Source organism: Mus musculus, chromosome 18, assembly GCF_000001635.26.
Source record: "Mus musculus strain C57BL/6J chromosome 18, GRCm38.p6 C57BL/6J".
In the NCBI taxonomy this organism is placed as follows: domain Eukaryota; kingdom Metazoa; phylum Chordata; class Mammalia; order Rodentia; family Muridae; genus Mus; species Mus musculus.
In genome coordinates, this window is record NC_000084.6 from 45,024,135 (window position 1) to 45,146,030 (window position 121,896).

Sequence of the window (121,896 nt, forward strand, 5' to 3'; positions counted from 1 at the left end):
AGGTTCTCTGGCGCACCCTCTAACCTGTTCAGACTAATTTCCTAAGTTCTGCTGAGTCCCGGAACCAAGATGGCGACTGCTGCTGCTGAGGCTGAGGCCGCCTCCCAAGCCAGGCGGACACCTGTCCTCTGGTCCGGATGGTGGCCGGTTGTCTGCGGCCCGCCCAGGCTGCTGCCTCAGCGGCTCTGTGCTTCTGCCCGTCCCAGAAGCTGTCCGGTTCTCTGGTGCACCCTCTAACCTGTTCAGACTAATTTCCTAGGTCCCGCGGAGTCCCGGAACCCAGATGGCGACCGCTGCTGCTGAGGCTGAGGTCGCCTCCCAAGCCAGGCGGACACCTGTCCTCTGGTCCGGATGGTGGCCGGTTATCTGCGGCCCGCCCAGGCTGCTGCCTCAGCGGCTCTGTGCTTCCGCCCGTCCCAGAAGCTGTCCGGTTCTCTGGTGCACCCTCTAACCTGTTCAGACTAATTTCCTAGGTCCCGCGGAGTCCCGGAACCCAGATGGCGACCGCTGCTGCTGAGGCTGAGGTCGCCTCCCAAGCCAGGCGGACACCTGTCCTCTGGTCCGGATGGTGGCCGGTTGTCTGCGGCCCGCCCAGGCTGCTGCCTCAGCGGCTCTGTGCTTCTGCCCGTCCCAGAAGCTGTCAGGTTCTCTGGCGCGAATGAAGAGATTCTTAAGTGACCCTTATATCTCTCCCTTAGGCTTTGAATCTATTGAAAAAACATACCCCCAAAGGATTGCACTGCCTACAGGAATCTCATATGGGGAGGGAGGAAGGCTGGGAGCTTGGTGCTTGTCTGAGGGAGTTTGTCTCCTGGAAGCTTAGGGCCCCAGGTGAGAGAGTGTTGATATTAGTCCTCTTTGTTCCTCTTCCCACTGTGGCCACTGATTGCTGCTCAGTCCTTCTTTCCTGTTTTACTCTTCTGCTGAGAATGGGTGGTCAACTGTGGCTTGACAGTAGGCTGCCAGGGCTCAGGCCCTGACTCTAATAACTTCAGAAATAGTTCTGTCTCCTCTATTTCCAGCCTATTACTACTTTGGGAAATAGGTTGATATATTCTCTTCTATCATTGATAACTCTTGATGCTTTGAGCCCCAGATACAGAATAGGAGGTACGAGGTGGTGCGTTTATATTTTTAGTGCAGAGCTGAAGTGTATGAATGCACATAACATCTGTTATCATTTTGAAACATATTATCAGCATTTTCCTCCCTCTGGTCTTGTACTTTCTCTCCCTCCTGAATCTCTTCTTTAGTCTCTTTGTAAGAACTAGGGGCTACTTATAAGCCACGTACAGGTTTTAAAGCCAACAAGTAACCTATTCTGTTGTCACAGATGTTTTAGAACAGTGGTTCTCACTCAACCTTTGGGTCAGGACCCCCTTGGAGCTCACATGTCAGATATCCTGCATATCAGATGTCTGCATAATGATGCATATCAGTAGCAAAATTACAGTGATGAAGTAGCAATGAAATAATTTTACGGTTGTAGGTCACCACAACATGAGGAACTGTAATAAAGGGTCAAAGCATTAGGTAGGTTGGAAACTACTGTGTAAGAGTGTTAGGAAAAAAATAATCCTATGCTGGCCTTTTAGCTTTGCCTGCCTTCTAAGAACCTTGTGAGCTCTGTGGAAAGCAGTTGGTCCTGAGACAGGGAGAAGAGGCCCCTTGGTGCAGTTATTTGTCAGCCACAATCTTAGTTTGTCAGTGTTGTGAACCTGCATTGCCTCTTCTCTCTGGTCAACGTTCCAGATCCTTTTTATATCCTCCCTGGTGTCTGGTACTATAATGGTATTTCAGCTAATTTAATTATTAGAAAAAAGTATGTGTCAGAGAGCCAAGGGAAATGAAACATACAATTTTGTTTCTAGATTTTTGGCTACCAAGCCATTTATGTAACTTATTCATCTTTCTATCCCCTCATAAGCTAGATGTGGAATTGATTCTGAGGAGCTACTCCTGTTATTTCTACAAAAATGCCATGCTTACTTGGAGAATGTTTTAATATAGATTATGAAATAAGATGCCAAGAAAACACAGTTTTGAAAAATCTTTTGTTTAAAACACATTACTTTTCATAAAGCCTGAATAGAAAACAGTCATTTAAAAAATGTTTACTGGTGATTATGATAAAAATATAAGGTTAGTCTTTTAAGGGAACAGAAATAGCAATTCATTGTTTTGAAATGTTGTTATCTATAAGAAGTCTGTAAAGAGGTGAGGGGGTTGTTCTGAAGTGTTTTCATCTGTAAGGAGTCTCTTGAGGTAGTGAGGGGAATATTTTTTCAGTGTCTTCAGAAGTCAGGCTTTGCAAATGTGTGCCAAAGAATACAGAAGGGAAAGGCATGTAGCAGTTAAAAACTAGAGAAGAATTTGAGGGAAAGAGCACCAATTGAAGAATTTTTGTAGTTGGCATTTTTTTTTCCATTTTTTATTAGGTATTTAACTCATTTACATTTCCAATGCTATACCAAAAGTCCCCCATATCCACCCACCCCCACTCCCCTGCCCACCCACTCCCCCTTTTTGGCCCTGGTCTTCCCCTGTACTGGGGCATATAAAGTTTGCAAGTCCAATGGGCCTCTCTTTCCAGTGATGGCCGACTAGGCCATCTTTTGATATATATGCAGCTAGAGTCAAGAGCTCCGGGGTACTGGTTAGCTCATAATGTTGTTCCACCTATAGGGTTGCAGATCCCTTTAGCTCCTTGGCTACTTTCTCTAGCTCCTCCATTGGGAGCCCTATGATCCATCCATTAGCTGACTGTGAGCATCCACTTCTGTGTTTGCTGGGCCCCGGCATAGTCTCACAAGAGACAGCTACATCTGCGTCCTTTCAATAAAATCTTGCTAGTGTATGCAATGGTGTCAGCGTTTGGATGCTGATTATGGGGTGGATCCCTGGCTATGGCAGTCTCTACATGGTCCATCCTCTCATCTCAGCTCCAAACTCCGTCTCTGTAACTCCTTCCATGGGTGTTTTGTTCCCAAATCTAAGGAGGGGCATAGTGTCCACACTTCAGTCTTCATTCTCCTTGAGTTTCATGTGTTTAGCAAATTATATCTTATATCTTGGGTATCCTAGGTTTGGGGCTAATATCCACTTATCAGTGAATACATATTGTGTGAGTTTCTTTGTGAATGTGTTACCTCACTCAGGATGATGCCCTCCAGGTCCATCCATTTGGCTAGGAATTTCATAAATTCATTCTTTTTAATAGCTGAGTAGTACTCCATTGTGTAGATGTACCACATTTTCTGTATCCATTCCTCTGTTGAGGGGCATCTAGGTTCTTTCCAGCTTCTGGCTATTATAAATAAGGCTGCTATGAACATAGTGGAGCATGTGTCCTTCTTACCTGTTGGGGCATCTTCTGGATATATGCCCAGGAGAGGTATTGCTGGATCCTCCGGTAGTACTATGTCCAGTTTTCTGAGGAACCGCCAGACTGATTTCCAGAGTGGTTGTACAAGCCTGCACTCCCACCAACAATGGAGGAGTGTTCCTCTTTCTCCACACCCTGCCAGCATCTGCTGTCACCTGAATTTTTGATCTTAGCCATTCTGACTGGTGTGAGGTGGAATCTCAGGGTTGTTTTGATTTGCATTTCCCTGATGATTAAGGATGTTGAACATTTTTTCAAGTGCTTCTCTGCCATTCGGTATTCCTCAGGTGAGAATTCTTTGTTCAGTTCTGAGCCCCATTTTTTAATGGGGTTATTTGATTTTCTGAAGTCCACCTTCTTGAGTTCTTTATATATGTTGGATATTAGTCCCCTATCTGATTTAGGATAGGTAAAGATCCTTTCCCAATCTGTTGGTGGTCTTTTTGTCTTATTGACGGTGTCTTTTGCCTTGCAGAAACTTTGGAGTTTCATTAGGTCCCATTTGTCGATTCTCGATCTTACAGCACAAGCCATTGCTGTTCTGTTCAGGAATTTTTCCCCTGTGCCCATATCTTCAAGGCTTTTCCCCACTTTCTCCTCTATAAGTTTCAGTGTCTCTGGTTTTATGTGAAGTTCCTTGATCCACTTAGATTTGACCTTAGTACAAGGAGATAAGTATGGATCGATTCGCATTCTTCTACACGATAACAACCAGTTGTGCCAGCACCAATTGTTGAAAATGCTGTCTTTCTTCCACTGGATGGTTTTAGCTCCCTTGTCGAAGATCAAGTGACCATAGGTGTGTGGGTTCATTTCTGGATCTTCAATTCTATTCCATTGGTCTACTTGTCTGTCTCTATACCAGTACCATGCAGTTTTTATCACAATTGCTCTGTAGTAAAGCTTTAGGTCTGGCATGGTGATTCCGCCAGAAGTTCTTTTATCCTTGAGAAGACTTTTTGCTATCCTAGGTTTTTTGTTATTCCAGACAAATTTGCAAATTGCTCCTTCCAATTCGTTGAAGAATTGACTTGGAATTTTGATGGGGATTGCATTGAATCTGTAGATTGCTTTTGGCAAGATAGCCATTTTTACAATGTTGATCCTGCCAATCCATGAGCATGGGAGATCTTTCCATCTTCTGAGATCTTCTTTAATTTCTTTCTTCAGAGATTTGAAGTTTTTATCATACAGATCTTTCACCTCCTTAGTTAGAGTCACGCCAAGATATTTTATATTATTTGTGACTATTGAGAAGGGTGTTGTTTCCCTAATTTCTTTCTCAGCCTGTTTATTCTTTGTATAGAGAAAGGCCATTGACTTGTTTGAGTTTATTTTATATCCAGCTACTTCACCGAAGCTGTTTATCAGGTTTAGGAGTTCTCTGGTGGAATTTTTAGGGTCACTTATATATACTATCATATCATCTGCAAAAAGTGATATTTTGACTTCCTCTTTTCCAATTTGTATCCCCTTGATCTCCTTTTGTTGTCGAATTGCTCTGGCTAATACTTCAAGTACTATGTTGAAAAGGTAGGGAGAAAGTGGGCAGCCTTGTCTAGTCCCTGATTTTAGTGGGATTGCTTCCAGCTTCTCTCCATTTACTTTGATGTTGGCTACTGGTTTGCTGTAGATTGCTTTTATCATGTTTAGGTATGGGCCTTGAATTCCTGATCTTTCCAAAACTTTTATCATGAATGGGTGTTGGATCTTGTCAAATGCTTTTTCTGCATCTAACGAGATGATCATGTGGTTTTTGTCTTTGAGTTTGTTTATATAATGGATTACATTGATGGATTTTCGTATATTAAACCATCCCTGCATCCCTGGAATAAAACCTACTTGGTCAGGATGGATGATTGCTTTAATGTGTTCTTGGATTCGGTTAGCGAGAATTTTATTGAGGATTTTTGCATCGATATTCATAAGAGAAATTGGTCTGAAGTTCTCTATCTTTGTTGGATCTTTCTGTGGTTTAGGTATCAGAGTAATAGTGGCTTCATAAAATGAGTTGGGTAGAGTACCTTCTACTTCTATTTTGTGAAATAGTTTGTGCAGAATTGGAATTAGATCTTCTTTGAAGGTCTGATAGAACTCTGCACTAAACCCATCTGGTCCTGGGCTTTTTTTGGTTGGGAGACTATTAATAACTGCTTCTATTTCTTTAGGTGATATGGGACTGTTTAGATGGTCAACTTGATCCTGATTCAACTTTGGTACCTGGTATCTGTCCAGACATTTGTCCATTTCGTCCAGGTTTTCCAGTTTTGTTGAGTATAGCCTTTTGTAGAAGGATCTGATGGTGTTTTGGATTTCTTCAGGATCTGTTGTTATGTCTCCCTTTTCATTTCTGATTTTGTTAATTGGGATTTTGTCCCTGTGCCCTTTAGTGAGTCTAGCTAAGGGTTTATCTATCTTGTTGATTTTCTCAAAGAACCAACTCCTCGTTTGGTTAATTCTTTGAATAGTTCTTCTTGTTTCCACTTGGTTGATTTCACCCCTGAGTTTGATTATTTCCTGCTGTCTACTCCTCTTGGGTGAATTTGCTTCCTTTTTTTCTAGGGCTTTTAGATGTGTTGTCAAGCTGCTAGTATGTGCTGTCTCCCGTTTCTTCTTGGAGGCACTCAGCGCTATGAGTTTCCCTCTTAGAAATGCTTTCATTGTGTCCCATAGGTTTGGGTACGTTGTGGCTTCATTTTCATTAAACTCTAAAAAGTCTTTAATTTCTTTCTTTATTCCTTCCTTGACCAAGGTATCATTGAGAAGAGTGTTATTCAGTTTCCACGTGAATGTTGGCTTTCCATTATTTATGTTGTTATTGAAGATCAGTCTTAGGCCATGGTGGTCTGATAGGATACATGGGACAATTTCAATATTTTTGTATCTATTGAGGCCTGTTTTGTGACCAATTATATGGTCAATTTTGGAGAAGGTCCCGTGAGGTGCTGAGAAGAAGGTATATCCTTTTGTTTTAGGATAAAATGTTCTGTAGATATCTGTTAGGTCCATTTGTTTCATAACTTCTGTTAGTTTCACTGTGTCCCTGTTTAGTTTCTGTTTCCACGATCTGTCCTTTGAAGAAAGTGGTGTGTTGAAGTCTCCCACTATTATTGTGTGAGGTGCAATGTATGCTTTGAGCTTTACTAAAGTGTCTCTAATGAATGTGGCTGCCCTTGCATTTGGTGCGTAGATATTCAGAATTGAGAGTTCCTCTTGGAGGATTTTACCTTTGATGAGTATGAAGTGTCCCTCCTTGTCTTTTTTGATAACTTTGGGTTGGAAGTCGATTTTATCCGATATTAAAATGGCTACTCCAGCTTGTTTCTTCAGTCCATTTGCTTGGAAAATTGTTTTCCAGCCTTTCACTCTGAGGTAGTGTCTGTCTTTTTCCCTGAGATGGGTTTCCTGTAAGCAGCAGAATGTTGGGTCCTGTTTGTGTAGCCAGTCTGTTAGTCTATGTCTTTTTATTGGGGAATTGAGTCCATTGATATTAAGAGATATTAAGGAAAAGTAATTGTTGCTCCCTTTTATTTTTGTTGTTAGAGTTGGCATTCTGTTCTTGTGGCTGTCTTCTTTTTGGTTTGTTGAATGATTACTTTCTTGGTTGTTCTAGGGCGTGATTTCCGTCCTTGTATTGCTTCTTTTCTGTTATTATCCTTTGAAGGGCTGGATTCGTGGAAAGATATTGTGTGAACTTGGTTTTGTCGTGGAATACTTTGGTTTCTCCATCTATGGTAATTGAGAGTTTGGCCGGGTATAGTAGCCTGGGCTGGCATTTGTGTTCTCTTAGTGTCTGTATAACATCTGTCCAGGCTCTTCTGGCTTTCATAGTCTCTGGTGAAAAGTCTGGTGTAATTCTGATAGGCCTTCCTTTATATGTTACTTGACCTTTCTCCCTTACTGCTTTTAATATTCTATCTTTATTTAGTGCATTTGTTGTTCTGATTGTTATGTGTCGGGAGGAATTTCTTTTCTGGTCCAGTCTATTTGGAGTTCTGTATGCTTCTTGTATGATCATGGGCATCTCTTTTTTTATGTTTGGGAAGTTTTCTTCTATTATTTTGTTGAAGATTTTAGCTGGCCCTTTAAGTTGAAAATCTTCATTCTCATCAATTCCTATTATCCGTAGGTTTGGTCTTCTCATTGTGTCCTGGATTACCTGGATGTTTTGAGTTAGGATCCTTTTGCATTTTGTATTTTCTTTGACTGTTGTGTCGATGTTCTCTATGGAATCTTCTGCACCTGAGATTCTCTCTTCCATTTCTTGTATTCTGTTGCTGATGCTCGCATCTATGGTTCCAGATCTCTTTCCTAGGGTTTCTATCTCCAGCGTTGCCTCGCTTTGGGTTTTCTTTATTGTGTCTACTTCCCCTTTTAGTTCTAGTATGGTTTTGTTCATTTCCATCACCTGTTTGGCTGTGTTTTCCTGCTTTTCTTTAAGAGCCTGTAACTCTTTAGCAGTGCTCTCCTGTAAATCTTTAAGTGACTTATGAAAGTCCTTCTTGATGTCCTCTATCATCATCATGAGAAATGTTTTTAAATCTGGGTCTAGATTTTCGGTTGTGTTGGGGTGCCCAGGACTAGGTGGGGTGGGAGTGCTGCGTTCTGATGATGGTGAGTGGTCTTGATTTCTGTTAGTAGGATTCTTACATTTGCCTTTCGCCATCTGGTAATCTCTGAAGCTAGCTGTTTTAGTTGTCACTGTTAAGAGCTTGTTCTTCAGGTGACTCTGTTAGCCTCTATGAGCAGACCTGGAGGGTAGCACTCTCCTTAGTTTCAGTGGGCAGAGTATTCTCTGCAGGCAAGCTCTCTTCTTGCAAGGCAGGTACCCAGATATCTGGTGTTCGAACCAGACTCCTGGCAGAAGTTGTGTTCCACTCACTAGAGGTCTTAGGATCACGTGTGGAATCCTGTGTGGGCCCTTGCGGGTGTCAGGCGACTCAGCTGGCAAGGTAGCCGGGGCTCGAGTGGAGTTGAAGGGGTTTGTGCCCCAGATCAAGCCCGGGTAGCCTGCTTCCCTATGTACCGCAGTCTCAAGTTCCACGCGATTGGATTGGGGTAGGCGCTGTGTTCCACTCACCAGAGGTCTTAGGGTCCCGTGTGGAGTCCCGTGTGGGCCCTTGCGGGTGTTGGGCAAGACTCTGCTGTCAAGGTAGCCCGGGGCTCGAGTCTCGAGTCGAGCGGAAGGGACCTGTGCTCCAGATCAGGCCCGGGTAGCCTGCTTCCCTATGTACCGCAGTCTCAAGTTCTGCGCGATTGGATTGGGGCAGGCACTGTGATCCACTCACCAGAGGTCTTAGGGTCCCGTGGGGAGTCCCGTGTGGACCCTTGCGGGTGTTGGGCAAGACTCTGCTGGCAAGGTAGCCCGGGGCTCGAGTCTCGAGTCGAGCGGAAGGGCGGCATTTTTTTTCTTCTGCAAATTCTGCTGTCTTCACCCAAAATCTTCAGAGAAATGGGATTTTAGTTGTATCTCTATTTCTATGAGCAGATTTGACATCTGGAATTGCCTAAAATGTCATTAATTGATAGTTATCTAAACTGTGTCCCAGAGCCCTAAACTTTATTAGCTTATTATCCGACTATATTACTATATTATTCATGAATGACATTTTCTTTGACTGGGGCTGTGTGGCTTTACAGTGGGAGCAAAATTCAGGATAGCTCACAGAAGATGAGATACATCTGTAGATTTAAGGAAACTAATCTCTTTTAATCCTGTGACATATGTCTGCAATATGGGGATACACAGTGTTGACGTGTTTGATAAATGTGCCACTAGCTGTCATCTGACTCTAGTAATCATCCATTATTTAACCCTTCCGGGACATTCTTAATTTATCTAAACTTTTATAGGAAAGATATGGTTGGCTGATTATTTTGCCCCCATTCTTGAATTTTCAGGCCTTAAACCTTGGGACTGTAAATATTATGGGATATAGGGAGGTGTCTCTTTGCAAAACACAAGTGTTTGAGATAGATAGATTAATTATGCTATTAATTATTATTATTATTATTATCTAGTTTGTTCTAAATGCTACACAAGTACACTCTATAAGAGAGTCAAGAGAGCGAGGGAGGAAGACAAAGAGTCATGATAGGGCAGAGAAAGATCTAAAGGTATTGGCATTAAAGACTGGAGTTTATGTAGGCTTGAAGGACATTAGGGCTGGGTTTTTCTCATATTTAAGAGCTTATAAAACCAATGAATGACAATTGACACCCTAATTACTGGTCAGAAGAATATGGACTGAGTCTCATTGCTGGTCAAAGGAGGGGACATGACATTCTGAACTGCTCAGAAAGCCATTAGTTGATACCTGTTCCCTGAAGCTCAAAACTTTGTAAGATTGCTATCCAGCAGGAGGCTGGAAGAGTATATACCATAGCTCTTCCTCTAACAGTATGCTCCAATAGTCCCACCAATCACCCGGACAGGAAAACACTATCTAGTCTAGGGATTTTAGAAGTAGTTTATGTCTGTTTGAAATGTAGGTGAAACAATAACCTCTTTGAGTATCACCTACTCTCATCCACCAATGGTGCTCCATTTTACTCTCTAATACATTCTCTCTATCTTCTATGTATGTGTCTCTTCTGAATTCCTTTGAGGGAGATCACAAAGCCTGGGGAAGGGGAGGGGAGCTAGAGCAAGAATCAGAGGCAATACAATAAGAGGCAGAGAGAGACTGTAGATGCTGATTTAGAAGAGTTACAGAGCCATAACCCAAGGAATGCCAGATGACATCATAGGTAAGAGGTAACTAATGGCCTCTCTTCCAGATTATCCTGCAGAAGTACAGACATGCTGACAGTGTAACTTTGGTCCAATTGTGCTGATTTTGGACTTCTAGTTTCTAAAACTCTGGGAGAATACATTTCTGATATTTCATGTTATTAAAATTTTGTAATTTATTACTGTACTAACAGATTGGTAGTTTTTAGAATAAGAAATGTTCACTTCCAGCCAACATAGATACCTTAGTTCTTTGGGTTTCTATTACTATATATTACTATAGATGAGGTGATTGATAAACCAGCTATATTTGATCCTCATAGTTACAGGAGATGGAGGTACAACATTAAAGTACTAGCAAATTGGGGTGCTGTCAGGTGTGGAGTTTGCTTAGGGCTACTTACTGGTTCATGCCCATGTCTCATTGGTGGAAGGGCTGGGTGAGAGTTCAATGTTGTTTCTTTTATACCTACACTTTCTTTGCCCAATGGTTCTACCTGATACAATCACATTGTGGATCAACTGTTTAACATGTAAATTATGAGATGTGGTATACACATATTCAAATTTTTAGTACTAAAAACACGATATACATTCCCAATCTAGATACCAAAAAAAAAAAATGGGGAAGTATACAAACTAATGGTTCTCAAGACATCAGACACCAGGAAATGAAGGCAAGTGATATGAGAGAGAGAGAGAGAGAGAGAGAGAATAGAAATGCAGTTGGCAAAAACCATGCTTTTGCCAGAGCATGAGTCAAATCATGGTTCGCTGCTGCCATGGACAGTCTAAAGCAGCTCTACATCCATACACCTGGGATTAAAATGAAAGCATATTCTTTCATTGTGCCTCTGCTCTTTAAAGAACCCAAAATTCCTGAGTTCTCAAAAATGTCACTACAGCATTTCCCGCACCCCAAACAAGCTAACCAAAAGAAGAAGACCCGGATCCATAAAATTAGAGATAAAGATGGTTAATTATATAAAATTCCAAGGAAATGGTTGTTTGGGAATAATTCACAAATTTATATTCTCAAAACTGAATATCTAAAAGAAATAGCCAATTCTTTGGCCCACTTGATCTATCAAGAAGCTGTAAATAAAAACAATTATAATCAGTAGTGTTTTCTCTATGTAACATCTATGGTGAATTCACTGAGAAAGATATCTGGGAAAAAATTCTCACCATAACCACAAAATAAACAAACACAGGAATAAACCTGTCCACAGAGGTGAAAGACCATTACAATGAAAAATTTGGCCTTGAAGAAAGAAATTGAAGACAGGAGAAGAACTGAAAAGACCACCTATGCTCATGGATTAGTGAAAGTAATAATAATATGAAAGTCTCCATCTAAACAAAAGCAATGTAAAGATACAATTTAATACCAGTCCTAATGACAGTGTCCACAGAACTAGAAAAGCAATTCCAAAATGATTTGGAAGCATAAGCAGCAGAAGGCTCTAAACAGCGAAAGCATCCTTAGGAAAAAGCAATGCTGCATGTTTCTCAAATTCTATTCCATGGCCACTGGCACACCAACAGTCATGGAGACCAGTAAGATAGAGAACCCACAAAGAAATCATACAGTTATAGATAACTATTTTGGGGTGGTGGTGGTGTGGAGGGAACATATAGAAAATGCAAACTGTAGGAAAGACAAATCTTTAACATGTCGTGCCAACCTGAGTGATGACATGAAGAAAGGTAAAACTATATCTACATCTCTCCTTCTGCACACATAAATTCAAAATATACCTAGTGCCTTAATGCTTGACTGGAGATTTTGTAACTGAGAAAAAACACAAGTAAATACTTCATGATACAGGCATAGGCAGAATTTTTCAAACTGGACTCTCAACAGTGCAGGATCTTCTAAGTATGACAAGTGTGGTTCAATGAAATTAAGATGCTTCTGCACAGTAAAAGGAACAATGACGAGTCCAGAGTGAGCCTGCAGAATGAAAAAATACCTTTTTCTAATTATGCATCAGACAAGAAATTCATACCAAGGCTACCCAAAGAACTGTAAAATTAAGTACTCAAAGCAAGAACCTTCCAATCAATGAATGTGTTCATGAACTGAATCAACATTTCTCAAAGATGAAATATAAATGATCAATAAATACTTCGAAGAGTGTTCAATGGCCCTAGCCATCAGAGAAATGCAAATTTAAACACATGTGAGAGTCCATCACTTGCTCTCATCAGATATGGCAAAAAGTGCAGGAGAGGGTACGAGAGAAAGAAATGGAAGCCCCCTAAAACACTGAAATTAGTGCTACTACATAACCCTTCTGTACCACAGGAACTCTAGGTCACTGTACCATGCATCATTTCATAGCTGCAATAGTCATTATAGATAAGGAACAGAACCATTCTAGACGTTCAAGAGATGAATGGACAAAGAACATGAATTTCATGTACAGTGGGAGCAACACATTTGCAGGAAAATGGATGCCATTTGATCCTTAATGTTTAGCAAAATAAGCCAGGCTCAGACAAGTACTGAGATTCCTTTCATATGCAGATTTGAAATGATACATGTGTGTATGTATATCTATTTGTAGGTCATAAAGCTAGAAAGAGGGTCATGAAGGGGAGTGGACGATCTTAAGGGAGGTTGGACATAGGGCAGTAAAGTATACATAACAGATAAATTGAAGGAAGTACCACTTGGGGAAAAAAAGAGAGCCAGCCAGAGACAGGAAGAGGCATGGGGAGAATAGTAGGGTAGAGGGAGGAATGATGTGTATGAAGATTCCATATATATCATTCCATTACAATGTGTGCTAACCTAAAAATTCATTACAAAAATACAATTGTTTAGGGGCTTTCCATATAAAGGTAAAATTAACTTTAGACCAGACACTACTCTCAGTTTTCTAAACAAAGTTTAAATGCAAGATTCAAAAGGATAAAATAATGTCAAGGGGGAGGGGGCATCTAACTGTGTCCTCCAATCAAGTCCAAGGATATTTATGGAAATATGGAATCATTTAGCATTTGTCAAGACACAGTTGTTTCTTTCCTCTGTATGTTCGATGAGCTTCCTCCTTCCATGTCTCCTGACCACTGCCAAAGGAAAGAAGGACCCACCTAGAGGAAGCCACACATTGACAGATGACCTACTTCTAGAACACATTTCCTGGTTAAGAAAATGGACCAACATTCTCTTCATTTGTTTTTGACTTCAGTCATTTTTCAGGATTTCAGGAGAATTTGACTCACAGAAGCAATAAACACTGGCAATGATTAAGAAAAGGACCACTTTGTTCTGTAACTTATGGATGTTGGGGTGGAAAATGCCATGGCACTGCATTCTCGTTCCCTATTGTTATTCCGGTTTTATGACCATGCCGGCCATCTGTCTTCATAAGAAAAGCCTAATAGAGAAAACTGAACAATTAAGAAGCAATGAGGGTCTTGTTAACAGTGTATCAGGAAAACACAGGCTGCATTAGTAAAACCAGAATGAATGTGAATCAGCGACGTCTAGAGGTGTGCTCACCCATCTAAGGATGCTACTTAGCTAATGTGGAGGCTTGATTGAAATCGTTTCAAAAATGTGGAAGAGAGGGCAGTTTGAGATAGCTTCAGTAAAGTGGTTATAAAAGACTAATCTAACAGTGTTGGTGTATGGAAGGTCTGAGACTATGAAAAGGGGAGGGGCTTGGAATAGGTACCGCCTACAATGCAGCTGAATCATCCAGCCTTTGGGGAATCCTTGCGTCATCACTAGCACTGTGCTCCATTTATTTAATCTTGTTGGGCCTCAGTTCCCTCACATATAAAATGAAGATGATAGTATCCATTTAAGAATAGTCTACAAAGCACAGAGCTTGTGCTCATTAATTGGAAAAAAAAAAAAAGACATGAATTTGAAAGGCAGCAATGGAGAAAGAAAGTACATAGGAATGTTTGAAGGGAGAAAGGGGGTGTACTGGCTAGTTTTGTGTCAACTTGACACAGGCTGGGTTATCACAGAGAAAGGAGCTTCAGTTGGGGAAATGCTCCCATGAGATCCAGCTATAGGGCATTTTCTCAATTAGTGATCAAGTGGGAAGGGCCCTTTTTGGGTGGTGCCACCCCTGTACTGGTAGTCTTGAGTTCTATAAGAGAGCAGGCTGAGCAAGCCAGGAGAAGCAAGCCAGTAAGTAATGTCCCTCCATGGCCTCTGCATCAACTCCTGCTCGCTGGCCTGCTTGAGTTCCAGTCCTGACTTCCTTTAGTGATGAACAACAGCGTGGAAGTGTAAGCTGAATAAACCCTTTCCTCCCCAACTTGCTTCTTGGTCATGATGTTTGTGCAGGAATAGAAACCCTGACTAAGCCAGGGGGAAGGGTAAAATGATATAATTATGATTTCAAAAAATAAAATTATAAATTAATTTTTTAAAAAAAGAATAATTGCTAAGACGGAACTAATAAAAATATATATTAGCTGATGTTTTAGGATGACATTATAATAAAAAAAGATTAAAAAGCTCCCAGGGTATGTCATGCCAATTTACTGACATTTCATAATTCAGATTTGTTTGGAATTTGATTTCATTGAACGTGCCAATACAAATAAACCAGAAGGGTCAATGATGGTTGAAATGCATTTCTTAAACTTTTATGGACTTCCCTTTTAAAAATGCACGTTAACTACAGCAAGTAGGCATGATAGGCTAGGCTGGTAGCCATGTTGGCATCTGCATCTTTGTCGGACTTGCCATTACAGAGAAAGAGGGGCACAAAGGTTACAGTGACTCATCACAGCTTCTGGGATTACTTATAGCAGCTGTGCTAATCCAGATTAATGGCACGAGAAAAAGTAACCACGAAGTCCAAATCCAGACTCACGAATCTACAAAATTTACTAAACTCCCATGAAAGACAACTAAGGAAACAAACAGAGTGCAGACTTGACATAGGTGTGGCTGGCAAATATCAATTTGTAATGTTGTTCGGCATAGAAATAGGAAAGTTAGGTTTGGTTGTATCTTGGAATAAATTCTGAAAGCTCACATTAAATCTACTGAACATCACAGCAATTGAATACGTGGAGATTCTCTTCCCTTCATAATCCAGTACCAGTGATCTGTAAAGCTTCTGATATAGTCACCATAGAGTCTGATAAAATATAATTGCTGGAACCTTCATCCAAACTACTGAGAGAGAGAGAGAGAGAGGCAGAGAGAGAGAGAGAGAGAGAGAGAGAGAGAGAGAGACAGAGAGACAGAGAGACAGAGAGACAGAGAGAGACAGAGACAGAGAAGAGAGAGAAGGCAGGGGTTGGGGACTATGGACTATGGGACTATCTGGGAAAATGGAAAGGTTAGCTTGGGAGAATGATTGAAAAGGATGATATATTCATAACCTGCCCAAAAGAGACACAGCTTTTTAAAAAAATTAACTTATTTTTTATATTCCATATTTTATTCCCCCCAATCCACCTTCCAACTGTTCCACATCCCATACCTCCTCCTCATCCCCCTGTCTCCATGTGGATGTCCCCACCTCCCACCCCACCTGACCTCTAAACTCCCTGGGGCCTCCAGTCTCTTGAGGGTTAGGTACATCATCTCTGAATGAACACAGACCCAGAAGTCCTCTACTGTATTTGTGTTGGGGGCCTCATATCAGCTGGTGTAGGCTGTCTGTTTGGTGGTCCAGTGTTTGAGAGATCTCAGGGGTCCAGATTAATTGAGACTGCTGGTCCTCTATTGCCCTTCTCCACAGCTTCTTTCAGCTTTCCCTAATTCAACAACAGGGATCAGCTGCTCTGTCCATTGGTTGGGTGCAAATATCTGCATCTGACTCTTTCAGTTGCTTATTGGGTCTTTCGGAGGGCAGTCAAGCTAGGTCCCTTTCTGTGAGCGCTCCATAGCCTCAGTAATAGTGTCAGGTTTTTCAACCTCCCCTTGAGCTGTATCTCACTTTGGGCCTGTCACTGGATCTTCTTTTCCTCAGGCTCCATTTCCATTCTTGTAATTCTTTCAGACAAGAACAATTATGGGTCAGAGTTGTGACTGTGGGATGACAACTCCTTTTCTCACTTGCTGTCCTGTCTTTCTGCTGGAGGTGGGCTCTATAAGTTCCCTCTCCCTACTGTCAGGCATTTCATCTAAGGTCCCTCCCTTTGAATCCTGAGAGTCTTTTACCTCCCAGGTATCTGGTACAATCTGGAGGGTCCTCCCCACCTTCTATTTCTTGAGATTGCCTGTTTCCATTCTTTCTGCTGGACGTCCTGGCTTCAGTCCTTTTCCTTCACCCAAAACCAGATCAGGCTCTCCTCTCCCTACCCCACACACCCCTTCCCTGTCCACTTTCCCTCCCAGGTCTGTCCCTCCCTCCCCACTTGTGATTGCTTTCTTCTGTCTCCCAAGTGGGACTGAGGCATCCTCACTTGGGCACTTCAGCTTGTTGACCTTTTTGAGTTCTGTGGACTGTATCTTGGGTATTCTGTACTGACTGATAACCACTTATTAGTGAGTATGTACCATGCATTCCCTTTTGGGTCTGAGTTACCCCACTCAGGATGATATTTTCTATTTCCATCCACTTGCCTGCAAAACTCAGGATGTCCTTGTTCTTAATAGCTGAGTAGTTCCATTGTGTAAACAAAATTATCGATTCTTTGTGAGTTTCACATCATGCACCCCAGTCCTGCTCATCTCCGTATCCCCTCACATCCTTCCTTTGCAGCCTTGCCCCAAATAAAAGACACACAAACATACCACCACCTCTACCACTACCACCAACAGAAAGCAGAGAAAACATTTCATCATGGAAGCTGTAGTGCGTCACGGAGTGTCCCACAGTATATCCCTCAGTCCATACACCTTCACTTGCAAATCTTCATTACAATAGGTCATTGTTTTGGTCCTAGATTTCTGGCTTCTGTGACAACACCAATATCGTATCCTTACTGAGACTCCTTCTGTTACCCTGTTGTTGCTCTATGCCATGAAGACCCTGCAGCTTTGGATCAGCAGAACTGGCCCTTTCACACATCCCAACCATTCACAGAGGATATGGATTTGGGGTTGGGTCCACTCAGAGTCCTGGGTCTGGGCCTGGGTGATAACTGAGATGGTCATCACACTGGCTTGCCTTTATCTGTACCACTAGGTCTATCTCTCCAGCACTGCTGCTCTGTCTAGGTCACTCAATGTCTCCATCAGCAGGAGGCAGGGTCAGCTCTCCTGCCCCCATGCACTCAGAGCCAGCTCACCCTTATCTATGCCCCCAGAGCCAGCTCCATTGTGCTGCCCAACTGAAGTAAAGGGACAGATCTCCCACTCTCATTAACCTCTGGGGTCAGCTCTCCAGCTTGCCTCAGGTGGTGAGGGACAAAGTGGGTGGAGAACATCTGGTGGGGCCATCGCTCCCTCACCCCCGCCCCTGCCACCAGGGCCAGATCTACTGTGCTGTTCAGTGAGTTACAGGGCCAGCTCTCCTGATTGATGTAGCCTACAAGGGGAAGAGACAGCCCTCCTGTTCTCACGACTTTAGGGTCATCTCTCCCACAGTACTCTTACCCTTAGAGCTGACTCCTTTGTTCCCATCACCAGGGTCAGCTCTGATATCCTGTCCAGGAAAGGTATAGGGCCTGTTCTTCCAAGTGCTACGGCTGGTGAAGGGCAGGGATAGCTCTCCCTAGCTCATGACCCTGTGGGCTTTTTCTTGACTGTCAGAGGTGGCAAGGGGTAGGGTAGTATGAGATGGGGCAAAATACTGATTGGCTATTTGTGCTTCTTTCATGAACTAGGTATTTAACTGGCCAATTTATTGATTGGCTACTTATTGATTAATTTGGGGTGTATTCTAGGCTTTCTATTGCTGTGAAGAGACACCATGACCATGGCATCTTTTAGTTTACAGTTCAGAAGTCTCATCTGTTACTGTCATGGCAGGAAACATGGTAGCATACAGATAGTCACGGTGCTAGAGAAGAAGCTGAGAGTTTTATATCTTGATCTTAGGTAGCAGGGGGAGAACTGACTCCAGCTTCTTAGACCTCAAAGCCTGACCAACAATGATATACTTCCTCCGGCAAGGCTACATCAACTCCAATAAGGCTACACCTCCTATTAATGCCCTCCCTATGGGCCAAACATTCAAACACAGGAATCTATGGGGACAATTCCTATTCAAACCATCTCAGGGTGTTTAAATTTTGCAGTTCTTTACATATTGTAGATGTTAATGTGCTATTTGAAGTATAGCTGCCTAGTAACTGCTCCCACTCTAAAGTCTGTGTAGTCACTTGGTCAATAGCTTTCTTTGCTGTATAGAGCCTTTTAATTTCATGTAATCTCATTCTTGGGGCTATTTACTATCAGGGTCTTTTTCGGGAAAGTCTTGCTTGTGTTTATCTCTTAAAGCACTTTCAGCATTTCAAGTTTTAAATTAAGGCATTTAATCTATTATGAACTGATTTTGGGGCAGTTGAAAGAAATCCAATTTTGTTTTTCATGTTTTGTGAGTACTATTTGTTAAACGGGCTGTCTTTTTATACAGTGTGTGTGTGTTCTACATCTTTGTCAAATATTACATGGTCACACCTATCTGGCTTTATTTCTGGGTCATCTGTCCTGTTCCATTAGTGTACATACCTGTTTTTACACTAGTACCATGCCATTTTGATTAGTATGTCTCTGGACTATAATCTGAGGTCAGGCTTTGTAATGCTGCCCAAATTTTTTTTTTCCTGCTTAGAATTGCTTTAGCTGTTTGAAGGCTTTTGTGTTTCCATATAAGACTTCAGATTGATTTTTTTCTTTAGTTCTTTGAAGAATTTCATTGAAATTTTGATAGGATATATATTTCTAGATTATAATTTAGCAATATGGCAATATTCACAATGTTAATTATGCTAGTCTAGAAGCATGTGAGGCCTTTTCATTGTCTCATAAACATCTTTTTCAGTGCCTGGAAGATTTCAGAGTAGGTTTCATTTCCACTGTTAGGTTTACTCCTAAGTACCGTACTTTACTTTGAACTATTGTGAACAAGCTAATTTTCTTTTCTCTAGTTATTTGCCCAGTAGACGTGAGAACACATCTTTACACAAGGACTTATACTCAAGTGTGCATGGCAGCTTTATTCTGATTAAGATCAAACTCTCCATAAATAATTGGCAAATTGTAGAAAATCCATGTTATGAAATTCTGCTCAGTAATAAATGAATAGCGTTCTGATACATGTAACAGGATATACAACTCTGGAAGTCATTCAGTTCCTTGTTTGAAACCAAACCAGGAGAGAATGTATGCTGTATTTTTCCATTTGTGTGAAATTGAAAAAAAAAATGCTTGTATGCAGATAAACGACTGTCTAAATCCCGGGGTAGAGTTGGCATGAGTAGTTGTTGGTTGTAGAGGGTATGTAGGAATTTATAGGATAATTGATCCACTCTTAGCCTTGATTTTAGTGGTAGCTGAATAGGTGTATAAATCTGCCAAAATTCATAGCACTGTATAAGTAATGCCTACATCTTATTATGAGTGATTTTTCCCCATATAAAGTTGGTAATTCCCCTCTGAACATTTAGTACCTATCCTTCTTCCTTGACTGACTATAGTTTCACAAACATACACATAGAAATGGCAGGGTTGTTTAAGCAGGGCTATTTGTCTACTACAATGCAGCTCTTAGAAATTGGCTTCTTGTTAAAAATAAACATCACAAAATTCTGTTTATGGTACCACTTATGCTTAAGCAGAATCCAGTGAGATATGTCTTGCTGGGTGGTCTCAGGGAAGACAGTGTTGGAATGTCATGACACATAGGTGAAATTTCCACACATGTTTTACAGATACAAAAGAATGGCTGGTAATAGGAAATAGATGAAACTTAACAGTTGGGGATTCATTCAATTCTAAACTTAGAGATCCCGAGAGAATCCACCATATGACAATTTCCCCAGACATAGAGAAGGCTTATCCCACTCTAATTTGTATTATTGAATAAGAGCAAAACAAGGATGCCCATAAGTGATGAAAATGGCTGTCTCAGCTTCTGTTTCCCGTAATGAAGTTAAGTCTCAAAATAAAATTCTCATTATAGTGTTTTCTGTGACTCATGCAATAGGCATACTAAGTACATCAAATAGAAACTCATTAGACTATACTGTGTTTATTCACTTTCTTCATATTTTTAATTTGCATGACTAAGCTTTGTTTTATAAATAAAAATATAAACTTTATCAAATATTCAAGTAATTATTTGGTTAACTTTATTTTAGAACAATTTTAAAACACACATACAGATAGGATAGAAAGACATAATTTGAAAAATTAGGTTACAGGGCATATGTTTGTTGACCTTTTACTGGATTATATAAAGCATTAAACTTTTTTTGTGCTTTGATTGTGTTAGGGTATCCAGTGTTGCTGTAGTAGGATAGCTGTGCTCTGAAGGTATGATATTATCATGGCTTTTGTTGATTGTGTTCTTTCTCTGGCCTTCAGCCATCTGGATGGCTTTAGTCCCTGGATGTTCCTGTTGTAGTACATATTAGAAGGAGTATGGTTTTCTGAATCAGCAGGCCTGATAAAGGTGAGTGGAGAGGTGGTGGGACAATGGAGATTAAGTGGGGATATCAGGCTGCTCATAGCAACTGGGCATGCCCCAGAGGACTCAGAGGGCAGGAAAGATGATGCAGGAGGGAATCTAACCTGTGTCGTTCTGGATCAGCAGGTGGGTAGAGAGGTGGCAGGACAATGGAGGTCCATTGGGGATAGCATGGGGCTCCAGGTATGGAAGCTGGGCTTCCCCAGAGGCCTCAGTGGACAGGAAAGACAAGACAGTAAAATTAACCTGAAAGACAGTTTCATGCTGTTCAACGTTTTCTTTCTTAAAGCATTCCCATATAGCTAAGAAAAGATTTGAAAAACTTAAGATGTGAAAATATATGCATGCCCCCTCCCTGAGTCTCTGTGTATGTGTATATAGATACATATGTAATGGTCATGTGATCCATGCGCTTGACGTTGTGCATATGTCTGTGGTTTTTTTGTACATGTGTTTTTGTTTGTAAAAAGGTGTATCACTTTGAAGCTGGACACTCTGAATCCTTCCGTAAATTGAGTGTGTGGATTTAGCAAAAGGAACCTTTGAATCAAAGTTTCTGTTGGAAATGTAGAAACATTGCTATAATTTCTTTATGGTTATTGCTTTGTAGGAAACTAAGAATAGTCTGATTTTTTAAAACTCTGAACTGATTTGCTTTACTAGTATCAATGTCGACATAATTTCTCTTTAGACTTGGTACTCAGTGACTTGATTAATGCTTCAAGATGATTATTCTGTGTACTGGCTAGTTTTGTGTCAACTTGACACAAGCTGGAGTTATCACAGAGAAAGGAGCTTCAGTTAGGGAAATGCCTTCACGAGATCCAGGTGTAAGGCATTTTTTCAATTAGTGATCAAGTGGGGAGGTCCCCTTGTGGGTGGTGCCATCTCTGGGCTGGTAGTCTTGGTTCTATAAGAGAGCAGGCTGAGCAAGCCAGAGAAAGCAAGCCAGTAAGGAACATCCCTCCATGGCTTCTGCATCAGCTCCTGCTTCCTGACATGCTAGAGTTCCAGTTCTGACTTCCATGGTGATGAACAGCAGTATGGAAGTGTAAGCTGAATAAACCCTTTCCTCCTCAACTGCTTCTTGGTCATGATGTTTGTGCAAGAATAGAAACCCTGACTAAGACAAATTGGTACCAGCATAGTGGGGTATTCTTGTGACAACCTGACCATGTTTTGGGGAGGACTGTGGAAGGACTTTGGAACTTTGGGCCAGAAGATCCATTCAGTGTTAAGAGCTCTGTAGAATGTTGTATAGGAGCTTGGAAGATAATGTTGAGAACAGTGCAGAAGATGGAGGCCTGGCTTGTGAAATTTCAGAGGGAAGATTAAAGACTCTTTTCAGGGCCAATGCTATTTGGATTGTAAAGATTCTGTAGTTCTGGTTAGCTGGTGCTGAAGAATCAGCTGTGATTAATAAGATACCAGAACTACTAAAGTAAAACCTTTGCATTACTGGGACTTTTGATGCTGGTTAGCTGGAGCTAAGAAATTAGTGGTGATTAAGAAGAGACCAGCATCATTGAGATGATATCTTCTGGGAAGTGTTTTCTGAGAGCACAGAGGCTGTGTTCCAGAGATAACCAAGGTTGTACCTTGTGCTACTTGGTGGGACTTGGTTATGTGTAAGAGTCACCCAGGTGGTACTGGTTTTGAAGGCATGAAGGGGTCACACAGAACAGCTGAGGCTCGGCACTGTGAGAGGCCATGGAAGGCCATTGGTGAAGGTGCAGCCTCAGTTGCAATTGATGGCCCAGGATTAAAGGGGTCATGCAAAGGAGTTGAGGCTTGGTACCATGAAGAGAGCCTATGAGAGGCTATTGTTGAAGCCAAGTTACAGTGAAAGATAGCAGCGTTTTGGAGATGCCAGTACCACGAGATGACCACCAAGAACAGCAGCAGCAGTGGAGTACAGGCAGCTGGATCCTAGAAGACAAACTGTGTGCTACAAAGGACAGTGCTGGAGAAGTGACCCAAGCCCTTGGAGGAGCCCAGAAGATGGTGAGTTGGATCTCAGCCATTGGACGGTTGGAGTTTAATTTTTGCTTTTGATTGTGACTGTGCCCTGATATTTTTCCCTCTTGAAGGAAGTTTTTTAGTGAATCCCACAGTTAAGAGACTTTGAATTTTAAAATATACTGGATATTTTAAAAGGATTGAACTTTTAATATGTAAAGAATGTGGGATTTTTAAAGTTGTTTAGATCTTGGGGATGAATAAGAAACTACTGGTTGAGGCTTACTAGTGATGTGCTTGTGTGTCAAGTTGACAAGGGGTCAATTGTACTGGCTAGTTTTGTGTCAGCACAGGCTGGAGTTATCACAGAGAAAGGAGCTTCAGTTGGGGAAATGCCTCCAGGAGATCCAGCTGTAAGGCATTTTCTCAATTAGTGATCAAGCAGGGAGGTCCCTTGTGGGTGGTGCCATCTCTGGGCTGGTAGTCTTGGCTCTATAAGAGAGCAGGCTGAGCAAGCCAGGGGAAGCAAGCCAGTAGGAACATCCCTCCATGGCTCTGCATCAGCTCCTGCTTCCTGACCTGCTTAGTTCCATTCCTGACTTCCTTGGTGATGAACAGCAGTATGGAATAAGTAAATAAATAAAAATAAAGCTGAATAAACCCTTTCTTCCCCAACTGCTTCTTGGTCATGATGTTTGTGCAGGAATAGAAACCCTAAGACATTCTGTAATATTTAGCATATGGTATAACTTCTAAAAAATGCAAATTTAAAGTTTGTTTGATTCTATGAAAAATCCTGATGTATTTAGTATGTCAACATAGATGTAGGTAGGTAGTCTATAACATTTTAGGATGTGTGTGTGTGTGTGTGTGTGTGTGTGCGCGCGCTTGCGCCCGCGTGCGCAAATATTTGGCTTCAAATATTAATTTAAATTGATTATTCAATTTATAATGTCTTCTTGAATTTGAGGGTGTATTGATAACTTTCCTAAATAAACTAACTTTGCTTTCCTTTTTTGGGGGGGTATTTATTTTTTTTTACATTTCCAATGCTATCCTAAAAGTCTCCCACACGCTCCCCAACCCATTCCCCCACCCACCCAATGCCACTTCTTGGCCCTGGCATTCCCTTGTACTGAGGCATACAAAGTTTGAATGACCAATGGGCCTCTCTTTCCACTGATGGCTGACTAGGCCATCTTTTGATTCATATCAGCTAGATACATGAGCTCCGGGGGGAGTATTGGTTAGTTCATATTGTTGTTCCACCTATAGGATTGCAGATCCCTTCAGCTCCTTGGGTACTTTCTCTAGCTCTTCCATTGGGTGCCCTGTGATCCATCCAATAGCTGACTGTCAGCATCTACTTCTGTGTTTGCCAGGCCCCAGCATAGTCTCACAAGAGACATCCATATCTGGGTCCTTTCAGCAAAATCTTGCTAGTGTATGCAATGGTGTCAGCTTTTGGAAGCTGATTATGGGATAGATCCCCAGATATGGCAGTCTCTAGATGGTCCATCCTTTCATCTCAGCTCCCAAATTTGTCTCTGTAACTCTTTCCATGGGTTTTTTGTTCCCAATTCTAAGAAGGGGCAAAGTGTCCACACTTTAGTCTTCGTTTTTCTTGAGTTTCATGTGTTTTGCAAATTGAAACTTATATCTTGGATATTCTAAGTTTCTGGGCTAATATCCACTTATCAGTGAGTACATATCACTTGAGTTCTTTTGTGATTGGGTTACCTCACTCAGGATGATGCCCTCCAGGTCCATCCATTTGCCTAGGAATTTCATAAATTCATTCTTTTTAATAGCTGAGTAGTACTCCATTGTGTAAATGTAGCATGTTTTCTGTATCCATTCTGTTGAGGGGCATCTGGGTTTTTTCCAGCTCTGGCTATTATAAATAAGGCTGCTATGAATATGGTGGAGCATGTGTCCTTCTTATCGGTTGGAACATCTTCTGGATATATGTCCAGGAGAGGTATTGCCAGATCCTCCGGTAGTACTATGTCCAATTTTCTGAGGAACCACCAGACTGATTTCCAGAGTGGTTGTACAAGCCTGCAATCCCACCAACAATGGAGGAGTGTTCCTCTTTCTCCACATCCTCGCCAGCATCAGCTGGCACCTGAATTTTTGATCTTAGCCATTCTGACTGGTATGAGATGGAATCTCAGGGTTGTTTTGATTTGCATTTCCCTGATGATTAAGGATATTGAACATTTTTTCAGGTGCTTCTCAGCCATTCGGTATTCCTCAGGTGAGAATTCTTTGTTCAGCTCTGAGCCCCATTTTTTAATGGGGTTATTTGATTTTCTGGAGTCCATCTTCTTGAGTTCTTTATATATATTGGATATTAGTCCCCTATGTGATTTAGGATAGGTATAGATCCTTTCCCAATCTGTTGGTTGCCTTTTTGTCTTATTGACAGTGTCTTTTGCTTTGCAGAAACTTTGCAATTTTATGAGGTCCCATTTGTCGAATCTCAATCTTATAGCAAACACCATTGCTGTTCTATTCAGGAATTTATCCCCTGAACCCATATCTTCGAGGCTTTCCCCTACTTTCTCCTTTATACGTTTCAGTGTCTCTGGTTTTATGTGGAGTTCCTTAATCCACTTAGATTTGACCTTAGTACAAGGAGATAGGAGTGGATCAATTCGCATTCTTCTACATGATAACCTGCAGTTGTGCCAGCACCATTTGTTGAAAATGCTGTCTTTTTTCCACTTGATGGTTTTAGCTCCCTTGTCGAAGATCAAGTGACCATAGGTGTGTGGGTTCATTTCTGGGTCTTCAATTCTATTCCATTGGTCTACTTGTCTGTTGCTATACAGTACCATGCCATTTTTATCACAATTGCTCTGTAGTACAGTTTTAGGTCAGGCATGGTGATTCCACCAGAGGTTCTTTTATCCTTGAGAACAGTTTTTGCTATCCTAGGATTTTTGTTATTCCAGATGAATTTGCAGATTGCCCTTTCTAATTCGTTGAAGAATTGAGTTGGAATTTTGATGGGGATTGCATTGAATCTGTAGATTGCTTTTGGCAAGATAGCCATTTTTACCATATTGATCCTGCCAATCCATGAGCATGGGAGATCTTTCCAACTTTTGAGATCTTCTTCAATTTCTTTCATCAGAGACTTGAAGTTCTTATCATACAAATCTTTCACTTCCTTGGTTAAAGTCATGCCAAGGTATTTTATTTTATTTGTGACTATTGAGAAGGGTGTTGTTTCCCTAATTTATTTCTCAGCCTGTTTATCCTTTGTGTACAGAAAAGCCATTGACTTGTTTGAGTTAATTTTATATCCAGCTACTTCACCAAAGCTGTTTATCAGGTTTAGGAGTTCTCTGGTGGAATTTTTAGGGTCACTTATATATACTAACATATCATCTGCAAAAAGTGATATTTTGACTTCTTCCTTTCCAATTTGTATCCCCTTGATCTCCTTTTGTTTTGGAATTGCTCTGGCTAGGACTTCAAGTACAGTGTTGAATAGGTAGGGAGAAAGTGGGCAGCCTTGTGTAGTCCCTGATTTTAGTGGGATTGCTTCCAGCTTTTCACCACTTACTTTGATGTTGGCTCCTCTTTTGCTGTAGATTGCTTTTATCATGTTTAGGTATGGACCTTGAATTCCTGATCTTTCCAAGACTTTTATCATGAATGGCTGTTGGATTTTGTCAAATGTTTTCTCCAAATCTAATGAGATGATCATGTGGTTTTTGTCTTTGACTTTGTTTATATACTGGATTACGTTGATGGATTGCCATATATTGAACCATCCCAGCATCCCTGGGATGAAATTTACTTGGTCAGGATGGATGACTGTTTTGATGTGTTCTTGGATTCAGTTAGCAAGAACTTTATTGAGGATTTTTGCATTGATATTCATAAGGGAAATTAGTCTGAAGTACTCTATCTTTGTTGGGTCTTTTTGTGGTTTAGGTATCAGAGTATTTGTGGTTTCATAGAATGAGTTGGGTAGAGTACTTTCTGTTTCTATTTTGTGGAATAGTTTGTGAAGAACTGGGATTAGATCTTCTTTGAAGATCTGATAGAACTCTGCAATAAACCCATCTGGTCCTGGGCTTTTTTTTGGATGGGAGACTATTAATGACTGCTTCTATTTCTTTAGGGGATATAGGACTGTTTGGATCATTAACCTCATCTTGATTTAACTTTGGTACTTGGAATCTGTCTAGAAATTTGTCCATTTCATCCATGTTCTCCAGTTTTGTTGAGTATAGCCTTTTGTAGAAGGATCTGATGGTGTTTTGGATTTCTTTAGGATCTGTTGTTATGTCTCCCTTTTCATTTCTGATTTTGTTAATTAGGATGCTTTCCCTGTGCCCTCTAGTGAGTCTGGCTATCTTGTTGATTTTCTCAAAGAACCAGCTCCTTGTTTGATTGATTCTTTGAATAGTTCTTCTTGTTTCCACTTGGTTGATTTTGCCCCTGAGTTTGATTATTTCCTGCCGTCTACTCCTCTTGGGTAAATTTGCTTCCTTTTGTTCTAGAGCTTTAAGTGTGTTGTCAAGCTGCTAATGTGTGCTCTCTCTAATTTCTTTTTGGAGGCACTCAGAGCTATGAGTTTTCCTCCTTGAAATGCTTTCATTGTGTCCCATAAGTTTGGGTATGTTGTGGCTTTATTTTCATTAAACTCCAGAAAGTCCTTGATTTCTTTCTTTATTCCTTCCTTGACCAGGGTATCATTGAGAAGAGTGTTGTTCAGTTTCCACGTGAATGTTGGCTTTCTATTATTTGTTTTGTTATTGAAGATCAGCCTTAGTCCATGGGGATCTGATAGGATGCATGGGACAATTTCAATATTTTTGTATATGTTGAGGCTTGTTTTGTGACCAATTATGTGGTCAATTTTGGAGAAGGTAACATGAGGTGCTGAGAAGAACATATATCCTTTTGTTTTAGGATAAAATGTTCTGTAGACATCTGTTAGATCCATTTGTTTCATAACTTTTGTTATTTTCACTGTGTCCCTGTTTAGTTTCTGTTTCCATGATCTGTCCATTGGCGAAAGTGGTGTGTTGAAGTCTCCCACTATTATTGTGCGAGGTGCAATGTGTGCTTTGAGCTTTACTAAAGTTTCTTTAATGAAATGGCTGCCCTTGTATTTGGAACATAGATATTCAGAATTGATAGTTCCTCTTGGAGGATTTTACCTTTGATGAGTATGAAGTGTCCCTCCTTGTCTTTTTTGATGACTTTGGGTTGGAAGTCGATTTTATTAGATATTAGAATGGCTACTCCAGCTTGTTTCTTCAGACCATTTGCTTGGAAAATTGTTTTCCAGCCTTTCATTCTGAGGTAGTGTCCATCTTTTTCTCTGATATGAGTTTCCTGTAAGCAGGAAAATGTTGGGTCCTATTTGTGTAGGCAGTCTGTTAGTCTATGTCTTTTTATTGGGGATTTGAGTCCATTGATATTAAGAGGTATTAAGGAAAAGTAATAGTTGCTTCCTATTATTTTTGTTGTTAAAGTTGGCATTCTGTTCTTGTGACTGTCTTCTTTTAGGTTTGTTGAGGGATTACCTTCTTGCTTTTTCTAGGACTTGGTTTCTGTCCTTGTATTTTTTTTTTTTTTGTTATTATCCTTTGAAGGGCTGGATTCGTGGAAAGATAATGTGTGAATTTGGATCTGTCGTGGAATACTTTTTTTTTCTCCATCTAAGGTAATTGAAAGTTTGGCTGGTATAGTAGCCTGGGGTGGCATTTGTGTTCTCTTAGTGTCTGTATAACACCTGTCCAGGCTCTTCTGACTTTCATAGTCTCTGGTGAAAAATCTGGTGTAATTCTGATAGGTTTGCCTTTATATGTTACTTGACCTTTTTCTCTTATTGCTTTTAATATTCTATCTTTATTTAGTGCATTTTTTGTTCTGATTATTATGTGTCGGGAGGAATTTCTTTTCTGGTCCAGTCTATTTGGAGTTCTGTAAGCTTCTTGTATGTTCATAGACATCTCTTTCTTTAGATTTGGGAAGTTTTCTTCTATAATTTTGTTGAAGATATTTGCTGGCCCTTTAAGTTGAAAATCTTCATTCTCATCTACTCCTATTATCTGTAGGTTTGGTCTTCTCATGGTGTCCTGGATTTCCTGGATATTTTGAGTTAGGATCTTTTTGCATTTTCCATTTTCTTTGATTGTTGTGTCGATGTTCTCCATGGAATCTTCTGCACCTGATATTCTCTCTTCCATGTCTTGTATTCTGTTGCTGATGCTAGCATCTATGGTTCCAGATTTCTTTCCTAGGATTTCTATCTCCAGCGTTGCCTCACTTTGGGTTTTCTTTATTGTGTCTACTTCCCTTTTCAGGTCTTGGATGGCTTTATTCAATTCCATCACCTGTTTGGTCGTGTTTTCCTGCAATTCTTTACGGGATTTTTGTGCTTCCTCTTTAAGGTCTTCTACCTGTTTAGCAGTGTTCTCCTGTATTTCTTTGAGTGAGTTATTAAAGTCCTTCTTGATGTCTTCTACCATCATCATGAGATATGGTTTTAAATCTGGGTCTAGCTTTTCGGGTGTGTTGGGGTGCCCTGTACTAAGTGAGGTGGGTCTGCTGGGTTTCTGATGATGGTGAGTGGTCTTGGTTTCTGTTAGTAAGATTCTTATGTTTACCTTTCACCATCTGATAATCTCTGGAGTTAGTTGATTTAGTTGTCTCTGGTTAGAGATTGTTCCTCTCATGATTCTGTTAGCCTCTATCAGCAGACCTGGGAGACTAGATATCTCCTCTTAGTTTCAGTGGTCAGAGCTCTCTCTGCAGGCAAGCTCTCCTCTTACAGGGAAGGTGCACAGATATCTGGCGTTCGGACCTCCCTCCTGTCCAAAGATGAAGTCCCAAAACAGGACCTGTCCCAGAAGCTGTGTTGCTTAGGACTGTCACAGAAGCTGTTAGCTTCTGTAGTCCACACTCTCACCTGTGCAGACTACTCTCAGAGGAGTCCCGGAGCCAATATGTGTGCTGCTGATGTTCAGGCCAAGCCCTCCCGGGCCTTTTAGACACCTATCCTCTGGCCAGGAAGGTGTCTGGATGTCTGGAGCCCGAAAAGGGGGCTGCCTCAGAAGCTCTGTGGCTCCTGCCTCTCCCAGAAGCTGTTAGCTTCTGTAGTCCACACTCTCATCTGTGCTGATTATTCTCAGCAGAGTCCCGGAACCTGCTTTCTTTTATTAGAGCACTTGGTTATAGCTGTGTATTATTTCTATGTACCACTGGGTTTAATTTGCCAATACTTCAGAGTTTTGTGTACATTTATCAGTAGAAATTACAAATATTAATCAACATTGAACCTGGAAAGACTCAGAGGATGAAGTGTGTACACACTCTGTAAGCATGAAGAACTGAGTTTGAATCTACAGTAGTCACATAAAAATCTGGTATTGCAGCCCGTATCTACAGCTCCAGCTCTGAGTGAGTGAAGATAAATGAATTCCTGGAACTTACTGACCAATCAGTCTAGCCAAATTAAGGATCCAGGTTAAGGAAGTGACTGTACTTCAAAAAAAGTAAGGAGGATCCAGGGCAGGCCCTATGCCCAGGATTAGGCAGCTGTGGTAATGTGAATAATCATTGGCTCCTTAGGTCCACTGGGAGGTATGACCTTGTTGGAATGGGTGTGGTCTTGTTGGAATGGGTGTGACCTTATTGGAGGAAGTATGCCACTGGGGGTGGGATTTAAGGTTTCTGAAGCTAGGCCCCTTGTCACTCTAATCCAGATGTAGAACTCTCAGTTACTTCCTTAGCATCATGTCTGCCTGCATCGCACTATGCTTCCTGTCTTGATGATAATAGACTAAATCTCTGAACCTGTAAGCCAGCTCATATTGGATTGTTTTCCTTTATAAGAGTTGCCTTGATCATGGTACCTCTTCATATCAATAGTGATATCATGTCACTGACTAAGACAGTAGCTAACACAAAGTGTATTCCATAGACTTAGAAAAAGAAGTCTTGAGAGAACATGAAGTTGGGTGGATAGGGATATGGGAGGATCTGGGAGGAGTTAGGGGTATAAAGATGATCAAAATGTATGGGGGCCATGTAGAGTTCTGTGATCTGTGTGGCTGGTAGTGTCCGTGTTTATGTCCATGATTTGATCTTCTGCTGGAGGCCATGGAGATGTCCATGATCCATGCTACTGCTGGAGAGCATGTTGATGTCGATGGTCTGTGCCTGGGACCATGTTGGTATCCCTGGTCTGTGATATTATCAGGGGCCATGCTGATGTTCATAGCTCATTGGAGACCAGGTTGATGTTCATGGTCTGAGCTTCTGCTGGAGACCATTTTGATATCTGTGGTCTGCACTGCTGCCAGAAATCATGTGAAACTCCATGATCTGTGCTATCTCCAGTTGTATGGGCAAGGAAAGTTCTGCTGTGGTGGTTTCAATGACTCTAGACACAAAATTGAGAATGAGAGACAATGGAAGTTTCTGCAATACCCACCCACCCATCATACCAAAAAGAAACAGTTTATACAAAATGCCATTGAAGAGAGTCCTTGAAAATTGTAATGGAGATGCTGAAGTGTAGCTCTTCATAGTTCATGACTTCTGGTGCTGGGATGGGAAGAACTCAGGTATTTTTAAGGCAACTGGGGATTTGACCATGCTTCAGTGAATATATGGGTAAAACAAATTATCCTTTGTGTACTTAATTTTCTTTCTTGGGGGGTACAAAAAGGTAGGAAGGTGACTCTGGGAGGAATGGGAAGTAAGTGTGATTGGGGTGTATTTTGAAATTCCCAAATAGTCAATAGAAATAAAAATGTTATTTTAGAAAAAGTTTATCAAAATATAGTATATGACTGTCTCAAATAATTAATAAAAACATTATTAAAAATAAGATGGAGGGTAACTTAGAAAGATACCTGACATTGGCCTCTGGCATGTAGAGACATGCACACACACATGCACACATATATGCATATACATGTGTACAGACATAATCCACACTCTCAAAATAATAATATTAAAAAATAATAACTTTATAAATATCAGTCTTATCATCTGAAACTATTATACTGAACATTTAAATATTTAAAAATGGTCTATTTCAGCATGCCTACTGTCTTAGTTAGAATTTCTATTGCTGTGGTAAAAACCTAATTCCAACTCTTCTCAAACTATTCCACAAAATAGAAACAGAAGGTACTCTACCCAGTTCATTCTATGAAGCCACAATTACTCTGATACCTAAACCACACAAAGTTCCAACAAAGAAAGAGAACTTCAGACCAATTTTCCTTATGAATATCGATGCAAAAATCCTCAATAAAATACTGGCAAACTGAATCCAAGAACACATCAAAATTATCATCCATCATGACCAAGTAGGCTTCATCCCAGGGATGCAGGGATGGTTTAATAGATGGAAATCCATCAACGTAGTCCACTATATAAACAAACTCAAAGACAAAAACCACATGATCATTGTGCTAGATGCTGAGAAGCATTTGACAAAATTCAACACCCCTTCATGATAAAAGTCTTGTAAAGATCAGGAATTCAAGGCCCATACCTAAACATAATAAAAGCAATCTACATCAAACCAGTAACCAACATCAAACTAAATGGAGAGAAACTCAAAGCAATCCAACTAAAATCAGGGACTAGACAAGGCTGCCCACTTTCTCCCTACCTATTCAATATAGTACTTGAAGTTCTAGCCAGAGCAATTCGACAACAAAAGGAGATCAAGTGGATACAAATTGGAAAGGAAGAAGTCAAAATATCACTTTTTGCAGATGATATGATAGTATATATAAGTGACCCTAAAAACTCTACCAGAGAACTCCTAAGCCTGATAAACAACTTCAATGAAGTAGCTGGATATAAAATTAACTCAAACAAGTCAATGGCCTTTCTGTACACAAAGGATAAACAGGCTGAGAAAGAAATTAGGGAAACAACACCCTTCACAATAGTCACAAAAATACAAAATACCTTGGTGTGACTCTAACTAAGGAAGTGAAAGATCTGTATGATAAGAACTTCAAGTCCCTGAAGAAAGAAATTGAAGAAGATCTCAGAAGATGGAAAGATCTCCCATGCTCATGGATTGGCAGGATTAATATAGTAAAAATGGCTATCCTGCCGAAACCAATCTACAGATTCAATGCAATCCCTATCAAATTTCCAACTCAATTCTTCACTGAGTTAGAAAGGGCAATTTGCAAATTCATCTGGAATAGCAAAAAAACCTAGGATAACAAAAACTCTTCTCAACAATAAAAGAACCTCTGGTGGAGTCACCATGCCGGACCTAAAGCTGTACTACAGAGCAATTGTGATAAAAACTGTATGGTATTGGTATAGTGACAGACAAGTAGACCAATGGAACATAATTGAAGACCCAGAGATGAACCCACACATCTATGGTCACTTGATCTTTGACAAGGGAGCTAAAACCATCCAGTGAAAAAAAGAGCATTTTCAACAAATGGTGCTGGCACAACTGGAGGTTATCATGTAGAAGAATGCGAATTGATCCATTCTTATGTCCTTGTCCAAAGCTCAAGTCTAAGTGGATCAAAGACCTCCACATAAAACCAGAGACACTGAAATTAATAGAGAAGAAATTCGGGAAAGGCCTCGAAGATATGGGCACAGGGGAAAAATTCCTAAACATAACAGCAATGGCTTGTGCTGTAAGATCAAGAATTGACAAATGGGACCTCATAAAATTGCAAAGCTTCTCTAAGGCAAAAAACACTGGCAATAAGACAAAGAGGCCACCAACAGATTGGGAAAGGATTTTTACCAATCCTAAATCTGATAGGGGACTAATATCCAATATATACAAAGAGCTCAAGAAGCTGGACTCCAGAAATTCAAATAACCCCATTAAAAATGGGGTACAGAGCTAAACAAAGAATTCTCAACTGAGGAATACCGAATGGCTGAGAAGCACCTGAAAAAAATGTTCATCATCAGGGAAATGCAAATCAAAACAACCTTGAGATTCCACCTCACACCAGTCAGAATGGCTAAGATAAAAAAATCATGTGATGCAGATGCTGGCGCAGATGTGGAGAAAGACGAAAACTCCTCTATTGCTGGTGGGATTGCAAGTTTGTACAACCACTCTGGAAGTCTGGTGGTTTCTCAGAAAATTGTACATATTACTACTGGCATGTCCAGCAATACCTCTTCTGGGTATATACCCAGAACATGTTCCAACTGGTAATAAGGACACATGCTCTACTATGTTCATAGCAGCTTTATTTATAATAAGCTGGAAAGAACACAGATGTCCCTCAACAGAGGAATGGATACAGAAAATGTGGTACATCTACATAATGGAGTACTACTCAGGTAGTAAAAACAATGAATTTATGAAATTCTTGGGCAAATGGATGTATCTGGAGGATATCATCCTGAGTAAGATAACCCAATCACAAAAGAAGTCATTAGATATGCACTCACTGATAAGTAGATATTAGCCCAGAAACTTAGAATACCCAAGATTCAATTTGCAAAACACAAGAAAATCAAGAAGATAGAAGACCAACTGGTGGATACTCCATTCCTCCTTAGAATAGGGAACAAAGTACACATGGAAGGAGTTACAGAGACAACCTTTGTAGTTAAGCCGGAAGGATGGACTATCCAGAGACTACCCCACCTGGGGATTCATCCCAAAATCAGCCACCAAACCCAGGCACTATTGCATATGCCAGCAAGATCTTGCTGAAGGGACCCTGGTATAGTTGTCTCATATGAGGCTATGCCAGTGCCTGGCAAATACAGAAGTGGATGCTCACAGTCATCTATAAGATGGAATACAGGGCCCCCAATGGAGAAGCTAGAGAAAGCACCTAAGGAGCTGAAAGTGTTTGTAACCCTATAGGTAGAACAACAATACGAACTAACCAGTACCTCCAGAACTCATTTCTCTAGGTGCATATGTAGCAGAAGATGGCCTAATCGGCCATCACTGGGAAGAGAGGCCCCTTGGTATTGCAAACTCTATATGCCCCAGTACAGGGGAATGCCAGGGCCAAGAAGTGGGAGTGGGTGGGTAGGGGAGCAGGGCGGAGGGAGGGGATAGGGAACTTTTGGGATAGCATTTGAAATGTATATAAAGAAAATATCTAATAATTAAAAAAATAACTGTTACCAAAGTACATTGGGGAAGAAAGCGTTTGTTTCAGCTTACATGTACTGATTACAGAACATCATGAAGGCAAGTCTAGACAGGAACCCAAACAGGTTAGGAACCTGGAGGCAGGAACTAAACCAGAGGCTGTGGAGGAGTGCTACTCACTGACTTGCTCTTCATGGCTTGCTCAGTATGTTGTTTGATAACACCCTCTGGCTCAGGGGTGGCACCAACCACAGTCATCTGGACTTTCCCTTTTCGATCACTAAATAGATAAATGCTCCATAGGTTTGCCTATGTTAAAGGATCATTTTCTGAACTGTGGTTGCCTGCTCTCAGATGATTCTACCTTATGTGTAGTTGACAAAACAAGCAAATAACAACAACAACAAAAACCAAGCAAGCAAGCAAGCAAGCAAGCAAGCAAGCAAGCAAGCAAGCAAGCAAGCAAGCAAGCAACAAAGCAAGCAAGCAAGCAAGCAAGCAAGCAAGCAAGCAAGCAAGCAAACAAACAAAAGACAGACATAACACTTTCAAATCCCACCCCTAAAAATTCTCTGACATGTTTTAAAGTGGCAGATTAAAAAAAATTACTTAGTATTCTCGTTATTTTTTGTTGTCAGATCTTTCTGCTTTGGGACCAGTTTTGGCTCCTTTTTGTTTACTTAAAATCCATCCATTTTTTTTTCTAGTATTTAAAAGCCATTGGCATAGAATTTAGGTGATATACTCATACTCCTTTGACCTCTTCTGATATCACAGTCACATCTAATTTTATTAATTCCCCCCCCCCCTTTACACATAAGGCTCAGAAAAGTCATTTATTTTATTCCCTTATTAGAAGCAACTTCTAATAAGGAACTTCTGTTTTTTATTATTCATATTGTTTCTCTAGCTTGTAACTTAACATTCTCATATCTGCTTATGTCCTTTTTATTTACTCTATAGATTAAATTCCAATGTATCATTTTGCAAATTTATATTATTCCTCCTATATTTTTTACTTGCATTTTTTTAAAAAGCTGTTCTAATTTCTGGCTTGAGTAATGAACCAAAGTTATGCTTATGTTAGGTCCAGTTTATGAGTAACTTGTTTTTATAATATTTACTTTTAGCTTTCATTTCTTTCCCTAATTCTGAAGACTTAATTTTTATTATTACTTATGTAACTTCTTTAAACAACTTAACCTCTTTATTGAATTCCTTTTAAGGAATTAGCTTCTGCAACTTCTTTGAAACTATAAACAATAATCACTCTAAACACATCTAGAATTTCTATTAGGAAGGCCCTTCTGTATATGTCTGTCTGTCTGTCAAGTTTTCCTCTGATGGTACATTGTCAACAACATAAATAGTACTGCCACAGGTTCCTGCCTCATACCCACGTTTCTTAGTTCTGAATGAGTCTCTGTGGGGGACATTTGAGGATATTTTTCATGCCTGTAGGTCTCATCAACCCATCCCATGATCGGCAGCAATGCATTTGACAGCTAGTGTCAACTTCTCGGGAAGTTCAGATCTTTCTTCTAGCATGGTCTTGGCACTGCAGTCACTTGTTTTACAACACACTGTCAGAGTTTTACTGGTTGACTGTGAATTTATAGTTAGGAGTTCTGTGTTATTTCCCACAGAGACTTCAGGTAGCAATGGCTCTCTAGTGTAAGTGCTGAAGAGGCAGGTAGAACAAAAGCTTTGGAAATTCGTCAGCCAGTCCTGCAGCCTTTTACTTATTGAGAAACTGATTCACTTGAGAATAAAGAAGAAAGGCAAAGCGTTTATTCCAAAAGGAAAATAACTTATTTGGATTGATTTTGTTGTTATTTTGAGTTTTAGATGCCATGCCTCGTTTATATTTTGTTGCTTAAAATGCTTCATATAATGAAGGTGGTATTTATTCCTGCCTGGCATTTGGGTCATTGTTTCTCTTAGTGGAGATTTAGTGGATGACCTGGGTGATCTGTTTCAACATTTATAACCAAAAGTCTGTGTGTGTTTTCAGAAGTAAACAAGTTGATTTCTCCCACTCAGCCGACTGGAGAAGCTGCTGTGCTGTAGGCAGCTGGCACAGTGCTGAGCCTTGAGATCAAATGGACAAGGGGCAGAATGCTGGCCCTCAGCTCCAAATCATTGTGTCTGTGCTTTGTTTGGTAATACTGGGTCTGAAGTTCTGCAAAAACTAAATTCTCTGTTGTGTGTTATTTTTATTTTAGGACTGACTACTGAAAGCAATGTAGATAAGACAACAGGGTTAGGTCAGGGACAAGGGGCACAGTCTCAGAGTTGCTTCCTCTCCCTACCAATGCACCAGTAGTGTCCTTCATAATGGCAGTGTTTGGCTCAATACCAGCATTCATTTCCATATTCCAAAAATCAGCCTCTCCCTTACCCCTCAGATATAGGGGCATCAATCAAGCAGTAGCTATCCATTAGAGATCTGACTCTTAAAAACTAACCATGGCATTATATGTGTGCATGTCTCTCTGTGTGTATGTGTATGTATAACTTAGGTAAAATTTACCACTGCTTGAGGTTGATAGTTTATGTCAAGGGCCAGAGAGTAAGAAACTATAAAATAGTGTTAGTAAACATTAAAGAGAGAAGGGAAAGAGGGTCTTGGGATTCTGATTCTACAATTTCTGTTTGGATACTCTTTACCCAATACAGTCACAAACACAGCTTACAAAAGCTTATATGTTTTGCTGTTAGCTATCAAAAACTCTTTTGCTAGATTTCTGAGATGATATTTAGCAATATTGTGAAGCAAATATAATGTGACAGCTGACGATGAAAACAGTAATACAGAGTGAGGTGAAGGAACTAGCTTCAGAAACAAAATCCTCAGGGAAATAGAAAACAGAAACTTCAGTAATTTTATAGGCCATCTTATACATGTAGACTACTGGAATAGACACCAGACTCTAGCCTTTAGTTAGAAAGCAGCAGTCAGTATGAGCCCACATCAAGGTGGAGGCAGTCAGCTTCAGGACCTGATATGTTTATAAGGGTGACATTATCATTATTACCTCAAAACAAAACATTTTAAGCATTACTTTTCCCAGGTTGTTTTCTCTTCCATCTTTCAGTGTGTGTGCAGATAGCAATTCTGAACACCTAGATTCTACAGAGTATTTTTCTTTCATGATGAAAGTGTTATCTGCAGCTTTTAATCACCCTGAAATTTGTCAGATGGAAAATAATGATTTTTATGGCCTTGGTGTCTAGATGCTCTTGTATTGAAGGCTAGGAGCTTAGAAATATTTCTGTCTTGAATATAAAAGACAAAAAATGTGTTTATTTGATAACTTTTCTTCTTATTAGTTTTTTGAGAATTTCATGTAATGCTTCTTGACCATATTTATCCCATATTCCTCCCAGATACATGCCTCTTCTTTTTAAAAAGTTCATCAAGAATAGTTGCTGCTGCCAATCTCTTCTCAGATGTCTGGCCTTCCACTGGAGCATAGTTAATCTACTAGAGGACTATTCTTAAGAAAAGCTCACTCTCCTTCCCCAGAGGCTATCAATTACCCATAGTTCCTCAGGTACGTGTATGGCTTTGTTCACACCTTTCTTTTCTATGTTAGGATTTTGTCTGGCTTGAGCTTGTGCAGATTTTATGCTGCCACACCCATTGTGAGTTCTAATATGCAACTGCCCTGGTACATCTGAACACGCTTGTAATCACCACTGCCTCTGGATCTTAGAATCTTTCTGATTTCTTTTCCACAATCATTTCTGATGGAGGATAATATAGGTGAACAAGTTTGGGCTGAACATTCCTTAGCCTCTCATGCTCTGCACCTTGGCCAATTGTGGATTGCTATTAGTCACTATCAACTGCAGAAATAGACTTCTCGAATGAGGATTGAAGATGTAGAAAATGTGCTTACAGAGAAGCACCATGGAAATCAGGACTGTTAAATACTCAGGGTTGTCTCTTCAAAGGGGAAGTGTATAACCCATTTTCTATCCAGAAGGCTGGGAATAGATATGGTTAACAGCCTGTCTGTTAACTGGTTCTCCAAGGCTCTCATAACCATCTCAGTCAATCTATAGTGCTATCCTCCTGGAGACCATTATCACAAGTGTTGGAGGTACAGTGGTCCTTGCACTCAGAGAGAAGCAATAAGACAACCAGTGTTGTTAATCATGCAGGAGTGTCTCCTCAATGGAGGAGATAAAGTAACTGCATTCAATCTTGAAAGCTGACCTTTTTGCTATCTGTGCAGAGAGACCTTATTCACTTTTTGTATATAAGCAGACCTCATCTAAATTCCCCAGAATGATTATTCTAGACTTTTCTTTCCCTAGACTAATACCCATCCTAGGGTTATGTGCTATAAGTACTTTATAACATGCTGGTGTCTATGCTCTTGGTCAGAGACCACATTGGATTCTAGGCCATTTAGTTATGGAACTCACCCTCATGGCTACATGTACAATGTGAAAGAGCTTCTATGAAGTCACACCACAAGTTTTATTGCATGCTTAGAATTGGACTGATTGGATTGATTGTTGCCTGATTGTTGACTTTTCCCAAGTTACACTGTATTTTAAGTATTCTGACAACGAAGCACCTGGCATTAGATTCCCTGTAGTTTGATCCAGAGAAAATCAGTCTGCACATAGTTTCCATCTTATCTCTTCACGTGGTTTACTTCCGTGTATACCTGCAGGGAACCCCTCACACGAACGTGTTTACCTTGAGCCTGCATCTTCAGTTAACCTACAGAACTCAGAAGATGTTACTTGTGTTTTACAAGAGTTTCCATTAATCATGCTTAAGCTTTGTTGTACATACAGGATCGAATTCATTGTCACAGAAAACTTTTCCCCCAAATTGTGTTGTGTTAAGTATACCTAAAATAAGCTGCCTGGTATCAGACTCTTAAAGTTTTATCCAATACTGGCTACTAAGTCTTGTTGAACTAGACTGTCTTCTTGTCTCACATAGATCACTACTCTTCTGGCTGTGGTATTTTCAGAGATCCCCACAGGGAGATGTACTAATCTGTGGGGATGAAGATAAGTCATTAAGAGTTGATCTTGTCACAATGATGCAACATGTGAAGACTTTGTTGACAGCTATATTAGTCACTGCTGGCCTGGACACACAGGTGCTCTGCATGAGATGGACATACACAAATGCAGTTTCAATCACCGACAATTGGGGTGGGCAGGGGATGTGCTGAGCTGTCCTCAGAAGACCTATACAGACACATTGCTGGCCTGCCTTTCTCCTTCAACTATCTTTAAGCCCCAGGCTGTGTTTGTATCTGTCAGCCTGAATTCACAGACAGGAGCCTAGCATAACTGTCCTCTGAGAGGCTCCACCCAGCAGATGACTGAAACAGATGCTGAGACCCACAGCCAAATATTAGATGGATCTTGGAAAGTCTTGTAGAAGAGTTGGAGAAGGATTGAGGAACTGGGAGGAGACAGGAACCCCATAAGAAGACCAACAAAGTCAACTCACCTGGACCATTGGGAGCTCCCAGAGATTGAGCTACCAACCAAAGAGTATACAAGGAATGGACCTAGGACCCAACTCCTCACATCTGTAGCAGATGTGCAGCTTGGTCTTCATGTGGGTCCCCTAATAACTAGAGTTGGGGCTTTCCCTGTGTCTTAGGGTTTTACTGATGTGGACAGACACCATGACCAAGGCAACTCTTAAAAAGGACAAATTTTAATTGGGGCTGGCTTATAGGTTCAGAGGTTCAGTCCAGTATTGTCAAAGTGGTAACATGGCAGCATCCAGGCAGGCATGGTCCAGGAGGAGCTGAGAGGTCTACATCTTCATCTGAAGGCCGCTAGCAGAATACTGACTTCCGGGCAGCTAGGGTGAGGGTCTTAAGTCCACATCCACAGTGACACACCTACTCCAACAAGACCACACCTCCTAATAGTGCCACTCCCTGGGCCAAGCATATACAAACCATCACACCCTGACTTTGTTGTCTGCCCATAGATCCTACTCCCTTAACTGGGCTGTCATGTCTGGCCACAGTGGAAGCAGATGTACCTAGTCCTGCCATGACTTGATGTGCCAAAGGGGTTGGTTCCTCAGAAGACACCTTCCCTTTCTCAGAGGTAAAAGGAAGGGTAGATGGAGGGAGGGGCCATGTCAGGAAGGAACTGGGAGAAGGGTGTGTGTGATTAGGATATAAAGTGAATAAATAAGTTATTAATGAAAAAAAAGGAATTATCTAATAGTATGGTCATTTACCAGAATAATAGTAGCAGATTCTCCACTACAGACTATGACCTGTCAAGTCACAGGTACTTGGGCTGATAAACATATCACCTATGAACTCTATCTTGTGAAGTTTGCCTTAAATTCAGTCAGAATGTTAATTTCATTATTGAATCATTGCGCATATATGGCCATATTGGTCATTGATGCTGCTTACAGGTTCACAGGTAAACAAGACTGGTGATTATATTTGTTTTCTAGTAAGTGTGCATAGCACCTTTCTACACCATGAGTGCTAGCATAGTGATGAAGACTCCAGGTCAATACCATTTCTTCATGTTCTGTTATTCAAATATACATGTCTTCAGCAACAGGGTTTTATCATCAAGTTCTGCAGGGTAAACTGACAGCATTGGCAGTAGGTTGTAATGTTTGAAGATCTATGGGACCTCACTAGCCAACAACTCCAAAAGAGGGCACCCATTCCTGGGGTTTTAATGTGTTGTCTTGTGGTATCCCACAAGGCCATTGTTATCTCATTGATGGTAACTCTATTTGAAATATATGTGTGTATATATTTTTATATGCTTCTACAGTAGTGGGTTTCCATATGATGCAGTGTTAGTCATACCTCTTTATATCTTCTTCTACTCTGTCCTCCATCCCCATCCCAATAACCACTGCATCCAATCTCTACTCCATTAAAGTTCATTACTAATTCTCTGACCACTATAGTTATACTAAATCACATATGCATAGCTGGAGAATCCAAGCTAACATTCATAAATGAAAGAAAACATACATTAGTCTTTCTCATTCTGTATTACCTCATTTAAAATTCATTGTTTCTAGTTAGTCTATTTACCTAAAATGTCACAATTTCATCTTTCTTAGGAGCTGACTTACACTCTACTGTACACATGCACCACATTTTTGATCCATTCCTAAGTTGATAGGTATCTTGGCTGTTTCCATTTCCTCATTATATGAACAGAGCATTAAGGAGCAGAGATGGGCAAATATTTTTATAGTAGGATATAGAGTCATTTGCATATATGTCAAATTGTATAGATGGATTATGAGGTAGGTTTATTTCTAGCCTATAGAGGAAACTCTACACTAATTTCTACAGTGGCTAGACCAGTTTGTATTCTTACCAGCAGTTAATAACTACCCCCTCTTCCCACATCCATGCCAGAATTTGTTATCATTCTTTTTATCTTGGTCATCCTGATTCTGGAAAGATGAAATCTCAAAGTAGTTTTATTTTGAAATTTTTGATAGTTAAGGATGTTAAACATAAAAAGTGTTTCTCAGCCATCTTTTATGTACTTGGTTTAGTTCTAAGTCCCATGTTTCAATTGTATTGTTTGCTTTCTTGATGTTTATGCTTTTAAATCTTTATATACTAACCTTCTAGATGAGATACTGACCTTCTGACAGATGGAGGTATTTTTTTTTTTTTTTACCCTCTCTGTAAGATGCATAGTTGGTTTAAAGGAGGTATAGAAGCCTTCATATAGGGGATGTCAGATATATTAATTACCTTAATTGTTGGTGTCAATGCCTGAAGCTACTGTGGCCCTGTTCAGAAAAAGTCACTGTTTTAATGAGCTCAAGCATATGCCCTACTTTCTCTTTCAGCAGATTCAGGATCTTGTGTCTTATGGTGAGGTCCCTAATCAATTTGTAGTTTGTTAGTGTAAGCAATACAGATCTGATTTTATTCTTCTACATGTAGCTATCCAGTTTGACAAGCACTGTTTGTTGAAGGTTGTGTCTTTTTGCCAATGTGTATTCTTAGGCTATTTGTCAAAACTCAAATAGCTGTAGGAGTTAGGACTTCCTTAATTCATTTCTTCATTTCTATAAAACACTACATTAATAGGATTAAATAAATTAACTAATTCTATTTGTTTATAAATTCAGCTTGGCTGAAGTGACTTTTAAAATATTTACTTTAAAAAAGTCACTGTATTGCAATGCAAACCATTTTAAAGTTGATGTAATCCCAAATGCTGCTAATACTTGGGTCTAGAACCTGTTACTAAAGTTTGGTTAATTTTTTTTTAACCTTTCCCAATGTCTAGAGATTCCTTGTGATTTCATATGGTAATTTTAGGTTTTAAATTAATATCATGGTTACATTTTAAATTGATTTTTGTGCATCGTGAAAGATATGAATCAGATATTATTCTTCTGCAGGTGTTGGTGTTGAGTTTTGCCAGCACAATTTATTGAATAAGCTATTTTTTCCACTTATGGTTTGGCTTACTTTGTCAAAATAAAGTAGCCATAGTTTCATCTCATTATTATCAGGTCGTCTGTTCTAATCTTGTGGTCTACTTGTTAGTTTTTAATGCCAACTCTAGGCTGTGTTTATCACTGTATCTCTGTAGTATAATTTGAGGTTGCATACTGTGATACTGCCAACTGGATTCTTTTTTTGTTTGTTTAATGTTTCAAGACAGGGTTTCTCTGTGTAGCCCTGGCTGTCCTGGAACTCACTCTGTAGACCAGGCTTTCCTCAAACTCACAGATATCTACCTACCTCTGTCTCCCAAGTGCTGGGATTAAAGGCATGGGCTATCACTGCCCAGTTTTGCCAACTGTATTCTTACGTTTTTAGGATTGCTTTGGCTATCTGTGGTCTTTTGGGATTCCTTAGTGATGTTTGCATTTTTTAAAAAAAGGATTTATAAAATATAGCCTCAACATTTTGACAGGTATCAAATTAAATATGTGGATTAGTTTTGGCAGTATAGCCATTTTCACAATATTAATTATGCCATGCCAGGAGCATGGAAGGTCTTGCCATGGCTTTAGTGCATTGGTTTTCAGCCTTCCTAATGCAGCAACCTTTAATACAGATTCTTATGTCGTAGAGATGCCCAACCATACAATTATTTTCATTATTACTTCATAAGTATAATTTTGCTACTCTTATGAATTGTAATTCAAATATCTGTGTTCACCTATGGTCTTAAATGACTCCTGTGGAAGGGTCATTTGACCCCATTCCACAAAAGTGTTGAAACCCACAGATGAGAATTTTGGCTCTATTATCTTCTTTAAATTTCATTTTTTAATGTCTTGATGGTTTCATTGTAGAGGTATTTTACTTCTTTTGTTAGGTGTATTCCTAAGTACTTACAAATGGGGTACTTTTTCTAAGAATACAATGTATGTGTGAGTGGTATTTTCTGCTGTTGTTTATATATATATATATATATATATATAGAGGCTCTTACAGGATTTTAAGTATGCAATGTTATCATCTGCAGATAAGGATAGTTTGACTTTCTTTTGTATTTGGTCCAACTGCAATATAAAATGTTGTAAAGAATTATATATCAAAACTAACCAAATTCCAAGAGTATGTGTAAGAATACATTTGATATTGAAAGTGTAAAAACCAATGTAAAATCCTCAGCTTTTATCTAGTTATTCTAATTATATAGAAGTTCACTGAGTTGCATATTTGACTTCTTCCTTACCCATTGTTATCTCTCATCACTTTCTGTTGTCTAATTGCTGCAGTGAAGACTTTGGGTAGTGCACTGAATAAGAGGAGAGTGCAAACATCCTTGCTTTGCTCTTGACATCATAGAAAATGCTCTCAGTTTGCCCTCATTTTAGAATAATGGTGGCCATAAATTTGTTTTACAGAGCCATTATTACTTTCAGGTGTGATGTACCTGTTCCTAATGCCTGCAGGACTTTTATGCTTATAAACTACCTTTTCTGAAATCAAGATGGTTATATTGTTTCTAACCTTGTATGTTTATAACATATATTATATTATTGATTTACATATGTCATGTTGATCCTGCTCTTCAGGGTGAAGCTCACTTGATCACAATGCATGATCAATTCTTCTTAATGTGTCCCAGAATTCAGCTTAAAAGTATTTGATTGAGAACTTTTGCATCTGTGTTAATCAAATAAATTGATCTATAGTTTGTTGTTGTATCTTTACGTGGGTTGATATCAAAATAATAAAATTAATTTGGTAGTATTCCTTCCAATTCTATTTTGTGGAACAAGTTAAGAAGAATTGGTATTCAATATTCCTTGAAAGTCTGGTAGAGTTTAGAGGTGAATCCTTTTAATTTTGAGCTTTTCTTGGAGGGGGACTTTTGATGAAATCTTTGATGTTATTACTTGTAATGTTCTGTCTTCTGACCTCAATTCTGATAGTTCATATTTTAGAAATTTGTCTGTTTCTTTTAAATTTCTAGGTTTTTAGAGTACAAGTCTTTAAAGCATTCTCTATTATTGTTCTGGATTTTATTGGAACTTACTGTAATAGCACTTTAAAAAAAATCTCTAATGTTAATTTGTGTCTGAAGTTTCTTTTTCTTTGATTGGATAATGGTGTGTCAATCTTACTAACTTTTTCAATGACCATTTTACTACTTATACTTCAGATAGGGGCTATTCAGAATTTACAAAGAACCGTAGAAATTCATGCAAAAGGGGTAAAACTGGCAATCAACAAATGGGGGCAATGAAATGAATAGACAGTTTACGAAGGACAAACATAAATGGCCAATCACAATTTTTTTTTGAAATTTAAAGAAAAAATTTATTGAAGATCTGAAAAACAACTCCTACAAGATTGACTTTTCCATAAAACTGCAGCTACACGATGCATTGCGTCTATCATGTTAAAACATGCATTAGACACAAATACAAAACCCATGAAAACAAGCCACCATTCTTTAACAGTTGAGCAAAGATAAGATGCCTAAGGAATGACATGGATGACTTGCAAAGGATGGGCTCTTTAAGCACCATTAAGAAAAAAAAGAGCACAGATGGATGAGTGTTCAGTTATATACACTGAAGTGAACCTTTGGCACTAGGAATCAGAGCATTTGTCATAGAGCATTAACACATATTATAAAAGTGCGTAGTGTCAAAGGAACAGAACCACCAGCATTCAAAAGCAGCTTTGTCAACTAGGCAAACACTCTACAGCATCTCTCTGGTGTCCATCACTGATACACTGGTAGAAACTTTGAAATGAAAAAAAAAGGAAGAAAAAAGGAGCAGTTACTCCTTTTATTTTCTCTGTTTAAAATCAAAGAGGAAACAAACAACTCTGTTATACACTAACGGTCTTCAAAGTACATCATTTGTACAAGAGAAGGACTAAGAACCAAACTGTTTACAGAGATCCAAGCACGAGGGAGAGAGGGAGAGCACACCCCTCACACGGCTTTCCGATGGAACTCAGGAGGAGCCACTTCATAATCACTGGCACTGAACAAGGTTGCAGAATTCTTCGCCAGGTACTTGAGAAAATCATGTAGATAGTTCAGTAATAAAGCAAGGCTTTTCTCATCTAGAGGCGTGTAGGCCAACATCGCTCCAATTCGCACAAATAATCTCAGCAAATGTGGCGCTCCGTACACCTGGCATGGGCGCATCCGGGTGGTCGGCAAGGATTTCCGCGTACTGTGGTCTCTCAAACTTGTAGAGGAGCTGAGTGCCCAACATGACATTGAAGTACTCCTTTATGCCTGCCACCACCTCATTAACAGCATACTCTTTATTATCTGTATTTCCTCGAGACTTCTTATAATTTGCATAATCCTCCAAAATGGAATCCACATTCTTCTTGGCAGAAAGATAAAAAAGCTGCTTTTGTCTGGTGATCAAGTCCCAGTCATCCACAAGCCAGGGTTTCAGCTCTTCAGGAATCTTCACTTTAACTTCAACTCTGTTCATGAAGGTTTCTTCATTTTCAACAGTAGGATCTACCCGGGCTCTCTTCTTCCTAGGAGGCTGAGGTGTCTCACTGGTACTGCCACCATCTCCGTTTCCAGGTGTTTTCTGCTTGTTCTTTTTTGTTTTCACTTCAACATTTTTCTGTTGCAGACCGGATTTTTCTGTTGTTCTTCCCCGGAGCAGCCCCTCTCATCTTGCCCTCTGCATATTGTTCCTGATTGGCCTTTTGAAGTTCTCGCTGTTTCTGCAAATTAGTGTCCACGTATTTGAGTACTCTGCTTTCTGGCAGCCATTCATCCCAATTTTTATTCCAGCCACTGTAATGGATGAAGTATTTCACTTGTTTGTCCTTTATGGCAACCTTTACACACTTTGCTTCATAGAGAAGAGGCCCATGAAAGCACAGCACTCGCTCGCCCTCCTGGAATTTCGGCTTAGGGTCCTGCTTGGGCGCCATTTATAAGTGATTCGCCGCCTCCTCCTTCTCCCACCACCCCTGACTACCGCCCCCTACTCTCTACTCCACCCAACTCCCCAATCACAATTTTAAAAAGCATTCAACACTCCTAATAATCAGGGAAATGAAATTTTAAAATAGTTTGAGATACCACTTTATGTCAGTCAGAATGGCTATCTGACAACAAATGTTGGTCCTCTCTTAGCAGTGCTATTTGGGGAAAATATAGACTTGAGGAGGCGATGCAGTCTGGCTCACAGAATTATGTCAATGAGGATGAGCTTTGAGGATTTATAGTCTCACTGCATTTTCTGTTCTCTCTCTCTACTTCCTGTATATAGATGAAAGTGGATTTTGCCAGCGTCAGGCCACCAAACCTGCTTCCCTACCATCATGGACTCTATCTTCCTGAAATAATAAACTAAAATAAGGCCTTTCTTCCTTATGTTTCTTTTGGTCACAGAAAGAGAATAACTAATATACTGGAGGATGTGAAACATGTCTACAGAATTATCTATACTCTTTCCATTTTATTCTAGTTCTATTTATTTTAAACGGTCAACGACACAATTTGCTTTGGTTATCATCTAGGAGACCACAGAAAAAAATTTTCAAAATGATATTTTTATCTGTCATAAGCTTAAGCAAGAGAAAGATATCAGTGAGAGAATGAGGGAGAGGAAATCTCTTTCATCTATTCATATAAGGTTAATATTTAGTCCTGCAATTCTTTGTGGGCAAAAAAAGCCAAACTTTTATATTTTGTGGACTTCACATCTCTCAATTGAGAGAATAAAACACCTCAAAATATGTAATATTATAAGGCTCTAAATTAATGTTGATAAAATTGCTCTTTGCTTCTTAACATTGAAGTTATATAAATAATTTCTCTTATGAATATGTTTAGAAATTTAGGATGTTAAGTGTCTAATTTAGGGAGAAATGGGGAAAATTTGATCCTGGCACTTGGTAGCTGGGTGACCTCAGGATTTCATGCTTCAATTTAGGGAACATTATTATTCATTAGGTAGAAATATGCACAATGCCTTCTTTTTGGACAACCATTCTCTAAACTCCCTTAGTGGAGTTCACATAACTGATCTCATGAATATGTAAAGAGATGGAGAGAAATAACTTCTCTGTATATTTAAGAAGGAAGAATGAAAGATTTAGTGTCTGTCTTATCAATTTAACCAAAGTCAAAGGCAGTGTTACAAAAACAAATCTTACCAGATTAGCCTGATCAGATAAAAATTCAAACCTTGTAACTAAATTTTACCTTAATTATTTTAATAATCCAGATTTAGCTGATCAATAGTTTAATTAAGAAATTAAATTAAAAAAACTTTTATTAGGTATTTTCCTCATTTACATTTCCAATGCTATCCCAAAAGTCCCCCATACCTTCCCCCCCGACTCCCCTACCCATCCACTCCTACGTCTTGGCCCTGGCATTCCCCTGTACTAAGGCATATAAAGTTTGCAACTCCAATGGGCCTCTCTTTCCACTGATGGCCAACTAAGCCATCTTCTGATACATATGCAGCTAGAGACACGAGCTCCAGAGGGTACTGGTTAGTTCATATTTTTGTTCCACCTATAGGGTTGCAGATCCCTTTAGCTCCTTGGTTACTTTCTCTAGCTCCTACATTGGGGCCCTGTGATCCATCCAATAGCTGACTGTGAGCATCCACTTATGTGTTTACTAGGCCCCAGCATAATCTCACAAGAGAGAGCTATATCAGGGTCCTTTCAGCAAAATCTTGCTAGTGTATGCAATGGTGTCAGCGTTTGGAGGCTGATTATGGGATGGATCCCCGGATATGGCGGTCTCTAGATGGTCCATTCTTTTGTCTCAGCTCCAAACTTTGTCTCTGTAACTCCTTCCATGGGTGTTTTGTTCCTAATTCTAAGAAGGGGCAAAGTGTCCACACTTTGGTCTTCATTCTTCTTGAGTTTCATGTGTTTCACAAATTGTATCTTATATGTTGGGTACTCTAAGTTTCTGGGCTAATATCCACTTATCAGTGAGTACAGATCATGTGAGTTCTTTTGTGACTGGGTTACCTCACTCAGAATGATGCCCTCCAGGTCCATCCATTTGCCTAGAAATTTCAATAAATTCATTCTTTTTAATAGCTGAGTAGTTCTCCATTGTGTAAATGTACCACATTTTCTGTATCCATTCCTCTGTTGAGGGGCATCTGGGTTCTTTCCAGCTTCTGGCTATTATAAATAAGACTGCTATGAACATAGTGGAGCATGTGTCTTTCTTACCAGTTGGAACATCTTCTGGATATATGCCCAGGAGAGGTATTGCGGGATCCTCAGGTGGTACTATGTCCAATTTTCTGAGGAACTGCCAGACTGATTTCCAGAGTGGTTGTACAAGCTTGGAATCCCACCAACAATGGAGGAGTGTTCCTCTTTCTCCACATCCTTGCTAGCATCTGCTGTCACCTGAATTTTTGATCTTAGCCATTCTGACTGGTGTGAGGTGGAATCTCAGGGTTGTTTTGATTTGCATTTCCCTGATGATTAAGGATGCTGAACATTTTTTCAGGTGCTTTTCAGCCATTCGGTATTCCTCAGTTGAGAATTCTTTGTTTAGCTCTGAGCCCCATTTTATTTTGATCAATATGTCTTCTGTTTAATGAATGAACTAAATTAACTTTAAAAGCAAATTGTTAATGTTGTATGTACCCTTTTATAACAAAAGGCAGTGCCACCATGTAAGAGTTGGTACTAAGTTACACACTACAGCTACTATCAAAGCAGGTAGCTCTCAGAAATTTCTCACATCTAATCCATTTTTGAAGCTTGACAATTATGTTTATAAATTCTTTCCTCTTATCTGTCCAGCAGTATATGACTTCTTCAATATTTATTTTTCAATTATAATGAAGAAAGTTCTTTATTTTATTTTATTTTATTTTTTTTATTAGGTATTTTCCTCGTTTATATTTTCAATGCTATCCCAAAAGTCCGGCATACCATAGCCAAAATTTGCAGGTGATAGAACTCTTCTCTATAAGGAGTTATTATGAACTCTGATGACACCAGGAATTGTACTTTTGAAAGTGTAATAGGGGAAGTTTTGATTTGACATATTCATATTATAAAAAACATAGAAATATGAATATGAGTTCATAGTATGTAATCTTTTTTAAAAATATTTTTTATTCGTATTATCCTCAATTACATTTCCAATGCTATCCCAAAAGTTCCCCATAACCTCCCCCCCACTCCCCTACCCACACATTCCCACTTTTTGGCCCTGGAGTTCCCCTGTACTGGGGAATATTAAGTTTGCTTGTCCAATGGGCCTCTCTTTCCAATGATGGCCGACTAGGCCATCTTTTGATACATATGCAGCTAGAGTCAAGAGCTCTGGAGTACTGGTTAGTTCATAATGTTGTTGCACCTACAGGGTTGCAGATCCCTTTAGCTCCTTGGATACTTTCTCTAGCTCCTCCATTGGGGGCCCTGTGATCCATCCAATAGCTGACTGTGAGCATCCACTTATGTGTTTACTAGGCCCCGGCCTAGTCTCACAAGAGACAGCTATATCAGGGTCCTTTCAGCAAGCACTTGCTAGTGTATGCAATGGTGTCATCGTTTGGAGGCTAATTATGGGATGGATCCCTGGATATGGCAGTCTCTAGATGGTCCATCCTTTTGTCTCAGCTCTAAACTTTGTCTCTGTAACTCTTTCCATGGGTGATTGTTTCCAATTCTAAGAAGGGGCAAAGTGTCCACACTTTGGTCTTCATTGTTCTTCAGTTTCATGTGTTTTGCAAATTGTGTCTTATATCTCCGGTATGCTAAGTTTCTGGGCTAATATCCACTTATCATTGAGTACATATCATTTGAGTTCTTTTGTGATTGTGTTACCTCACTCAGGATGATGCCCTCCAGGTCCAACCATTTGCCTAGGAATTTCATAAATTCATTCCTTTTAATAGCTGAGTAGTACTGCATTGTGTAAATGTACCACATTTTTTTGTACCCATTCCTCTGTTGAGGGGCATCTGGGTTCTTTCCAGTTTCTGGTTATTATAAACAAGGCTGCTATGAATATAGTGGAGCATGTGTCTTTCTTATCGGTTTGGACATCTTCTGGATATATGCCCAGGAAATGTATTGTGGGATCCTCCTGTAGTACTATGTTCAATTTTCTGAGGAACCGCCAGACTGATTTCCAGAGTGGTTGTACAAGCTTGCAATCCCACCAACAATGGAGGAGTGTTCCTCTTTCTCCACATCCTCGCCAGCATCTGCTGTCACCTGAATTTTTGATCTTAGCCATTCTGACTGGTGTGAGATGGAATCTCAAGATGTTTTGATTTGCATTTCTCTGATGATTAAGGATGCTGAACATTTTTTCAGGTGCTTCTCAGCCAATGGTATTCCTCAGTAGAGAATTCTTTGTTTAGCTCTGAGCCCTATTTTTAATGGGGTTATTTGATTTTCGGGATCCACCTTTTTGAGTTCTTTATATATATTGGATATTAGTCCCCTATCTGATTTAGGATAGGTAAAGATCCTTTCCCAATCTGTTGGTGGCCTTTTTCTCTTATTGATGGTGTCTTTTGCCTTGCAGAAGCTTTGCAGTTTCATGAGGTCCCATTTGTCAATTCTCGATCTTACAGCACAAGCCATTGCTGTTCTATTCAGGAATTTTTCCCCTGTGCCCATATCTTTGAGGCTTTTCCCCACTTTCTCCTCTATAAGTTTCACTGTCTCTGGTTTTATATTGAGTTCCTTGATCCACTTAGATTTGACCTTAGTACAAGGAGATAGGAATGGATCAATTCACATTCTTCTACATGATAGCCGCCAGTTGTGACAGCACCATTTGTGGAAAATGCTGTCTTTTTCCCACTGGATGGTTTAAGCTCCATTGTCAAAGATCAAGAGACCATAGGTGTGGGGGTTCATTTCTACGTCTTCAATTCTATTCCATTGGTCTATTTGTGTGTCACTATACAAGTACCATGCAGTTTTTATCACAATTGCTCTGTAGTACAACTTTAGGTTAGGCATGGTGATTCCACCAGAGGTTCTTTTATCATTGAGAAGAGTTTTTGTATCCTAGGTTTTTTGTTATTCAAGATGAATTTGCAGATTGCTCTTTCTAATTCATTGAAGAATTGAGTTGGAATTTTGATGGGGATTGCATTGAATCTGTAGATTGCTTTTGTTAAGATAGCCATTTTTTCTATATTGATCCTGCCAATTCATGAGCATGGGAGATCTTTCCATCTTCTGAGATCTTTAATTTCTTTCTTCAGAGACTTGAAGTTCTTATCATACAGATCTTTCACTTCCTTAGAGTCACGCCAAGGTATTTTATACTATTTGTGACTATTGAGAAGGGAGTTGTTTCCCTAATTTCTTTCTCAGCCTGTTTATCCTTTGTGTACAGAAAGGCCATTGACTTGTTTGAGTTAATTTTATATCCAGCTACTTCACTGAAGCTGTTTATCAGGTTTAGGAGTTCCCTGGTGGAATTTTTAGGGTCACTTATATATACTATCATATCATCTGCAAAAAGTGATATTTTGACTTCTTCCTTTCCAATTTGTATCCCCTTGATTTCCTTTTGTTGTTGAATTGCTCTGGCTAGGATTTAAAGTACAATGTTGAATAGGTATGGAGAAAGTGGGTAGCCTTGTCTAGTCCCTGATTTTAGTGGGATTGCTTCCAGCTTCTCACCATTTACTTTGTTGTTGGCTAGTGGTTTGCTGTAGATTGCTTTTATCATGTTTAAGTATGGTCCTTGAATTCCTGTTCTTTCCAAGACTTTTTTTCACGAATAAGTGTTGGATTGTATTAAATGTTTTCTCTGCATTTAACGAGATGATCATGTGGTTTTTGTCTGTGAGTTTGTTTATATAATGGTTTACGTTGATGGATTTCCATATATTAAACCATCCCTGCATCCCTGGAATAAAACCCTACTTGGTCAGGAAGGATGATTGTTTTAATGTGTTCTTGGATTCCGTTAGTGAGAATTTTATTGAGTATTTTTGCATCGATATTCATAAAGGAAATTGGTCTGAAGTTCTCTATCTTTTCTGGATCTTTCTGTGCTTTAGGTATCAGAGTAATTGTGGCTTCATAGAATGAATTGGGTAGAGTATCTTCTGCTTCTATTTTGTGAAATAGTTTTTGCAGAACTGGAATAAGATCGACTTTGAAGGTCTGATAGAACTCTGCATTAAACCTATCTGGTCCTTGGGTTTTTTTTTTTTTTTTTTTTTTTGGTTGGGAGACTATTAGTGACTGTTTCTATTTCTTTAGGGGATATAGGACTATTTAGATCATTAACCTGATCCTGATTTAACTTTGGAACCTGGTATCTTTCTAGAAATTTGTCCATTTCATCCAGGTTCTCTAGTTTTGTTGAGTATAGCCTCTTGTAGAAGGATCTGATGGTATTTTGGATTTCTTCAGGATCTGTTGTTATGTCTCCCTTTTCATTTCTGATTTTGTTAATTAGGATGCTCTCCCTGTGCCCTCTACTGAGTCTGGCTAAGGGCTTATCTATCTTGTTGATTTTCTCAAAGAACCAGCTCCTCCTTTGGTTGATTCTTTGAATAGTTCCTCTTGTTTCCACTTGGTTGATTTCGCCCTTGAGTTTGATCATTTCCTGCCATCTACTCCTCTTGGATGAATTTGCTTCCTTTTGTTCTAGAGCTTTTAGGTGTGTTGTACAGCCACTAGTGTGTGCTCTCTCTAGTTTCTTTTTGGAGGCACTCAGAGCTATGAGCTTTCCTCTTAGAAATGCTTTTATTGTGTCCCATAAGTTTAGGTACGTTGTGGCTTCATTTTCATTAAACTCTAAAAAGTCTTTAAGTTCTTTCTTTATTCCTTCCTTGACCAAGGTATCATTGAGAAGAGTGTTGTTCAGTTTCCCTCACAGCCCTTGTAACGCCCTCACAGTCGCCGTTACAAGATGGTGCTGACATCCGTTGCTCGTAGTAAAATGTGCGCAGGCATCAGGGTATCTTTCCATTACCTGAGCCCTGCCTCTCTTGTGGCATTAACTGACTGATAGTGGGCAGCCAATCCCAGTGGTGCACATCTCCAACCGTTTTTCGCACCCTATAAAAGGGAAGGGTTTTCTGTTCTCTGGGTCTCCTCTCCTGAAGCTGATCATCTATCTCTCGAGATGTATTAAAGCTGTACTGCAGAAGGATCCCAGTGGCCTGCGTGCATTTTGCTGGCGAGACGGTAGCATGGATCATCTGGTGCTGGAAACCCGGGAATTAAAATCGCGGCTTTGAGGAGAACCCCCGGAGATGGGGCGGATTCAGAACTGCAGGGAAAAGGCAAGTTTGGAGAGATATATCTGATCGTGAACCTCTTATCCCTTTTGATTTCAGTCTTCACCCTAAGAACGGGTGGTACTGCTTTTAATATTCTATCTTTACTTAGTGCATTTGTTGTTCTGATTATTATGTTTTGGGAGGAATTTCTTTTCTGGTCCAGTCTGTTTGGAGTTCTGTAGGCTTCTTGTATGTTCATGGGCATCTCTTTCTTTAGGTTTGGGAAGTTTTCTTCTATAATTTTGTTGAAGAGATTTGCTGACCCTTTAAGTTGAAAATCTTCATTCTCATCTATTCCTATTACCTGTAGGTTTGGTCTTCTAATTGTGTCCTGGATTTCCTGGATGTTTTGAGTTAGGATTTTTTTTTTTTTTTTTTGCATTTTGCATTTTCTTTGATTGTTGTGCTGATATTCTCTATGGAATCTTCTGCATCTGAGATTCTCTCTTCCATCTCTTGTATTCTGTTGCTGATGTTCGAATCTATGGTTCCAGATTTCTTTCCTAGGGTTTCTATCTCCATCCTTGCCTCACTTTGCGTTTTCTTTATTGTGTCTACTTCCCTTTATAGGTCTAGTATGGTTGCTCATTTCCATCACCTGTTTGGATATGTTTTCCTGTTTTTCTTTAAGGACTTCTACCTGTTTGGTTGTGTTTTACTGTTTTTCTTATGGACTTGTAACTCTTTAGCAGTGTTCTCCTGTATTTCTTTAAGTGATTTATTAAAGTCCTTCTTGATGTCCTCTACCATCATCATGAGATATGATCTTAAATCCGGGTCTAGATTTTTGGGTGTGTTTGGGTGTCCTGGACTGGGTGAAGTGGGAGTGCTGGGTTCTGATGATGGTGAGTGGTCTTGGTTTCTGTTAGTAAGATTCTTACATTTACCTTTCACCATCTGGTAATCTCTGGAGTTAGTTGTTATATTTGTCTCTGTTTAGAGATTGCTCCTCTGGTGCTTCTGTTACCCTCTATCAGCAGACCTGGGAGACTAGCTCTCTCCTGAGTTTCAGTGGTCAGAGTACTCTCGGCAGGCAAGCTCTCCTCTTGCAGGAAAGGTGCCCAGATATCTAGTGTTCGAACCTGTCTCCTGGCAGAAGTTGTGTTCCACTCACCAGAGGTCCTAAAATCCCGTGGAGAGTCCTCTGGGAACCTTGGGGGTGTCTGCCAACTCCGCGCCCAAGGTGACCCGGTGTTGCAGTTGATTGGAAGGACAAGAAATTAAAATTTTCAAATGCTATCCCAAATGTTCCCTATACCTTCCCTCTGCCTTGCTCCCCTACCTACCAACACCTGCTTCTTGGTTCTGGCATTCCCCTGTATTGGGGCACATAAAGTTTGCAATACCAAGGGGCCTCTCTTCCCAGTGATGGCTAGTTAGTCCATCTTCTGCTACATCTTATGCAGCTATAGATACGAGCTCTGGGGGTACTGAGTAGTTCATATTGTTGTTCCACCTATAGAGTTGCAGACCCTTTCAGCTCCATTCGGGATAGCATTTGAAATGTATATAAAGAAAATATCTAATAAAAAATAAATTAAAAAAAATAAAAAATAAAAAGAAATTAATTTTTTGGCCAGTTTTAACCTTAATAATGACTTTTAAATAATGCCACTAGATAGTTGCTCTTCTTGAGGTAATTCCTTCATTCAGCAGATTCCATCTCTATTTCCTCAGCAATGTAATTGGACTTGGAGATGTCAAAGATGAAATATCCTTTGGTCAAATTTGAAGATTTCTAGTTGTCATGTTGAGGAAATTGGTTTCCTCCTATTGTGACACTTACTTTCTGCCGTCAGTGAATTGAAGTGTGAGCTAGAGCTCCTGTCTTGTCAATTCTAGTATTGATCTTTAAGGAATATGTCAGATTTCACTGGCTGGCCAATTAGTGCCAGACCCTGCCTTACTCTCAATAACTCTTCTTCAATCAATGATATTCTCACTCATCTTCTTTGAATCTGGAACTGTGGTGATTTGAATAAAAATGGCCTCCATAAGGTTCTTAATGTTCACTCATCAGGGAGTGGTATTACCTGAGAAGGATTAGGAGTAGATGTGGCTTTGTTGGAGTAGGTGTGGCCTTATTGGGGGAAATATATCACTGGGTTAGTCTTTGAGATTTCAAAAGCCAAAGCCAGGACCACTGTCTCTCTTTTCCTACTACCTGCTGATTCAGATGTAGAACTCTCAGTTACTTCTCTAGTACCATGACTGACTATATGCCGCCATACTTCCCTCCATGACAATAAAAGACTAAACCTTTGAATCTATATGCAAGCCCCAATTAAATACCTCAATTTATAAGAGTTACCAGGTTTATGGTTCCCTTCATAGTAATTAAACACTAACTAAGACAGGAACCATGAACTCTTTGATGAATATTTTTGTAGTACCAATGTCCTGTTATTATGAGAGATGTTAGGGTCTGCCATGTGACTGTGACTTGACTTTCTTTCTACTCATTTTTACCATCTCTGAAATCTCCATTTCTCATGTTTACTCAGATTGGATTATAGACTTTGTTCCATGACTACTCCATAATTCTGTAATAGGAGCAGAAATTTTCAGCAAGTCAGACAAGCTGATCATTCACACATTATTTATAGGTTTTCATATTTCAAAAACTGTGAATCATTTAGTGACACATAGAACAGAATGATTTTTGTCCTCTAGGGCTTACAGACAGTATAGGTTGCAAAAACATTAACACACAAATAGCACACACAACCAAAAGATGATATGTGTGTTCAGAGATAATATCTTTGGAGAGAAGAGCAAACAATGCCCTCAAGCTGGAATAGTTTATAACTTGATCCAGGATAACAACAAAGCCAATAGAGGTAGACCATAGAGAGTAAGACTCCTAAAGTTATTATAGAACGTCCTTATCAATCAATACTTTTTAAAACCTCATTGTCATTCAAGCAAACGCAGATACAGTTCAAGAAGGACATTAGAATGGTTGAATTTTGGGTCTTTGTCTTGCCCTAATCTCTTAGAACAGCATTTCTTAACCTGTGAGTTGAGACTGCTTTGAGGATTATATACTAGGTATCCTACATATCAGATATTTATATTATAATTCACAATGGTACCAAAATTACAGCTATAAAGTAGCAACAAAATAATTTTAAATTTTAATAATTCATGGGTTACCATCCATGAGGAACTGTGTTAAAGGGTTACATGTGGGAAGCCACATGTGCCATTGCAGAGTGGCGCTGGCTATTGCTGGCCACCACGAATAAGTTTGGACAAACAACCAATGTGTACATATGCAGTAAAGCTTTTTGCCAAGACACTGCCTGGCCCGGGCATGATAATGAGGCTTTGAGAGTATAACCAATCAGATGTAAGACATGCAAATGAGGTATGATAATGAGGCTCTGTGAGGTACAGAGAGTAGTCAGTCAGATGAGGAACATGCAAATGAGGCTTAGTGCATAACCAATCCGGGTGTGAGACACGCCTCTCCTAGGCCTATATAAGCAGCACCAGTTCTGGGTTTGGGGTCTCTTTGCCTCTGCAATCAAGCTCTCCCAATAAACGTGTGCAGAAGGATCCTGTTGCAGCATCGTTACTGCTGGCCAGTCCGGCGCACGCAAGAGTTACAGAGTTACAATTGTTGAGAACCACTATCTTAGAAACATATGCCTTGTTTTGCTTCACTTTCCAATCCCAAAACATAAAAGTAGTGAATAATAAAAGTAATTTTAAAATAACAGAATATCCAAACATTATGGGTAATTGCAGGAGTTGTTACAATACACAGGTTGGAAACACTAGCAATGGAGACAAGAATAGGTAATATAAAGACATAGTGGGTGAACATATTTTAAAACCAAGCTACATATCAGAAGGCTTAGAGGATGAAAAACAGGACAAACACTGAAAAATGATACCTAGGTCTATTATGCTCAAATTATAGTATATCAAAGAAAAAGAAATTCTTTAGTGGACCTGGATCATGGAAATGGGAATCTTATCTGTGAAGGAGAAAGTGTATGAATTAAATGAAACTTCTTATCAGAAATTATACAATGGAGAACATGTAGTACAATAAGTGTTGGGAAAAAAACCCAATGTTCACTAACCTAGAGCATGCAGCAGTGAAATTATCCCACAAAGTAGGGCATAAATGAAGACTTTCAGACAAATAAAGGGAGAAGAAGTCTTGTCAATGTTACCTTTTCTATAAGAATGATTTGGTGAGGCAGGAAGGATGAGAGGATGGAGAGTAGGTTTAGGGGGACAGTAGGATGTCAGAAATAACTTGAAGTGTTCAACACTGTAAGGCAATAAGAGATAGGCTCCAATTAATTGCATTATGCAAAATAGCTAGTAGAGTGGATTTTGAGCATAAAGAAAGGTGGTATGACTTGATTATTCATCCTGTCTGGAAATTAAGCACGCAAGGAGATGTGGTTGCATGTCACACTGATAAATACTTAATGAACTAAAACACAAGCTGATGGGTACTCCTGTGAGGAATTTTCTTTCTTGATCAGGTAACTGGAAGCAAAAAGACCCACCCTAAAGGTGGACAGCAACTTCTGGTGGTCACCCAGATGAAAGGACGTAGGAGGAAGAAACTGCTTCTGTGTGCTCATCCTCACTTCTGCTGGCAACTCTGTGTGTGCTGTTGATGAGGCATTCCTTCACCAATAGAAGGATCAACTTCTTAGGAAGTCCAATATAGACTGAAGGTCAGTAGCTCTTCAGGTATTTTCAGTGCCTTTAGAATCAAATTGGAGAACTCCTGGGACACTCGGATTCATGGATTGAATAAATACCAGCTATTGGTCTTCTCTAGTGTAAGGCAACCATTTTAGATAAGGGACAAGCCACTAAATTATATATAATACAAATACAGCTGTGTATATAAATATGTATTATAAGTATAATATGTAACAAACTTTATATATAATTGAATATATAACTATATACAATATAATATATAACACGGAGTATATATGATACATACACATATATACACACATGTATGTTTATCCACATATATATTTAGTTCTGTTCCCTTAGAGAATCTAATATAGGTGCTGCACTTAAATAAAGTGAAGGAAATATCATAAAGAATTGGATAATTTTAAAAACCAAGCTCTTGGAATGGGCCTTAAATGAAGATGGATATGGAAACTAAGAACGTGTAGAGAAAACAGCAGGGAGGTTTTAAAGAAATCCTTTGTTTGTAATTTTAAAGTGCATATATGCTTTAAAGGTATTTTTATTTAATTAACTACATTAGCACCTCATTTTGTAAAATTCTGAGAAGGCTACATTCAGCTCATGAGTTTTAATGCTCAGTGATTTAAGTTTAGACTTAAAGTATAGGCGAAATTAACAGGCAGAGAGAAGAATCTACAAAGTAATTAAAAACCCAGTACAGGATATTTTCTAAAGTAGTAACTGGCACAGACACTAACTGGTGTCTGTGGGATGTATTCAACTCTTAGCAGGGAAAGCATTCCTGTCATAAATGCATGCAAATGCTGCCAGATTACTGGAATTTCAATGCTCTTCAAGTCCCCAGGACTCATACCGCAGTCCTAAAATGTTAAGTTTCTGATAAGCTGATCTCTATCGGATTTTTTTAAAGAGTTGTTTTTATTATGTGTCTCTATGTGTTTGTGTATATGTGCGTGAGTGCTTTCAGAAGCCAGAAGGGAGAGGCAGATCTTCAGGAGCTAAAGTTACAGGCAGTGGTGAGCTACCTGACATGGTGCCTGGAATTGTACTCAGGTCTTCTGCAATAGCAGCAAGTGCCCTTAATCACTGAGCCACTTCTCCAGGCCATTACCACTCTAGTGTTTTAAAGTAGCATCACATTCACCCAGAGAGCTATCTGGACACAGAATATTGACACATGACCTTGACCCTATTATTGAGGGTACTTTATCATTGTAATTACAATACAGTTCAAACTGTACGTGCTAATGGATTACATCAAGGTATTTTCATCTGTGCCTATTGAAAACAGTTTAAACTCAAAATTACAAGCACAGAGGTGTCCTCTGGACCTCGGGGACAGCATTTTCTCATGAAAAAAGTGGGGAGTATAGGGTCAACAGGGTGTAGTTTATGTGCTGTTTTCTCTTTACTTCTGAACACTTGATGTGGAAAAGGAATCTAAGCTGTCAGTGGAGGTTCTCCATTAGTTCTCCACGACCCCATTTCCTCTGTTATGGGCCTGGCTCTAGGGAGGTGAGGGCCGCTTTCCACCAGGACACCAGGCATCTGTTTTCACGTCGTCCTGAAGATCATACTGGTCAGTAGCTAAAGTGGTAGAGAAACTTCTTTAAATATACTCTGCTCCTTTTCACCAAGACCCAATAGCTTCTGATGGTTAGGCTAGTCTATGCGGTCATGTTTCTTTTACAGTGCCTTCCCATTGTCTCGTTTCTTCTTTTATTTATGTCTCCTGTCAAAATTGAGGTCTGCCAGTCTACTCCTCTCTGCCTTACTCTATCAGCCCTTCCCTGCTTCAGGCTGCCTAAAATTGAATTTATGTCTGAATGTTGGTCTTGTAGAACATGGGTGACAGAATCCACCTTCTTTTGTAAAGTAGATCTTGAGAATTATCCTTATATATTCATATATCTATTTATAGCTGAACCAATATGAACCAATATGCTGTATCATAATTGTTTTTAAGGTAATGACATCTCAGTGGGTTGATGGAATCATTTTTCTTTCTGTCCTGCCTGCCTGTCTGCTCTGTTTTCTAATGAAGGTTTGATTTTATTTTTCCTGCAATGATAGCTACAGATTAAATAACAAGCAAGTACTGTATTGTTTCTTCTGCCTTGCTTGTGGTAGAGTCATGTTTCCTGTCTTCTGTTTTAAAAGCACATGGGAATTTTTCTCTGCTTTGAATGGCAGAAAGACCAGGAACAGAAATCACATTCTTCCCATGTCTGAGTGAAAAAACAAAACCCCCAAAACCAAAAAAGATAGCTTTTCATCAAACCAAGCTTTTATATCAGAATTGATACAAGCCACATTAAAAAAAGATGTTCAGTAGTATTTTAGAGTTATTTTCTTCCCCCACATAATAGTAGGGAATACACCATGCACTTAGGAGCTTGCTCTGTCTCTTGTAGACTTTGTGATCTGGGCTAGCCATTTCTGATGGTGATCTTACTATTTCTTGTCATAGAGTAGATAGCATAAAAGAGTGAGAACACAGACTATGGAGTCTCTTCTTAAATTGGTCAGAAAAACTGACTCTGCCCAATACATTGATGCTTTTTGAGGTGCAGATTTTATATGTATAGGAGATTCAAGATCTCCAAGAATTCCAGAATTGTTGTGCATTTATTTGCAAGCAGTTATTTGGTGCCTCTGGCAATTAACAGATGATCTTCTTTTTTAAAGAAGATTTTAAAGTGACCCCAAGAAGCTTTCACTGAAGCACTCTTTTAATTGCGCATACTGCCCAACATTTGACAACCTCTTTTCCCTGCGTCAAACTGTTCTGTTCTTTAAGCTTCATTGAGAATCATCTGTATTAGTGCCTAAGTAATGCACAACTATTTCTACTTTGAGGAAGGAGCAGAGTTCAGGGATGATGGTGTATGAAGAGAGTTCTGACTGCTTGTGGGGGACACTCCAAGAAAACAGTAAAAATCCTGTGACCTCAGTTTCTCCAAAACATAGAACTGTTCATGGAGTCTGTTTTGTGTTCCTTCCAGGTATAACAGATAGTAGTGAGTTTCTTTCAGATGACTCATTATTGCTGGATATTGTCTTTCAGTTAAATGTTTAAACTGTCCTTCAGAAAACCATGTTTTTGCTATGCAGTTTGTTTTTATTATTGAATACAGATCAATCTTAGGTAAACTTTACCCATGTGAACTCTCTTAACCCTCAGAGTATAAATTGTCTGATGCTCTAAATAAAGTTGCCTATTGCATGAGACTTCAGTCCACATCATTTATTATGGGCTCAATTCTCCCAGGTCCCTCCAGCCCTGGAGTGGTGAAACCTTCCTTTCCACCCTCATCTCGTCTCCTCAGCTTACAACTGAAGATCTCAAGGAAGTTTCCTGATCATGGATCTTCATTGTTTTTAGGCTCTTTTGTGAACATGAAAAGACCAGGTTGAGGGTTTAAGGTTGATGTCTGAGATGGTTACTGTTGTGGTTTGTTAAATCGATTGTGATTGTTGGATTGATCAAGGTGATGTGGAAATTAATGAAAGAGGAGGCACACCTCTACAGAAGCAGAATTGTCCTTAAATCAGAAGGATTATAGGACAGCAGTAGTCTCTATGGAGTAGAAACTATTCACCCAGGTCCTGGGAGCTTAGGACAGAAGAGGGAACTTTTGGGAGAGAAGTTTTATCTGTAGTTCTTTGTAGTTTCCAAGACCAACATTGCCAGCAGATGTTCTCATTACTAAGTTGGATTCTTTTTATTATTATTTTTGGTCAGCCAGATGTTCTTATCAAGATGCCTAAATGAGAGTTTCTGAGGTCCTTTGAGTCTCTTTGTTTAGGTCATTATTCCTTTGTTGTTCACGCCTGTAATCCCAGCACTCGGGAGGCTGAGAGTAAAGGATCTCTATAGATTCTAGGTCAGGCGGGGCTACACAATGTTTATCATCTGGCAGCATTGCTTTGATAGGAGAATCAATTGCCTCAGGGCATGAAGGGAGATTAGCAAATTCAAACTATCATTTATGGTTTAAGAAAGGACCTTATAGATTATTTCCATGTGATGTGCTCATGGCTTTGAACTGTTGTGATAAACTCTCGATTTTTCCTTTTCTGTGCTAATGCTTTCTATTGGGAGTCAATGGAATTGGATTATCTAAATTTAGTCCTGGCATTCTTCTAGGCAAGTTAATGAAATGTCAAATTTCTTAGGCAGAGGAAAAAGAAAAATTAATATTGATTAAAAATTCATCCTCCCTTATTAGATTGTCTACAGTTTATCATTTAAAATTGCTCATATGATATAACTGGTAACTAGAAATCACCTTAATTTTTCAGATGAGATGAATTCAGAGAAATTGAGTTATGTTCTCATAAAATGAATTAGATTCATGCATTTTTGCTATAAAACAATATTAAGGCATCATAGGCTATCTGGGAAATGAATATCTCATGATTTTAGCACCCTTATGTAGTGAACACTTTGGAAAATAGATATGAAATTTCTGTTTAAAGATCTATGTCATCAGTATGCAGAGACATTTCTATTAAGGGCATTTAATGTACACCCACACAAACATACATGTATACACACACATACATAATATTTATTCAAGTGTCTATAGGAATGAAGTATAGATAAAATACTTCGTTTAATGTCGATTAATTAATGGTCAATCCTGTTCATCATTGGTACTTATTATCTTGACTACCGTTTCCCCACTGAAGTAGATGTGATTGTGTATATCATCTGCTAACCTTGAGAATAGTCATTATACTATAGAACCTGAGGAAAGAGTGCTTAAATCTTACTTGTTCAGTCAGTGGCTGCTTGATGAACCAGATCAGGACCTTAGTTTGGCGGGACAGAACACAAGCTACCCAGGCTGATCATGGAAAGAGACTGAAATGTCGCAGTGACAGTAAGTTTCAGAACACGTGCCAGCATGTCTTATTTAGAACTATCAGTCTGAGTATTTAAAGTGCTCAGCTATAGGGCAGAACATTACTATGTTGTTTAATGTGTAATGCTGTGCACACAGTAGGCTCTAAATGTTTAGCTCTGCTACTCTCCACTTTAAAAATATCCCCCAAAATGTAAAGACCTTACAAAAATCATGCATTTCTGAGCATTATAGCTTTCTTGGCCTTTCCCAACATATGCGCTCATTTCCTATTCTTTTGAAAAAATTCAAAGTATTTGCAGTTCTTTTATGATTTATTGGTTCTGCAAAATGTCTATGAGTCAGAATGATAAAATACCTAAGAGAAATAAAGACTGATGACATGAAAAATTAGTAGGTGCAGGGACTGAGAACACGTGGGCTCTCTGATTCTGAGGATCTTCATCTGAGGATTCACCTGAGAACAGATTAACTAATGCTCTCTCTGGCATGACTGTGCTACTTCTGACCACATATGTGTGTATATGTTGTGGAGGGACAGAAGTAGTTCTAACTATAAATTTGAGTATTTTTATTTATACTGAAGTCTCCTTGAAAGCAAAGATTGATGGTGTTGTAATATGCTAATTCTATACTGGTTGAAATCTGAGAGGTAACCATAATTCTTCATTTTTCAAAAAGCATTACAATGAGAGTTTTATATGTTTAAATCAATATTTTGTAATTCTGATCAATAAACTATCTTAAATTTCTGCTTAGGATATCTCATATGTATATGTGCTAAATATCTATTTTTAATCTATATTTAGTATATATATTAATAATCATTTACATAATTTAAAAGAATTTGGGCTTGAGAAAATATAAAGACTGAAATGGAGTTTATGGACTAAAATCATAGTTTGGAATATGGGAAAGAATATATCTCCTTCAATTATAAAAATCTGGAAAAAATATTCTCTGACTAGAAGAATAAAGGGCCTGACAAAACATGCTTCCATCTATTCAATTCACAGTTCACTGACTCTAAAATATTATGTACTTCATTGATCCTGCCCCCTCTCTTTTTCTGTCTTCTGGGAAGCCCCACAGACATCACACCACTGCTTTCTATAGGGGGGGGGCATCCACAGTCTTCTGAGTGGCAGTGATGGCATGGATGAGTTCTTCCACGATGCCAAAGTTGTCACGAATGACCTTGACCAGGGGGCTAAGCAGTTGTTGATGCAAGAAGCATTAATAGTAATCTTGAGTGAGTTGTCATACTTCTAGTGGCTCACATCCTTCACAAACATGGGTGTATTGGCAGAAGGAGCAGAGATGATAATACTTTTGTCTCTACCCTTCAAGTGGGCCCTGGCCTTTTCCATGTTGCTGAAAACACCAGTAGACTCCATGTCATACTAAGCACCAGCATCAGCCTCTTGCGCCGCAACAGGATCCTTCTGAGAGCTTGATTGCAGAGGCGAAAAGACCCCAATCTCAGAACTGGTGCTGCTTATATAGGCCTAGGAGAGGTGTGTCTCACACCCGGATTGGTTATGCTTACTACCTCATTTGCATGTCTCACATCTGATTGACTAACATGTCTCTCATCTGATTGGTTAACATGTCTCTCACCTGATTGGTTAACACGTCTCTCATCTGATTGGTTAATATGTCTCTCATCTGATTGGTTAATATGTCTCTCATCTGATTGGTTAATTCTCAAAACCTCATCTTGGCAAAAAACTTAACTGCATATGTACACATTGGGTGTTTACCCAAACTTATGCGTGGTGGCCAGTGGTAGCCAGCACCACCCTGCAACGGCACATGTGGCTTCCCACATCAGCCCATTTGATTCTAACATACATCTCACATAGATCTCACTCCTGGAAGATGGTGATGGGCTTCCCAATGATGACAACTTTCCCATTCTATGTCCTGACTGTGCTACTGAACTTGCCATGGGTAGACTCATACAGGAATATGTAGTCCATGTGGTTGAGGTCAATGAAGGAGTCATTGATGGCAACAATCTCCACTTTGCCAGATGCAGATGAGAAGGCAGCCTTGATAGCAAGATGTCCAATATGGTTGAATCTGTTCACTCTGACCTTCACATCATGTCTAAGGGATTCAGCTGGCACTGCATAAGATGTGGCTGTCTATGAAACAGGAAGGAGCAGAGAATTAATTTCATTTTTCTTAACAGATTAAAGGTAGTAGAATACAACATTTATACACAAGATGCAGTATCCTTTCTATACATATGACAAAGATATTGAGAAAGAAACCAGGGAAACAATAATGTTTTCAATAGCCTCAGATATATCTTGGTGTGACTCTAATCAAGCAAGTGGAAGACTTGTGTAATAAAAACTTGGAGGAGACATAGAATATGAAAAGATATTCACCTTTCATAGATTTGTAAAGTTTGATATTATAAAAATGGGCATCTACAGACTCAATCCAATCCTTGTTGAAATTCCAACATAATTGTTCAAAGAAATTAAAAATGTAACCACATTTATATGAAAAATTAAAGCATATAAGATAGCTAAAACAATCCTGCACAATGAAAGAACTGCTAGAGGTATAATCACTCCAGATTTTAGGTTGTGCTACAGAGCTGTAATCATAAAATTGAGGTGTATTAGCATAAAATAGACATGATGATCAATAGGATGAAGTTGAAGACCTGGACATAGCTCCACACACCTACAGACACCTTATTTTTGATAAAATAGACAAAATCATACATTAGACAGAAGATAGCACCATCAACAAATGGCTAATTAGATAGTTACATGTAAGAAAATGAAAACAGACCCATATATATCACTCTGTATAGAGTTCAGTTCATCCTTGGGGGAGTGTATGAGCTCCAGTTTGTCCCAGATGAGATGAAGCCTATCTTCCATGGTTTTTGTTTAAATGAAAGTTGGAAAATGGAGTATCAAGAATTTTTCATTAATCAATAGTCTGTAAATTATGAATTCTAAATTAATTCATCAAATGACATCATACAAATACAGATCTATAGTATCCTTTTGTAATTCACTACTTAGAAATTTAACCAATATTTTAGAAGTTGAGATAATAAAAGTTGGCATTTAGTAATAACAATAGTTTTATTTTAAACACTTAGTATTTTTTCTGTACCTCTTTATATATGATTAGTCTGTGTGAAAATATGAAAAATATTTTGTCTATTATTTGATAATGACATTTTAAATATTAAGTACTTTTTTCAAGTGATAGAATAAATAGATGTTCTGCCTTAAATGATAAATTACCTTAATTGGGCTGGTGCTTTTTCTTTAGATACATTCTAATGAAGGATACTTATCTCATCAAGTCAAACTAATTTTAAAATTTCTACAATTAGAATTGTCTAATTATTAGCTGTTAACTTTTGTATAGATGTAACCCACTAACTATGATTTTATCTTTCATTCTGAGAAATGAGTTGTTGAACAAAATCAAACTTAGTCTGTGATCACTTCTGCTGTCAATGAAAAAGAAAATCTGTTTTCTCTTTAAGGGCTTCTACCTGTTTACCTGTGTTCTCCTATATTTCTTTAAGGGAGTTATTTATGTACTTTGTAAAGTCTTCTATTGTCATCATTAGAAGTGATTTTAAATCCGAGTCTTGCTTTTCAGGTGTGTTAGTGCATCCAGGACTTGTTGTGGTGGGAGAACTGAGTTCTGATGATGCCAAGTAGCCTTGGTTTCTGTTGCTTATGTTCTTGCCTCTTACCATCTGGTTATGTATTGTGCTACCTGCTCTTTCTGTCTCTGACTGGTGCTTGTCCCTCCTGTGATCCTGGTTGTGTCAGAACTCCTCAGTGTCCAACTGTCTCTGTGATCCTGTGATTTTGGGTTCCTGGAATCCTGAGATCTTGGGTATGTCAGAGCTCTTGGGAGTCAAGCTGCCTCTGGGATCCTGAAATCCTGGTGTGAACAAGTTCCTGAGATACTGTTGTGTCAGAGTTCCTGGGAGTCTAGCTTTCTCTGGAGATTGCAGGGGCGGGTGGGGATCCAGAGCCCTCAGTCTGCTTTGGACACAGCTGCAATCTGGAAGGAACCTGTGCCTCTGGCTGGGCGGGGTTTTGTGTTTCCCTGTTTTCTGTGGAAGTCCCAGTTACACTGGGTGTTGGGAAAGATGTTGTGGCCTCAGCTGTGATTTTGAGCTCTAGGGCTTCAGGGTGTGTCTGATCTCCTGGGAGTTGAGCTTCCTCTGGACATTGTGGGACTGGAAGGAACCCAGAAAAGGAGTTAAAGGACTGGAGGAGCTGAAGGGGTTTGCAACTCCATAGGAAGAACAATAATATCAACCAACCAGACCCCCCAGAGCTTCAAGGGGCTAAACCACCAACCAAAGATTACACATGGAGGTACCCATGGTTCCAGCAGCATATGAAACAGAGGATAGCCTGGTTGGACATCAATGTGAAGGCTCGATGCCCCAGTGTAGGGGAATGACATTGTGAGGAGGTGGGAGTGGGTGGAGAAACACCTTCATAGAAGCAGTGGGAGATGGGATGGGATGGGGTTTCTGGGGGTAGGGGTGGGGGTGGGAGAAACTGGGAAAGGTAATATAAAGAAAATTTCCAATTAAAAAAAAGAAAATGCAAATCAGGTTTCTGAAGAAAGTATATTCGCCGATGGCTCAATCCCAAGCCTTATAAGAGGTCTGCTTTAGGGTTTTAATCGAAGTGTGATTCCAACAAAGCATTGATAGAAATCACCTCTGGTGTTGAGATAATACATAGATCCCATATCATTGAAACCTGATAACACAGATTTCCAGAAAGGGGATTTAAACTGTCACTCCTAGCTAGCTTATTCAGAAACAGGACAATTCCAGTGCAACTCCTGTCTTTGACAATTGATATTTAAAAATGGATATTTAGGTGTCATTGGCAGGAAAATAGGATTTTTTCCCAGGCTTTTTATACCCCTTTGCTCTCTGAAGCTACATAAAAGCAAATCAGTTAGATAATATTATCAATAGCTGGTAGGGAGGGCTTTACTTTTAGTTATTACAGTAGAGCACTCACCTATAAGGTTTCTTGTATCTTTATCTTTATATCAAGATTGTATTTGCATCCATCTTGATCTTACTCACATGCATCAGGTAAGTCATGCTCAGTATGCTGCATAAGGTGGCACGAAAGAATAAAGGGCTTCTCTATCACTTCCTTGCTTAGGTTGGGGATTCCTGTACTCACAGCAAATCAGAGCTATGTAAGGGGCTATGTGGTGTTCTGCTTCTTCTCTGTATGGCGTATACACTTGCTAGGGAGTCTACTTCATTTGTCAGTAGAGGAAGATGGAAGGTGCTCATTAGCTCTGGAGGCATAAGACAAGAGTGCTACTTTGAGAAAATAGTATCAGGGCCTCGGAGCTTTGCCCTGATCCTACAGATTGGGTTCCCCGTGAATACTCGGATGGGCTCTGGGATGGATACTATCACAGAGCAGATTTATTATGAAGTGCTTGCCATGGGATTAATGACAATAGAAGGGAAGGGAGTGGATGGTCTACAAGGAGAAACTTTAAACTCATCCTCACGTTTCAGCTTTGAAGCTGAGATGCTGGACCACAAGACACCAAGCAAACCCCTCCTTCCTCTATGGCTGCATTCAGGTTACCTAAGAGAGAAGCATGTGTGACACAAGATGAGATCAAGTGCTGTCTTATTTTTTACACTTTTAAAAAGTTTATAAATGCATTTAACTTAAAACATAATTTCATCATTTTCCCTTTTCCTTTACTACTACTACTAGCCTCTCCCAGTTATCACCCCCCCCCCCACTCTGGTCCCTCTAAGTCATGGCCTTTTTTTCTTTGGTTATTATTGTTACAATCTCACACACACACACACACACACACACACACACACACACACACACACACACAGAGAGAGAGAGAGACAGAGAGAGAGAGACAGAGAGAGACAGAGAGAGACAGAGAGAGAGACAGAGAGAGACAGAGAGAGAGACAGAGAAACAGAGACAGAGAAAAAAGACTACTAAAATATATATAGACTTCTTCACTTAATATTACTTGTATGCATATGATTTCAGAACTAACCACTGGTATTGGAGAACCACATAGGGGTTCTCCCAGAGGAGGACTAGTTTTCCTGCTCTCAGAATTCTTTAGTTGTTTATGGATTTTTGTTTAGGGTTGAAGACCCATAAAATTTCCCCTTTTTTAGTATGTCTAGTGACATCATCCTTGGTCACATCTTGCTCAGGCAGTTATATTGTTAAGACGTCATGATTGAAGCTTCTCTATGTTTTCCAGAAGACCCAATCTCACAGCAGCTTTCCTGGTCCTCTGGTTCTTACAATCTTTCTTCCTCCTCTTCTGCAATGTTTCCTAAGCCTTAGTGGAGGTGACCAAACCTCTGCTTGGAGAGATACTTAAGTGTAATGTAGACAGCTCTTTTTATGGCAAAGCCTGAGGAGTTGGGTCCTCACATGGCAAGGACCTGTGGGGATAATCAGGCAGAACCTCCTGGCCTTTCCTGCAGAAATTCAGAGTTCACTTTTGCCTTTCCCTTGCATTTTTGGCTTTGCTATTGGAAGTCTTTATTTTCACTTTTTCTGCTATAGATGTTTCCTCAGAATGAGAAAAAGAAACCTAAAACCGTGATCCATTCTTGTTTGTCTCTGAGGATTGTGGGAACAGAACAGATCACTACTCCTGTTTTTGTTTGTTTGTTTATAATGGTGTTGCAGTTGAGGCAACACAAGGCCCTGGTCTGGGCACATCAGCTAACATCCAGATGTTCTCTTCTGATGGGAACTGAGTTCTAACAACAATTTGCCCACCAACCTGTTCCAAACAACAGTTAGTTGAATATCAAAAAGTTCGGAAGGCATTTCTGGCTCATTGGTTCTAAGACTTAATTGGAACCTTCAGAGGTCAGCCAAGCAAGGATGAAGAACTGACTTGGGTTACTAATTTGCTAAGAGCCCTGGGCATTAGAGGAATTAGATCTCCTAATTAGGATGTGGGGACATGCTAGGTGCCAATAATTAAATCAGAATTTGCTGGTTATGTAGTCTATCACCTTTCTATACTGTAACTGCAATTGCCACCAACCACAGTCACTTAGTTATATACCAATGTTCTAGGTTAGATATTATCTACTTGCTGAAGGTAAGTTTCCTCTTTCTTGATAGAATTCATGGGTTAGCAGAAATCCGTGGAAATTGAGGAGGAGAAGGAAGGGGGAAAAGTACAGTGTGGACATTATTATTAAGCTTAGGAAGTTCTTAAGGGAGATTGTACATGAGAAATAAGCTGAATATAAAACCTTTTCAGCTATGAAAAAACAAATGTATAAATACAGGTGGCCTGAGTATGTGAGCCATGCCTCTTAGTCATATTTCTTTGTCTTGGTCCACACATCCTTCCTCAGGTTCAACATCCTGTCCCAGGGTGGACCTGGGTACCTTAGGTAAAAGAGTTGTGTTGTAGTCATATTGAACAGACCCGAACAACCTATGATTACTTGTTTTTTTGTATTTTGACCAGTTGTGGCTTTCTATAATGGTCTCCTGTTGCAAAGAGAAGTTTATTTGATGGGAGGTGAAGATTACAGTTGTCTGAGGTTAAAAATATGACTGTGTAGAATCCAGTTATGAATTATGCGGGTTTAGTGAAATGGGAGTAGTGGGTTCCCCTCTAAGATCCACAGCCTCACTTTACCATGGTTGGTTAGGTTCCTGGTAGCAGACACAATGTCTCCTCTTGTTAAACAGGTATTAGGTCCACTTAGAGAGCTGGTGGTTATCACCAAGATGCCACCACTGCAGCTTTATGGTTATTGTGTTTTGCGGGTCGTTATTATGGGTCATAGATATTGCAGCCAGGTAGAACTGTTTGTTGCTTGGTTCACTCACTGGAAAGCTTACATGTCATTGCCTGGTTCCATGGATGCTTGATGTAGAGCTGTCTTCAGCTGGAGAAAACTAGGTCTTACAGCTGGGAACTGTTAGTGTCACCGTATACCAGAGCTTTACATCCTCCAGTGGTGAGGATCCAGGTTGAATACTCTGGTGTTTCCTTGTCCTGTTTATGGTAGATATCCAAAGCTTCAAGATGGGGGAAGTAAGTGAGAAAGCTTTGACAGTTTTTCCAGGGGTAGGTAGGGGAACTGGAAGAAGCAGGTGTGTATGTGTATGCTTTACTTTTAGTTAATTATAAATACACAATTCACTTATTTTTCCAACTACTTTGAAGTGTGTACTTCTGCCACATTCAGTATATTCACATTAGTATACACCTTATCATCATTCACCTTCCAGAACTGTTTATCGTCCCATATAGATACTCTATTCACTTAAGAACCACCTGTTCTCTACTTCATATCGCCCCTGGTCTTTTTTAAAATTTAAACAATTTTTATTCTTCTGTCATATATTACATCCCAACTGCAGTTTTCCTTTCCTCCACTTGCCCCAGTCTCTGCCCCCAACCTCCATTCTCTCTGAGATCCACTCCATCCACCTCCCTCAGGAAAGAGCAGGTCTCCCTGGGACATCAACCAAACATGGCATAACAAGTTCCAATAAGGTCAAGCACCTGCCATCATCACATCAAGGCTGGACAAGACAACCCAGTACGAGGAACAGAGTCCTAAAGGCAGGCAAAAGAGTTAGAGACAGCCCCTGCTCCCACGGCTAGGAGTTTCACAAGAACACCAAGCCATTCAGCCATAACATATATTCAGAGGGCCTAGATCAGACCCCCTACAGGCTCTGTGATCTCTGCGTGCCCCCATGAGTGCCAGTCAGTTTATTCTGTGGGTTGTGTTCTTGTGGTGTCCCTGGTTCCTCTGACCCTTCCTCCCACTCCTCTGTAGGACTCCCCACGCTGTGCCTAGTGTTTGGCTGTGGGACTCTGTATCTTCTCTCAGTTTCTGGATAACAGTCTCTCTAATGACAATTGTGCTAGGCTCCTTTCCCAGAATACTTTGCAGGTAGAACAAACTGTGGGTCTAAGGTCTTGTGGCTGAGTTGGTGTCGCCATCCTTCCATTTGAAGTCTTGCTTGGTTACAGAGGATGGCCAGTTCACACTCTGTGTCCCTCATCACTAGGAGTTTTTGCTAGGATTGTTATCATAGATGAAATAGAGTTTTCATTGCACTAGTTTTCTACCTCACCCATAAAAATGCCCCCCCCCCCCAAATTCAGTTGCTTATCTCAGTATTTTCTTCCTCCCTTTTCCAACCTCACCTGATCTCTCCTGTTTCCAACCCCACACAGTTCAACATTGAAATCTATTCTATTTCCCCTTCCCATGGAGATCCTTGTGTCCCTCTTCAGCTCTCCATGTTACTCAACCTTTCTGGTTTTGTGAATTATAGCATGATTATCATTTACTTTATAGTTAATATCCATTTATGAGTACATACATGTTTGTCTTTCTGGGTCTGGATTACCTCACTCAGGATTTCTTTTGTAGTACTTTCCATTTGCTTGCAAATTTCAGGATATCATTATTTTTTTAATAGCTGAGTAATAGTACCACATTTTCTTTATTCATTATTTGATTGAGGGACATCTAGATTATTTACATTTCTGGCTATTATGAATAAAGTTACTATGGGCATAGTTGAGCAAGTGATATTGTGGTAGGATAGTGCATCCTTTGGGTATATGACCAAGGGTGGTATAGCTAGGTCTTGAGGTTGATTAATTCTGAATTTTTTGAGAAACTGCCATATGGATTCCAAAGAAGCTGTAAGTTTGCACTCACACCAGCAGTGGTGGAGTGTTCCCCTTCATCCACATCCTTGGCAGCATGTGCTATCACTTGAGTTTTTGGCCTTAGCCATTCTAGCTATAAGATGGAATCTAAAAGTTGTCTTGATTTGAACTTCCCTGATTCACCCCTGGTTTTTATTCTATCCTTGGTTTTTATAAGGCTTGATGTTCTAAGTAGCTCACATAAAGGGAAGCATCTATTTGTACTTTTCTATCTGGTTTATTTCATTTAGCATAGTTTCCAAAGTTCACTTATATTGTAGCATGTTAAGAATACTATGTAATTTTATTAACTGTAATCACTTTGCTGTACAGTAGATCTTCTTTCTATGTAAACTGAGGTTTGCATTCGTTAACCAGGATCCATCCACCCTTATACTCTTCTCAGCCTTTAGTCCAGTGTTTCTCAACCTGTGTGTTGCCACTTCTTTGGTGACCGACAACCCTTTCAAAGGGATTGCCTAAGACCATCAGAAAACACAAATATTTATATTACAAATCATAACGGTAGAAAAATTACATTTATGAAGTAGCAATGAAGACAGTTTTATGGTTGTGGGTCACCACAGCATGAGGCACTGTATTAACGGGTTACAGCATTAGTAAAGGTTGAGACCACTGATTTATTTCCTGGTAATCATTATTTTAGTCTCTGTTTCTACACTTCAGAATGTAAATTTTCCTTATCTATCTATCTATTTATCTCTCTCTCTCTCTCTCTCTCTCTCTCTTTCTCTATCTATCTATTCATTTGTTTGTTTGTGTGTTTATTTACTTATTTCTTCTTTTATTGAAAATAGGATTTTTGTCAGTAATACATCCTGATTATGGTTTCCACTCTTTCTACTCTTCCAAGTTCCTCCCCATCTTCCCTCCCATTCAGATTCACCCCTTTTTTCTTTTACTGGAAAACAAACAGGATTATAATTGACAATAATGAAATAAACTATGGTAAGATAAAACTAAAACTAACACATCAGTATGGAACAAAGCAAACTGAAGAAAAAGAGCTCAAGAAAAGGTGCAAGAAACATATAAAGATGCAAAGAGCCACTCATTTCACAAGCTCAGGAATCCCATACAAACAATACATTGGAAGCCATAATATACAAAGGACTTATAGGGTATAAAGACAAACAAAAATATTCCCCAGTGAGACTCACTTGGAGGAAACTAACTTTTCATTTGCATTTGGTTACCAACTGGAGATTACTTCTGGGTTAGGGATGGGGCATATGCTCATGTCCTTCATCTCTAGGACCCCATGGTCCTAGAGACCTATGCAGGCTCTGTGTCTGCTGCATAAGTCTCTGTGAGTTCATATATTATATCCTGTCGATTTAGAGGGTCATGTCTCCTTGGTGTTCTACATCTTCTCTGGCTCTTACACTCTTTCTGTCTACTTTACCCCTTCATATGGTTTAGAAAGTTTCTACTATATTATTAGGCCCATACCATCCCTCAAATGGTCTTTGATTTTAGCAGTCTCTGCCAGTACTCCTCTCCACCCCCACTTACATATCCATTTGATTGTCCCATTCTAGTCCCTCTCCCATTTGTCCATAACTATCTATTCTATCTCCTTTATCTAGGGAGAGATGTCTCTTTCAACCCTACACACAGTCCCTTACAATATAACTAACCTTTGTGGTTCTATTGATTGTTGATTAGTTATATTGACTTAGCTAATACCCACATATAAATTAACAGACACCATATTTGTCTTTCTGGATCTGAATTCCCTCACTCAGGATGATTTTCTTATAGTTCTATACACTTAGCTGTGAATTTTATGATAATTTTTTAAACAGTTGATTGATACTTCATTGTGTAAATGTACCACATCTTCTTTACTCATTCTTCTGTTGAGAGATAGCTAGATCCAAAATTCATTCCAATTTTGATATTATGAAAAGGGATGAACCAGTGAACATGATTAAGTGTCCTTGTAGTAGGATGAAGCTTCCTTTGGGTATATGCCCCACAGTGGTATAGCTGGATCTTCAGGTAGATTGATTTCCATATCGCTAAGTAACTGCCACACTGACTTCCACAGTGGCTATACAAGTTTGCACTCCCCCCAGCAGTAGATGAATAGTTCTTTTCCTCCACATCCTTAGCAGCGTGAGCTGTCACTTGTTTCTATTGATCTTAGCCTTTCTGACAGATGTAAGATGAAATCCCAAAGCAGTTCTGATTTGCATTTCCCTGATGACCAAGGATGTCAAATATTTTCTTAAGTGTTTCTCAGCAACTTGAATTTCCTCTTTTGAGAATTTTCTCTTTAGATCTGATCTCCATTAAAACTTTTAAAAATTTATTTACAATTCAGCCATTGCCTACCTCCTGGTTCCCTCTCCCACACAGTTCCTCATCCCATCCCTCCTCCCCTCTGTCTACAAGAGGACGCTCACCACCACCAGGCCTCCCATCTTCCTGGGGCCGCAAGTCTCTTGAGGATTAGTCACATCTTCTCCCACTGAGGCCAAACCAGGCAGTCTCTGCTATATATGTGTCAGGGGCCTCAGACCAGCTTGTTTATGTTTTCTGGTTGGTGGCTCAGACCTCTAGGAGCTCCCAGAGGTCTGAGTTAGTTGAGACTGGTGGTCTTCCTATGGGGTTACACTCCTCTTTTTATTCTTCCATTCTTCTTCTTCTAATTCAATAATAGGGCTCCCTGACTTCAGTCCAATGGTTGGATATTAGTGTCTGTGTCTGTCTCTGCCAGCTGCTGGTGAGGCCTCTCAAAAGATAACCATGCCAGGCTCCTGTCTGTAAGTACATCATAGCATCAGTAACAGTGTCAGACCTTGGTGTCTTTCCATGAGGTGTATCCCCAGTTGGCACGGTCACTGGACTGTCTTTCCCTCAGTCTCTTCTCCATTTTTGTCCCATCTGAGACAGGAACACTTGGTGAGAGGAGGGGAGTTCCTATAGAAAGTAACACATATCTAGGAGGTGAAAGACACTCAGGACTCAATGGGAGTGACCTTAGATGAAATGCTCAACTGTGGGGAGAGGGAACTTGAAGAGTCTACCTTCAGTAGAAAGACAGGGCCTGAAGACAAGGGGTGGTAGTATCAACCCACAGTCAATGGAACTCACAGAAGTGTTCCATTTTAAATTAAATTAATCTATTCTTCTCTCCTAATTGTTCTTTCCCTTCCTTTCATTCCTCCCAGTCTCTCCTCCCTCCCTCAGACCCACTCTTCCTATGTTTCCCTTCAGAAAAGAGCAGGCCTATCAGGGATATCTACTAAACAAGACTAGTCACAAACCTTAATATCAAGGCTGGATGAGGCAACCCAGTAGGAAGAAAACAGCCCAATAGCAAACAAATAAGTCAGAGACACCCCCAATCTTACTCTTAGAGGGTTCACAAAACCACCAAGCTAATAACCATATCCTATATGCAGAAGACTTAGTGCAGAACCTGTGCAGGCTCTATAAGTGCTGCTTCAGTCTTTATGAGTTCCTATGAGCCCTTCTTAGTTGATTCTGAAGGCCATGTTTTTCTGGTGTTCTCAACGCTTTTATCTCCTACAATTCATCTCTCTCTTTTCTATAGGGTCCCCTGAGCTCCCAGGGGGTCTCCAATTTGGGTTCAATCTCTCTGCCTAATGTTTGGCTCTGGGTGTCTGCATCTTCCCCCATCAACTGCCAGAAGGAGCCTTCCTGACAGTGATTGGGCTAGGCATTTTATTGATTTTTTTTTTAAGATAGGGTTTCTCTATGTAGTACTAGATTTCCTGGAACTCTTTCTATAGACCAGGCTGACCTTGAACTCACAGAGATCTGCCTGTCTCTTCCTCCTAAATGCTGATATTAAAGGTATATACCATCATTACTACTTGGTGGGTTTTTTTTTTTGTTAGTTTTAAAATATTTATTTATTTATTTATTTATTCATTCATTCATTCATTCATTCATTCTATTCTAAGTCTTTGGGCTATCTAGCCTCCAGTTCTTGGTCATAGTGAGTCTATTTTGTAAAATAATTTGAGGAGTATTGGCATTAACTCTTCTTTGATAATCTGGTAAAATTCTGTGCTAAAACCATTTGGTCCTGTTTTTGTTTGTTTGTTCAGTTAGTTTTGTTTTTCATTATTTATCATCTTGGTTGCTAGACTTTTAATGACTTTGTCTGTTTCACAGGGGGTATTAGGTCTGTTTAAATTGCTTATCTCATCTTGATTTGACTTTGGTAAGTGCTGCCTATTGAGAAAATTATCTATTTCTTTTAGATTTTCTAGCTTGGTGGAATATAGATTTTTAAAGTATGTCCTTATAAGCCTCTGAACTTCCTTGGTGATTGTTGCTTTGGGCCCTTTTCATCTCTAATTTTGTTAACTGCATTCTCCTTTCTCTACTTTCAGTTAATTTGGATTACGGTTTGTCAATTCTATTGATTTTCTCAAAGAAACAACTCTTATTTTCTCTGAAGTTTTCATTTTGTTTGTTCTCATTTTATTGATTTCAGGACTGAGTTTAATTATTCCTTCTCATCTACTTCTTTAGGGACCATTTCTTCTTTTTGTTCTAGAAATTTCAGATGTGCTATTAAGTTACTAGTATGAGATCTCTACACTTTTAGTGCTATGAACTTGCCTCTAAGATCTAGCTTCATTTTGTCTGATAAATTTGGGTATGTTGTATATTCATTTTTATTCAATTTTAGAAGCCTTTAATTTCTTTCTTCGTTTCTGTCTTGATCCATTTTTTTTTAATTTAGTAATGAGTAGTTCAGTTTCCATAAGTTTGTAAGATTTCTGTTGTTGTTGGTACCCAGCTTAAATCTGTGGTGATGAGAAGGGATATAAGGTTTAATATTCTTGTATTTGTTGAGACTTTCTTTGTATATGAATATGGGGAAAATTCTGAAGAAAGATCCATGAGGCACTGAGCAAAAGGCATAATCTTTTGTGTTTGGGTGAAACAATCTGTAAATATCTGTTGGATACATGTGGTTTAAAACATGTTAGCATTTCTCTGTTTAATTTTTGTCTGTATGACCTGCCTATTGGCAAGAGTGAGGTATTAACGTCTCCCATGATCAGAGTGCGAGGGTCAATGTGTGATGTAAGCTGTAGAAGTGTTTCTTTTATTAACTTGGATGCCCATTTGTTTGGTGTATAGATATTAAGAACTGCAATGTCCTTTTGTGGATATTTCCTTTGGTGAATATGTAGTGTCCTTCCTATATCTTCTGATTAATTTTTATTTAAAGTTTTTTTTGTCAGATGATAAAATGGCTATATATTAGCTTGTGTCCTAGGTCCATTTGCTTGGAAAATCTTTCTCCATCCTTTACCCCGAGGTAATGTCCATCCTTGATGTTAAGGCATGGTTTCTGGATCTTTGAAGAATGATGGATCCTGTTTTCACATGCAATCTGTTAGTCTGTCTCTTTTTATTGGGGACATTAAAATCATTGATATTGTGAGAGATCAATAATAAGAGTTTGATAATTCCTGTTGTTTTGTGGTTGTGGTATGGGTTTCTCCCACTCCTTTTGATATGCTACTCTGAGATTATTCCTCATGTTTTCTTGGGTGTCTTTGATATTGTCAGTTTGAAAATTTCTTTCTAATACCTTCTGTAGAGCTGAGTTTGCAGATAGATATTGATTACATTTGGTTTTATTGTAGAATTTTTCTTCAGCTATTGTAAGTGAAATCTTGGTTGTGGCCTCTTGGATCATCCATCCAGATGCTTCTGGCTTAAAGTCTCCAGTGAAAAGTAAGGTGTTATTCTAGTAGGTCTGCCTTTATAAGCTATTTGTTTTTTACCCTTTGTTCTGTATGCTTAGTGTTTTGATTATTATGTGCCGAAGAGACTTTCTTCTCTGGTCCAGTCTATATGATTCTTATATCTTGATAGGCAGCCATGTGTTCCCTCATGCTAAGAAATTTTTCTCCTGTAATTTTATTGTAATTATGCTTGGTGCCTTTGACCTGGGTTTCTTCTTTCTCTATTCCTATTATCCTTAGATTTGGTCTTTTCATCGTATTCCAGATTTTCTGGATGACTTATGCAGGATGTTTTGTTATGTATTTAGCATTTTCTTTGACTGAGGTATCTGTTTTTCCTATGGTGTCTTCTATGCCAACTCTTCTCCATTCCATCTCTTCTATTTTGTTGGAGAGGCTTGCCACTGTGGTTTCTGCTCATGTTCCTAAACTTTCTTTTCTAGATTTCCATCAGTTTTGGTTCACTAATTCAATTTCTACTTTTATGTATCTAACTGTTTCATTCATTTTCTTCCACTGTTTGTTTGTGTTTTCATAGATTTCTTTAAGAAACCTATTAGTTTCCTTTTGAAGGGTCTCTATCATATTCATAAAGGCTATTTTAAGGTCTTTGTCTCTTATTCAGATATGTTACAATTCTCAGAATCTATTGTGATAGGTTGCTGAGTTCTAGTGGGGACACATTTTCCTGGCTATTATTGATTGTGCTTTTACACTAGTATCTGTCTGGGTTTGGGATGATTGTAATTCTAGGAGCTGATATCTAGCCTTTCCTTTTTCTTTCTTTCTTTTTTTTTTTTTTGGTGCATATTTTATTCGTTGGTTTTTGTTGCCCTCTCTGGATCTGAGAAGAAGTGGAGGCTGTATGATGCTTGGTATGGAATTCTTCTATGACCATGCAGTCACTGGAGGTTCCATGAAAAATACATTTCTAGGTATTGGGAGCTGATATTTAGAAATGGGGATAGACTGAGGCAATAAATTGAATTGGTCCAAAGAAGGGAAGAGAACCAGGCATTTCACCAGGATCTGATTTGTCCCCTGAGAATGGGGACAGAGAAAGAGAAGAGGCCACAATGAGTTGTTGGGTAAAGAATTTGGGAATGAGACTAGGGTATGGGATTTGCAGAAGAGAAGGGAGAGTAAAGATCTCAAGCCTGTCTCCCTGCTTTGCTGGGAGGGTTCCCAGGAAATGTCTGCTGGAGATAAAGTCTGGGATAACAGGGTGAGTGTGGAGAAAGTTTGGAGAAGAAAGTCTATATGATGTGCTAGACATAGGGCCAGATAGGATGGGGAGGTCCCAGCTGGTGGTCTGCTACAAAGTTGGCGGTGAGACTGGAGTATTGGATTTAGAAGAGAAGAGAGCAGTGAAGAACAGCAATTAGAGTACTTGTTTCTTCAACCAGAGTCTAAAAGGTAGGATCATATAGACTTTTTTTTGTAGACATATCCACTGTCATTTAGCTCGACTTTAATATCTGCAGAATGTTTACTGGTATCTATTATTAGAAAAGAATATACACTATTTATAATATAATATATTATTTAATAGTGGCTGGAATAAATCTCCCCTTTCTTTAATATTCTCTGCATGTACAACATGCCAAAAGTGTTAAAGTGTGTTAAATTGTATAATTATTTTGAGCCTATTAATCTGTTGATTTAACAAATATCTGTTGAGTAATCAAGGTTGTATGTAAGATGTTTTAGATGCATTACGCATGCAAAAGTAAGATATTAAAGGGTGAAGTGAACTTTTGTTTTAGAGTTTCATTGCTGTGAAGAGACACCATGAGCAAGTCAACTCTTTTAAAGGACAACATTAATTGGGGCTGGCTTATAGATTAAAGGTTCAGCCCATTATGATCAAAATGGGAAGCATAGCAGCATCCAGATAGGCATGTCACTGCAGAAGGAGCTGAGGGTTCTACATCTTGTTCTGAAGATTGCTAGGAGAAGAATTCCTCTCAGGTAGGTAGTAGGAGGCTCTCAAAGCCCCTCCCACAGTGACACACTTCATCCAATAAGACCAGACCTAATAGTAACACTCCTTGTGCCAAGAATATTCAAACCACCACAGCTCCAAAGGCAGAGTAATAATTCATGCTGAGAAAGGATCACCCCAGAAAGAGAAGAATTTCCATGGGAACTGGAGTACTATTCAGCTATTAAAAAGAATGAATTTATGAAATTCCTAGGCAAATGGTTGGACCTGGAGGGCATTATCCTGAGTGAGGTAATCCAATCACAAAAGAACTCAAATGATATGTACTCACTGATAAGTGGATATTAGCCCAGAAACTTAGAATACCCAAGATGTAAGTTACAATTTGCAAAACACATGAAACTCAAGAAGAACAAAGACCAAAGTGTGGACACTTTGCCCCTTCTTAGAATTGGGAACAAAACACCCATGGAAGGATTTACAGAGACAAAGTTTGGAGCTGAGACAAAAGGATGGACCATCTATAGACTGCCATATCCAGGGATCCATCCAATAGTCAGCCTCCAAGTGCTGACACCATTGTATACACTAGCAAGATTTTGCTGAAAGGACCCAGATATAGCTGTCTCTTGTGAGACTATGCCGGGGCCTAGCAAACACAGAAGTGGATGCTCACAGTCAGCTATTGGATGGGTCACAGGGCCCCCAATGGAGGAGCTAGAGAAAGTACCCAAGGAGCTAAAGGGATCTGCAACCCTATTGGTGGAACAACATTATGAACTAACCAGTACCCCGGAGCTCTTGACTATAGCTGCATATGTAACAGAAGATGGCCTAGTAGGCCATCACTGGAAAGAGAGGCCCATTGGACTTGCAAACTTTATATGCCCCAGTACAGGGGAATGCCAGGGCCAAAAGGAGTGGGTGGGTAGGGGAATAGGAGGGAGGGTATGGGGGACTTTTGGTATAGCATTGGAAATGTAAATGAGGAAAATACCTAATAAAAAGTATAAAATAAATAAAGATGCCAAAGAAAATGTCTATCTTAAAAGTAAGAAATCAAAAGAAAAAAAAATCTGATAGAATAAAGAGATTTTAAGTAAAACTGAAGGGGATGGAATCAGAGGAACAAAGTACAAATTAATAACAGCAAGATGTTCTTCAATAACCAAGTAGTCAACAAAGATATTAAAAAGGAAATCAAGTTCTTCGGGAGAGATGAAAATAGGAACATTGTGTACTGGAGCCTATGAGACAGAGCAAAAGCTGTTCTAAGAGAGACATTTATAGCAATAAATGTCTGCATCTAAAGGCATGAAAAGGATCTCTAAGAGAGCTGAGCACACGATGTCTTTGAGTGGCTCAGTGAAGGAGGCCATGGAAACTCCGACTCCCTCCCCCATAGCTCACCATTTACTGTTCTTCTCTGTCCACCGTTATATCCTTTAAAACAAAACAATAAATACAAAGCTCAGAGATCTTACATGAAGTAGTGATGGGCATTACACTTCTAGACAAGCAAAAGCAACACAGTAGAATGGCAAAGACCAAGAGCCAATAAACAAGATGAGAAAATCAGCACTTGGTAAATAACATGAGTTAATTTTTTTTTTGAAAAACAAAAGCCCCCAAACCAAACAAGTTGTTTGTAAGACTGTGAACAAAAGTAAAAATAAAATCAGATGGAGACAATAGACATTACAATTGATACCAAAGAGATACAAAACATTATAGAAACTTACAAAAAAATCACACACCAACACATTGGATAGTTTAGATGAATGAATGAATTATTAGACACAAATAACCAAGTACAACAACAAAAATAATAAAGGTAAAATCAATAGTTTAATGCTATGTAGGAGAAAATTCACCAACAAATTTCTCATTAAAAAAAAAAAAAAAACGGGGGCTTGATAGTTTTATTGATGAGTTCAGTTGAACATTTAGTACCAATCCTACTCAAGCTCTATTAAATATGCCCTCTTTGCAAATTACATAAAATGACATTTATTTTGGATATTATGTTCCTGTATATACTCTATTTGTTTTATGATATTTGTTGCTATGCAAAGGCCATGATTTCAGTTCTTGCTGGTTAATATTCTTAAGGCACATTTTTGGTATTTGGTGGAACAGAGAATGCTTTATTTTTATTTATGTTCCAAAAGTCTTCTAACTCTTCTTGCAAATCTGTTTTACCAGTAAGTCTTTTACCAGTATTTCTAAAACACTTCACTATTCCCTTAGCAAAATGTATGTGGTAGAAATGGAGATATTGATTATAATTCTCATTGAGGTTTTTGATTATAAGAAGTTTGTTATCTCTATAATGAGTGTTACCTCTTGACTATTGGTTTGGCACACACACCCAATTATATGCATATTTTTATTATGAAAGTTCAGATAGTAGAGTATGTTAGCATAACAATCTAATATGGGCCAGTGAGATATTTTTCCACATTTATGGTAGGCAATTTGAAATTTATATATATATATATTGACTACTGAGTAGCCTTACATAAGAATGTATTTCTTCTTATCACTAATGACATAATACCGATTTCTATTTGGCTAATTTTTTTTGTAGTGCTGGTGACTTACAGTTTCTATTCTATTTGTTTTTTTTTCACTGATTTCCATTTTTTTGTTTGTACAAAGGAATTTTTTTGGCCAGAAACAGAATTATATAAAAACAAAATAGTTTGCATGCTTTAGTAACTCTTAGGACAGTGTTATGCAATTAATTTCAATGTTAATTTTTCCTTCTGGCATGAAAATTTGCCTGAGAGATGTTTCAGAAATAAGTTATTCTGATGAGGTAGGAGGGGACCTGATATCTGAGGAGGCATGAGCAAGCACCTGCTCATCCCAATTAGGGCAGTTATAGCCCAAAGTCGCATTCCATTCTAGTCTAGCCTGCTGAAGCAATGAGTTGATTGGGCTCACTTATAGGAGAATGGGTAAAGAGTTACTTATAATAACATGAGCCCCACTTACAACAGCTATGTCATCAAAAACTCTCACACCAACATTGCTGATGGTATCCCCATATCTGCATAGCTGAAATTCCCCCTTAAGATTTCCCATGAAACCACATACATCTGGGACAGAATTATGCACAGCTAGGGGGATAGAAGAATGTGCAGGAGGGAGGAAGTGACTGGAATCTCAGCGGAGAGTCTCAGGACCCTCTCAGACAGAACCCTGTGAGCGAGCATCAATATGCTTTACATTACCTTGTGACTTTTCAGTAATACATGTTATTCTTACTAAGATGGAAATGGCTGTTATACTGGAGGACATCTTTCTACAATATTTTTTAAATTTTCTGATCAAGGCTCAGTTTAATAGTCAGCACTGCGTTTATATAGGGAAAGTCCACAGCCCCATCCTTGGTTTCAGCTGGATTGTGTTGCAAAGCAAGCTCAGTGGGCAGTCTATTCCTGTAGGAAATTGAAGGTGCAGATGACTCCACCAAGGTCTATTTAACCTGCTCAAGGCTGGGGGAAGGGCACAATTCCCCCTTTTTTTGTTTTTTAAAGATGAACTTGACTGGTATACAAGATTTAATCCTATCTAGGGTAAAGAGTGGCCAGGTGACCATGCCTGTCTTAGGTAAATTTCTATATTGCTCCTTCTTACCCATCAGGGGAAACAAACATAGTGTTGATGTATGTCTCTGTCTTAGGTTGATAAGAGCACAAGAGTACTCTTACCTGTCTCTGACTACCAGCCTTCTATAGCATACTCTTTCCTATTTAGACCAAAGCCACATAGGACATATGAATATGCAATCAATGCATTTCTTCATATTGATGAATAACTGCCATGGTGAATAGCTGAGCTTGCTGAAAGTGATCCTGTATGAAGGCAACCAATCCATTTAAGATACAAGAGTTAAAAGCAACAAGATTATAATTAACGGTCCAAGTATTGTAGAAATTAAAGTTGCAAGTCATGAGGAAGTGGAGAATTGGGATTCAAACCATCCCTGATCCCGTCCTTTTCTCTTTTCATTTTGGCTAATCCTTCTTGAACTTTAGTTATTTCTACATTTTTAGAGGATATATTATACATCATTTACATTTTATGGGTCTTCTTATTTTATTTTATGTGACATTATCATTTATTTATTCTCATTTATTTTTATTGAGATATGTTTAGAAGCATAATAGTTGTAAATTAAATTTGAATAAGATAGTTCTGGGCTTAAATAATAGCCTGATAACTCTCTCTCTCTCTCTCTCTCTCTCTCTCTCTCTCTCTCTCTCTGTGTGTGTGTGTGTGTGTGTGTGTGTGTGTTGTATAGGAAGCAATAATCAAACTCAGTGTCTTGTGCATGCTAGATCCTAACACTCTATCTCCTGATGCAGCTCTCTATTTCTTTCTAATCAACAAGTAACCAATATGTTATTTATTTTTTCCAACCCATTTTCTGGTATATAAAAATGAGGTTAATCATATCAGGTTTATAAAATTGTAGTGAAATATATTGATTGAAAAATGAGTAAAAAATGGCTTTGTACCTGAAAATAGAAACTAATAATACTTATTGAATGCTGTGCTATTATTATTACTCTAGAATTATTGCTGGGGAAGAGATTAAAAATTCAACCAAAGCATGGAAAAAGGCACCATACCTGACAAAATGCATTCTTTAAGCTTTTACAGAGAATGGGGGACAAGGGTTATTTCTGAAAATAAACAAGAACATATTTTTATTTGAGGAGAAAAGGAGGAACACTCCACCAAAGGTATAAAAACATTAAAATATGTCTAAAGTTAAAGATAGCCATAGCAGCTAGCATTGACTTTCTCTAACATGAAAGATAAGTGTCATTCATATACAAAGAAGACACAAGTTTGTGCAAGGATGTTTTTCTCTTTCCAAAGGCCATCCATACATACATGTGTTCAACCCCTATTCAGAGCAGTATGGCTTGAATATTTATTATGCAGCAAGTGAAATGTAAAGCACTTTATATACTTTATGACCAGGGCTCAGTGTTGGCCCACCCCAACATCTACCCCATCTAAGAACTGATGAAGCACATATGAAAGACTCAGTCCTACAGATCCAAAGCTGTAGTATTTCCAGTACATAGGGCAACAACAGGATATCCAAGAGGAGTCCAAGTGAGGATCCAGTATTGATAATGTAACAGAAGCAAGAGGCCTTGAAACAGACCAGTGACTCAGTGAAATGAGTATTTGCAAATAAAGTGTGGACAGAAGGGTATAGTGTACAACATACCGAGACACAGTATAACATCCACTATATGATGTCTTTCTTTTGGTTTGGAGCTTGCAGGGGCAGAGGGCAGGTATTGAGGAAATGAGCAGATGAATGAGATTGGGGAGCATGATTCTAAATTCACAGAGAATTAATAAAAGTTAAATAAAAAGACATGAAATGCAAATGACACCAAGAGGTAAGAGCACATGGCTACGGATTGAAAATATTTGAGAACTTGAATATTTCACGATCTTGTAATAAGCCTTTGTATGACAGATAATATAAAAACGTTAACACCTTCTCCCAAAGGAAGGGAATAAAATAATATTATAGAGTATTTCACTTGAACTAGGGACTTTTCTAGGTATAGTGGCAGGGTCAAACAAACAAACCAATCAACAAAACCAGTATGAAAGATAGGAAAGAAGCAGATAGAAGAACCCTGGGAGTATAATGCAGGGTGTAGGTCAGCCTAAGTTAGAGAGAAGATGTTGCTGAGATGCTACTTCTCTGAGTGACCAAGTGATGGGGTGAAGCATAATTTCTGAGATTCTTTCAAGAAGGAGAGCAAAGCCTCCTGTTGAGCAGACAGAGACTTCACAGTGACTAGGAAAGTCCAAATGTGTGGGAGCCAAAGAAATACTTATGAGACTGCTCTTCTAACTGTCGCACCTAAGACAAGATAACTAGCTCAAATGTAAAACAAGATGTCTATATAACTTACAGAACCTGACAAGTCTTCCTGAGTTCTTATAGCAGCTGGATATTGCTATGGTTTGCCCTCTCAAGCAGATGTTTTCAGAGACACCTTGATTTCATCAACTAGAGGAAAGTACGGTCTCATAGTCATCATGGCTTATCAGTCACGATTCAGCTTGGAATACACAGTGTGTTCACATCAGCATCATTAAAGAGGATTTCTAAAGGGGTATAATTTAAGAAATGGGAGTGGTTAGGAATACAACTCCGGATAATGTTTTACTCAAGCTAGTGACAGTAGAAACCTTTCCTCCTTCTGGGGCTCAAGGAGCAAAAGAAAGAAGCCAATCCTGAAGGAAGAAGAGTTATGTTGGGAGGCTCTGTGACTACATGCTCTACCCTCTGGAGAGGAAGCATGAAGATGATTACTACAATCTTACTTTTCTCCAGGATTTATGCTCTTCTGCTGGGACTCTATCTGCAAACCCTAACCAGAAGCAGAAAGCAGAAAGCAGAAAGCAGAAAGCAGAAAGCAGAAAGCAGAAAGCAGAAAGCAGAAAGCAGAAAGCAGAAAGCAGAAAGCAGAAAGCAGAAAGCAGAAAGCAGAAAGCAGAAAGCAGAAAGCAGAAAGCAGAAAGCAGAAAGCAGAAAGCAGAAAGCAGAAAGCAGAAAGCAGAAAGCAGATGCAGTACAAAAAGACAGGCTTCTAAGAGTAGAGCATGGGTGGACACAAGTGTAGAGAGCAGAATGTACATATAGGAGATGTGCTGTTGCATTATAGCCTGGCCTCTTTTCCCCTTTAATTATAACTGTTTTACATGTACATGCTATCTTTTCCATAATGCATTTGCCTCCTTGGTTCTGAGGCAGGAGAGCTGCCCACCTGGTTTGTTTATAGACATCAATGGTGCATAACTCTTCTCTTTCTTTGAGCCATGTGTAGGTGGTTTGAATAGACTAGTATCCCTTGGTGTGGTGTAAAATGTGGTTTGTAATTACTATTTTTTTTTCTTCACAGTAATTTCATTAATCATGTTTTCCAGGTTCTGCCTAGGACATTGCATGCTATTTTGTCATCTTAATTTTGCAGATGTAGCCTTGTGAGCAGCTGCTAATGTAATTTTCTGATGCTACCACAGAGGTAGCTGTAGCACTGTCGAAATTCTCCCTAGCCTGAGATGATGGCAGGAATGACCTGCTAACTAGGAAGTGTGCCTGTTTATCCTCACACTTAGAATACATTATTTTAAAGAATAAAAAACAAACAAAAACAAAACCAAAACCAAAAAAACCTAAAGCTACCCAACTTTAAGTGAACTTTCATCCTGATGCAGAATGATGCACTGTGGGCCTAGAATAGCCAGTGTTGACTCAAAATTAGAGCAACTTCACAGTCTGAGCTCACTAGTATTTTCTTGTGGAGGACTCAAAAGGCTCAGAAAATGTTAGAGTAGATGTGCATAAAGTTCCTGTCCCACATAGAATCAGTTGATAGTTGTTGGAGGGGTACTCTTCTTTGGTACTGTTGCCACCTGTAAGTTGCCCATGATTCTTTATGTAACACCATTTAATTATATTGGTTCACCAATCTAGACTTGGGGGAAATCATTTCTTTGGTCTCCATTAGGACCCTATCTGTGTACAAAGATGTTTGCTTATGTCACCTCAGGAAAAGTCCTTCCGTGCATCCTGATCTCCCTCAGGGGATAAAAGCAAGTGCCCAGGTTCATAATGCATATGGCTACAAATGGCTGTAATCTTTGTACATTTTAGTAAAGAATTTTACTTTGGTGTCTTCCATGTTCTATGTCTCTTGCAAATCATACCATTGTCAATCTATGCTCTCTTGCGTTTACTCATTTATGTGCTCTTTCAAGAAATATTTTTGAGTGTTTGTTAGATGTCAAATACTGTACCAGGTGCCAGGAATATTATAGTACTAATATTGCAATGTCATACCAATGCTTTAAAATCCTAAGGAGATTCCATTATCATATCAATTAATAGGGGGAATCTCATACTATTGATTAAGATTAGCTAAGGTTTCAGTGGATAATGCTCAAGGGTTTATTTCTTATACCCTTATAGCTTTGCCTTCATGAGTTACTTTGCCTTTAGCTACATAGCTAGAAAAGAGTCTGTAGAGATCTCTCTTAGTGTTTCAGATAAGACTTGTACCATCACTGATAGCCAGTGTAGCAATGCTAGTCACAAAGTCCAGTGCTACAGCAAGATGGCTGGAAACTTTGGAGATCTTTGGTACAGGGGTAAACACATTGGGTACCAAGTTTAAGTACATGCATGAAGATGAATTGTTTAAGCTAGGATGGTAAGCGTGAGGGCAGTGTAGGAGTACTGTATGAAATGCATTATCAACAGAAGGAGCTGCATACATGGAGATAGTGAGGTAGGGAGGAACATGATACATCTGAGGGGCTGAAGAACCACTCATGGGGCTGAGCTGTAAAGAGAAAGAAGAGTGATGGTGATAATGCACATTGGAAAAGTGGGCAGAAGGCAGTATGTGGGGTCAGATTATTCAGGTAATGCTAAGAACTTTCAATCTTCTGCACATGATGAAATATAACATGATTTTAAGCATGGTAGTGATGTTGTTCCATTTTCTTTCAGCCATATAAACAGAAAAAACATGGAGATTGCTCTTTGTTAAAAATTGTTTCAAGTTGACATTGTGAATGCTATATAGAGAATTTATGAAGAGGTCAGGAACTTGTCTTGGGTAGCTATTGCAATAGTTTGCAGAAACCAAGCAGACATTATCGTAGCTATGGTAATAGAAGGTGTGGGTCTTAGTCTTTTATATCTCCTCAGGATCCATGTGGAAAATCTGGAAACCCTAGGTAGCAGTATTCTGGACACTTACTAAGTGGGGCCTAGTAAGTATCCTAAGTATCCTTGGATCAATGGTGGCATGCTTTTGAAGGGGATTAGGCCATTTTATTCTCTCTCTCTCTCTCTCTCTCTCTCTCTCTCTCTCTCTCTCACACACACACACACACACACATATGTTTGTGTGTGTGTGTGTGTGTGTGTGTGTGTGTGTGTGTGTGTGTGTGTATGTGATTTTAAAGGAGAATCTTGGCCTGTCCCTTTTTTCTACTTTCTGTCTGGCCTTGTGCGCATTCTCATTCCCACACACTCCTACCACCCTCATATTGACTCTCAACAGAGTTACACCACAATATTTATGTTTTCAACTTGTAAAACTGTGACCTAAATAGACTTCTTTTTTAAATGAAGTTAGCTGACTCTGATATTTCATCACACTGATACGAAGCTGCTAATAAGGAGCAATAAAAAGAAAAGAAATGGATATAACTGAGGAATCTAAGATATAGACTAAAGGGTGCGAGTGGTTAGATGGGGAGGGTATAACAGTTGTTCTTTTATAGGAACAATGTCAGAGGTAAGAAGGCTAGAACATATCAATCAAGTGTTAGTTGTGATGAGTTGTCACATGCTCAGCCTGAAAGCAGGTGGAGGAGGAGCCATTTGTTAGATGTGTAATTGGGAGATGGGTGCTTCTTGATTTATAGTTAGTCATCAAAACCATAGTCATCGGTGAGAGGTAGGATTGCTCACTGGTATTCTGAGAAACCTAATGGTCAAAGTTGCAAGAGTTGAAGGAGGGATGTACCAAGATGTGAGAGCAAAGACCTGTAGACTGTGGAGAAAGTGCAAAGAGTGTACAGCGGAGGAAGCAAAGGGAAGCCTCCCTGTTAGACAGGCAGGAGTCATGCAATGTCCTTAGATCAGGCTGGTAAATGCCCTAAGTGACATCAGCAGAGCTAGAGTAGCTTGGCAGACAGTGACTATGCAGTCAGCATAGGAATTGACTTTCTCTACATCCCATTGGATTCTGGGAGCAGTTCTACTATTACAGTCAACAACAACGGTGGCACATATTTCAGGAAGCATTCTCTATTTCAGAACAGTGTTTAATAGAATTGGAATTGTAACTGTCTCAGTACATAACAGACTCTCATACTAGCTGTAGAATTCTATGTTGAATATTGGCAAATAGTGCTTTTTAGAGGTTTTTAGAAAATGTTGTATCATAATCATGATATGCAAACTGTTTTATGTTCTTAATATGCTTTTAATTGGTCCCAAATTTGTTGCTTCTATGTTGCATTTCTGTTAAAATTACAGTGTGCAGAAAAACAGAGAGGCTAGGCTAGCAGACATTATCAAAAGGATGAGCTGGAGGGATAGCCCTGTGGGGCAAAATTAATTATGCACAACCTGGATAGGAAGATAAGCGTGGGAGCTTAATGATCCTGGTTTTGTGACTGTAAAGAAGTGTTGAGAGAATGCTGACTGGTGGCTTTTCATCTTCATGGAGGATCACTGTGAGAACCAGGTTAGATTTTCTGCAAGAGATAAGTTGTTTTATTTTTGAGAATATAATTACATCATCTCTCCATTTCCTTTCCTTCCTCCAAACCCTTCTATATCCCCCTTGTTCTCTTTCAATTTCATGACCTCCTTGTTCATTAATTGTTATTGCACATAATGTATGTACACACACACACACACACATATACACACACACACACACACACATACACACACACGCACACACACACACGCACACGCACACGCACACGCACGCACACACACACACACACACACATACACACACACCATTAACCTGTTTACTCTATATAATGTTTTGAATGTTTTCAGGGCTGACCACTTGGTGTTGTGTAACCAGTTGTTGTGTTCTTCTCTGCGATCTCTGGGGAAGACTATTTCTCACACTCCCAACATTACTTAGTTGCCTGTAGTTCCTAGTGTAAGGTTGAGGCCTGGAGGTCTTTTCCCACATACCTTAGTGTGTGCATTGCTGTTGTCCCTCCTTCTCAGCTTATGTTTAGGTGATGAGATTTTATGAGTGTAGCTTTTTACTTTACTAGGATACACAGCTGTACACAAAGCAACATCCCTGGTCCTCTGGCTCTTAAAATATTTTCATCCCTTCTTTAGCTGTGTTTTCTCAAGCCTTAGGGGCAAGAGCTGTTCTGTAGGTATATCCATTGGGATTGGGCTCTACAACTTTACATTTTTATTGCTTGTGGTTTTCTTTAATTATCTGCTGTGGCAAAGAAGTTTCCTTGATGAGGGCTGAGGATTACACTTACCTGTGGGTATGGGAACAGATATTTAGCGTGTAGTTGGTGGTTATAATGGTTTAATAAAGTGTAAGTTGTGGGTCTTCTCTAAGACCTATGACATCAGTTGCCTGGTTAGTTGGCTTGTTTTCCAGCAATGCTGTTTCCCTGCTGTTGAGTGAGTCTTATATTTTTCCTTGAACTTTCTCCAAGCCCCAGTTCTCTCCCTCATTCCCTGCTTACCTCTGGAGATCCCCCCCCCAAATCGTCTTCCTTCTATGTTCATATCACATGTATTCTATTACCAATGCTTTCAATCATATGGTCTCCTTTCTAGTTTTGTGACAGCAGTACACATACATACAAATTCAATAACTAAAGTCTAGGATCCACATATGATAGTAAATATGGTGAATTTGTCATTCTGAGTCTTAATTGTCTTCTTTCAACTAGTTCCTAATTTCATTCATTTTCTTGCAAATGTCAAAATTTCAGGTTTCTCTATGGATGAATAATGTCTCCAGTGTACGTGTATCATATTTTCTTTGCCCATCCGTTTGTTGATGGAAAACTGATTCCACTTCGTATCTGTTGTGAATAGTATATATCAATGCCATGAATACGTAAGTATCTTGACAAAAATATTTTTTTATTTTGAAAGTATTCCTTTTATGGATTTTTTTTTTTTTTACTCAATCTTATTGTTTACTTATTTACTTTACATCCCACTCACTGCCCCCCTCCTGGTCATCCTTCCCACAATCCTTCCTCTATTCCAACCAAAAAAAAATTTAAAACAGACTTGATTGATTTCTAAGACTTAAAGATGAAAGAAGCAATGTGGGCTACATAGCAGAAACAGAGAACAAACTCAAATGCTCAGGCTTCTGCTGGTAGTCTATCTAGGTGCAGTTCATGGGCCCTCTACTAACTCCTTTTCATTGACTCTGGCCACTGCTATTCCAAAACAAAAGTCCCCTTCCTCCTGTCCACTCTACCTGGGTCTAGGTCTCCAACCCATTTCAATCCACTTTGTGTGGAAGCAATAAACAAGTCACTGACCCAACTGTAGAGCCTTTGCTTCCCCTGTGTGTATTGCATCTGCTTTTCTTTGCAGAGTCAGAGCACACTTCAGCACTTTGTTTTGTGGTTTGGATATGTAAAATCCTGGCCCGTGGATGGCCTTATAATTTTGAGATGGTATATTATTCTTAAATCTCCAAGGACTCCCCAACCAAATTACTAATCAGATTTAGGTGTCAAAGTATTTGTGCTTTCTTCTCCTTAAATCACTTTCTACCACTTTTGATAAGTGGAAAATTTGTCTCCAAAAAAAAAAAATATGTATGCGTCTGAGATTTTAGAGGTTAAACAACACCAACAAAAATTCCCCATTATGTTAATACCGGGGTACAGCACAGTCTACCATATGGCAACGCTCAGCGGAGGAGAATGTGCAGACTAAAGTATTTTTATACAAAGATTTTTCTAGAGGAGTTGGGGAGGGCCTAAAGGGAGGAGACTTCCTAGGTGCCACATACACCAGTCTTCATGTCCTGCTAATGTCTCCCTAATGTTCCTTCAATTTATTTTTCAGTTTCTATCGAAAGGCAGGTTACACTATTTTTGCATTCTTAAATCCTAAGTGTGAGTGGCAAGGGAGGGTCCTCATTCACAGATGCTGGCTGCAGTCACTGGATGGGAGTATCAATGCGAAGAAGCTAGTGAGAACAGATACTCAAGGGCAGACAGAGATCTAGATAAATACATTGGAGGGGTGGGTTTTCCATGGAAACAAAGTCAGAAGATAGGTACTTAAAGATAAAACTCAAAAGGCATCATGGCATTAGAATGAGTAGACCACACAGCCTGTAGTGGAATTTTAGGCAGCCATGGGGGTAGGGGTGGGGGAAGCATGGCTCAAGTTCTAAAGACAGAGGGTTTTAAAGTATTCTTTTTTAATTTTTAGAAACCATTTTAATATTTTATATTCTTTGTTTTTATTTATTTGTTTATTTTATACTCTATATTTTATTCCCCCCCGACCTCATCCACCCTCCTACTGCTCCACATCTCATACCTCCTCCCCACCCCCTGTCTCTATGTGGATGTCCCCATGCCCAAGCCCACCTGACCTCTAAACTCCCTGAGGCCTCCAGTCTCTTGAGAGTTAGGTGCATCATCTCTGAATGAACACAGACCCGGAAGTCCTCCACTGTATGTGTGTTGGGAGCCTCATATCAGTTGGTGTATGCTGTGTGTTTGGTAGTCCAGTGTTTGAGAGATTGTGAGTGTCTGGATTAATTGAGATTGCTGGTTCTCTTACAGAATGGCTTTTCTCCTCAGCTTCTTTCAGCACTTCCTAATTCAACCACAGGGGTCAGCTGCTTCTGTCCATTGGTTGGGTGCAAATATCTGCATCTGACTCTTTCAGCTGCTTGTTGGGTCTTCCAGAGGGCAGTCATGCTAGGTCCCTCTTTGTGAGCATTCCATAGCCTCAGTAATAGTGTCAGGCCTTATGACCTCCCCTTGAGCTGGATCCCTCTTTGGGCCTGTCCCTGTTTCCTTAGGCTCCTCTCCATTTCCATCCCTAAAGTTCTTTCAGACAGGAGCAAATATGGGTCAGAGTTCTGATTGTAGGATGGCAACCCTGTCCCTCACTTGATGTCCTGTCTTCCTGCTGGAGGTGAGCTCTATAAGTTCCCTCTCCCTGCTGTAGAGCATTTCATCTAAGGTCCCTCTCTTTGAGTCCTGAGAAATCTCTCACCTCTCAAGTCTCTGGTGCATTCTGGAGGGTCCCTCCAACCTCCTACCTCCCAAGGTTGCCTGTTTCTATTCTTTCTGCTGGCCCTTAGGGCTTTAGTCCTTTTCACCCCACCCAATACCAGACCAGGTTCCCCTCTCCACCCCCTCCCATCCATTTTCCCTCCCAGGTCCCTCCCTCCTTCCCTCCCTTCCTCCCTTTCTGTGATTGCTTTCTTCTCTCTCCTAAGTGGGACTAAGGTGTCCTCACTTGGGCACTTCAGCTTGTTGAGCTTTTTTAGTATTGCAGACTGTATCTATGGCTAATATCCACTTATTAGTGAGTACATACTATGCATCTCCTTTTGGGTCTGAGTTACTTTACTAAAGATGATATTTTCTAGTTCCATCCATTTGCCTGCGAAACTCCGGATGTCCTCATATTTAATAGAAGAGTAGTATTCCATTGTGCAAATGAGCCACATTTTCTGTATCTATTCTCCTGTTATGCGATATCTAGGTTGTTTCCAGATTCTAGCTATCACAAATAAGGCCACTATGAACACAGTGGAACAAGTGCCCCTGTAGCATGGTGGGGCATCTTTAGGGTATATTCTTAAGAGTGGTATAGCTGGGTCTTCAGGTAGATCTATTTCCAATTTTCTGAGGAACCTCCAGATTGATTTCCAGAGTGATTATACCAGTTTGCAGTCCCACCAGCAATGGAGGAGTGTTTGTCTTTCTCCACACCCTCTCCAACATGTATTGTCACCTGAAGTTTTGATCTTAGTCATTCTGATTGGTATAAGGTGGAATCTCAGGGTTGTTTTGATTTGCATTTCTCTGACTCAGGACTTTGAACATTTCTTTATGTGCTTTTCAGCCATTCGTGACTCCTCAGTTGTGAATTCTTGGTTTAGTTCTATACCCTATTATTTGATTGGGTTGTTTGGTTTTTTAGTGATTAACTTCTTGAGTTCTTTATATATTTTGGAAATTGGCCCTGTATTGGATGTGGGGTTAGTGAAGATATTTTTCCTAGTCTGAAGCCAATGTCCTTTGGCTTTCAGAAACTTTCCAGTTTCATGAGGTTCCATTTATCAATTCTTGATCTTAGAGCATGAGTCATTGGAGTTCTGTTTATGAAATTTCCCCTGTGCCAATGAGTTCAAGGCTCTTTCCCACTTTTTCTTCTATTAGATTCAAAGTATTGGGTTTATGTTGAGGTACTTGTTCTACTTTGATTTGAACTGTGTGCAAGGTGATAAATATGGGTCTATTTTCATTTTCCTACATACAGACAACCAGTTCAACCAGCACCACTTATGGAAGATGTTTTCTTTTTTCCATTGTATACTTTTGGCTTCTTCGTTAAAGATCAATGTCTGTAAGTGTGTGGTTTTATTTCTGGGTCTTCAATTCTATTCATTGATTAACGTGCCTGCCTCTGTACCAGTACCATGCAGTTTTTATCACTATTGCTCTGTAACTTCAAGTCTCTCAAGAAAGAAATTGAAGCAGATCTCAGAAAATGGAAAGATCGCCCATGCTCATGGATTGGCAGAATTAACGTAGAAAAATGACCTTCCTGCCAAAGGCAATCTGTAGATTCAATGCAATCCCCATCAAAATCTCAACACAGTTCTTCAAAGACATGGAAAAAGCAATTCTCAAATTCAAAAAACCCAGAATAGTGAAAACAATTCTTAACAATAAAAGAATGACCAGGGGAATCACCATCCCTGACCTCAAGCTTTACTACAGATCAATAATGATAAACTAGTTTTTAAAAATCAATATGTACTCGCTGATAAGTGGATATTAGCCCAGAAACTTAGGATACCCAAGATAAAAGATATAATTTGCTAAAAACATTAAACTCAAGAGAATGAAGACCAAAGTGTGGACACTTTGCCCCTTCTTAGATTAGGAAACAAAACACCCATGGAAGGAGTTACAGAGACAAAATCTGGAAGTGTGACGAAAGGATGGACCATCTAGTGATTGCCATATCCAGAGATCCATCCCATGATCAGCTTCCAAACGCTGACACCATTGTATACACTAGCAAGATTTTGCTGAAAGGACCCAGATATAGCTGTCTCTTGTGAGACTATGCCAGGGCCTAGCAAACACAGAAGTGGATGCTCACAGTCAGCTATTGAATGGACCACAGGGCCCCCATTGGAGGAACTAGAGAAAGCACCCAAGGAACTAAAGGGAACTGCAACACTATAGGTGGAACAACAATATGAACTAAGCAGTACCCCGGAGCTCTTGTCTCTAGCTGCATATGTATCAAAAGATGGCCTAGTCGGCCATCACTGCAAAGAGAGGCCCATTGGACTTGCAAACTTTATATGCCCCAGTACAGGGGAATGCCAGGGCCAAAAAGGGGGAGTGGGTGGGTAGGGGAGTGGGGGGTGGTATGGGGGGACTTTTGGTATAGCATTGGAAATGTAAATGAGCTAAATACCTAATAAAAAATGGAAAAAAATCTAAATTTGAACCGTTAACAGTCTGAGGGACTAAGTTGTAATCATCACCATTATCTGTTAGGCACTTGCTGAGGACCAGGCATACTATGATCACCACATTTCTTTGTAGAAAGGGGCAATCATCTTCATTTTACAGATGGGGAAGCTGAGTTTTAAAGAAAGCACTTTACTTGCCAAAAATTACATTTGAAGGATGGAGTCAGGATTTGACCCCAGACCTGTGTGAGTGTACCTGCTGTCCTTTTGGCTTCTGCACTATGTAGCATGTGAAATTTGAGCACACTTAATCTTCCTCGTCATGGTGGGCCTGGGTCATCATACTGGAAAGAAGGAAGCAACACAGTGATAAGAGTATTACTGCAGAAAAATAATAAAGGTGAATGAAAAGGGGCCTGGCGATCATCTTGGTTTCTCATTTTCCCTTGCTTAAGGTTGCCATCAGGATTCTGGGTAATGAGCTAAGTTTTAATAACAACTTACACAAGAGATAAATGTTTATGTCTCCTTCATACCCATTCATACATAATGGAGAGAAGATTCATACACACTCTCAGCTTAAAACTGGATTTATCTGTGAATTCTCACCTCCATACAGTTATGTTCCTGCCACCAATCTAGAGCACACATGTGGCATCAAACATTATTCATGAATGTATAGTTCATAGAGCTCCACTCTCATACTATGCTTCAGGGAGTGGGGCATATGGGGAATGAATTAAGAGACCAAAGAGTCATCAGAAAGGTATGTGTTTGACCAGGTTTCTTGCTCTCAGTTAATTTTCCTTTGCATAATGGCAGATTCTGTAGGCATTCTTGGACTAAGCATATATCCAAATTTCTACACCAACAGCACTAGGCTGAGACTTCTGCCTTGGGCTGTGATCAAATTTTCTTTGATCGTGCCAGGTGTGTGAAATGAAGTGTTATTGATTTGAATCCACATCTGCTTGGAAACTGCTTCTGGAAAATCCAAGACTAAGCATTTCCTATTTTGCAACCGCAAGCGTGGTATCTTCCCACTCAATTTCTGCAAATATTTGACATCTACTATATATTAAATATTTGAATTCAGTCAAGCAAAATGTGTGCCCCTGGGAAACCTAATATCTGCTGAATTGTCAAATCCAGGGATTTTACCAAGCAAGGGGAACACAGATGAAATTAAACTAACTTGGGAGCAACAGTCAGGCTGCCTCTCAAGGATAATCCTCTATGTCTAAATTATATATGTGTTACTTTCTCTCATTTGCACAACCAATTACAGGGAAGTTTCTTATTGTGAGATGCAATAATTTGATATAATTGGAACAGCTTCAGCATTTTTGAAGGTGGTTTCCCTGGCAGAACAAAGTCTTGGGGAAAACAAATTATGTTGATTTACTAGCAATTCTGCAAATGAGTTGTCTGGGGGACTCAGGAGGAGTCTTTTATGGAGTACAAAGAAACTGCTCACTATTTGACATTTTAAATTGCTTGCCTGGAATATGCAAAACTGCAGCTATATAATTGCATGTTCTAATTGCATGTTGTCGCTTCCAAGGCCACCAATTTGCACTTGGATTTGGAGACATTCTGTGTGCTAATCAAGAGAGAAATGATACTCATTTTTCCTCAAGTTATAGAGGGCAGAACCAGGCTGTGAACATCCAGGGGAAGCCAAGATTGTAAGTCTGTAGTAAATTCCTATTCAAGATCCACTTTGATAACGCCACAGTTTTACTGAAAGTAGCTTTATGGGAAGGCAGTCACTATGTGGGTAGCATGAGGACAGATGACATTTGACAACATAAAAATCACCTTGTATAATAAACTGAGGGTTAGTTGGGCTTTAGAGACAATCGGAGAAGCCTGCTGTTCACCCTGTCAGGAGGAGAGACAGCGCAAAGGAAGGGGCTGGATAAAGGCCAAGGGAGAAAAGATCTTAAACACTAGACAATAGGCTCATGTCAGATATGCAGCTTAGAAAGTCTCCTTGAATCTTTACACTAATGGTGTAACCCTGGGTCCAGGAAAACCATGTTTTTCCAGGTAGAAAGAAGAGGATCTGAATGTATGAATGTTTGATAGAAGACACAAATGATTGGGTCAAAATGTAGAGAACAACTGACCATGGAGTGCCCAGTACCAGTGGGGACATCCACAACATGACACTGAGCACTTAAGACTCAGGGAAAACTGCAGAAGAAGAGCAGAAATATTGTAAGAACCAGAGGACTGGGAAATCCTCAGTGAGATTGTGTCTCCTAGCAATGACAGGGAAGCTATACCCCTGATAGCTCAAATATAGGGCTGCCAAGCCAAGACTTGAACAATGACAACATCATGGAATGGGGTGTGACGTGGAAATTTCTGGTTTCTTTGGATACTGAGTCATGCCATATGATGGTTTCTGGAAACTGTCTTATGAGAGGATATTTTGCTGAGGTAGACCCATGGGAGGATGTTCTGCTGAGAACAGACATGTGGTGTTTTCCTGGAAGCTGCCAGGAAAAAGGATATGTGATGTTTTGCTAGAACAGATGCGTGAAAGCGCACATGATGTTTGGAAAGGGCAACCCAACAATGAACCACAGCATGTTAATAGTTCACCTTGCCACTCTTTGCTGGTCTTCACTGGGCTTTGCTGATGCTGGTCGTCACTGATGGATGCCGTGGCGTTGGTTTGCCTTGCCTTCTTCACTGATCACCATTTGTCATGAGTTTGTAGAAAGAAATGCACCAAAGAACTTTTGACGGTGTTCATATAACTTCTTGCCACTTCTACAGACTTGGGCTTATTGACACAGCCTTACAGCTTCTTCTGGATTGAACTGTCTTGCCAATTCATGAATGGTGTTTGTGAGTAGATTGATCTAGCACTGCTGATTCATGGGAACTGAACTACTGATATCTTGACAACAGTGATTAGAATTGCCCCCAAAGAACTATTTCTAAACAGGTCTACATCCTCCTTTGCCATACAAACATTTCCTTTCCACTACTTCTGGTGGGTGGTGGGATAGAAATGAGGTTAAAGCATTTAAGAACCCTTATTAAAGTAGATTTTGAAAAATAAAAGCCGCCAGGGATCTACTGGAATCATCAGGCTTCACTCTAGACAAAGGGCTATAGGCACATAATGACTGCTGAGAGGGATAATTGTTCTTTTCTGGGAATGAACTCCCCTGATTGATTATCCGGTATCAATGGTCATCCCTGAAGTCATATGCATACAAACAACATTAGACAGACTATACATGTTGGGTTTTTTGAACAATAATGGTCTTTAGTTTTATAGAACTTCTATATCCCATTACCTTTTGTACTGGCTAGTTTTGTGTCAATTTGACACAGCTGAAGTTATCACAGAGAAAGGAGCTTCAGTTGAGGAAATGCCTCCATGAGATCCAGCTGTGGGGCATTTTCTTAATTAGTGATCAAGGGGGAAAGGCCCCTTGTGGGTGGGCTGGTAGTCTTGGTTCTATAAGAGAGCAGGCTGAGCAAGCCAGTGGAGGCAAGACAGTAAAGAAACATCCCTCCATGGCCTCTGCATCAGCTCCTGCTTTCTGACCTGCTTGAGTTCCAGTCCTGACTTCCTTGGTGATGAACAGCAGTATGGAGTGTAAGCCGAATAAACCCTTTCCTCCCCAAACTGCTTCTTGGTCATGATATTTGTGCAGGAATAGATTCGCTGACTAAGACACCTTTCCTATTCAAAATATAGGTGGTCATCATTGTTTTTCTTAATTTTTCTGATACAGGTTTAGTCATATTATTCTCAAGGCCACTTTTATTATATTATTCTTAAGAAAATCTAGCCTTATGTTCTTAAATATACCTTACAAGTGGCACCTGCAATCCTTTTCATTTTTGTGCTCCTGTCTAAAATCATAAGATGATAGCTTTACCTTAAATTTTAAAATGAGATTTCAGTAAGTTATTACAAGGCAAGAGTCCCAAGAATCAGAACAGCAGGGTATAAAAATAGAGCAACTGTCAAAGCCAGATAAAAGTATCATTAAAAATGTTAAGTGATGAGAAAGTTTAAGATGGAGGAGGTGGAGGAGGAGGAGAGAGGATTAAGTGTGTAACAGGAAGGGGGCTGATTATTCAGGGAAATGGATTCAGGATTAGTGCTTAGGATAAATTAGGGAATTATAGCAAGAGTAATGTGTGTTGTAGGGAGAGGGGAATGCTAAGACTGTCTATGTTAGGTAATTACCATGGAGTGGAGTTTAAATGAAACTTCACATCTTCCATGCATTTAAGCTTTAACAGTTTAAACTTGAAAACCACTCAAGCCCCCCTCCTCTCGAAGTTTAACTGGGGGAGGAGGAGTGAAATAACCATGTTCTATAACTATAGGCCATAGCACATAAATACCCAGTGGATAGTCATCCCTGAAGATGAGCTGAAGTTCAAAGAATTGCAAATGACATGAGGTTCAGCAGTTGCAACCAACAGAATAATGGGGTTTGGTCCATGTTTTAAATTGTGTTAAAATACAAATGAATTTGCAACTTAATCATTTTAAGGATGTAGGTCCTTCTATTCAATACTGTCGTAATTTTTTCAGTCATCACCAGTTTTCATCTCCATAATCTTTCATCACGGGAAACTGACTAACACCATTAGCAAGTACTCAGGTTTTCATCCCCAAGTCTAGGACGGTTCCACTCAACTATCTGCTGCTAAGACTTTTGACTATTCTCAGTGTGTCATGAAAGCATAATCAGCAGATTTGTTTTAGTGACTGTGCTTCAATTACATGTCCCCTTCTAAACTCACTTTGAAACTTAATTGCATAGAAATATTGGGAAGTAACACCTTTAATGGGTGTTCTTTGTTGTTCTCATTGTCATCAAATTCAGTCCTCACTGTCCTCAGGAGGGGCATACTTCTTGTCTATCTAACTCCCTTATAAATTTTTTTTGTCCACTGATCTGAGCATTGTGCTGGATCTGCCTTCATTCTGAATAAAATTAAAGGAGTAAAATTAATTTTGTTGTAAAATCGGCTACCATTTTTGACACTCCATGAGAATCTTTGTACAGGTATATTTGTTGAAATTTAAACTAATGACCAGAATATTTTTGAATTGTTTACTGAGTCAGTAGCCAGCATTTACTGCTTGTCTGTCATATACTCTTAAGTTACTAGCTGTTGTCAGGTCTGATGGCTCTGCATATTGTTATTTGTTGTCTAGTAATAGAACTTAAGACACAGTGATCAATTTTTTTCTTGCTTATATTCAAGTTTAAATGTAGGTGAACTTACTTGTAGTGTTATTGGTAATGGCTAGGCTCAGATGGATACTGGCCCTTGCCTAGAATTGGCAGCTAGGTTGGTAGAACATCCTTGTATTCTTCAAGAAGCTACCTGAGAGTTTTCATATGGTGAATAAAATTACTCTTGCAGTTAGAAAAGGCAAGACATAACAGTCAGGCATGATTCATATAGCTGTGGTGTCAGGATTACTCAGTACTGTTTCAAAGCAAGTTACATGAAGTGTGTGTGTGTGTGTGTGTGTGTGTGTGTGTGTGTGTGTGTGTATGCTGTGTATGTGTGTTTGTCTGTCTGTCTGTATCTATTTGTGTGTCTCTCTCTGTATGTGCATGTATCTGTATCCATGTCTGTGTCTGTCTGTCAGTCTGTCTGTCTGTCTATCGCCCATGTGTGTATGGGTGTCTGTGTCTCTGTGTGTGTCTATGTGTATGTCTCTGTCTCCGTCTCCCTCTCCCTCCTCCCCCCTCTCTCTGTGTATGTGTGTGTGTGTATGTTAATGGAGACCGAACCTAAGATTTCCAGTTGTTGAGGAAGCACTCTATCTCTGAGCTATAGCTGATGCTTTTTGCCCTGATACCTTTCATGTCTTACTTTGAGTTACTATGATCCAATACTAGCCCCTGAGCCTTCTCTGTAGTCCAGGTGTGCTTGGAACTTTTCAGCCTCCCTACCTCAGTCTCCTAAATAGCTAGTGTTTTTGGCCACCACTAGGCCTGGCTGGCATGGAGTTAATAACCTATACAAAACTTATGCAACAGATAAAATGTGAGTTTTACTCTCCCTTTGATGTTATAAACATAACTCATTTCTTGGATTGTGACAGTCCACTTAACTTATCTACCAAGTGGTTTTAGTCTAAATGGACAGCCAGTCTGAATCCAAAGCAGGCCTCTACTAAAACACTTTCTCAGAATCCGTCCAGTTTTACTAGAAGCGTTGGTCTTCATGCCCTCAAATGAGGTTCTTCGTAAAGCTTGCCAGGGGTGGGGCACTGAATTATTGCTTCTGTATCAGGATCAAACAACTCTCTTCCATTCATATCTCACTGCCACAGAGAGTCTCCTGACCTCTTTAGAGACTGGAAGAAAGATGATGCCCTCTAGTGCTGTGGACAGTTCAGCCTGCAAGCCGTGATTCATCATTACGTTCTTCGTCGGCCCCTGAGAGGCTCCTTCATCATCATCCATCTTTTTCTAGAAGAGATCTTTAAATCCCACTTTGTTTAAGAAGAATAATGTTGCTGCCTTTTGTGGGAATGGGGTAAGAATTTTTTAAAGCATATTTTTTTCAAGGAAAGGAGATTTTAAACACAGATGTGTTATTTGTGAAATTCCCAGGGTTTCACAGTCACCCAGCTTCTTCAGATCATTTCTTGTGCGTGCTACAGAGGATGGTTACTGCTGCTACTGATTTCTCTTTGCTTCTCTCTGAGAACCCTAGATTTCTACGCTTGAACTTAAGTGTTCTCTGAACACTGCCTCTACCCATCGCTTTAGAATAAGAAGACAAGACTATGAACAGTCATGGGATTTTATTGCCTTGACATTAGTTCACCAATGAGCAGGTATCTTAAGTAATATAACGGCACTCAATCTGTAGCAATGTGAGGACTATTGTCTTTTTCTTTTCCTTGTAGGAAGAGGAAGGAAAAGCCAATTGCCTTTAGGGCTCCTGGTAGACATCTTTTTCAAGCCCCAGCTGTGCAGGGCATAGAGGCAGAGAAGCATGAGGGCGACTGAGCAGTGGGACAAGAAGTGGAGAGAAGACAGTGCCATCAGTCAAGCTTTACCACAGGATCCCGCTTTCCTGGATCAGCTTTTAGGGATATGAACCAATACATTCTCCTTTGACATAATTTAACATGAGTTCAGTTATATTGTGTCTCATCTAAAATGTGCTGCCTAATATATATCTGGACTCCAAAAGGAAGATGATATTCTGGGATTATAAAATCTATTGCAGGCTGCACTTGATGCCATGTATACTTTCAATGGAGGAGGATACTTTGAAAGGAGGGGTGAATATAACTCAGAGAGGAGAAGCTTCACCCCTTTTCTGTTGCTGGTAGAACCATGGGTAGGGAGGATCTTAACAGACGATTCCTGAGCTGCAGAAACTTTGCATGGGTACAGAACACACAGCTGTACAACTTGGTTTTTACTGCAAAGACCAATTTGAAGCTGAGGCAAATCTGCATTAGTTTGGCTTCCACACACAGAACCATTTGTATTATAGTTAATTTAATAGACATTTAAGGAGCACATAGTGTGTGCCAAATGTTTGACATAAAGAAAACAACAACAACAACAATATCCTTATACTAAAAATTTCAGAAAAAAGAAGGGAAAAGTACTGATGAGAGATCCATCTAAAGAGGATGGAAAGGCATCCTTACACATGATGCCAACAGTACAGTAAGTTGTACCTATAGTTTATAAAAGTGGGTCCTAAATGTTTATCCTTGGTTACCCCCCACACACATGAAAAATAGGAAAAATAAGAATAATCAAACCAACAAGTTTTTATTAAAGTCGAGTTAAGAAGTTGAAACTGGGGGGGCTGGTGAGATGGCTCAATGGTTAAGAGCGCCGACTGCTCTTCCAAAGGTCCTGAGTTCAAATCCCAGCAACCACATGGTGGCTCACAACCATCTGGAACAAAATCTGATGCTCTCTTCTGTAGTGTCTGAAGACAGCTACAGTGTACTTACATATAATAAATAAATAAATAAATAAATAAATAGATAGATAAATAAATAAATAAATATTTTAAAAAGTTGTATGTAAATGCATCTGATTTTACTTTGAGAAGTGAAAGCCCATCCACTTTAAGAATAAAGTCTCTATTATAACATTTCAGTAATAACTTGTCTAGGGCATGGTGGGAGGTGGGTTTTGGGGAGAGGTTATTTAGAATGTCAAATAAGCAGAGTGAAAACTATCGGGAGCTATGCAGAGACACAGAGGACTCATGTGGCAAAGCTTGCCCAGGGACCAGCATTATTGATGGGGACTTTAAGATGACAGCAAAGGAAGGGCTGGCAAGTGCCAGACTTGAAATAGCTAGCTTGGTTCAAATATTAAAAAGCTTTGAATGTTGTGCTAATGAGTTTAAATTTGATCCAATATGCAGTTGGAGCCACTGAGGCATTTTAACTTTGGGACATTTAGAAAGATAGATGGATAGAGAAGTAAGTCAGACTTGCTGATTGTTACATTGGCAATGGATGTAAAAGCAGAAAATACTTTGTAAATGACAATACTTCCATAAATTGATTATTCGTGGATACTGACTTAAGAATAAACCTCTCAAGAAATCTATTTGTCAGCAGAAGGACTTGGTTGTTGAGTCCTATAAAAATATGAATGTCAAACTTGGTTTTACAGGGTTAGACCAGTACTTGGCCTCTCTCTCTCTCTCTCTCTCTCTCTCTCTCTCTCTCTCTCTCTGTGTGTGTGTGTGTGTCTCATCCCTCCCTTCCTTCCTTTAGATCAATGCAAGTTTCTAGTATCTCTGGTTATTTCACTTACTTTGTATTTGGAAGAGGTGTGATGTACTACAATCTGACTGTTGGTAGATGCCAAACTCAGGAGAGTTTTAGGAGTCCAGGAGGCATCCAGTTGCTTGTTTACAAAACACCTGGGAAAGACAAAACACATAGAGTCCAGGACTCTTTAGTAGATATTTGGCCAGGAGAGTGTTGCTGGCTACATTTGCTTCATTCTAAATGAAACTAACATTAAAAGCTCTCAAGCTGCCTCAGGAATCCACCTCTCTATGTTGCTGTGCTGGGTTAACTGGAGACATTGGAGAGTAGAAAACAAGCTGGCTTTTGGTTGGTGGGAAGGCCATTTTTCTGGATTTTGTTGGCTATTTATGGGAGCTGATGTTCAGTCATGTGTGAATATTTGCCAAATACCATAATTTTCTCCATGAAGGCTCTACTGCTGGGTACTGGGGTGGGGCTATGGGAAAGAAAGGGAGGTAACTTCTCTTCTGGGCTAGCTTATGCCTAGCTTATGCCTTACTTCAAGAGCACCGCTTCCTTCTTTTCTTTAATGGGCCAAAGATCCCTTCCAAGGTTCAAAGGCTTTTTTTTTTTTTCCATTTTTTATTAGGTATTTAACTCATTTACATTTCCAATGCTATACCAAAAGTCCCCCATATCCACCCACCCCCACTCCCCTGCCCACCCACTCCCCCTTTTTGGCCCTGGTATTCCCCTGTACTGGGGCATATAAAGTTTGCAAGTCCAATGGGCCTCTCTTTCCAGTGATGGCCGACTAGGCCATCTTTTGATATATATGCAGCTAGAGTCAAGAGCTCCGGGGTACTGGTTAGCTCATAATGTTGTTCCACCTATAGGGTTGCAGATCCCTTTAGCTCCTTGGCTACTTTCTCTAGCTCCTCCATTGGGAGTCCTATGATCCATCCATTAGCTGACTGTGAGCATCCACTTCTGTGTTTGCTGGGCCCCGGCATAGTCTCACAAGAGACAGCTACATCTGCGTCCTTTCAATAAAATCTTGCTAGTGTATGCAATGGTGTCAGCGTTTGGATGCTGATTATGGGGTGGATCCCTGGCTATGGCAGTCTCTACATGGTCCATCCTTTCATCTCAGCTCCAAACTCCGTCTCTGTAACTCCTTCCATGGGTGTTTTGTTCCCAAATCTAAGGAGGGGCATAGTGTCCACACTTCAGTCTTCATTCTCCTTGAGTTTCATGTGTTTAGCAAATTATATCTTATATCTTGGGTATCCTAGGTTTGGGGCTAATATCCACTTATCAGTGAATACATATTGTGTGAGTTTCTTTGTGAATGTGTTACCTCACTCAGGATGATGCCCTCCAGGTCCATCCATTTGGCTAGGAATTTCATAAATTCATTCTTTTTAATAGCTGAGTAGTACTCCATTGTGTAGATGTACCACATTTTCTGTATCCATTCCTCTGTTGAGGGGCATCTAGGTTCTTTCCAGCTTCTGGCTATTATAAATAAGGCTGCTATGAACATAGTGGAGCATGTGTCCTTCTTACCTGTTGGGGCATCTTCTGGATATATGCCCAGGAGAGGTATTGCTGGATCCTCCGGTAGTACTATGTCCAGTTTTCTGAGGAACCGCCAGACTGATTTCCAGAGTGGTTGTACAAGCCTGCACCCCCACCAACAATGGAGGAGTGTTCCTCTTTCTCCACATCCTCGCCAGCAACTGCTGTCACCTGAATTTTTGATCTTAGCCATTCTGACTGGTGTGAGGTGGAATCTCAGGGTTGTTTTGATTTGCATTTCCCTGATGATTAAGGATGTTGAACATTTTTTCAAGTGCTTCTCTGCCATTCGGTATTCCTCAGGTGAGAATTCTTTGTTCAGTTCTGAGCCCCATTTTTTAATGGGGTTATTTGATTTTCTGAAGTCCACCTTCTTGAGTTCTTTATATATGTTGGATATTAGTCCCCTATCTGATTTAGGATAGGTAAAGATCCTTTCCCAATCTGTTGGTGGTCTTTTTGTCTTATTGACGGTGTCTTTTGCCTTGCAGAAACTTTGGAGTTTCATTAGGTCCCATTTGTCGATTCTCGATCTTACAGCACAAGCCATTGCTGTTCTGTTCAGGAATTTTTCCCCTGTGCCCATATCTTCAAGGCTTTTCCCCACTTTCTCCTCTATAAGTTTCAGTGTCTCTGGTTTTATGTGAAGTTCCTTGATCCACTTAGATTTGACCTTAGTACAAGGAGATAAGTATGGATCGATTCGCATTCTTCTACACGATAACAACCAGTTGTGCCAGCACCAATTGTTGAAAATGCTGTCTTTCTTCCACTGGATGGTTTTAGCTCCCTTGTCGAAGATCAAGTGACCATAGGTGTGTGGGTTCATTTCTGGATCTTCAATTCTATTCCATTGGTCTACTTGTCTGTCTCTATACCAGTACCATGCAGTTTTTATCACAATTGCTCTGTAGTAAAGCTTTAGGTCTGGCATGGTGATTCCGCCAGAACCTTTTCAACATAGTACTTGAAGTATTAGCCAGAGCAATTCGACAACAAAAGGAGATCAAGGGGATACAAATTGGAAAAGAGGAAGTCAAAATATCACTTTTTGCAGATGATATGATAGTATATATAAGTGACCCTAAAAATTCTACCAGAGAACTCCTAAACCTGATAAACAGCTTCGGTGAAGTAGCTGGATATAAAATAAACTCAAACAAGTCAATGGCCTTTCTCTATACAAAGAATAAACAGGCTGAGAAAGAAATTAGGGAAACAACACCCTTCTCAATAGTCACAAATAATATAAAATATCTTGGCGTGACTCTAACTAAGGAGGTGAAAGATCTGTATGATAAAAACTTCAAATCTCTGAAGAAAGAAATTAAAGAAGATCTCAGAAGATGGAAAGATCTCCCATGTTCATGGATTGGCAGGATCAACATTGTAAAAATGACTATCTTGCCAAAAGCAATCTACAGATTCAATGCAATCCCCATCAAAATTCCAACTCAATTCTTCAACGAATTGGAAGGAGCAATTTGCAAATTTGTCTGGAATAACAAAAAACCTAGGATAGCAAAAGGTTCAAAGGCTTTTTAGTCTATTCATTCTTGCTTTATTAATTATTCTCTGAAAATACCGGTACAGTGTGGCAAAATTGGGGATTCTATTTACCATATCTGTCAGGTGCAAAGTAGCTCTTATGACAAATTGCCATCCCCACCACTCCCTTCCATGGTATTATCTTTGTAGCTTTCTGAGTAAAATGTCTGCTAAAGGCAGACCTTCACACATACCCCCAACCAGGCTTTGGTTGGTCCTCCTTATCTTTCTAGGTCTGACAACTGACACAGTCTCCTGGAAAAGCAGGTTAACACTCCAATTGAGCCCACAGGCAGCTCTGCCCACAGAACTTTGAATCAACCATTGTTCCATGAGGGTTTTATAGAGTGATGGTTTTCAGACATCTGGAGAAAGGAGAATCCTGAGCAGGACCTAAAATTGAGTGAAGCAGCACTGGAATTGTAATTTAAGGTTCCCTTTACCTCCAAACTTGGTAGAAAAAGAAGAGACTGAAGCTGTAGGTGGGCACTTTACCCTGGCATTTGTCCTGGGAGGGAAGGAAGGGAAGGAAGGGAGGGAGGGAAGATATGTGGATAGAGAGGGGTAAGAATGGGGCCCTCTAAAAGATCACTTTTCTGGATTGCTAGTCTTAATTATGTAACATGGGTGAGGGTGGATATAGGGCTCATTGCTGTGTGGAATGTGATGGAGGGGGGTTACAGTTTGGAAGTCTATGGAACTGAGGTCATAGAATCCTACGTGCTACCTTGTGGATGCTAGGAACTGAACTCAGATCCTCCGCAGGAACAGAAAGTGCTTTTAACCATCAAGCCATCTCTCCAGCTCTCTTGACTAGGGCTTCTTTTGATTTTAGGAGATGATAACCAAAGGTTGGATGGGAGAAAGTATTCATTGCATCAACAAAAGAAATGTCTTTTACTTTCTTCCTTATCCTTAGCTTTTATTTTTCTGAAAAGTGACAGTCATAATTGCTACACCCTGCATGGCATGGTCCTGGAAACCTTACTGGGGCTACTAGAGAATGAAGAAAGGACAGACACACAAACACAAAGACAGAAAACTAGGATCAGGTAAGCTATGCTGGCTCTGATGGAAGCCAATTACTACACAACCTGAAAACTCATGGGGTTTATCTTACAAACCCAATAGAAAAATTGGGTTTATGGTATACACATGGACAAAAGGTGTGACAATAGCCTTTTGTATTTGGCCAAAATGGCTTCCCTTTTGCACTGTGGTGATGGGAAACTTTCCATGTTTCTACAACAAGCAAAACAGAATATTCTCTCCCAAAGTGCCTGTGTCTTCACACTGAAGATCACCCAATACTTTGGTAGCATTTTGCTAACACAGAAAGCCCTTTCCTAATTTGATGAGCTTGGAGAAAGGCAGTGATAATTTAAGTATGTGTGGTTTCTTTTTTCAGGAGCCTCTTGAAGGAACCTGGCCTTCATCAAGTGACCTTTCTACCATTTCATGCTTGTTACTTTAAGTTTAACAGCCAATTAAATTTGCATAGGAATGAGTCTACAGAGGGCTCTGGTTAAGAGAATAGAAATGCTATAGAACATTTAATAAGTTGTCAGTGTATAAATCACCAAAGTTCAGGCCCAGAAACTTGTTAAGTTTAGAAGAGAATCAGCAAGATTTTCTGAATTAAAGGACTCTCATACTTGAGTTGATAAAGGCAAAGCAACAGGGTTGCTTCTAACTCTGTTAGATGAAAGGGAAGCATTACATTGCAAAGAAGGGTCCTGTGACTTTCTAGGTAGCTTTACACAGTAAAGAAATACCATACTCTCATATTTAAATTTTTTATTTTATTTTGAAGTGTGTGTGTGTGTGTGTGTGTGTGTGTGTGTGTGTGTGTGTGTGAGTGTGTGCCTATAGAGTCCAAAGAGAGCATTGATTCTAGATCCAAGGTTACAGGCAACTGTGAGCTGCCCCACATGCTTTCTGGGAACTGAATGCAGGTCATCTGAAAGAGTAGCAGGAGTTCTTAACAGCTAAACCCTCAACCTGTCAGTTTCAACACAGATACACTTTCTTTGCTTTTAGCATGCAATGCATTCAACTTACTGTTGTTAAAATAGACACACAACCACCAGAAATCATGTATCTAGGATTGGTCAATAGTACTGAAACTGAATTGGCAACAAATAGTCTATAGTCTGTGTATGGAAACCAAAAGGTAAAATTCAGGGAAGCAAAGAATATCAGGTAAGCTCCAGCCCCTCTTCTCTGTTCTAACCTACCCCAACAGGGCTGGCTCCTTTTTAGCTCCTTGGTACCTCAGTCACATCTTGATACTTTTTCATTTTTTGTGCCTCGAGGTTATCTGCAAGACAAACCACCCTACTGTGGGAAAACTTCACTAGTTAAGAGCTAAGTCTACTGTTGTCTGGATAGCCTTCTGAGACTCAGCACAGTATAGAGGACTTCTGTCATTGATAGGGCTTCCTATTCTCTGACCTTGTGTGGGGAGTTCAATCTCCCTTACATACACACACACACACACACACACACACACACACACACACACACACACCTCTACCTTCAGAATGTCTCATAGCCTTAGTTACATTACAGGTTCAACTTCCTTTCTCCTGATAGCACCTGATTCCTGAAATGCTTCCCCATGCTAATGATGCGTTCTGGTACTCCAAGCCTTCAGCCAATGACCCATTTTTTTTATCCCCCTTTCACCCAAACCATATAAACCTTGGATCACCCCAAGTAAAGTTGATCTGCCTCCCTGCAGCTGGTCTCCGTGCAGTCTCCCGGCTTCCACCACCCCACCCCCAACATCCGTTGTCATTTCTGCTCTCTTTGTCCTCCTTGGTTGATATTGGTTGATGATCTCCAAGGGCAGGGAGGGTCACACCCTATCACACGGTTTCTTCTGGTCTTTATTAGTTGAACACTTCTCAATGAGGCACCTGGCTAAGAGACTACCACCACTTAAGAAGATGGCACCATCCCTAGGAAGGTAGTCTTACCTTAAACCATGCTAAAGATATAAGCAGAATAATTATCCCTTTAATGAGACATTGTACTTTTCCTTCCCAGAATTCCCACCCCAAGCCACCATGAGATTGGTTGGGTCTGCTTACTTTTCTGAATCCTGACTCCAATCCCACCCTCGGTCCTTTCTCATACGGCACAACTTTTCCTTTATATTTTCTCTGTTTCTCTTTGGATATTTGCTGGAACCTAAGCAGGCCTTTTCTGTTATTTGCATTTTCTTACTCATTTCCTAAAGCCTACGCCCTCCTTGTCATGTGGATGCTTGTAGCTGCTTTTGTTGCAGGCTTCACTCAAGCAACATAGTTTTTGTCCCCTTCTCCCTCCTACCATCATCCTTCAGGCAGCTGCCAAGATCGACAGCTTGCCTGTACTGAGGGCTTTTGCTTTTCAATGGTAATAAAGATTGTCTTCAAATTTCTATTTCAGTGTGCTCTCAAATTCTTTTATTAATAAGATTAAGTACCCCAAGAATGGACTCTAATTTTTCTGGTACTATCTGAAGACCATGAGGGGACTCCCCAAAATTTCTAGTAACAGCAGAGGACACTGAGATACTGTTCTTGAGACCACAGCATTTATTCAATGCCAGAGACACTGTGACAGGGTCTAAAAGAAGTGGGAGTTTCAACCCACTTGGAGAAGTAAAGAAACCTACTTTAAGGTATTTGGGATGGGGAAAAATAGGAAATGCCGTGTACTGTGAAGAAGTGTTGGTAAAACTTAGAGGATGTATGGTATGTGAATTTGGAAAAGAAATCTTAGGTATTCTCATTTTATGTCTATTGTGACAAATACAATAATAAAAACCAGCCTAGTTGGGTTAGTGGGGGCTTCACTTGACTTCCATGTCCAGGTACCAGTCCATAACTAGGCTCAGTGTTCAAACACTCAACCAGGAACAGAAGCAGACCATGAAGGAACACTGCTTACTGCCTCCTCACTCTGGCTCAGGTCAGCAGCTTTCTTAGATCACTGAGGCCCACCTGCCCAGGGAGGCTACCAACCACAGTTGAATGGAATCCCCTATATAAATTGTCCATCAAGAAAGTACGCCACAGCCATGTGTGGTGGTGCGCGCCTTTAATCCCAGCACTCTGGAGGCAGAGGCAGGTGGATTTCTGAGTTCGAGGCCAGCCTGGTCTACAGAGTGAGTTCCAGGACAGCCAGGGCTACCCAGAGAAACCCTGTCTCGGGGGAGAAAAAAAAAAAAAAAAAAAAAGAAAGAAAGAAAGAAAGAAAGAAAAAAAGGAAAAAAAAAAAAAAGAAAGAAAGTATGCCACAGTCATGATAGAGGACAGTCTGATAGAGCTGATCTCTTGACTACCCAGATATATCAAGGTGACAACCAAGGTTAGCCAACACAACTGCCTTCAATGGATGGAATAGCTATGTGCCTCAGCCCTTTGAAGTCTGAAGTCTCTAAGTTCCTATTTGTCTGTCATTCTACTGGAATCTAGATGTCTAGGGAGTTTGCTTTTAAAAACTCAGGTAGGCTGTTTCTTTCTCTTGTAGAAAGATCCCAGAATCAACTATGTGAAATGACTGCTCAGATAGAGAGGTAGAGAGAATTGCTCTGGCCTGGGGATTTAACATTTCTTTTCTGAGTACAAGGTGCAGGGGAGCCTGTCACAGACTCTTAAACATACTCAGAGCTGATGCTCTTTAGGATTTGTAAGTCTTCAGGAAATGCAGTCTGATTGGCCATAGCTCAGACTTAATAGGTGTGTGTGTTGGGGGGCAGGGGGGAGGGAGGCTGCACACATACTCTATTTTCTTGAACATCTCTCTTTTTCTCATAGCTTCCTATTTAAAATCTATTTAAAATGGTTTTGTAAGAAATGTCAACTCTGTTTCACATTGTCCCACCTTGACATTCTTTTATGTGATGAAGGTATGGATCTGTCTCTTAAAAGGAACTAGAAACAGCCTGGGACGGTTTAGGTCTTGAAACTGCATCTTTCTGACATTGGGGTTCTAAGCAGTAGGGCTGGTTATTAATTGCCCTGATACTAGCAGACTTTGGTGACTGGAGTAAGCAGTTCTGGTGCAGGGAACTAAGCAGAGACACAGTTGCAGCAAAAGCAAGGCCCATTTTTTAATAGATAGTATACTTCTGAGGGAGGGGGAGCTGGCTGGGACAGAGCAGGAATAGTGCAGACTACTCTGCAGTGTGTACTTCTATACACAACTTCCCTGCATTGCCATTCTCATTAGCATCTTAAATCTCCACACAGATGTGAACCCCAGGCCACCTTAGGACCCTCCACAGTGCTTGAGTTTGCACTAATGGGTGGATTTAGGCAGACTTGGCCAAGAACGTGGGACTAGTCTTCAACTTTGTCAACTGTTTATTTTCTCATATGCTATTTCCAAGCCTCTGTGCAAGGCTCTCTCAGGCCTGCTTCTATGCCCCATGCTCCCACTTTAGGCTGATATTACATGCTCTTAAGCAGTAATAAGGAGAGTAGATTTTATTTTGGGGAAGAAGGTGGTAACTTTTATTTTTAGGGAAGATGCTGATAAAAGGGGAAGATCAGAAAACTCACCTGGAAAAAGACAGAAACCACAAGACCAACAAAAACAGCAAAGATGCAACTCAGATCCCCTTTTCTCCAGCTCTCTTAGCCACAGTAGAATCACCTTGCGTGAATTTTTTACTTAGGGCTCCTGAGTTAAACACATAATGATTGTCTTATCATCTTAACTCTGTAAGTTTTCATCAAGAACATTTTGACATGAGGAAATGCATTCTGACCTTCTGTGTCTTTCATGATACGAAACAGAAATCTGGGGAATTAAAAGTTGTACATCTGGGTTGACAAGATGGCTCCGTGGCTAGAGGTGCTTGTGACTAAGCCCTGTGATCTGACTGTGATTCCCAGCTCCCATGTAGCTGAAGGAAGAGAACTGATGCACGGACTCTCCAGACATACACATGTGCACACACAGAAAATAAATAAATGTAATAAAGTTTTTAGTCATCTGTCTTTCATTTGACATGAGGGCTATCAAGTGCAGTTATCATTTTTGCGATTAGCACTGAGGAGAAGCCAGCTGGGGGATATTAAGACTTTCAGTGGAAGTGATCCCTGAGGGCTAAGATTGCCTTGTATATTCAGGTGCCATGCTTCAAATTGCCTTTGTGTGCTCTGATAAGGATGGAGAAGGTTAAGGGAGTATTTTAGATTAGGGAGCTAAATCCCAAATCACGTTAACTGAGGAATAGGCTGATCAAGGTTTTAGATCACATTTAATTTGCCTCCTCTCTGTAAGTTGGGGAATCTCTCTGGAAACTTTCCTGACATTCAATGCAAGAATTAAAGACACTTGGGTTCATACTGATGTTGATAATGATGGGCGGTCATCTAGTGGTCGTCATATAAACACAGTGGCAGTGGTCAACTCCACATAGACTATCCAGGGACCTCCAAAACAAAATGCAAAATATAATGGGTGGTAGCTAGGTTGGATCAAAACATCCTCTCCAGGGAAGCTCCTACAGAGCACCATTTCTTTTCCCCTTGTAAACATTTTAATTTGCTGGGTAATTAGACCCTTATGCATATTCTTCAATCTTATACATCTATTTATAACTTATTAAACCTTGGGCGAAATGGGCTTCTGAGAAAGCAGCATCCCTTTTCTGAGAAATGCTCACTCAGAAGAAGGCACAGGGGAAGGGGATGGGGGTGAGGACATAGCCAGGGTTATGGCTGTTGCTGTGTCCAGCAGCCACACTTTCTAAGTGTATTGTCACTTGTTCTAATTGACTATTGACTACTTGATCTATTGCTGTTGGCTGTCTGAATTCTTCATTTACTGGAGCACAAGAATTGAGGCTACTGCCAGGATTGAGACAGGAGGAAACTGGAGATCTTCCCATAATAACCCCAAAGCTTTTTTGAGACTCAAGGCCATGCAGGCATTTTGTAGAATTTTAAGTGAAAATAATAAAATGTATTGGAAGAATGATATAAACTCAGGAACCAGCGCTTCCATGTAGATGGCCTACCTTACTATTTTTTTTCTTTCTTTCCTCTCTTATTCCCCAGTGTATAGTTATAGTTTATAAAACACTGGAGGGGAGAAATCAGCTCTATTTTCTCCTTTCCCCTGCAGCTCCTGATGGTGGAATAAAGATGTCCCTGGCTGCTTATGATTCAAAGCCAATTCAAAACATTGTTTCCCCTCGACGATGATGATAGACACAGGGCAAATGTTCATTTTATGCCTGCTGATGGGAATTAAGATTGATTAACTCTGCTTAATAAGGAGCCTGGAGAGCCGAAGGCCTTTTCCCTAGTGTTTGATATGGAAGGTCTGTCTGCCTTCTGCATTTGGAGAAATCACCCCGCTACTGGACAAACATTCCGAGACATGTGGTAAAGTATAATTCTTTGCCCCAAAAACTATACCAAGGAAAGTTCCATGGTTCTAATTAAACCTTTTTTGAAATTTAAATGGAAGCAAATTGAATACAAGGTCATGACAAGACTTGCAGATGTCTTACCTTATGGGGCTCATTTTCACCTGAATGTTGAGCCAATATTCTCAAAAAAAAAAAAAAAAAAAAAAAAAAAAAGTGAAGTAGAGGGTGCTGCATTGGTATCCTACTGTTATCCTGAAGTTCTGTTTATATTTTTCCTGGCGGGTGACATTTGGTGTGGCCTATAGTCACTGCTGTCAGCAAGATTCCCTGTAGTAGCAGGGTATCCCTCTGACTTTTTCTGACTATAAGATATTCTATCCCCCAAAAGCTGACAGTAGAAAACTTCAGCTGAATAACCAGTGCGGGTGGTAGAGTTGGAAGGGTATGACAGGCTGACATTCTCTAGAATTTCTACAGTAACCTTTCAAACTGTCACGCTTTGGGCAATGTTCAGGCTGAAGTAAAACATTTAGGAAAATGACAGAAGCTTTGTCTAAAGCAGAAAAGCTTGAGGTTGGGACTGGCAGGCAGTTTAAAAGGTTTACCCACAAAGAAGTGCTTTGGTGAATTATGTGTGCATCCATCAGCAGCCGATGCCCATGACTGAAATGTGGAGAAATCAGTTTGTTTCTGTTGAGAAAACCCTCTCACTCCAGGTTTTAAAAATTAAGCCAGGAAACAAAAAGTGCTGATTTTTTTTTTCAAGAGCAAGACTTGGTTTAATGGTTAGATTGCAAATCCAGAGAAAGATATAAATCAATAGATAGATAGATAGATAGATAGATAGATAGATAGATAGAGTATTGCCTTGGGTGACATTAAATGCAATGTGTTTGAAATTAATTAGCTGGATGCTGAAATCACTCTGAAATCATGATACGTAGAGATGCTTATAGAGAAGTGACAGAGAAAAGCAGCTGGGTAAGTATAGAGAAGGAGCTGGGACAATGACATCGGCAGCACTCTAACTTGAGCACCCCCGCGTCCCCCTTTCATTTTCTGGAGCTCTGTCTGAATGCTGGGCAGGAAGACTATATTGGAAAATCTTCTGAGAGGTTCTGGACTGGTTGACTACTAAGTGGAAAGGCCTCAAGAATGCTGGTATGGGAAGATTAAAAGATCATGAGCGACATCATTGTACCAAGCAGAACTTCTCTGGAGATGATGAGAGTTTCAATGCATGGCAGCTCAGAGCGATCTGTAACTTTAATTTAAGGAGGTTCAATGTCCTCTTCTGGCACCTAATGGCACTTCAGGCTTGTGGTGCACAGGAATACAGGTGGAGAAACATTCCATACACATAAAAAAATAAACATTAAGGCTGAAAGCTTAAATTAGATGATTGATTATACAATCAAGGAGGAATAGGCACAGCATTCTAAATTCTGGGCTGAGAAAGTGCAGAATCTATTATGTGTCATAGACAATTCTCAAAACCAGGAATTTGCACCTTTGACAATGTACCCAAACCCCTTGGCCCTTGCTACAGAGCAATTAAATTGAATGTCTGCGAAGGGGGCCTAGGTATTGGCCTTTACACAATCTTCTTCAAGAGGAGGAGGGACTCACTCTATGTGGATCGTTTCTTCAATATAAGTCTTTGCTTTGAATCAGAGAATTCAAGCGCCTTTGAGTAAATGGGACAGGAGAGTTGGTTTTGGAAATGCATAGTCATATATCGCCTGCAGCATCTAGGGAAGACACTTGGCCAGAATCTAGTTATCAGTCAGTGAACAGCACCTACTGTCATTCATATCCATCAAGCTGGAGCCCCATTGTGTTGGATGGATAATGAACAGACTCTATTGGGGGGGAGGAGTTGCCCTTGAGCTTATATTCCTTGGTCACCACTCACGTAGGTTTCATGATTTGGGCTTTGCTTATGTGTTCTTTGGACCTCAGCTTTCTGCCCTCACAGATGGTGGCTGAGGAATTCAATTTGCAAATACTTAATGTGTTGTATTGAGAGTGCTTATTCCCTAGCTGTAAACCACTGTGAGCTCTTCTAATGAAGTTACAGGCGTGTTAATATATATGTTCCTCATTCAATTGCCTTAAGGCTTTGTCTCATTTTGTACTTGCCAAGAAAACTCCAGTAAATAAGAAAAGCTTGATCTCACTTTTATAGGATTGTCAAATTTAAAAAAAGAATATATCTTCGTATTTTCATGGGAAAAGACAAGGGATGACAACAGCACTAACATTTGGTTTCTGGGAATAGTTAACGAACATGATGGAGGTATGAGGTTAATCAAATTATTTTGAATTTTATTAATAGCCATAAGCAACATAAAAAAATCTGTAATATTTATATTTTAAAAGTATAGAAGTTTACATCCCCAGCACATAGCAGGGAACATAAGTAGAAGAGTTTAATTTTTTTAATGATTTTTCTTTAGTTGTTATTGTCACACAGTTATATCTGTGGTTGCTACTAGTAATTGTCTGTTCTTGCAATTAGATTCATGCCAGAAGGCTTCTCTAGAAAGCACTTTTATAAAAGCTGTTTCTTTTTGTTTCTTGAGATTATAATTACATTATTTCTCCCTTCTTTTTTCTCCCTCCAAACCTTCTCACATAATCCTCTTTGCTCTCTTTCAAATAGATAGCTTCTTTCTTCATTAAATGTTATTGCATACACATTTGTGTATGTATGTGTTTTCAGGGCTGGTCATTTTGTATTGGATAAGTAATCAGTGTGCTCTTACCTGAGGAATACTGTTTCTTCCACTCTCAGCCTTTCTTAGTTAGCGATTGTTCTGTAGATGAATCCATAGCGCCTGGTTTCCAAAGCTCTGCATTTTGATGGGTTGTGGTTTTCTGTAATGGTCTTCTGTTGCAGAAGGAAATTTCCTTAATGAGTCTAAGGACTACATTTATCTGTGGGTATAAGTACAAATATTTAGAATGTAGTTGGGCATTAGAAAAGTGATCATTGTGGGTTCTCTTTCAATATTCATGATTTCATTGGCCCTGAGTAGTTGTCTGGGTTTCCAATTCCAGGCATGATTTCTCTCTTATCAAATAGGACTGAAGTCCAATGAGAGATGTTTGCAGGGATTCTTTAACATGGTGATACTTGCAAGGTTATAGCTCCCACCTTAGTTAATGATAACCCTTGTCTTAGGGATAAACTTTTTATTCTTATAACTACAAGGAAATAGCTTTTGTTTTAGGACACTAGAGAATAAAAACTGCAAAAGAGAATTATAAGCCACTTCATTTCCATTGTAATACAAGGTATAAACTGTTACATTGTTCTCAGTAACCGAGTTTAAATTTGACATAATTAGTGTATCATTATCTTTATGGTGTTTAATACAGTTTAAGCACAAGTATGTAAGTGAGCCCTTCACTTGTGCAATCACTCTGCAATTACACAGTTTGTATTTTGTAGCTCAAACATACATATGTACAAAAGTACCTACTTTGATATTAGTTGCATCAACAAGATACTCAGAAAATACATCACATGCTTACTGAGTCCCTCTTACTTTTTTAATCAGTTTGACACAAACTAGAGTTATCTGAGAAGAGAAACCTCAGCTGAGAAAATGCCTCCACCAGATTTTCTGAAGACAACCCCACAATATATTTTCTTGGTGACAAGTTAATGTGAGTGGGCTCAGCACACAGGGGTTTGTAATACACCTGGACAAGTAGTCTTGGGTTGTATAAGATAGCAAGCTAAGCAAGCCACGAGGAGCAAGCCAGTAAGCAGCACTCCTCTGTGGTCTCTGCTCTCGCTCCTGTCTCTGGGTTCCTACTCTGTTCTCAAAGAGGACCTCCTTTCAATGATGGACTGTTGTTTACCACTCTGCTTGGTGGTGGGAACCAGGACAGTGGAGCTGATAAATGAAGCAGACTAAAGCTTCAAGTAATAGCTAACTTTATTCAGAGCCCTGGACAATTTATACTCTGAGGGTTAAGACAGGTCACCTGACTACAGTTCTCATGGGTTCAAGCTGTATACAATCAAGGACAAGCTACACATCGCAAAAAACATGTTTTATTCCATAAAAGCATGTAAACATTTAATTGAATAAGACCAGCAATCAATAATGAGTAGTCTGAAGAAATGAAAACACACTTCAAGAAAAAGTCTGTGTTCTGAAGAAACTGAGGTTGCAAGACTCTTGTTTTCTTGGTGTCTTCTAGGAAACACCCAGAATTCTCCTCACATGACTCCATTCTTACACCATGTTCCATTATGCTATTATGTGGAAGTGTAAGATGAAATAAACCCAGTTATCCTCAAGTTGCTTTTGGTCATTCTGTTTATCACAGCAGTGTTTGCTATTTATCACATGAAGACAGAAATAGGGCCGATCCAGATGGAGGAGAAGATGGGAAGGAACTTAGAGGATTAGGCGGAGGAGAAACCATAATCAGGATATATTGTGTGAGAAAATAATGTATTTTCTTTCTTTTTTTTTTTCCTTACCCTCAAGCCTTTGTTTTTTTCTTTCTCACTTCCACACAACAGAAATGGTGTGGTACAGAACTGAGGGGAAAAAATTGGCAGTCTTTGACTTTTTTTTTTAGTGGGGAAGGAGGACACAAAAGACAACAGAGTTGGGGCCTAAACCCTATGCCTTTTGCTGCTAGCATTCTCTCATGGAGCTACATCCCCAGTGTCTGCTGGATCTTTGATCAAGTCTCACCTGTGGCTTGGGGTAACACAGAAAAACAATTTCACTCCAGTCCCCAAGAATTAAATCTTTTTGGCATCGGACAACCAGT

The 121,896-nt window shown here is 39.7% G+C and overlaps 1 long non-coding RNA gene and 1 pseudogene across 1 annotated transcript; one reads left to right on the top strand and one right to left on the bottom strand.

Moving 5' to 3' along the window:
* The first annotated feature begins 20,676 nt into the window (after positions 1–20,676).
* On the top strand, positions 20,677–117,004 carry Gm31706. Its single transcript, XR_386198.2, has 4 exons — positions 20,677–22,690; positions 93,108–93,235; positions 104,172–104,377; positions 116,844–117,004. It is a non-coding gene; the product is annotated as a predicted gene, 31706 (long non-coding RNA).
* Gm6663 (predicted gene 6663) lies at positions 45,530–47,237 on the bottom strand (annotated as a pseudogene).
* Positions 117,005–121,896: the final 4,892 nt, after the last annotated feature.